Source organism: Tamandua tetradactyla, chromosome 9, assembly GCF_023851605.1.
Source record: "Tamandua tetradactyla isolate mTamTet1 chromosome 9, mTamTet1.pri, whole genome shotgun sequence".
In the NCBI taxonomy this organism is placed as follows: domain Eukaryota; kingdom Metazoa; phylum Chordata; class Mammalia; order Pilosa; family Myrmecophagidae; genus Tamandua; species Tamandua tetradactyla.
Window position 1 is genome coordinate 28,357,139 of NC_135335.1, and position 144,179 is coordinate 28,501,317.

A 144,179-nucleotide genomic window follows, 5' to 3' on the forward strand; every position below is an offset into this window, starting at 1 on the left:
TTCTTCAATTATTTGTTTAAGTATTTCCTCCCCTCCATTTTATTTATTATATTTTTCTGGAATTCCTATTAAACAAATGTTAGAGCTTCTGCTTCTATTCTCTATGTCTCTTAGCCTTTGTTTATTATATGCTTGGCCATTTTCATTGTAGTCTCAGATTCTAGGTTGCTGATTTTTTCCCTCAAGTATATCCATTCTGCTACTGCATGCGTCTGTTAAGTTTTTACTTTCCAAAACTTTAAATGATAATTTTAAACCTTTCCAGTTGCTTCTTGTATCTCTCTGAAACTATTATTTTTAAGTTTTCTCAAGTTTTCCTTTGTATCCTGTATTAAGTCTGCTCATTTGGATGTTTGCATTTCCATTTGCAGAATTTTGTGTCTCTCTTCCTCAGTTTTCTTTAAAAGCTCGGTGACTTCTGATGGAGTAGTCAAATTTATATATGAATGCTTGTTCTGTTTACCATAACTTATCTCCAGAGAGTTTGAAGGAGAGGTTAAATGTAAGGTTGGAGAGGATGTCTTGATTTCCTGATTTTGGAGCATAGCCATTTTCTCTTCCTTCTGGGTTTTGTCTGCCATCTGGTGTTTTCCCAGCTGTTTCTTATCAGAATCCCAAACACAGAAATTAAAGGCAATTTCTTTAAGTACATGTGAGGCCTCTTCTTTCTCATTCTTGGAGGTAGATTTAGCTCCTCTCCTTTGGAGGTATTTTTTTATTCCCATGTTAAGTCCTCTTCCATTTCCCACTCTGAGGTTCTTCCTCCTTTGGTTCCATATCCTCTACCTTTTTTAACATCCCTGGGTATTCCTTCAATTTCATACCTTGTATCTGCTACAGTTTGACCCCTAAAGGTTGAGTCTTGTTCTTCATGTAAACCTGAGGCCTCTTCCCCCTCCTTTTCTAGTTCTGAGGCCCCTCATTCCTCCTTCTCCTCTTCCTCCTCCAGTCCTAGGGCCTCTTCTCCCTCCTCTTCCAGTTCTGAAGTTACTCCTTCCTCCTCTTCCTCCAGTTCTGAGGCCTCTTCTTCCACCAATTCAGGGGTTTCTTTCTCCTTCCACTCTGAAGACTCTTCTTCCTGAGCTTCTAAGTTCTTCATCTGGTTTTGGCTCCGCAACCTTTACCTCTTTAATAAACAGAAAACTCAGACCATCACCAGTTGTGTCCCATCCGCATGCTTTGAATCTATTAGAGTTATACCTACTTTTTCTTGAATCCCATGTCTTCTTCTTCCCCCTTGGTTTATTTTTCCATTTAGTGAGAGTACATCCTTCAGTAATTTTTTCATGGAAGACTTGTGGGCAATAAATTTGCTGAGGCTTTGCAGGTCTGAAAAAGCCTTTATTTCGTCATCACATTTAAATGCTAACTTAGCTTGACATAGAAATTATGGTTCAAAATCGTTTTCTCTCAGAATGTTGAAGCTGTTGCTCCACTACTTCCTGAGATCTGGTGGTGCTGATGAAAAGTCTGCTGCAAATGTGAGTTCTGCTCCTTCATCTATCAAATTGTTTCTTCTATGGAAGCTTTTAGAATTTTCTCTTTGTTTTTGAAATTCTGAAGATTTTTCTCCTGTCTCATTTCTTTGACTAGTTCATCCTCCCCATTCTGCCTGTTCCACTCCTCTTTGACATCTGCTTTGGGTATTGCCATCTCTGTGTCTGTCATCTCCATTGCTTAGGTTCCTTCTCCTGTGATCCTGTGATTCACTCTGGATCACCAGTATACTCTTCAGGCTTACCTAATTTGCTACTGAGTTTATTGATTTCCTTTCTTTTAAAAGTCAAATTTCAATGTCCCCAACTATTTTAATATTTTTTCCTTCTATTCTCTCTACCAATGCTGCAATTTGTAAGGCTAAATCTCTTATTTGTTGCCACTTTTTCCTATTACTGGAAATTTTTTAATGTTTTCATTTCAGGCATTATACCGTTTACTCTTTGTGCTAGTTTGAAAGGATGCATGTCCTCTAGGAAAGCCATGCTTTAATTGAAATCCCATTTCACAGAAGCAGAATAATCCCTACTTAATACTGTACGTTTGAAACTGTAATCAGATCATCTCCCTGGAGATGTGATTTAATCATGAGTGGTTGTTAAGCTGGATAAGGTGATGACATGTCTCCACCCATTTGGGTGGTTCTTGATTAGTTTCTGGAGTCCTATAAAAGAGGAAACATTTTGGAGAATGGGATATTTGGAGAGAGCAGAGAATACTGCAGCACCATGAAGCAGAGTCCACAAGCCAGTAACCTTTGGAGATGAAGAAGAAAAATACCTTCCGGGGATCTTCATGAAACAGGAAGCCAGGAGAAGAAGCTAGCACATGATGCCGTTTTCACTATGTGCCCTTCCAGATGAGCGAGAAGCCCTGACTATGTTCGCCATGTGCCTTCTCACTTGAGAGAGGAACCCTGAACTTCATCAACCTTCTAGAACCAAGATATCTTTCCCTGGATAGATGTCTTTGATTGGACATTTCTATAGACTTGTTTTAATTGGGACATTTTCTCGGCCTTAGAACTGCAAACTAGCAACTCATTAAATTCCCCTTTTTAAAAGCCATTCTATTTCTGGTATATTGCATACCTGCAGCTAGCAAACTAGAACAATCCTAGAATTTGCTTTAAGACATTTTTAAGAGTCTCCCTTATTTCTTCAACCCTTAAGTCCAGATTTTCCATCAAAATCTTAAACTACTTCATAGTAACTGCTGACATGTACTTGTATTTTAAATCCAATATCTGGGCCATCTCTTGGTCAGTTTCTCTTAACTTCTATCTTTCAATTGGATAATATTTTCCTGTTTCTCTGAAAGTCTAGCAATTTTTTATTTTACATTGGACATTGTGGATGTCATGATGTTAAGGTTGAATTCTGTTATAGTGTCCTGAAGAGGAACTTTTGTTCTTGTAGGACTGCTAGGATCTAGCAATTCATAAAGTTTTAAAAATATGTCAACCATTTATGGCCCTTCTGGAAGGAAACAAGCTCTCTGAATGACCAGACGTCACCTCCTACAGAACTCCATCTCATGCCTCAGGAAGAAGAGATTCCAGCCTGGAGGCTCCAAGAGTGAGAGAGTGGAAGGAGGAACTAGTCTTAAAGGACGTCTTTTTATTCCAAACAGAAAAAAATTTCTCTTTCACCTTATAAAATTAAGTGCTAAAATAGTTAAATTCATTATATCATAAGTTGCTTAAAAACTACTCAGTGTTGTAATTAAATTTCCTTGTCAATTACTTTGTTTCACTTTAATGCTTCTCTAGAAAGGTTTGCCAGTAAACAAGAAGTCAAAAATTCAACTTAAACAAAAAGAGAGTTTTAAAAAAAAGCAAGGCAAGCACATAAATTATGTTCTACCTAATCTGTTGTTCCTAAATCTGTTTTGACTAAAGTATTCACATATTTATTAAAGGGAATGGGAAAAAAAACCTCTACAATAATTTTACTCACACACACAAAAAATCCTTACTATTTAGGCACCCACTAAACATATATGTTTAAGTCCTTAGGTATCTTTCCTGCTTTGTCTAAGTTTATCTGTTTTCCTTAAGTTGTGGCTATAAAAACATTCCACAAGCTGCTGGTTAAGAAATACATTACAGCTTCAGGTAACTCTAGCCTCCCATAAAATATTCTTCCACTGTCTTCAGTTAACTGGAGCAATTAAATAATAAGTGTTTATCACCCATGTCCCCAAATTGGCACCTACTTAAATCTAATACTGTCTATAATCATCCCCTCTCTATAGGTTTCTCTGTTGTTAGAGTACATGTAGACAGGACCCGCCCATCTGTGGCATCTGTTTGGATCAGCTCAGTCTGGATAGATGCTGTGCTAGTTTGCTAGCTGCTGGAAAGCAGCACACCAGAGATGGATTGGCTTTTTATAAAAGGGGATTCATTTTGTTGGTTCTTCAGAGGAAAGGTGGCTAACTTTCAACTGAGGTTCTTTTTTACTTGGGAAGACACAGGATGGTCTCTGCTGGCCTTCTCTCCAAGCCTCTGGGTTCCAACAACTTTCCCTGGGGTGATTTCTTTCTGCATCTCCAAAGGCCTGGACTGAGCTGCAAGTGCTGAGATGAGGTAAGCTGAGTTGCTTGGGCTGTGCTACATTGAGCTCTCTCATTTAAGCACCAGCCACCTAAGTCAAACATCATTCATTGCAACAGGCATGCCTCTAGCCGACTGCAGATGTAATCAGCAACAGATGAGGTTCACATGCTATCAACTCATGTCCACAGCAATAGAACTAGGCACCTTCACCTGACCAAGTTAACAGCTGACTAACTACCACAGATACTAAAGGTGGCTCCCTGGGCACCAGAACGCCTCTGACTGAACTGCACACCAGCACATAGGATGGTTGTCCACACTGAAGTGTGAGCAAAGCAGCAATCTATGACAAAATAAATGAGCAGGGGACAGGGCAGCTCTAAGCAAGCCAGAACATACCTGCCTCCCCCAGATGCTATTGTATTCTCATTTTTCAACATTGTAAGCTTGAAAACCTATAAACTCCCATTCCCATGCTCAAGGACAGATGCGGAGGAGGTGGTGGAAAAATTGTAAGAATGAGTAAGAGTGGTGGGACAGGTTGGATGGTAATGTAATAATGTTTTTGCATTTTCCAATATCACCCAATGCTCCCAACATCATCAGTAATTACATACGTTCCTACATATATTCTCTCAACTCTACAAAAACATTAAAAAAATCACCCTTCAAACTCCCTTGAGGATTAAAGGAATTTAACTCTTTTTTCTTTTTTTTTGTAGGGGGGGAAGGTAGGACTGAAACAGGATAAAAGGACAACTGCTAGTTTCTGCTTTCTTATCCAGCTCTGAAATAGTTAACAGACAACTGCAAGTCCCTTGTTTCTTATCTAACTCCAAAGGAACTAAAACAGACTGCAAACTTTAGCTGCAAACTTCTTGGGACAAAAATTTCCCCTAAAGCCCTGAAACCTCCCCAAACCATAAAAGCTTGTAAAATCATGGGCCCAGAGGAAACTCTTAATTAATAATAGAAAGCCTGGGGTTGTAAAGAGTGTTAAATATTTGCCAAAATACAAATTTTGGATATGTGATGCACTGGCCACAATAGTTATGTCTTTCTGAAACAATGCTAATCCTGAAAGCACCTGATTAATACAAAGTATGTAAGCTCCTGGTGGTCAAAGGTTACTATGGAAACACCACCAGTAAAAGTTTCCTATAAAGCAAGCTAAACCACTCCCACTCAGTGTATGTCCCTCCCTTGGGCATTTAATGTGTATGCTGTCTCTTTTTCTTTAATAAAGTTTACTATTTACTCTTCTGGCCCTCTTGTCTCTAAATTATTTCAGTGTTGAGACTGATGAACCTGGAATAGGGCTCAGCTGGCACCATTGCTAGCAGGGCATGTGTTATGGGATTATGGAATTACTTCTTATCCTGATCTGTTGAATCTGATTCAGGAGTTTCAAATGAGGGCCAAGGGATTTAAGACAGATAAGGTGGCCCTCATATTGATGAGAATTCACGTCTTCATGATGTTTCCAATTATCAGGTCTATTGACCTAAAGATGTGACCTGGATAATTGGAATTCTCTGCTGTTTCCCTACCCAGCCGCAGGGGAGAGCCTATTTCTAGGTGATGGTAACTTTGACTTGTAGACTCCCAGTGACCTTGCTGACTTCTTTAAAACTGCATAGCAGTCCAAGATGCTCCTTCCCAACTCCCTTGTATCTCTTCTTCCTTCTCCTGGGATCAGACCTATATCACAGTCTGATGGCTCTCCCAGGCTCCCTGACTCACAGTCGATTTTCCCTCAGAGGTTTCTTCTAACACTCTTGCATAGTTATCATCGTTTTCTTGGAGAACATAGGTAGATTATAATACATTATCTAAATTCTAAATTAAGATAGCTTGGATATCAGATTGCAAAATAATGGATATGTTCCCATTCCAGGTCCCCAACATTCATTGATTTATTCAAAAAATATTATGGAGGACCTTCTAGATACAAGACCCTGAAGTAAGGGTTGGAGAATTCCCATGGGTCTTTGACAGTCCCTGCCCTTACATTCCAGTGAGGAAGACGTATTAATCAAATGATCCCAGAAACAGTATTCCCTGCTTTGCCCTTTAAATGGCTTTCCAAGTATGAAGGTTACTGGATCTGCTTGGGGCCCCACTTGGCTGGTAGGATTTGATATATCTATGGGGCACATTGGCCATCTGCCCATCCATTCACCATTGCATCCATCCATCCATCCATCCATCCATCCATCCATCCATCCATCCATCCATCCACCATCCCATTCATCTATTCATCCATCCACCATCCCATCCATCTATCCATCCATCCACCCATTCTTCCATCTTTTCATCCATCTGATTCATTATTCAGCAACTTTTTACTGAGTGACTGCCATTCCTTTAGGTGCTGGAGATAGCAGTGAGAGAAAAAATGGTCCTCTGTTGTACCTCAGAGAACCATTCATTTAGCCAATAGGACTTCTGAGAAGCTTAAAGATATTGTTTATCAGCAGTCTCAGCACAATCCCATGGGCTTATCTTAAGGAGATTTGCAGGTGGCAATTGTCTAAAAGAGTGAAGCTTTATAAGATTCACAGAAGACCCACACATTTTTTAAAATAATTAAGTTGGCAAGACACTGCCAGCTTGGATTGAAAGGGTCAGAGACAGTAAAAAATGAAAAGAGATCTTTGGAGCTCCCAAATTCTAATGGCAGGAAGCAGGACATAAATGCAAACATGCAAACATGGAAAAGAAAGGATGATTCAAAGAGCAGAATCAAGAGCCCAACAGGTAAAATCAAAAGCATGGGGAAACACTCTTGGGGAGGAGTCAGACTCAGTCCTAATTCAACATTTGCACAGTTGGATTTCAAATTTGCTATGGACCAGTGACTCCTGTATGCCTCCTATTCTTGTCCCATTTGAACAGGAATGTCTATCACCTGTTCCACTACATTATCTTTGGTATAGAGATGGTGGGGAAGGAGAAAATAATTTGTCTCTTAAATTAAAAGGTCTTCAGGTTGAGCGGAATTATACTCAAGAAGTTGTACTTAAGGAACTACTCCCAAGGAGCCTCATCCACACCTGAACTTGATGTAAATGATAAGATTCTGTAGCAATTCTGTAGTAGGATGAGACTTCTGAAGGATGTTTGGAGAAGGTGAATATATTTTTTGTGTGGAAGGAATGTAAATAATTTCTGGCCAGTGGGTGGATTCTGGTAGTTTTAAAATTCAATGGTATTCCTTCCTTCAAGAGGTGGGAGCTTAATTCCACTCCCCTTGAATGTGGCCAGGGCTTAGTGACTTGTTACTAACAAATAGACTATGGTGGAAGTGACACTGTGCTACTTTTGCCTTTAAGTCATGAAAGATATTTGGCTTTCTCCTTACTCTGTGTTATATCATTCATTCTGAAGGGAGCCAGCTCCCATGTTGTGAAGACACTGAGAGACCTGAGTGGTGAGAAATGGAAGCCTCCTGCCAACAGCCAGTAAGGAACTGAGGTCATCTTTCAACAGCCATGTGGGTGAGACATCTTGGAAGTGGATCTTTCAGCCCTGGTTAAGCCTTGACTGCATCTTAACTGCAATTTCATGAGAACCAGAACCCTCCTGAAAGTCTACTTCTGGATACCTGATTGACTTGGGTTATAGAATAATAAATGTTGTTGGTTTTAAGCTGCTAAATTTTGAAGTTTCATTATGCAGAAACAGATAACCAATACAGAGGTTGTGGTTTACGTCCATGGTCTAACTGGGGCAATGGAATGGATAGATAACTCAGTTATGTCAAAGGTGAACGGTGGGAAAAGAGAAAGCTTTGAGGGGATGTAGCAGATAATCAACTAAATTCTATAAAGTATTTAGATATTTAATACAGGGGTATTATTTTTTGTTTGATTGCTGATACATTCCTATTGTTTAGAACAGTATTTGTTACATAGGTGTTCAAAAAGTTTGTTGAATTGATGAAATCACAAATGAATATTGTTTATATGTAATCCATTTTGAGTGTGGAACAATCCAAGGCACAAAGAGCCGAAGTTTTCAGAACTGGAGAGAAAATTATAGTGGATCTTTCCATAGACCAGATAGACAAACTGAGACCTGAGTTCCTAGAGTGGCAGGAGCCAGTTCTTTTGTGTTCTATAAAATGATGTCTCTGAGTGAGTCATAATGAATCCCACCTCAGGTTTTTAAATTTTTTTTATTGTGAAATATAATGTATATGCAAAAGAGCAATAAATGTCCAAGTACATTTCAACAAGCAGGTATAGAACAGATTTTGAAGTTTGATATGGGTTACAATTTCACAATTTTTTTTCTTCTAGCTGCTCCAAGACACTGGAGACCAACAGAAATATCAATATAGTGATTCAACAGTCATGATCATTTGTTAAATCCTATCTTCTTTTATATTCCTCCTCTTTAAACAATATATATACAAAAAAAAAACTAAATTTCAAAGCACGTCACAACAATTAGTTGTAGAACAGATTTCAGAGTTTGGTATGGGTTACAATTCCAAAGGTTTAGGTTTTTATTTCTAGGTGTTCTAAGGTAGCAAAGGCTAAAGGAAATATCAGTATAATGATTCAGCCCTCATTGATTTGTTAAACCCGACTTTCTCTGTATAACTCCACTCTCACCTTTAATCTTCCTCCCACTCTTTAGGGATATTTGGGTTATGCCAATTCCAACATTTTCATATTGGAAGGGGCTGTCAATAATATGGGATGGGGGATAGAACTAGTTATGTTCTGGAAAGGCTGGCACCTCTGCATTTTGGGACATATCAGGTCCAGGGACCCATCTGGATGTTGTAGGTTTTGGAGAGTTACCCTAGTGCATGGAATCTTTGTAGAATCTTATATAATGTCATACATATTTTTTAGGATTGGCAGGAATGGTTTTGATTGGGGTTTGGCAAGTTATGATAAGTGGAAATGTCTAACTGAAGCATGCATAAGAGTGACCTCCAGTGTAGCCTCTTGACTTTCTTTGAACTTTCTCAGATACTGAAACCTGATTTATTACACTTCTTTTCCCCCTTTTGGTCAGGATGGCTTGTTAATCTATGTGGTATCACTCCCTTCCAGATGAATTTGGTAGCTAGCTTTTCCAAGTCTTCAAAGTAGGTTGATGGAATTTTGATTGGTACTTCATTGAATCTGTGAATCAACCTTCCTATCCATGAACATGGGATGTCTTTCCACCTATTTAGATCTTCTTTGACTTAACAATGTTATGCTTTTTTCTGTGTACAAGTTTTCTACACCACTAGTTAAGTTCATTCCTAGATACTTGATTCTTTTAGTTGTTATTTTGAATGGGATTTTTTCCTTAATTGACTCCTCAGTTAGGTCATTGCTGGTATATAGAAACATTACTGATATCTGTACATTAATTTATAACATGCCACTTTGCTGAATTTGTTTATTAGCTCGAGTAACTTTCTTGTAGATTTCTCAGGAATTTCCAAGTGTGGTATCATGTCACCTGCAAATAATGAAAGTTTTACTTTTTCCTTTCTAATTTGGATGCCTTTTATTTCTTTTTCCTGCCTGATTTGTCTTGCTAAAACATCTAGTACAATGTTGAATAATAGTGGTGACAGAGGACATCCTTGTCTCATTCCCTATCTTAAGGGGAAAGCTTTCAGCCTCTCACAATTGAGTAAGATGCTGGCTATAGTTTTTCATAATATGCCTTTTATCACATTGAGGATACCTTTGATTCCTACCTTTTGAAGCATTTTTATCAGAAAAGGATGTTGAATTTTGTCGAATACTTTTTCAGCATGAATTGAGATGATTGTACATTTTTTCTTTTTGATTTGTTAATGTGCTCTGTATTACATTAATTGATTTTCTTGTGTGGAGCCATCCTTGCATTCCTGGTATAAATGCTACTTGGTTATTGTGTATAATTTTTTTAATGTGCTGTTGGATTCAGTTTGTTAATATTTCACTGAGAATTTTTGCATCTATGTGCTTTAGGGAGCTTGGTCTGTAGTTTTCTTTCTCTTTACCCAATTTTGCTATTAAAGTGATGTTAGCCTCATGAGTTAGGTAATGTTCCTTTCTCCCATTTTTTTTTTTTTTTTTGGAAAAGTTTGATCAGGATTGGTGTTTGCTCTTTTTGGAATGTTTGATGAAATTCCTCTGTGAAGGCATCTGGCCCTGGGCTTTTATTTGTAGGAATGTTTTTGATGACTGTTTGAATTTCTTTACTTCTGATTGGTTTGTTGAGATCTTTCCTCTATTTCTTCTTGAGTCAGTGTAGCTTGTTTGTATGTTTCCAGGAATTTGTCCACTTCATCTAAGTTGTCTCATTTCTTGGTGTTCATAGTATCCTCTTATGATTTATTTTTTATTTCTTCAGGATCTGTATTAATGACCCCTCTCTCAATTCTGATTTTGTTTATTTGCATCCTTTCTCTTTTTTCTTTGTCAGCCTTGCAAGTGGCCCATTGATTTTATTGATTTTTTTCAAAGAACCAATGTTTGTTTTTATTGACTGCTTCTATTGTTCTTTTTTTCTCCCATTCATTTAACTCTGCTTAAAGTTATTTCTCTCTGTTATTTGTTATATCTCTCCTTGTTATTTCTCTTCTTCTATTTTCTCTGGGGTTAGTTTGCTGTTCTTTCTCAAATTCTTCCAGGTGCACAGTAAAATCCTCAATTTTTGCTCTTTCTTCTTTTGTAATATAGGCACTTAGGGCGATAACTTTCCCTCTCAGCACAACATTTTCTGCATCCTATAAGTTCTTATATGTTGTATTCTCATTTTCATTCATCTCTAGATAGCTACTGATTTCTCTAGCAATTTCTTCTTTGACCCACTCATTGTTTAAGATTGTGTTATTTAATCTCCATATATTTGTAAAAGTTCTTTGTTCTTTGGTGGTAATTGATTTCCAGTTTCACTCCATTGTGATCAGAGAAAGTGCTTTGAATAATTTCAATGTTTTTTAAAAAATTTATTAAAAACCTTTAACGTATAAAGATCTTTATAAAGCTCTATCCTGGAGAATGGTCCATGAACACTAGAGAAGAATATATATCCTGGTGTTTTGGACTGTAATGACCTATATATATCTGTTAGGTCTAATTCATTTATCAGATTGTTTAAGTTCTTTATTATCTTGTTGATCTTCTGTCTGGTTGTTTTGTCTATGGAGAGTGGTGCATTGAAGTCTCCTACTATTACTGTTGAATCTTCTATTGCTCCCTTCAGTTTTGCCAATGTCTCTCTCATGTACTTTGGAGCTCCTTGATTGGAAGCAAAGACATATATGATTGTTATTTCTTCTCGGTTAATTGTCCTTTTTATTAATATATAGTGTTCTTCTTTGTCTCTTATAATGTCTTTACATTTGAAATCTATTTTGTCTGATATTAGTATATCTACTTCTGCTTTCTTTTGGTTACAACTTGCATGGAACATCTCTTTCCATCCTTTCACTTTCAATCTATTTATATCCTTGTGTCTAAGATGAGTCCCTTGTAAGCAGCATTTGGTGGATTATATTTCTTAATCCATTCTGCCAATCTACATCTTTTAATTGGTAGGTTTAGTCTGTTAAGATTCAAAGTTATTACTATAAAAGCATTTCTTGAATCCACTATCTTATCTTTTAGATTTTATTTGTCAGATCTATATGTTCTCTTCCCTCTTTCTCTTTTTATACTTTAGGTTACCCTTACTGGTACTCTTCAATTATGTGCCCTCTGCCAGACCTCCTTCTCCTGTCCTTTCATTTTCAACTGGCAGAACTACCTTTAGTATTTCTTGTAAAGCTGGTCTCTTTTTGACATATTGTCTCAGCCTTTTTTTGTCTGTGAAAATCTTAATTTCTCCCTCAGTTTTGAAGGACAGTTTGGGTTGGTACAGAATTCTTAGCTGGAATTCTTTGTCTTTCAGGATCTTCAATATATCATACCACTGCCTTCTTGCCTCCATAGTACCAGTTTAGTAATCTGAACTCAGTCTTATGTGGTTTCCCTTGTATATAGTAGATTGCTTTTCTTTTGCTGCTTGCAGGATTTCCTGCTTCTCTTCAGCATTTGACAAACTGATTAGTATGTGTCTTGAGGTAGGCCTATTTGGATTTATTTTATTTGGAGTTCATTGGGCTTCTTTGATTTGCATACTTATGTCTTTTATAAAGATTAGGAAATTTTCCCCCATGATATCCTCCACTAATCTTCCTAGCTCTTTACTCTTCTCTTCTCCTTCTGAGACACCAATGATTTTTGTATTTGTGTGCTTTGTTTTGTCCATCATTTCCCTGAGATTCAATTCAAATTTTTCCATCTTTTTTGTTATTTGATCTTTTGTGTATTTAAAATCAGTTGTCCTGTCCTCTAGCTTGCTTAATCTTTTGCCTGCCTCTTCAAATCTGCTGCTGTGTGTCTCTAGAATATTTTTTATTTGGTCTATAGTATCTTTAATCTCTGTGATATCTGCTATTTTTCTATCTATTCTTTCAAATTCCTCTTTATGCTCTTCTAGTGTCTTTTTTAATCTCCTTTATGTCATTAGCCATCCCCACTGATCTTATTTAGTAAAGTTACATGAACATCTTTATTTAGTTTTTCCAAAGTCTGTGTCTGTTTCAGCATTTTAATTTGGTCATTAGACTGGACTGTATCTATTGGCATCTTCATATGGCTAGTGATCTTCTGTTATCTTCATGGCATGTAAATATCTTGATAGAGTTACTTTGGATATTGATTTCCTTCAGTAGTCTAGAGTTTTGTATTTGCAGGATGGGTATGGAGCAGGATGTGGGGCACAGGGCAGAACACAACAGTCTGGTGACAGTTTGTGGTGCTGGTATATACATGGGTCAGGGACTTGACACTGGTGCTTCCTTGTCTCCATCTCCCTGTTCATGCACTCCTGACAGCTCCAGGCCTCTGTCTGCAAATGGATGTGCTAGGCTGTTTGCACTAGCTGGCCAGTCTCCAGTTCTCTATGTTTCAATTCTTCTGCTTTTTCAACCCATACCTCCCTATGTGGTGTAGAAGACTTTCCCATGTCACTTACACCCTAGAATCACTCTCCTAGCCTTTTTTCTGTCCCGTCTATAGCTGTTTTTTGGAACAAGGGTGAACTTGACCTATCCTATTCTGCCATCTTCCCAAAGGTCCACCAATCAATTTTTCCCATGTCAGGGTTTTTGCAAATTCAGTTCATTGTACCAGGAATGCCTTGCTCCTTGACTCTATCTAGCTGAGTCCTGCTTACACTTTAAGGATAAGTATAAGCAGGATTCCCAAAGAATGGGAATTACCTTCTTTGGGAAGCCTTCCCCAAACACTCATTTTTTGGGGAAATCCTTTATTCATAGTACAGATCAAACTGGTCATACTATAATGAAATTGTCTATAGGCTTGTCTACCTCTTCCCTTCAACTGCAAGGGCTCTTTGGGCAAGGATAGAGTATAGTTCCTCTATATATCTGAGATCAGCTCACAACTTAACACAGAGAAGCACCAGTGCATGTGTGTGGATAGATATACCCAAATGAGAGCCTCTCCCAAGCTATCTGTGGGCCCCTCACCGACTGTGTCCTCACAAGTAGAATAGCGAGTAAGGGGATGGAGGGTTACTGCTCCAATCTAGGGGCAGTTTGAGGGTGTCTCTGGATCAGGCCCACTTGGATGAGACATCAAATAGATAGACAGATGGATTCATTTTCTGTTGTGTAAGGGTGGTTTAGTTTGTTGTTTGGATACTGAGTAACCAGAGTGACTGTCATGTGTACATTGCAAAGAAACAAACATTAACCTAGGAAAGTCTACAGCTTTGGGAAATCAGAAACAGCAGGGCAAATGACCTGGACTTTCCTTTAAACTTTGGAGCCAGTGTCCTTTTTTGCTTAGCTCTTGAATCTTTTTATTCAGAATCAAATGTGACCATGCCACACTTCTACCTGCCTTGTGAATTACTAGTACTATCATCTGATGTTCCACCCCTGAGAAACTCTCCCCAGCAAGAACCTAGAATTCAGGGTAGTTTCCCTTGATATTTCCCCTAAAATGTGCAACATGTGATCTTTCATTTATAGGTAAAAATATGACTTCAACTTAATACAGCCCCATGTTTTGAGCCATAACCCATATGAGTACCCAAAAATACAAAACAATGTTTCTGAAGAGGTAAGGCTGAAGGTCACGAAGTTCATAGCCATTCTCTTACTAAGTCCTCTTGGGATTCACTCATAGTCTACTGACTTCTTCTTTAAATAAAAATTTGGAGTTTCATGTTCTTGCCTGTGGTGCCTAGGGACAGCACGTGGCTGGCAGATGGCACTCAGGAAAACATTGCAGAATGAATAACTGAGAATATAGATGCATATCAAACACAGCCACTTGTCTCTGATGTGGTTCTAGACCAGTGGGGTAGATAGACACACATATATATGCAAAAATACAAGACAAGAAGTGACCCAGACCACCGAAGAAGGGGGTATCTTAATTTTCCAGCTGTTATGACAATTACCACACAATGGATTGGGTTAAACAACTGGAAATTATTAGCTCATAGTTTTGAGGCTAGAAGAAGTCCCAAATCAAGATATTGGCAAAACTTGTTTGCTCTGGTGCTGACTGCTGGTGATCCTTGGGGCTCCTTGTCTTCTATCTCTGCTTGCCATCATATGACAATGTCCTCTTCTTTCTGGTTTCTGTGACTTCTGAATGTTTTAAATAAGACCTCCAGTGAAATGAATTAAGATCCACCCTGATTCATTTGGTCACACCTAAATAGGACCTTCAAAGATCCTACTCACAAATGAGTCCACACCCTGACTCACCTTAACTATTCAAAGGTATATTTCTAGTACCTTCACTTTATCTTTGCAAGAATGTGGAATAAGATTAAGAACATGTCTTTTCTGGGGGATGTGATTCAATCTACCACAGATTAAATCTACCACATTAGGGAAGAGGGTAGGGGTAGATCAGGACTCCTTGGGGAGATGAGGCCTGAAAAGTTTGGCATGAATCTAATTAGAACAAAAAAATGAGAAAGATAGAGATGGAGAGAATAGTAGGAATGATTGCATGGGTGCATGGAGTTGGGGAAAAAGTGAGTCACATCAGAATTTATGAGAAGGTATTATTTACTGTGCAGTTGTGTAAGAGGAGCTAAAAAGGTTGGTAATCACAAAGACCTTCAACACTGCAGCCAAGGAATCTGGATTTTGCACTGCAGTCCAGTGGTAAACAGATATTATGATTTCACAGACCAGGACAACCTAAAAAACATTTTGATAACTGACACTGGATTGCTAATGGTTTTATTCTGCAGAATAAGAACATTTAAAAAATTGACTTTCACCTACCATCACTGCAATTTTATAAAGACCATTTTTCACTAAAAAGTTTAAAAGAGTAGAAAACAAAAAAGCTAAATATAACATTACTTATGACCAGCCAATTCTACTCCTAGGGATCTACCCAAAAGAATTGAAAACAGACTTGACCAGGTGCTTGGACATCAATGTTCACAGCAGCACTAGTCACAACAGCCAAAAGGTGGAAACAGCCCAAGTGCCCAAACACTGATGAATGGATAAGCAAAATGCAGTATGCCCATTCAATAGAATATCATGCAGACATAAAAAGGAAAGAGATTCTGATACACACTACAACATGGAGGAAACTTGAAAACAGTACATTGAATGAAATAAGCCAGATGCTTACATATTATATAAGATATTATATGACACTTATATTTTATATAAGACTCCACTTACATAAAATATCTTGAATAAGCAGATATATGGAGATAGAGTAGGTTAGAGGTTATAAGCAACTGACAGGAGGGGAGACAGGGAGTTATCGTTCAATGGGTGCAGAGTTTCTGTTTGAAGTGATGAAAATATTTTGGTAAGGATAGCACTATGGCATAATTGTAACCATTGCAGTGAATTATGCACTTAAACATGATTAAAGGGTCACATTTTGTTTTACATCTATGTTACCACAACAAAAGTTTGTGGTTTTATTCTTATAAAAAAAAAAACATTTAAAGGAGCAATTTGGCCTTGTTGAAAACTTGATCAAAGCTCACTGCTGATGCTGGGACTGGCATTTGGAAACCAGTGCTTGAGGCTACAAGGAGCTGGTAGTGCTTGAGTTGGAGAAAGATCCCCTAGGAGTTTATGTGAGGTAGAGAGACTGAATAGTAGGAAACCATAAGAAGAGCACTGCAGTGGTCAAAGTGAGGGCAGAATAACGCAGTATCCCAGATCCAGTGACAGCAGCGCTGTTACCACCTCTAGGCTGAGAGCTTGCCTAATGGAGAGGGAGACGTTGAGAAAAGCAACCAGCCACAGGGGCTGCTGGGGAAATAGATATCTAAACTAATTCCCCTCCCCCCCTCTTAATCTCCTTTTCAGGATTCTTGAATGGTTAAGCCCAACTGGAAATCAGACATAGAGGCCCATATATGCAGTCCTTGTAGGTCAGACCCTCTGACAGAAAAGGAGCACCGACAAGGGTAGAGAATGGCTTCTCAAGCAAATACCACGTGATGGGTTGGCTTACACAATTTATTTGTTCATGATTTTAAGGCTGGGGAAATATTCAAATCAAGGCATTATCAAGACAATGCTTTCTCCTGAAGACTGGGGCATTATGTGGCTGGTTGCCAGTGATCCTTGACCTCTCCTGGCCTCTCCTGGTCACCCCTTTCTCTCCCAGGTTCTGGGATATTCAACTTCTGGCAGCTACCTCTGTGGCTTTCTCTCTCTCTGCCTGAGTTTCATTCTCTTATAAAGGACTCCGGTTACAGGATTGAAACCCATCCTGTTTGAAGTGGGACACACCTTAACTGAAGTCACCTCATCAGAATGGATTCACACCCACAGGAATAGATTAAACCTAAGAACATGTTTTTCTCTGGTACATATAGCTTCAAACCACCACAGTGGGTTAGAAAGACCTAGTTAGGACTCAGAACCCACCCCAAATTGTTCACGGAGGGAATTTAATGTGAAGCATTAGTTGCAATAGTGCTGGAGTTGCTGAAGAGGTAAATAAGAAAGTGTGAGGCAACCCAGAGCCTAGCAACAGCAGGAAGCTGATACTACCTAAACGGCTAGAGAGACAAAGGGAAGGGGAGGTCACCAATGACTTCCAGGTTTACAAATCCAGGGCATACTTTTTTCTTCCTCTTCTTGACCTCTCAATTGTAGTCAATATTTTGATCATTCCTGTGTAGGTCACTTGCCTCTTTGCTCTCAGATCTCTTCCTTGCTCTTCTCTACTCTGATCTTTGAAGTTAGAGCCACCAGCAGGAGAAAAAAATATATATATAACAGCTTCACCCAGGAACTGGTATCACAGCAGGGCTGCAAGAAGGAGCTTGGGTCACAGAGAGAAATGGGGAGAAATACCCTGGCTTCTACCTTCCCCTCATTGTCCTCCCACCTCCCACCAGTGTTTCCCATTGCCTGAACTAAACTGGAAGCCACTAGGCAAGGAAACCTGAAAAATGTAGTTTTCCAGGGTCAGCTACCAGCAATGGATCTGAGAGCAATCCAACAAATGACTGACTCAGGAATGGCTAACAATGTTGGTTGTTACTGAGAAGTCAAGATGAGGAAACAATATGTACACTTGACTACATAAAAGCCATTTGGAAACCTCAGCAAGAGCTGTTTCTGCAGATGATGACAACAGAGCCAGCTTGGAGGGGGTGAGAAGTGAGTGCATGGTGAATATCTGGGACAAGTACTGCTGAAATGTTTGGCTGTGATGGGGAGGATACTGAGAGAGGCCATGGTAAGAGGGAGACCTGGAGTCAAAAGAAAAAATTAACAAGAGTTTTGAGTATAAATGTCCAGAGGAAATGATTAAGATGAGAAGAAAAAGTGGAGTGTATAAGAAATAAGGGAAAATTAGAAGTGTTTTTGGCTCCTGAAAATATGGGATGGGAAGACATCCAAAAACAGATTCAGGGAATAGCCTTCAACATCAGAAAGGACAGCTACTATCTTGTCCAAAAGGATGGATGCAGATTCCATTTACCTGTGTTTTGTATTGCTGCAATCAACAAGATGGCATCCACGACTTTCATTCTCTCTCTAGAGAATGAGGAGAAAGGGGTGAAAGTCTCCCTGGCAATGTGGGACATGACTTCCAGGGACGAGCCTGGCCCTGGCACCATGGGATCGACAATGCCTTCCTGACCAAAAAGGGGAAAAGAAATATAATGAAATAAGATATCAGTGACTAAGATAGTTCAAATGGAATCAAGTGGCTATTCTGGAGGCTACTCTTACTCAAGCTTCAGCTAGATATTGCTACTTGCCATGCTTTGCCAAACCCCAACCAAACATCATTTCTGTTAACCCTAAAGAACACTTAGGGCTGTAATTGAAACTCTACAAAGTTCCATGCACTAAGTTTACTTTCCCAAAACATATACCCTTCAGAGGGTTTCTCAACCAGACATGTCCTGAAACACAGAAGAGCCAGCCTTTCCAAGAACATCAACTAATTCCACCCCCCATCCTCTATTGCTGATACCCCCTTTTCAACATGAAAAAGTCATAATGGGCATAACCCAAAGATCCTTCTAGATTGAGAGTAGGATCAAAAGAGAAAGAGGAGTTGATACAGAGAAGACAGGATTTAGCAGAAATGTATGACTGCTCTGTCACCATATTATTTCTTTTGGTCTCTGGTGTTTTAGACAACTAAAAGGTAAAATCTGAAGTTGTGGAATGGTAATCCACACTAAACTTTGAAATTCGTTCTCTAGCTACTTGTTAAAATGTACTCTGAAAATTGTTGCTTTTAAATTATGTTTTGCTTTTTGTATATATGCTATAATTCATAATAAAAATGTTAAAAAAAAAAAAAAAAAAGAGCCACAAGCTGATGCCTGAACCTTGGTGAACATCCAGGTGTAGTGCACAGAAAGGAGGTAGGAGTGGCTTCAGAATGAAGAAGTCACAGAAGCCAAGAGAAAAGAAATGTCCAGAGAGTAAACGTGTGCCTCTATGGAAAAGGCGTTAGAAGCTGCAAAGAAAACAAGGCCATTAGATGCAGCTGACCCCAGTGTTACGAAAGCACTTTCCCAGCATCTTGGTTCCTTTAGGAGAATATGTATTATTCAAAAATGGTATGGAGGTCAAAAAGCTTGGAAAATACTGAACTAGTCAAAGTTAAATAGTTTTTTTTACTGCAGTACTTTTCAGAGCTATTGCCAACTCAAATGGATTTGAGAATAGTGCACAGATTTCTATAAATCTCTTTAACCAACCGAATTTTTTTCAAAAGATTTCTCAGTATGGAGGTGTCTTGGATCACACATGGGAAATTGTACATCCCGCTATAAACCGATTTTCCTTAGGCTACTCTCTGCCCTCAAAGCTGAGAACAGAATCTAGGAATTTTATTGTTATTTTATAGGAAACATTTTCTAACCCTTGAAAGTGGTCAAAAAAATACTCCTAGAGTTTTCAAACCACAATCCCATCCGAACAAAAGGCAGAAACCACCTCTAAGATAGGAAAGTGTGAGCTAGCCAATGAGATAGAGACAGCAAGGGTTGGGGGAGGGAAAGGTGGGGCTCTGTTGAGGACAGAGGAGAATAACAAGGAGTCTTCCAAATCTAAAGGTCTGGGAATATCTGAAAACTCAAATGCAATCTGGCAGCATCATTTCCCAAGAAGTCTGACCCAAGAGGGTTAGAAAGACCCCGTGGATCCCAGAAGCAGACACTCAATCCTTAGAGATGGGCCACTGCATGCTATTTCCAGAGGGGTGCAGCTCCAGCCAGGGCCTGTCCAGGATGAGCCTGAGACATAGCAGTTAGGGTGGGAAAAGGGCTGGCTGGGATTATATCTTTCAAACAGAAAACATTCCACACTCAAAAGTAATTTCAAGAAAATTGAAAATGAAATTTTCTAAAATGAAAAAAATCACTCTTCAAGGGGCACTTTTTGTATTAGCAAAGAAAAAGTGGTTTTCTTAAAAAGCACCTTAAAAGAAATTATAGTAACAGTGGAAGCCAGATAACAAATGGTTGCATGGATTTGTCATAAATCTGTTCACTGAAATGCAGCATTCATTTAAATAGGAGTTATATCGTGTAAAAAAAATACTTTTTAATAAATTGAGGAATTGCAATTGCTTTATTATCTAAAAAATAATAATAATAAAGATGAGGAGATACCATCTGCTGAGGTGGAAAAGGACCAGGGTGGAGTTTTGAAGACGTCCAAGTCAAGTTTGGGAAAGTTTGGGAAGTTTGGGAAAAGGAGAAAGGTAGGAGGACTCACAGGCCATGTGGGATGCTCGTTTGAGACTGGTGATCGAGACTGTGAAATAGAATCAACGTGTCCTGTTTTGAAACTTCCTCCAGCAGCACCAGGCTGTTCAAAGGGCAGGAAAAGAGAAACAACTATTTGGATTCATCCAAGGCTGGTGAATTGCCCAGATAGCTTTGGCAAGAAGAAAAGGGCATTGGTCAACTGTGGAATCTCAGCTATATAAGGAAAATGCTGACAGGTGGAGAGAAATTGTAGAGGTCAGTGAACAAGAGGTTCCATTAAGGCCAACGATAGTCACGTCTGGAGTAGTTGAGCCAGAGGCGAAGGAGAGAAAATTCTAGGACAGACAGCAGGAATGTATTGTGTGAGCCAGTGATTTTGGAAGTAGAGCAGTCCCAGATAACCGCAACTCTAAGGAGTGGTCATCAGGACATTAAGGTAGCAAGGGTCACTTGAGGCTGGTGATAAGGAAAACACACGTTTATATTTTCTATCTTCTTAAACAGCTGTTGGCCTCCTCCTCGGCCAGCAAGCATCTTTTTAAATTGTAGCTTTATTTATTTATTTATTTTTATAAACATTTATGATTGATATATCTTCTTGGTGAATTGACCCTTTAATTAGTATATAGTGGCCTTCTTTGTCTCTTATGATGTCTTTACATTTAAAATCTATTTTGTCTGATATTAGTATAGCTACTCCTGCTTTCTTTTGGGACATCTTTTTCCATCCTTTCACGTTCAATCTATTTGTATTCTTGTGTCTAAGATGAGACTCTTGTAAGCAACATATAGCTGGATAATGTTTCTTAATCCATTCTGCCAATGTGTATTTTTTAATTGGTAAATTTAGTCCATTAACATTGAAAGTTATTACTGAAAAGGCATTTCTTGAATCCATCATCTTGTCTTTTTTATTTTGTTTGTCAGATTTGTATATTCTTTTCCCTCTTTCTCTTTCTGTCCTTTAAATTACCCTTAGTGGTACTCTTAAGTTCTGTGCCTTCCTCCAGACCTCCCTCTCCTGTTTTTTTTTTTTTTTTCTTCAGTTGGCAGAACTCCCTTTAGTATTCCTTGTAGGGCCAGTCTCTTGTTGACAAATTCTTTCAGGATTTCTTTGTGAAAACTCTAATCTCTTCCTCAGTTTTGAAGGACAATTTGGCTCAGTACAGAATTCTCAGCTGGAAGTCTTTCTCTTTCAGGATCTTGAATATATCATACCACTGCCTTCTCACATCCATGGTCCTAGTTGAGTAGTGTGAAATAGTTTCTTATCTGGTTTCCTTTGTACGTAGTAGATTGTTTTTTTCTTGCCACTTTAAGAATTTCTGCTTCTCTTCAGCATTTGGCAGGCTGATTAGTATGTGCCTTGGGGAAGGCCTATTTGAATTTATTCTGTTTGGAGTTCATTGGGCTTCTTTGATTTGTATATTTGTGTCCTTTATGAGGGTTGGGAAATTTTCCCCCATGATATCCTCCACTAATCTTCCTAGCTCTTTACTCTTCTCTTCTCTTCTGAGACACCAATGATTTTTGTATTTGTGTGCTTTGTTTTGTCCATCATTTCCCTGAGATTCAATTCAAATTTTTCCATCTTTTTTGTTATTTGATCTTTTGTGTATTTATATCCTCAACTACTCTTCCTAGCCTTTTACTTCTCTCTTCTTCTTCTGGAAGACCAGTGGTTCTTATATTTGCATGCTTTGTTTTGTCTATCATTTCCCTGAGATCCAGTTCAAACTTTTCCATCCTTTTTCACCATTTGCTGTTTTGAGTCTTTGAAGTCAGTTATCCTGTCCTCTATATCGCCTATTCTTTCTTCTGTCTCTTCAGATCTGGTTTTGTGTGCCTCTAGTATGTCTTTAATTTGGTCAACAGAGTTTTTAATCTCTGTGATACCTGCTATCTTTCTATTCATTCCTTCTAGTTCCTCTTTATGCTCTTCTACAGTCTTCTTGATCTCCTTTAGGCCATTTGCCTTCCCACTTATTTTATTAAGTAGAATTGTATGAACATCTTTGATTAGTTGTTTCAGTGTCTGTGTCTCCTCTGGTGTTTTAATTTGGTCTTTAAGCAGGGCTATAGCTGTCTGCATTGTGATATGCTTACTGATCTTCTGTTGTTTTTGTTGCATGTAAATATCTTGATTGATTTACTTTGGGAGTTGATTTCTTTCAGTAGTGTAAGGCCTTGTGTTTGCAGGGTGGATGTGTATCAGGGAGCAGGGCAAGAGGCAGGTCACAACAGTGCAGTGATTCATTTCAAGGTAGATATAGGCACAGGTTGGGGATGTTACACTGATGCTTGTGAACCTGGGTGCCCAGCAGCCAGGGAGGATGTAGCTGTGTGGGATTTTGCTTTATTTTTAAGAACACTTATTTAAAATTTAATGACCACCTGTGATCCAGCAACTCCACTCCTAAATATTTTACTCAAGAGAAATGAGAACCTATGCCTCCTGTTCCCTCACTCAAACACACAAACTGTGAAGTGTTCATAGCAGCCTTATACATAATGGCTGAGAGTCAGACACAACCCAAATTTCCATCAGTAGGAGAATGAATAAATAAATTGTGATATATTTTTACAATAGAATACAAGGAGTCAATAAAAAAGGAATGAATGCGTGCCTCAACATTATACCAGATGGAAGAAGCCAGACTCAAAAGAGTACATGCTATATGTGGTAGGCTGAATTATGTACCCCAAAAGCACATCTAAATATTAATCAGCATTCCTGTGGTGTGAACACATTATAAATAGGATCTCTTGAAGACATTGTTTTTAGTTAGACTGTGAACCCACTGAATGATGTTGTGTCTTAATCCAGGTTACTGGAGTCATTTATAAGGAGAAGAAATCAAACATGGTCAATGAGAAAGACACAGAGAAGCCAGAGGACAGAAGGGAAAGGACAAGATACCACCATGTGGCAGGAAAGCCCAGGAAGTCAAGGACTGCAGACCAGCCAGAGAGCTATTGACTCTGGGGAGGGCCCTGGGATGAAGCAAGTCTTCCAACCACTGTAACTGGGAGACAGAAAATTCCTGTTATCTAAGCCAACCCATGGTATGATATTTGACATAGCAGGCTGGAAATTAAGACCATTTGGGTCAAAGAAACAGAAGTCCAGTACAGGACATGGGCAGAGGGGTGTCTCTGACTGATAGCTGTAAGCCAGGCCTTACGGGTGAAGAAACCATCCATATTGGAGCAAGAAGCCAGAGGTGTCCAGGATAATAAATAGAATGGATAGGTTTTCAGTTACAAAGAATATTGCCATGCATTTGACAGATCTGATGGGCCATTTTGAAAAAAACAGATGAGTATATTGAAAACTATGCAAGATTTAAAATGAGGCAACCACTAACTCCAAGAAAAACAAAAGGTTGGACAAGAAAAAAAATCATATATATACTAATATATATATATATATATAGTATATTTCATAATATGTAGTAATCATAATATAATACTATTGTCTCTGAATTGCATGTATTAGTCATAATAATGTAAATGTAGAAGATTAATTTTACCAAAATTTTTCTATAACCATAAAGGAAAATGTGGTGGGAGAGGGAAAAAATAAAGAGGAGGTTATTGAAGAGAGCAAAACCCTCATTCCTGATCACAGATACTCAACAGATGACATATAAAATTGTCATTAAAGCAAGAGTAGTACTGTTCTAGTTTGCTAACTGCTAGAATGCAATTTACCAGGAATGGAATGACTTTTAAAAAGGGGAATTTAATAAATTGCTAATTTGCAGTTCTAAGGCCAAGAAAATGTCCCAATTAAAACAAGTCTATAGAAATGTCCAATCACAGGCATCCAGGGAAAGATCCCTTGGTTCAAGAAGGCCAGTGATGTTCAGAGTTTCTCTCTCTCATCTGAGAAGGCACATGGTGAGCACAGTCACAGTTTCTCTCTCTTCTGGAAGGGCACATGGAGAGCACAGCGTCATCTGATAGCTTTCTCTCCTGGCTTCCTGTTTCATGAAGCTCCCTGGAAGGCATTTTCCTTCTTCAACTCCAAAGCGCTGGCTGGTGGACTCTCTGCTTCGTGGTGCTGCACCATTCTCTGCTCTCTCTGAATCTCTCACTTTCTGCAACGTTTCCTCTTTTATAGGATTCCAATAAACTAATCAAGGCCCACCCAAATGGGTGGAGACACGTTCCATCTAAATCAGTTTAACAACCACTCTTGATTGAGTCACATCTCCAGGGAGATGATCTAATTACAGATTCAAGCATACAATACTGAATAGGGATTAGAAGAAACGGCTGCCTTTACAAAATGGGGTTAGGATTAAAACATGGCTTTTCTAGGGTACATACATCCATTCAAACCAGCACAAGTATAAACACATATTTAGAAATATTTGTTAACTCTTTTAGTAATTCAACTCATATTTGTTCAATGTCTACTACATACCAGGCAGTTTTCTAGGCATTGGGGGATATAGGGTGAACAAAATAACTCCCTGAAAGAAGTGAAGATGATTGATGAAGGGGCACCCCAGGAGATGGAAAGGAGGGGAAAATGCTGATCTTTTCCGTTATAATGCCTTTTAGTACTATTTGAATTTTTAACTGTGTCCATGTATTGTTTTTATAAAATAAACATGAAAAAATGTATCAGAAACTGTACACTGACTCATTCAACATACCCTTACTTTTCTCTTCTACAGGGACTGGAAAAGTAAAATATAGGATTTTTCACCTCTCTTGCCACTCAGGGTTGACATGGGACACAATCTGGCCTGTGAGCTGTGGGTAGAAGTCCTTGGGGAGAGCTTTTCCTCACCCTTCTCACTTTCTCCTGGCTGGAGCCAAGCAGGATGCCTGGGGATGCAGTAGCCATCTGACAGACAGGAGGGTGAAGGTCATGTCTCTGGGGTGGGAGAGCAAGGTTCTTCAATAATGGTGCTGAGCTCTGGATTGCCTGGTACAGGCCTTTTATTGGCTGAGATAAATAAGTCCTTTTGTTTAAGTTCCATTCAGAATGTGTTCAATTATTTGCAGTCAAATTCAGGTGAAAATGCTGGGAAAGCTAAGACATGGATCCTAGGTTGGAGCAATGTGAGGCTACCAGCTATGTGTAACTTGGGGTGGAGGAGAAAGGATCTCTTCTGTAGTTTGCAAGGGGCATCAGATTACAATCAGTCTTATGCTCTCCAGCCCTTGTGTCTTGGATATGTCCATTGCTGCATCAACCAAGGATGTAATTAATCTCTTCACCCAGCTCTTTCCCTGGAGAAATGCCAAGAAAGGAAGGGAGGAGGGAGTCATTCTTCTGCTTTGACTGGGTACTCTGAGCTCTGCTAGATGTGAAAGCTCTTTATTGAGTGTCTTAGATTCCCAGCTAATGTGACAAATACCACACCATGGGTTGGCTCAACAACAGGAATTTATTGGCACATGGTTTCAGAGGCTGGAAGGCTTGTTTCATCCTGGGTAGGTAGTGTTCTGGTTGGTCGGAAATCCTTGGGGTTCCTTGGCTTTCCCATCACATGGAGATGTCCTCTCTGTTTTCTTCTGGGTTCCTGCTGAATTCTAGCTTCCAGCTCTTCCCCATGGTTTTTATCTCACAAGGCCTCTAATAAGAAGATTCAGACTCATCCTGGTTCCTTTGGCCACTCCTTTACTAACAATGACGTCTGCAAAAGGCCCTATTTATAATGGGTTCATGCCCACAAGAATGGATTAAGATTAAGAACACATTTCTTTCTAGGGTACATAACACAACCTGCCACACTGAGGAGCCAGCAAAACTCAAAAGGCATTGTAAATTGCAATGAATAGAGGTGACCTAGGGTATCAACTGAAGACTGGATAGGGGAACAGTGGTGTATATAGTATATCCCTTTTCAGTCTATTAAGCAGCAGCAAGAAGTTATGAAGTCATGAGGCATGCACCTAGGTGAGTGAATATTGAGGACGATAAATTGAGTGAAACAAGCTAGAAATGAAAAGGCAAATATTATTACACCTCACTAATATGGACTAACTATAATATGCAAGCTCTGAGAACTGAATTTGAGAGCACAGGTTATCATGTGAAGACCTATTATAGTTTCCCAGACTGTAAGTTCCTGTAGCAGTCACATCTATTCTGAGTTGTGACTGTTATTTCTAAATTCTGAAGTGCTGAGCTCTTTGGGTATAAGCTGGTCATTCCATGGAACTTCAGCTATTTCTGTGACATTTGAGACTCAGAGCTGGAGCTCTGCATCTATGAAAGTCAACATTATCACATACAGCAACTGTTAAAAACCCTGAAAAAATTATCAGACTTCAATTAGATATGAATGAAGCTGATCTGGGTAAGAATAAGGTAAATCAGACTAAAAGGTAAAGGATGATATTGCCTGTATTTTTAAACTTCAATTTCAGTTTCAGACCAAAGAAAGAGAAGTTTATGTGATGCAAAATTTATATTTTTGGTAGCACACTAAATTGTATGTCCAGCTTACTCAAACACCACGATTACATGGAACCTTGAACAGGGAGTGAGATCTTGTTGGTTTGTACAGGTTGGTGTGATACCCTGATACATTCTAGAGTAATCTGGGCAGAAAATTAAGAAGTATTTGTAAAGTCCTCCTGAGGGACTGAAGGAAAAGGTAGAAATATTAAATTCCTCACCTAGGGAAGACCTGATATTCTGACAATCATTGGGTACTGCCAATTTGATGGGTTCGGATCTATCTTCAAGCTTGCCTTATGAAAATGATTCCCACAAAGGAGAAGCTAAGCCTAATTACAATTATGCCTAAGAGTTACCCCCAGAGAACCTCTTGTTGCTCAGATGTGGCCTCTCTCTCTAAGCCAACTCCACAGATGAGTTCACTGCCCTCCCCCCTAGGTGGGACATGACTCCCAGGGGTGTAAATCTCCCCAGAATCATGGTACAGGACTCCTGGGTTGAGTCTGACCCTGGGAGTGAGAAAGACATCTTGACCGGGGGGAAGAGAAATGAATAGAGTTGAAAGATCTTTCTGGAGGTAATTCTTATGCAGTATATCCCTTTTCAGTTTCGGGTGTATTGGACTAGCTAGAGGGAAACACCTGAAACTGCTGAACTGAATCCAAAGCTTTGATTCTTGAAGATGATTGAATAACTGTGGAATTTTAAGGTGTGAACATGTGAGTGTGAAAACCTTGTGACTGACACTCTCTTTATCTAATGTATGTGTTCTGGTTTGCTAGCTGCCGGAATGCAACACACCAGAGACAGAATGGCTTTTAATAAAAGGGGATTTATTTTGTTAGTTCTTCAGAGGAAAGGCAGCTAACTTTCCACTGAGGTTCTTTCTTACGTGGGAAGGCACAGGATGGTCTCTGCTGGCCTTCTCTCCAGGCCCCTGGGTTCCAACAACTTTCCCCGGGGTGACTTCTTTCTGCATCTCCAAAGGCCTGGGCTGAGCTGCAAGTGCTGAGATGAGGAATGCTGAGCTGCTTAGGCTGTGCTACATTGTGTTCTCTCATTTAAGCATCAGCCAATTAAGTCAAAAGTCCTTCACTGCAGCATGCACGCCTCCTAGCCGACTGCAGAGGTAGATCAGCAACAGATGAGGTTCAAGTACCATTGGCTCATGTCCGTAGCAACAAAACTAGGTACGCTCACCTGGCCAAGTTGACAACTGAATCTAACTACCACAAGTCCACCCCTTGTCAACTTGGCAACTACAAACATCACCTTAAACAGGTGCAAAAAATTCTCTTTTTGCTGTGGACCTGTGAATCTCAAAACAAATCTGGTGCCAATATGCAAAGGAGGATATTCACAGGATACAGATTTTTATTTCCATAGGGAGAAATTGGAAGAAACACAGATGTAAAACCTGCAGGGCAAGTGCCGTGGGATTTCAAAGTCTGAAAGTCATTTATCCTTTGGCTTTAGAAAGTGGCAGTCCCACCCCTTCCAAGGGCCTATGCAGTGGCCGGCCTCTTCCCAAATCAACCTCGGGGAACATCGAGGAGACCACCTCTGGGCTCCACTCTCTCCAGGCATTAGGGCCACCCCTGGGCTCTCTGCCATTTCTGGGTCACATGTTCAACCCCTCCATATGGTGGCAGCCAGGCTCTCCCAGTCCCCCAAGGAGCATGCTACACCTTTTCCAAGGCCTGAGGCTGCATAACTCTTCCACTGCAATGAGAGGAGAGACTCATCCTCACCCTTCAGGGTAAACTCACCCTCTCCATGTGTATGGGTGGGTCCACTCTCTTGGCCGAGGTTTCTTGGCTTCAGACCCAAACTCCCATGGTTCTCACTCTGCAAATTCCAATCTCTCCCTTTTGTGTCCTCCTTTGTCAAGATTGGTAGTAGTTCCATTTACACCAACAGTCTCTTCAAGCACTCCAGAACTTCTCCATCATTCTCTTCATGGTTCCTCCAAAATATTCCCCTTAGCCATCCAAAAAACTGTTCCAGCATATCTGGTATTTGCATATCGCAGCAGCACCCCACTCTCTGGTACCAAATGTATTAGTTAGGGTTCTCTAGAGAAACAGAATCAACAGGGAACACCCGCAAATAAAATTTATAAAAGTGTCTCACGTGACCGCAGGAACGCAGAGTCCAAATCCACAGGGCAGGCTGCGAAGCCGACGACTCCGATGGATGGTCTGGATGAACTCCGCAGAAAAGGCTCACCAGCTGAAGTGGGAATGGAACCTGTCTCCTCTGAGTCCTCCTTAAAAGGCTTCCGGTGATTAGATTTAGCATCACTAATTGTAGAAGACACTCCCCTTTGACTGATTACAAATGGAATCAGCTGTGGATGCAGCTGACGTGATCATGACCTAATCCTATGAAATGTCCTCATTGCAACAGATAGGCCAGCACTTGCCCAATCAGATAAACAGGTACCACAACTTGGCCAAGTTGACACATATCCCTAACCGTGACAGTATGGAAGACAAATAAGAAAAAAGATAAAAATAAATAAACAACAGGGAGGAATGGGGATATTGGATGTATTGGGGGTTCTTTTTTACCTTAATTTTTATTTTTATTCTTATTTTTATTGTTTTTAGAGTAATTATAATGTTAAAAAATTGATCGTGATGATGAATGCACAGCTTTATGATGATACTGTGAACCACTGAATAGTTTACTTTGGATGATTCCATCTTAATTTAAAAAATCATTGAAGTCTCAAATAGAAGATGTTCAGCCTCTCTATCAATTTTAAAAATAAAAATTAAAAAGAGATAAAAAGGTACTGCAGGTTCGACACAACATATTTGAGATTCTAGTTAGGTTAGATGCTTCTTGACATCATGCACAGAGAGGACAAGGCCTCCAAATGAAGGCCTTTGAGCTGAAGATGTGCTTGGAACACTGTTCCTACTCCTGGACTGTTCCCCTACTCCATTTCTTCTAGTCCAAATAAGTCCCACAATTTTGTCCCCTTCCAGGATGATTTTGGCTTGGGTGGCCCTTTTGAGACAGCACATATGCATAATGATGAATTATTGCTTTCACAAAATGCAAAGCTGGCCTTTGCACCGAGGATATAGTGGTTCTCCCATCACAAGAGACACTTCTCCCCCAACCAGTTTGAAGTGCTGAAAGCTGTGGGCCTCTCATAGGCTTACCTGGAGCCTGGCCTTGCAGGCACCTTGTAACCAGGCTAGATGCTCTGTCCAGGGCCCTGAAAGCAGCCCAGCAGTCTGGCAGAGCTGGAAGGCAACCACAGGCTGCAGAAGAGCAGAGCCAGGTGGGGTGGGGCAGCCACCCTGGGGACTCAGGCTGAGGAAAGGCAGGAGGAAGACCTGAACTTGCAGGCCATGGTTTCAGTTCCAGGCTGGGACCCAGATGGCGCATTGGTGGAGCAGTTAGTGCTGCATGTACAAAACCTACTGGAAAAAAAGCATTGGTGTCATGTCCCTGGCTCCCTGGTGGTTCCAGCAAGATGCCCCATCAAGACCAGGTCTGATTAGGTGCCCATGAGACCTTTTCTCTGTTCCTACAACTGGTCCAGCAAGTTTGATTACAGCACTTGGTTCACCTTGGGGCTCATTAAGGGCTGCCCCTGATTTCAATTATTCTCGGGTTCCCCATGGAATTGACTCTGTGGATTTGCAAAATGTCTACAATGATTAGAGCAAATCCCAGTGAGGCCACCTTTTAATGAAATGTTCATTATTCGTAGGACATGAGCTGTGCGATCTGTTCAGGGAACTCCCCCCACAATGCATGGAAGAAACTGTCAGGTAAGGATTTTCTTTCAGCTTCCAGGAATTATTGATATCTTGATGCTTTGGCAAATGGGCCACCAAGTTCAACCCATATTTAAATGAGCATATTGGATCACAGTGTATGGGTTCTGATGAAAAAGGTAGAGTCCCTGCATGTCAGAAGTTCAAAGTCAAGGAAGAGTGACCAAAGAGTGACAATAATTCATTCATTCATTCATTTGATAAATAAACATTGAGCACCTGGTATCTAGATACATACATAGTTTAAAAAATATTTTTATTGTGAAATATCCACACACAGTCCAACCATATTATACAACCAGTAGCTCACAGTATCATCGCATGGTTGTGTATTCTTCACCATGATCATTTTCAGAACATTTGTATCACTCCAGAAAAAGAAATAAAAAAAGAAAAAAGAACTCATGCAATCCATGCCCCTTATGCTTCCCTCTCATCGACTCACAGTATTTCAGCCTACCCAATTTTTACCCTTTACCTCTCCCTATTATTTATTAATTTTTTATCCTTTTTTTAAAACTCATATGTCCATATCCTAGATAAGAGGAGCATCAGACACAAGGTTTTCACAATCACACAGTCGCATGTAACAGCTATATAATTATACCATTATCTCCAAGAATCAAGGCTACTGGAACACGGCTCAACTGTGTCAGGCGCTTCCCTCCAGCCACTCCAAATGCACCATGAACTAAAAAGGGATGTCTATATAACGCATAAGAATAACCTCCAGGATAACCTCTCATATCTGTTTGAAATCTCTCAGCCACGGAAACTTTATTTTGTCTCATTTCTCTCTTCCCTCTTTTGGTCAAGGTTTTCTCAATCCCTTGATGCCAGGTCCTGGCTCATCCCCAGGAGTCAGGTCCCACATTACCAGGGAGATTTACACCCCTGGGAGTCAGGTCCCAAGTAGAAGGGGAGGACAGGAGACGCATATTTTAAAAAGACATCAGGCCTTCACTGGGTTTACACATGGTGGTTGGGAGATGAACATAAACATGTAAATTATAAGGCATGTAGATAGAGATAAGTGGGAGGGAGAAAAATGAAGGGAAGAGGAAAATGTGGCATTAGGAGAGGTTGTAGTAAACTGCATAAGTAAGGGAAGTTCCATGAGAGAGTGATAGAATGCAGAGTCCTAAGAAAGGGGAAGGCTGAGGACCCATGTGCTCCTGGAGGAAGGGTGCACTGGGCTGGGGCCCTGGGGCAGGAGTGGGCCTGGCAGGCTCCTGGAATAGCAAGGAGGATGGTACAGCTGGCACCGGGAGGTAGGCAGTGGCTGGAGATGAGAACCAGGGTGCAAACAATACAGCGCATACCACCCTAGCTCACTTATCTCATTTGTGTATTCATTCATTCATTCAATAACAGCTGTTAGCACCAATCTCTCCCACTCTGTGCTAGGCAGTGACAAGAGCTCATGGTTTGCTGGGATTGAGACACCATGCTCATTCTCATCTCAGGGCCTTTGCATTCACTGTTTCTTCCATCCTGTATTCTCTTCTCTTTGACCTCATTCAAGTCTCAGTGCAAATACCAACTCCGTGACTACTGATTTAAGTGCTTCTCCCTTTGTACTCTTTCCCATACCCTTTGATACAGTTCTTTCCCTGCATGCAGAATGATCTGAAATTGCCCTGTTTGTTAGTGGAATTGTACTCACTTATTCTCCCCACTTAAATTCCATGAGAACAGGAACCATCTCCTATACCACTAAGTGGCACACAGTATATGCTCAGTAAATATGCATTGAGTGATTGATGTCTTCGCTGTAAGGTGCATCCTTACGTATCTATGCCTATGGGAGTAAACGTATACTCAAAGCTGACTATGCCTGGCCTAATAGACCTCCCCAGTTCCCTCCTTCTCTCCTTCCCTTTAACCCCAGAATGAGAGAGTTCCTTCCCCCATCCAAGGCTCTGGAGGCCATTCTCTCTGATGCCTCAGAGACCTCCTTCCATCAATTATCTCCTTTCTCCACCTGTTCTAGTTTGCTAGCTGGCAGAATGCAATATACCAGAAACAGAATGGCTTTTAAAAGGCGGACTTTAATAAGTTTAAAGTTTACAATTCTAAGGCCCAGAAAATGTCCCAGTTAAAACAAGTCTATAGAAATGTACAATAAAAGGCACCTAGGGAAAGATACCTTGGTTCAAGAAGGCAGATGAAGTTCAGGGTTTCTCTCTCAAGTGAGAAGTCACATGGTAAACACAGTCAGAGTTTCTCTCTCATCTGGAAAGGCACATGGTGAATCCACCATCATCTGCTAGCTTCTTCTCCTGGCTTCTTGTTTCATGAAGCTCCCTGGGAAGCATTTTCCTTCTTCATCTACAAAGGTCACTGGCTAGTGGACTCTGCGTCTCATGGCTATGTTGTTCTGCTCTGCTCTCTCTGAATCTCTTTCATTCTTCAAAATGTTTCCTCTTTTATAGGATTCCAGAAACTTATCAAGACCCACCCAAATGGGGAAGACATGTCGTCACCTAATTCAGTTTAACAACCACTCTTGATTACATCACATCTCCAGGGAGATGACCTAATTACAGTTTCAAACATACAATGCTGAATAGGAATTAGAAGAAACATCTGTCTTTACAAAATGGGATTAGGATTAACACATGGCTTCTCTAGGGGACATGCATCCCTTCAAACCAGCACATTCCACCCTCTGGACCCTAAAAGAGACATGTTTTCCGTATATACAAAATACATTAATTTCATAACAATATCAGGAATCTTTAAACCATTTCAGTAGCATTGCAAATGAAATACTAAGTTAGAAACAGTACAAACTCCTATCAAAGTTAGTTACAGGCATGGTCTGTTCTAAGGCAAAGTTCTCCTCTGGCTCCAGACCTATGAAAACTCAAAACAAGTTGCTGCCGACATACAAAGGAGGAACATTCATAGGATACATATACCCATTTCCATAGGGAGGAAAGAACACAGGGGTCACAGGACCCAACCAGTTTTGAAAACCTGCAGGGCAAAGTCCATTAGATTTCAAAGTCTGAGGGTCATTTATCTTCGGGGCTTTTGAAAGTGGCAGTCTCACCCTTTCCAAGGGCCTACACAGAGGCCTGCCTCTCTCCAAATACAACCTTGGGGGACACTGGGGAGACCACCTTTTTCTTGGCTCCACCCTCTCCAAGCATTGGGGATGCACCCGGTCTCTCTGCCATCTCCGGGGTACATACTCAACCCCTCCATGTGGTGGTAGCCAGGCTCTCCCCAAACCCCAAGAAATGTGCTTCACCCTCTCCAAGGCCTGAGGTGGCATGACTCTTCCACTGCAATGAGGTGGAAGTCCCATCCTCTGACTTTGGGCCAAACTCACCCTCTCCACAGGCTTGGGTGGGTCCGCTCTCCTGGCCTGAGGCTTCATGACTTCAGACTTCAGCCTCCATGGTTTTGCCTCTGAAGTTATTTTTCCTCCAATGTGTCCCTTCTCTGAACCCCCAGTCCAAACTGAACATGGCTGTGTTTATACAGATCCCACAGCACTCTCGTTGGCTTTCTATGCAGTAGCCTTGGATCATGCCCATCAGACATAAGGAGTTTCCATAAATCCTTCCTGGATAACTCCATGTCCGAGTCTGGCTTTCTCTGAGATGGCTGACTAGCTCCACATCTGGTCAGATCCTCACATGGAGCACTATTCTCTGGAGTCTCCCTTCCTGAAAGCCCAGAATTTCCAGGACATCAATTTCTGGTTTCTTTGTACTCAAGAGTTCAGCTTTCAGCTTATCTCTTTCCTGTTGCATTTCACTATAAGCTGTGAGGAGAAACCAGGTTGCCCTTTTGACATTTAATTTGGAGATCTCTTCTGCTAAATATCCAAGTTCAGGACTTTTAAAATCTGCCTTCCAGACAAAGCCACTAGTCAATTTTGCCAGATTATCTGCCATTTTAAAACAAGGCTCATCTTCCTTCCAGCCTATAATAACGCATGCCTCATTTCTGTTTAAGCCTTTATCAGAAGTGTCTTTAGAGTCCACATTTCCACCAACAGTCTCTTCAAAGCATTCTAGGCCTTCTCTGTCAAGTTTCTCACAACTCTTCCAGAATCTTCCCCTTATCCATTTAAAAAGCCATTCTAACATATTTGGTATTTGCAAACTGCAGCAGTACCCCACTGCTCTGGTACCAAAATCTGTTTTAGTTTGCTAGCTGCTGGAATACAATATACCAGAAACAGAATGGTTTTTAAAAGGAAATTTAATAAGTTGCTAGTTCAGAGTTCTAAGGCTGAGAAAATGTCCCAATTAAGACAAGTCTATAGAAATGTCCAATCTAAGGCGTCCAGGGAAAGATACCTTGGTTCAAAAAGGCAGATGAAGTTCAGGGTTTCTCTCTCAAGTGGAGGGGCACAAGGTAAACACAGTCAGAATTTCTCTCTCACCTGAAGGGCACATGGTGAACACAAATCAGGGTTCCTCTCTCATCCGGAAGGGCACGGGGTGAGCACAGTGTCATCTGTTAGCTTCTTCTCCTGGCTTCCTGTTTCGTGAAGCTCCCCAGGAGGCATTTTCCTTCTTCATCTCCAAAGGTCACTGGCTAGTGGACTCTGCGTCTCATGGCTATGTCATTCTGCTTTACTCTCTCTGAATCTCTTTTATTCTCCAAAATGTTTCCTCTTTTATAGGAGTCCAGAAACTTATCAAGACCCATCCAAATGGGTGGAGACATCTCGTCACCTAATTCAGTTTAACAACCACTCTTGATTACATCACATCTCCAGGGAGATGATCTGATTACAGTTTCAAACATAAAATGCTGAATAGGTATTAGAAGAAACATCTGTCTTTACAAAATGGGATTAGGATTAAAACATGGCTTTTCTAGGAGACACACATCCTTTCAAACCAGCACACCACCTCACTCCCATTCGTGGATTATTGCCCACCACTATATAAGCATGCTAGGCCTCCTCCATTCTAAAAGACCCTCCCTTTACCCTTGTCTTGCCTACCTATCTCTCTTCTCCCCTTGCCATTCGAAACTCAATTTGGGATTTAGGGACAAAATTCATGGGCTCAGTAACTGTTAGAAGTTGCATGCAAGAATTTGTCTGTACTATGCACAATGGGAGTGTTTTCCTTAGAGAGTCAACATTCATAACTTTAATTAAAGTCCATCCCAAAGAGTAAAAATCTCAGATGTTTACTTAGTATTATTTGTGAATGCAATGGATTATTAAAAATATATTTTTAGAGGAAGAGAAGATGGTAAGAAATACTTTACAAGCCTTATGTCAGGCACTCACTGCCCCAAACACTGCCTGCCTTTCCTGGGAGTCAGGCACCCTCACCCAGATAACTTCCCAGATCTGAGCTGAATCTCAAAGTACAAAAGCCCGCTGTGCTACAGGAGCTGAAACAAAAGGCCTGATGGCTTCCTCACACATGTACGGCTTTAAGCTTTTCACTTTGGCAAATGCTTGAAAGCATTTCTTGACTATATAGTCCAATTAGACCAGCCATCCTACTTTACCATTTTATCTCAACCTCATCCCATGCAAAACAAAGTTTTAGCAGTTCAGAAGAACACTTTTAGTCATTTGGCAGAAGTCTATTTGTAGTTGCACTGGAAACTTCCCAGTATGAAACCTCTCTTAATGGGCTCATTACAAAACCTCTCACAGCCTTCCTGGAGGATTGTACGAGGAATTAGATGTATCCAATGTGTCTATGTTGCTTCTAGATATTTAATTTTACTTTTGTCATTGTGATTTTAAATGGGATCCTTATTCACTTTATTTTGTAGTATACATATTGTATCCATCCATTTGACTTTAGTCTGTTAGCATTATTATTCAATACTTGCTACCCCATTTTTAGGGAGGGCTATACTTACCTACCCTGTGGACATCATTTTTTGGCCAATGACTTGTGAGTTCACTGCTGGATCTTGAGAAGGTAAGTGACGCATGCCCCTTTAGGTAGGAGTTATGGATAGCTATTACTACTTTTAAAATCACCTCCAAAACATATTGGCCTAAAACATTTTATTATTTTGTAACGGCTCTGTGGATTGAATCTCTTCCCTGGGGTTTTCTTATGTGGCCGGAGTTAGATGCTAGCCTGAGCTGCAGCTCATCTGAAGACTCCATTGAGCGGGGCTTCCACGGTGGCTTACAGCTAGCAGTTGGGACTATCAGCTGAACCTTCAGTGGGGCTGCTGATTGAAGCACCCACAAATGGCGCCTCCATGTGGCTTGGACTTCTCACAGCATGAAAACTGGGTTCTATCAGGAAGCATTCCAAGAGTGAGTGTACCAAGAAATCCAGGTTGAAACTACAAAGCTTCTTATCGGTCTACCTGCAGAAAACCCAGAACGCCATGTCCACCACTTTCTACTGGTCCAGCAAGACACTAAGGCCAGTCAGACTCAAGGGCAAGAGAAGCAGATTCCACTTATTATGTCAGGAGCATCCGGTACATACAGGGAGGGAAGAAATTGATAGTGGCTGTTTTTGGAGACTATCTATCTCAGGTTTAAGAACCATCAGATGATTCTACCACATTCTTTCATCGTTGTCATGAGAATAACCTATCCTTGATAAGGGCTGCTAGAACTCCATCTACTGATTCATTCAGGCATACATGCATTTTAAACCAATAAGTATTTATTGGGTCCCTATTATGTGCATAAATGATGGAATCAAACTTCTGGCCTCACAACCCAAGGCTTTCTTCATCTATACCCATGTCTTTGGCTGTGCATTTTAGGACATGAAAGGGGTGATGGGGGCTTAAATATGCTTGTTAAACATGTGGGATTAGAACTACAGAGTGACGATTGTTTCTAACCTTTATGCAATACTTTTTACATGCTAAACACTGTGATATAAGAATTTTAAGCTCCTCACATGTCAACACTGAATGGCAGAACTTAGAGGCATGTCCATTAAATTTAGGAAATAACGGGGATATCAACCTTCTTTTCTATTGTAAAAATTGGGGGTAGTGTAATAAAATAAAAACAGAATTGGATGCATAATTGTTGAAAGGGAAGAGACAGACTATCTTTATTTTCAGATAACATATTTTGATCCACAGAAAACCCAGAAGACATGGACAGGAAACTTTTAAAATTAACAAGTAAAGTGCTAAGTTTATTACTTACAAGCTTTATGACTTTGGATTGTGTGCTGGCTTGAAAGGAAGTATACCCCCTAGAAAAGCCATGTTTTAATCAAAATCCCATTTCATTAAGGTAGAGTAACCCCTATTCAATACTGTGTGTTGAAACTGTAATCAGATCATCTCCCTGGATGATGTGATTTAGTCAAGAGTGGTTGTTAAGCTGGATTAGGAAACGACATGTCTCTACCCATTTGGGTGGGTCTTGATTGGTTTATTGGTGTCCTATAAAAGAGGAAACATTTTGGAGAATGGGAGATTCAGAGACAGCAGCACCACAAAACAGAGTCCAGAGCCAGTGACCTTTGGAGATGGAGAAGAAAAATGCTTCCAGGGGAGCTTCATGAAACCAGAAACCAGGAGAGAAAGCTAGCAGATGATGCTGTATTCAGGCACTGGGAATCGAACCCAGGTCCTTGGGCATGGCAGGCAAGCACTCTTACCTGCTGAGCCACCATGGCCCGCCCAAAATCAGTGGCTTTCTTGAACCAAGATATCTTTCCCTGGATGCCTTTGATTGGACATTTCTATAGACTTGTTTTAATTGGAACATTTTCTCAGCCTTAGAACTATAAACTAGCAACTTATTAAATTCCCCTTTTTAAAAGCCATTCTGTTTCTAGTATATTACATTCTGGCAGCTAGCAAACTAGAACAGATTTATAACTTCCTCTCTTTTCTCTCATCTGAATCTCTGCAGAGCATTTGAAAGGGGGTGGGGGGCTGATTCCCTGGCTTGCGGGCTTGTAGGTATGTTTTGAAGATCCCTTGATATGATGGATGTGAACGTAATTATAGCTATAGGGCAATTTGGAGATTGTGAGGATTGGTGCCCACCTGAGCAGTCAGCAGGCTTTAGGTACTATGACCACTATGAGTAAGTGGGTCTCTAAGGAGTGGCTGGAACCAGAAGAAGAAGAAGGAAGGGGGCAGCTCATATTGAAAATGGGTTCAGAGGAACAGCTTTCAGGGGGAGAAATTGATAGCTGACACCTTTTTTTTTGCATTCCCCATCTGCATTCCCACTTCTGACAGCACACGATTTTGCTTCTGGAAACTCCCAGTCTTGGGGGAACTGTCAATCAAAGCATTTACCAGGCAAGGGCCTGTGTACAGGCCAAGCCGATCAGAATCCTGATCCTGTGGGAATCTGAATCTTGAGCAGAATAATGAAAGGATGGAAAACAGCTGGCTGCCAATGCCTCATGGGCACTACTCCCCGAAAGGAGCATTCCCTACTTGTGTAGCAGGAACTGGCCTCACTCTGGGCCTTTCTAAGAATTGATTTTTCACTTTTTGTTTGATTCTGTGAGTCATCCAAATCCTTCCCCCAAACTCCTTTTTAAAATTTTTGCTCCAGTTAATCAGAGACTGTTTCTGTTGCCTGCCATCAAAGAACTGCCAAAGATGTCACAGAGGTGGGCCTCTGGGAGAAATGGAGAATGATACAGGCTCGGCACCCTGCTAACAGCTTGGCGACTATATCTCAGCGTCTTTACACAATAACCCGGACTGGTGAGGATTTGCAACCCATTTTATAGATGAGAAAACTGAGGCCCAGAGAAACTGAAGGCCCAATATCAAAGCTAGTGGTCAACAGAGTGGCAGTTCCAGGCCAGGGCTGAGCCTGGGCTCCACTGTGTATGTAGATGGATGCCTTTAGACCAAGCATCACGTGACCAGGAGCCACCAGCCACCAGCCACCAGGTCTGTGGGGCTTTATCCAGGCCACCTGCAGAAGACAAGGCTTTGCACCCCCACTGGACAGTCTCTGCTGGTTCAGGCCTCTGGTATAGGGACCCAGCTGCAGAGAGGCCTCGGAAGGTTTTCCTAAGGCCATGCCCAGTTCCTATTCCTGAAATAATTTTGTCATGTGGCATGTGAACATTTTGGCAACCGTTCTGTTTTCATGAATCTCTGCATCTTGATCCTATCCGTTCCCAAACTGTTTGTCAGATATTTTCACACTTAGAAGTTTGATTTTTTTTTTTTTAGCAATAATAAATATAACGTTCTAAACTATTCCTTCCGTAACAGAATAGAAGTTTGATTTTTAAGCCTCTCCCAGATGGTTCAAGCACACACACACTGTGGCCTTTTTGTTCATTATCATGGTCAGTGAAGCGGGAGGCCTTTCCAAGACAGGTCAGAGTGCTTGCTGGCTGTGTTGGAAAAACAGCTGTTGGATAAGGGATGGGAAAGGATGTCCTGCCCCAAGAGAAGGGACCCACCTTCAGGTGAGGTAGGGAGAGCTGAGCAACCACGACTGCTAGGGGGAGCCCTGGGCTCCAGGCTCAGCTCCACTGCTAACTGGACAAGTCCCCTGGGATTATTCTTCCTGGCTTAGATTTGAATCCGGGCTGCACTACTTAGCAGCTGGGAGACCTTGGCTGGGTTACTCTCTGAGTCCCCCCACTGCCTCTTCTGCCATATGCAGGTATTGATACTTACCTTTAAGGCAGTGTTTCTCAAGCTTGAATCATTCTCAGTTTTCGAGGCATATATGTATACCATCTGTACAAGTTTTGACTTATAACTCTTCTTTAAATAAAATTATTATCTTTGTTTAAATGCCTTCTTAAAAGTTTGTATATTGGGTGTGCAGCGGTGGCTCAGTGGCAGAATTCTCGCCTGCCATGCCAGAGACCTGGGTTCTGTTCCTGGTGCCTGCCCATGTAAAAAAAAAATGTTTGTATATCACCAAAAAAAAAAAAAACAGATTTATACATCATAATTAGAAGGTAACAACAACAACAAAAAAGCATGGCTCTATAATAACCAATATTTTTTGTACATCCCCTAAAATTATTTTGTGTGCCAGCAGTGATATGCAAACCACATTTTGGAAACGCTGCTCTGAGAAGTGTGGGATATTACCTGGAATATCTCCAACCTGGATTATCCAAGTATCAGGGGTCTCTTATTAATAATAATTTAAAAATTGTCTGAATCCCCATCTATGCATTATGACAAGACCTTTCCTTCCTTCTCCCATTTGTCTGCTACCAATACCTTGGTGAATTTCCAAAAGACTTGTGTTCCTCTAGACTATGTGAGTTACCTACTTTCTGACAGTGCCAGACTCCTCACTAGCCAGCTGTATACCAACAGTGCCAAATTTACATCCCAAAGCTCTCTTCTGAGCTATAGATTCATATACCAATTATATACTTGACAATCCCATTTTGATATCTTACAGATAGCTCAATCTTAGCGTGGTAGTTAAAAGCTGTTATGTACCCCGTGTTTTTTTTTCACTGCATAAAAATACAACTTTATTGAAAATAGGAACAGATGGATGTTCAAATAATTCTTTTTTTGGATATTGCTTTTTGTAAACTAGTGGATCCACGGCAAAACTTACTAATTGGTATATGCAAAGAAGCTTACCTTTCTTGTCAAGTTAAGATTTAGCTTCAAGACTATATTCATAAATATATTTATGTCTAGAGAGATGCATTTGTGATTGGATTATTGGTGCAAGGTAATGCATGGTATATGCACTGTTTGTGCTGCTAAGAGATAAGGCCAAGCTCTCGACTACAATCTTCAAACACAGGTAAAAGTTTGCATTTTAAGCAGAAGCTTAGGTTTTACTTACTCTTATTCCTACATTGGTGGGAGCTAATGTCAGTAACTTAAAGGTATGCAAATACTTCTGTTTTCTACTGTTTACCTAAACAAAAACACACACAATGTGGCATTTTTATTAGGCAAGACTTGCTTTTTAACAATTCAAGCAAGGATGCAACATAACCCTTTCTTGAACAAAATGACCCGGTGTAGTAAGGAAACCATTTTTGGATGAAGTGTTTAATAAGCACATTTTAATTAAATAAATCGTCCAATAGGAGTTGGTTCTATAGGTGATCAGCTGTCAAATTGTATCTTTGCAGCTCCCCAACATTGCCTTATTGGAAATATCAATATTTCCATATTGCAGTTTCCAAAAGAACCTAGAGGTCTCAAAATTCTGTGCCTCTTTTGGCTTGCTTCTCTCTAGATTCTACCCATGCTTTATTAATGGTTCACTTCATATCATCATCTACATCTTCATAGTTCTTCTTTAGAATGTTCATCAGTCCCTCATTAGGATCCACGTCAGTGTCCCATGAAGGCTTTTCTTTCTCTACATTCTTTTTCAACCCGACTCAGTAGTCCCACCATATGTTTTCTGCTTTCTTTCTACATAAGAGAAGAACTGTATCCGCTTTGACTTTTTGCAAACTGCCTTCCACAGAGACGGGTTTCAGGAGGTTGTTCACAATCATGGAATAATTCTTCCCATTTAGATTCTTTACCAGACGATCAAATGACCGCTCTGTGAAATGCACCTGCACGTTCTCAGTGAGGACCTGCTGAGCTCCAGTTAAGGTTAAGTAGATTTTCACAAACAGATCTGACTGTTCCCATCCATAATTACTGATTTTCTATTGTAATGGGAGCAACCACAGCCGCTGGCTTTATGTTCTCAAGACATAAAACATGCTTTCCCTTGTGATTTCTGCTGCATCTTACCCGTGATTTCCATCTCAACCTTGGGTTTTTCAGTTGTAGGTGCATCATGTATTCTTTTTCTAGTAGCCCTTTCCAGTAATACCTTCACCTCTTCCAGATCTTTCTGTAGTTCTTCCAAGGCTGAAGCTGTAGATGGGCTGCATCAGGCCAAAGGCCGGCGCTGCAGCCGCACAGGAAAGGGCACAGGAAACGCTGAACTGAGCACGCTAACCCCGAGAGCCAACGGCTCAGGGTCGAGTTGCAGTCTCACAGCCAGTGCACACACCCACCAGCCCTGAGATTGCGGCCGGTGTCTAGCACCTTTGTGAGTGAGCCACCACTTGCCTTCAGCCATGTTTGTTTAATCCATTCCTGTGGGTAGAATCTTTTGATTAGGTTATTTCCATTAAGATGGGTCCCACCTCACTCAAGATGGGTCATGATCTTCTTACTGGAGTTCTTTATAAGAGGATAAAACACACACAGAAACTAGGAGATTAAATTAAAAGAAACTCATAGAGAAAAGCGCAGGAGAAACTAAGAGAAGACCCACAAAAACCAGAGAGGAAGCCACTGAAGCCAGAAGCTGAAAACAACAAAACCTGGGAGAGAAGGACCAGCAGGCATCAGCCATGTGCCTTCCCACATGACAGAGGTGTCCCGGATGCCAGCAGCTTGTCTTCAGAGTCTAGGTATCATCCTTTTGATGCCTTAAATTGGACATTTTCATGGCCTGAGAACTGTAAACTCTAAGTTAATAAGTCCCCACTGTAAAATCCAACCCATTTCTAGTACATTGCATTCTGACAGCTTTACCAAACCAAAACACTTAGTATTTTCAAAATAGAATTCTTCATCTTGGCCCTGAATCTGTCCTCCCCAATCTTCCCTTCAAGGAGAGAGTATTTATTTCTCCAGTCCCTATGTTTACACAAAGCCAGAGATCATGTTTGTCTTGTTCACTGCTGTATTTCCAATATATAGCATATTGCCTGGTGCAGAGTCAGTACTTGTATCAGTCAGCTTAAGTGGTTATACTGTGATAACAAACAGCTCCAAATTCCTGGTGGTTTAAAACCACAAAATTTTATTTTTGACTCATATTTATGACTCTCTTAAGTTAGTTGGGTCTCTAGTCTATGTCATATTCATCCCAGAATCAAGGCTGAAGCAGCATCCCTTACTAGAAGATGCCAGTCTCATGGCAGAGGAGAAAGAGCCACATTGGAACTATGTAATGGCATTTAAGGCTTCCGCTACTACTCACATTTCAGTGGTTATGACTGTTGTCAAAAGAGCAAGGAAGGGTAGTCCTCCCATCAATGACTGTCCAATCTGCCACAGAGCTTGGTAACTATGAAGGGAATGCCAACATAATAAAGTCTCACAGGTAGTTTCCACCATAGACTGAGAAACTGAAGTTTCTACACAGGTTAGAAAACAGGCTTAATGTTGGGTTGCAGATGTGTATTTGGACACGGATCTCACCCATACTAGGATATTAACTTTTCCTACAGGCCTCCCCCATGGGCCTGGGACAGAGTGTAGGACTCTGGCTTCTCCCACAGGCAGGGGACACTGTCCTCATTCACATGTCCGGGATACTGACGGCTCACAAAAGCCCAGGACAAAGGCCTCACGCGCATGCCTGAGACACAGGCCTCACACGCAGGTTGACGGCACTCCACACAGGCCTAGGTGCTGGCTCCCACACTGCTGAGAAAGGCAGGCGCCCCACACAGCCTGCGGTCGGGCCCCACATATGAGCCTGGGAGAGATGTTCCTTGGAACCAGTGGTCAGACCACGGCCTGGACGCCAACCATAGGGACCTGGAAGGCGGGCCTGTGATCTGATGACACACCAGGCCCAGTATACCAACCTCAAAATAGGCCTGGGACGCACCTCACACTTAGGGCCAGACACACCTCACACTCAGGGATGCACCTCACACTCAGGGCTGGTTGCACCTCACACTCGGGCCACAACTCACACTCAGGGCCGGACACACCTCACACTAAGGGATGCACCTCACACTCAGGGATGCACCTCACACTCAGGGCTGGTTGCACCTCACACTCAGGGACGCACCTCACACTCAGGGCCGGACGCACCTCACATGCAGGGCCGCACCTCACAAGCAGGGCCGCACCTCACACTCAGGGACACACCTCACAATCAGGAACGGAGTCACCTCACACTCAGGGACACACCTCACAATCAGAGACAGAATCACCTCACACGCAGGGACACACCTCACAATCAGAGTCACACCTCACACGTAGGGACACACCTCACATGCAGGGATGCACCTCACACTCAGGGATGCACCTCACACTCAGGGCCGGATGCACCTCACATGCAGGGACGCACCTCACACTCAGGGCCGCACCTCACATGCAGGGCCGGACACACCTCACACGCAGGGACGCACCTCACACTCAGGGACGCACCTCACACACAGGGACGCTCCTCACACACAGGGCTGGATGCACCTCACACGGAGGGATGCACCTCACACGTAGGGCTGGACGCACCTCACACGGAGGGACGCACCTCACACTCAAGGACGCACCTCACACTCAGGGACACACCTCCCACTCAGGGACACACCTCACACTCAGGGCCGCACCTCACATGCAGGGCCGGACACACCTCACACGCAGGGACGCACCTCACACTCAGGGACAGATACACCTCACGCGCAGACACACACCTCCCACTCAGGGACGCACCTCCCACTCAGGGACGCACCTCACACACAGGGACGCACCTCACACTCAGGGACGCACCTCACAAGCAGGCTTCAGTACCAAGCTCCCCCCCAGAGCTGAAATGACATTCTCAGTCTCAAGTTCAGCCAAGGCACCTGAGGGTCAGCAGACGTCCTCCTTTCCATAGCAATCACTAACCTGAAGCAATGATCGCTCTAGACTCTGTTCCTCCTTATCTCCATCCAATCCCTTCTTGTGAGGTCCAGGGGACAGGTTCCTCTTGCCTCCTCTTCTTCCCCATGGGGAGACCCCAGGGCAGAGTCAGGGCTTCTCTGATGTTCTGTTCTGAGCTACATAACTTCCAATGCCTCTGGGAAAGCTGAAGTTCCCACTGCTCCTCACTGTTACCTCGGGCCTGCTCAGGGGTTTAGGATGGAAAGCAATCCTCCATGTCTCAGATTTAGCCTGGAAGCCTGCCCTTCCATGACAAAGATCACTTCCTCTCGAACCCACCCTCCTCCCATGCTACCTTCACTCAGGTTTGCTGGCTTCCAACGGCACTCCTTCACCATACCTAGGAGAGGCCCAGGCCCCTGCTGCTGTGCCATCTCTCTGCCTCCTGGGCTTCTGAGCATGCCTCTCTCCACACCTGCACACCTGAGTCTCCGTCTACCCCAGACCAACCACCCCCAGGGTCTCAGAGGGGCAGCGTACCTGTGTGCCTCACCTGCCCAGTGCACTCTGAAAACTCAACTTCCCTTGCGAGTTATTAGGCCTGAGGCTTCTGTGGTTTAGTTCTTCGGAACCACAGGGCTCAGCCTGGGTTCCATGTAAAGATCTGCATCGGGGAGCAGATTCGTCCCATTCCAGGTCCTTTCTAAGCTGGCGTCTCCTGCAGGCGGAGGCTGAGAGGATGGAAAAACAAGGGAGACAGAGCCCACAAACCATAGTCCTGGCAGCTGTGCAGGTAGTTAAGCCTGGATATACAGCCACCGGGGGCCTTGAGGCTCCATGGGATATCTGGCCTGGGTGACAAAAACAGGGCAGATTTCCTCTACAGATATACCTGTATGGGTACAAAATGGCACACGTACAACCAAGTTTCTTTCAAGAGGGTCCCGGTTAAAAAAATCTATGACTACACACTGGAATACTACACGGCTGGAAAAAAGGATGGAGCAGGGAAATATGTCCAGGGTTACATCTTTTTTGTGGTGTGTGTGCACAGTCCGGGAATTGAACCTGGTTCCCTCGCATGGAAGGTGAGCATTCTACCATTGAACCACCCATGCACCTTGTCCAGGGTGACATTTTTTAAAACGTGAAGTTTGGGACAATGTATATAGTTGAGATGGTTTGATGTTTTATGTAACTCAGAAAAGATCAGGTTCTTTTAATTCGCTCATGTGTGTGTAGACCTATTATGGGTGGGACCTTTTGATTAGGCTATTTTAATTGAGCTGTGCCTCGCCTCTTTCAAGATGTGTCTTAATCTTCTTACTAAAGCTTTTATAAAGGGATAGAACACTGATGAAAAAAAAAAAACCCAGAGAAGCTGAGAGAGGACAAACAGAAAACAGAGAGGAAGCCACTGAAGCCAGAAGCTGAAAGCGTGAAATCTAGGACAAAAGGACCAGTAGACACCAGCCATGTGCCTTCCCATGTGAAAGGGGGTTCCAAATGCCGGCAGCCTATCTTCAGAGTCCAGCCAGGTATCATCTGTTGTTGCCTTGAGTTGGACATTTTCACAGCCTAAGGATGTAAATTCTAAGTTCTTTAAAACTCTCATTGTAATAGCCAATCTACTTCTGGCATATTGCATTTCATCATATGCTCCTTTTTGCATGAGAAAATTGTGTACGAGAATATATATTCTATATACTCTCATTTTATATTTGCATATAGATATCATGGATATACAAATTGCTCATAAGTGCCCATAGGGAACAGCAGCAGAGCTGTTTTTGAAATAACTTTTTTTTTTCCCCGCATGGGCAGGTGCCGGGAATACCGGGACTCCGGTATGGCAGGTGAGAACTCTGCCTGCTGAGCCACCGTGGCCCACCCTAAGTAAACGTTTTAAAATAATCATTTTGATTTTTGAATCTTCAAAAAAGATTAAAAAATCATTGAATCTTTGCCTCTTCAATGATTGAAGAAGCATTGCCTCTTCAAAAAATATGTCTATTAATCAAAAAAGGAGAGAGCCGGGAGACCAAGTTTCCCATTCAGGAAGCAATGAACCCCCGCAGTGATGACCCCGCCCCCACCCCAGCTTTCCTCCGCCGCCTCCCGGGCCTCTGGTTTCCAGGCTGACGTCACACGGGTTGAGGTCACGATTTCTTGAGAGCAAGTCTTGGCGGCTCTGCCTTGGGTGATTTTTAATGGCAAGAGTGTCCTGCTTCCTGGCCCCTGGCCTGACTATGGCAGCACTTCCAGGAAACGAGAGGACAAGAGGTTCTGTCCTGCTGCAAACGGGAACACGGAGGCCCAGAAGTATGGGGTGGGCTCAGGAGAGAGAGCCTCAGCCCGCGCCCGCCGCCCAGGCCCCCTGCCAGTACCCAGCGTGGGCCGGTTCCTGTAGCGACACCGGACACAAAGAAGGCTAGAGCTAGGGAGGTGCCCAGAGCTGACCCCGGTCCCCAGGACTGCAGTTCTCAGCCCCAGGTCCCCTTTCTCTTTGCTTTGCTCTCCGTGCTCTCCCCATCTGCCTGATAGACAAACACAGCCCATTGTTTCAAGGGAGACCTCGCAGGACTACAGCTACAAAAGCGCCATCTCCAAGGAAGTGCAGCTCTCTGCACGAGAGCGCCAGAGTCTACAGGAGAAAGGGAGGAAAATGCCTTCGGGTCTTTGTTTCTTTTGTTTTTGGCAAGATCCCACCCCTTCTGCACACCCCCACCCACAGAATATAATTAGGAAGTGACCAGAGGATGGGTATTTTTTTAAATTACTGTCTCGCACCATGATGCCTTCCTCACTCTGCCCCCAGCCCGGGACATTTTTCGTTTTAATTTCTTGAAGTATGCATAACTTAAATATCCAGTTTTATGAATTTCACAGGCTGAACTCACCCATGTGTTTGTCACCCAGATCAAGAAACCAAATATGATAAACACCTGGAGCCCACTCAGAACTTCCCCCAAGGGAAATAAATGTCTTTGCTGACTTCGAGCACCACTGATTTATTTTGCCTGTGTTGAACTATACATAAGTGGACTCCTACAGTTCGTATTCTCTGACTTAGTCCATACAGTATCGTATGAGTTACCCCTGCCATACATTCTCACTGTGGTGTAGCATTCCACGGTATGAATATGTTACAATTTATTTGCTCGTTCTACTCTTGATGGGCAACTGTTTGGGGATATTAGGAAAAGCTATGAGCATTCTAGTACATTCTTTTTTTTTCTATTGTGAAATATAACCTACATACAAGAAAGCAATAAATTTCCAAGTACATTTTAACAAGTAGTTACAATGCAGATTTTAAAGTTTGGTATGGGTTACAGTTCTACAATTTTTCATTTTTTCTTCTACACTTTTTCCTTTTTTCTTCTAGCTGCTCTGAGACACTGAAGACCAACAGAAATAGCAATATAATGACTCAGCTGTCATACTCATTTGTTAAATCCTATCTTCTCTTTTATACTCCTCCTTCTCTTTAAATAGCATATATGCAAAAAAGCAATAAATTTCAAAGCACATGGTAACAATTAGATGTAAAACAAATTTCAGAGTTCAGTATGGGTTACAATTCTACAATTTTAGGTTTTCGTTTCTAACAGCTCTAAGTAGTGCATACTTTTTGATGAGCATACATACACATTTCTCTTGAGTACATAGCTAGGACTAGAATTGCTGTTTCCCAGCACCGTGGGGCAAAGCCATGGTGTGTCTTGGAAGCTGGAGGAAGCAGATGGACTATCTATACTAATGAACTCAATTAGGTCCAGAGGGGGAAGACATGAGAGGGCAGCCACAGGAAGGCAGAGGCAGGACACTGTGACATGTTACTGGCCTCCTCCCGTGAATGGGCAGCCATTGCCCTTGCTGACCATGGGTGTGGCTACAGATCCAAATAGGTTATCCAAAAAGGACAATACCAGACTCTGCAACTCCAAGCCCCCCAGGCCCACTTGTACTCTATGAGTTACAGTTCCTCCCTGAGGGAGAAGGAGTAAATAATTTGATTTGAGTATGAGGCATTGAATAGCCCTTGATTATTGCAGGCAGCACCAAAAAGCTGAAGGAGGTCAGGACTCACGTCTTCTTGCACTCCTGCTAGCAGAAGCTTGGCCCTCCAGGAGAGTTATCCACCATCTCCCTTCTCTCTCTTCCTTTTCCTCTCTACCAAGAGGACCGGAAAACCCTGCTGGAGTCAGGACTAGGCAGCAACTCAGCTATTCATAAAGAAAATTGGGATCCCGTTTTGCTGTGATTTCTTATATCAGCCTCCCTTGGGAGTCCCCTGGGGCAGACGATAATGGATATGTAGGCCTTGGCTATTTATGTTAACCTGTTATAACAATATCAAAATATCGTCAGACACTAAACACAAAAAAATTAAAAATTGAACTTTAATAAAATGAACAACTTCCAGTCATCAAAAGGCATTGTTAAGGCCTTTTATCCAATAAAGGACTTGTGACCTGAAAATATGAAGAACTACAGATCCACAAGAAAAACACACCTCAATTAAAGACTGGCAAAGTACTTGAACAGTACTTCAAGGAGGTAATAGTCAGCTGGTCAACCTCCTATGAAAAGGCACATAATAGCATTACTCACAAAAGAAATGTACTCAGCCAGAGTGGCTGAAATCATAATACTAAACAACGCTAAGAATGTGGAGCATCTGGAACTCTGACACACTGCTAACAGGAAGATAAACCTTACAACCACTGGGTAGTATCCAATAAAGGCAAACAACACATGCCATAAGAATCAGCAGTGTCACTCCAGGTATACACACAACGGAAATGAGTTATTGTGTCCTCCAGAAGTCACAGTCAAAGATACTGACAGCAACTTTAGTTGGAACAGTTCCCAACATGAAATAATCCAGATGTCTTTGAACAGTAGAAAGACTGAGTAAATGGTGGTATTTAAACAATAAAGTAGAATACTACACAGAAATAAAAAGGAACAAATCACTAATCATTGCAACTACATAGATGACTCTCACAGACAATATTGAGTTGAAAGCTGCAAGAGCACACATAACTATGGATTCTGTTATATAATGCATTAAACCAGAATCAATCTAGAATGGTAGAGGTCAGAACAGAGGTTTGTGGGAAATTGACTGGAAGCAAGCATTAAAACATCTTCTGGGGAGCTATGAATGCTCTTAATCTCCTGATCTGAGTGGCAGGTACACAATTATGTAAAAATTCATCAATCATGCACTTAAGATTTGTGTAGTTGACTGTAGTATGTTGTTCTTTAATAAAATGAAAAGAGAAAGAATGCCAGTCTTCACCCTTCACCATTCTCAAAACAGTTGGATTTCAGAGCTGTGGTAGAGCCTTCTAAAGCTGACCATAAGCCAGTTCCTGCCCCTTCTTGCAGTTAGTTGAAGGTATATGACCAGTTCTGGCCAATAGGTTGTGAGCAGAAATGATAGGTATCAATTCCAGGCTGAAGCTTTTCATGGCCAGAGCCCCCAGTCTCTCTTTACCTACTGCAGCAATCCCAAAGGAGTCCCAAGATCAAAGCAGCCTAGAAAGCTGAGTCACTGCATGGAGAGAGTTGCCTAGACCTTCAGCGGATTCCAGGTGAGTGAGAATAAACCTTGATTGTGTTAAGGTCATGTTATTTCAGGGTTGTAATCACAGCATAACAGCCTATCTTCATTTACAGGGGTTTTAGGAGCTTGACAGAGGAACAATAGTTCTTTGGGTCTCCTGAACTTGGGTTTGATCTTGACCACATATTCATGATAGTGATGACAAGACATCACATCTGACATCAGACTACCAAAAGTCCTATGTCAATATTCAGTGCAACCTATCTTGGTGGTTCCTTGGGTGATATTATAGCAGAGGTGAAGCACTTGTCTCCTCTCTTAGATCAAGCCTTCTCAGAACATTATTTCTTCTCAAGTTACCATTAGGTAGAAACATTTTGTGTAAGTGTTTGCCCACTGTCCTTGACAGATAATCTCCATTGGTAACAGCCAAAGTGCAAAGCTTTTTTTTTTTCCTGGGAATACTTCTTCTACTGCTTTGAACTTTGTTTTCTTGGCAATGGAATCTGCCCAGCAGATTGGATTTCCAGAAAAACAGAAGGTGGCAAAGTGGTTTAACAAGTTTGAACCTGGCCCCATATCAGAGACAGCATGGTAGGTGAAGAGTTGGGCCTAGGCACCTGGCTACCTGAGTTCAACCCCAGTCCTGTGGTTTGCTAACAGTGAGACATGAGTTAATTACTTAGCCTCCTTATACATCACTTTCCTCATTTGTAAAATGGTCCTGACATGGTAGCAACTCAGAAGATTATTAAGAATACTTAATAAGAGAACATTTGCAAAGTGCAATAAAAAGTATACTACTGAGAGGTCTCAAAGAGGGGCCCCCAGCCTCAAAATTAATTTTGAAGTTTACTTTTCTTCTCATTTTCTAGAGGAATGAGAATAGTGGCAGAGCTTCTGGAGTTGCAATTCCCTCTTAGGTAAGACAGATCCATCTCAGTGTTGGCAGCATTGGTTTCAAAATACAGACTTGATGGGTAGAAGTAATCAAGAGCTAGTTGGTGATAGGCAAAGTCTTGAATTGCTGGTAGGAATCTTCAGCAGTTAGGAAAATTAAGTGATTGATCCCTAGAGAATTTGAAACAAGACTTGTAGCATGTATCAGTGATGAAAGAGGTAACAACCAAGGCTTGCTGCGATAACAAGAAGATACAGGGAAAAAATGGTAAGGAAACAAAAAAATGCAAGACGTAAATAGCCGCAAAGACAAGATGCAGGCCCTAGGGTTTGAGATTACCTTGATAGAGCCTGGAATTAAGTTATAGGAACCAGAACTTTGTGGCAAGGTTGCTTTATTCTAACATTCCACCCCAATTTTCACCACTTATCCATGAGGCTTCTGCTTGTCTCCTGTTCCTAAGGATCTATTCTAAACGGTTCCTGCCAGGCATCCTTCAGATGCTTGCTTAGTGGATACCAAAAAGCAACCAACCTTTTGGGTATGTACCACCTTGGAGGTGTTGGTATATAGAGCTAAGCTTCTTCTTTTTTTTTTTTTTCTTAATTAAATTTTTTTTCAGGCAGGAATTTATTGAGGGTCTGAAGTCTGAACTCCAGCCCATTTGGGGAGGACAAGGGAAGATCTTTTACAGCAGAGGGACTAAGGGTTTTGGTGGATCCAGGGAACTGGCAGGTTCTCGTTGGCATTTTAAAAAGCGGTGGTCAAGTGAGAAGTTGGCCGCTCTTCACTGGGGGTTTAAACTCAGCTTGGCAGTACTGAGGTGGGAACTAGTTCTCTCTAGGGTGTTCCTTATGTGGTGAATGAATGGTGCAGTTTGATAAGAGGCCCCTCGGAGTCAACCCAGGCAGAGGGGGCTTTACCAACCCAAGGAATCACTGACATCCCTGACTTTTTGTTTTTATAACATATGGAGTAAGCGTCCTGTTACAGGAGCCTTGTGGCTTCATCCATGGGAAGGGAGACCTACATTACGGTTATTTGTTCTAACATGAAAGCTGAGTGAAGAAGAGATGCCCCCAACGCCTGCCTGCACCAGAGTTTCTCCATCCTCCCACCCAGGGATGAAATGATGCAACCACAAGGCGTAGTTTCCTTCTCTGTTCCCACAAGAATGCTGAATGGCTTAAGGGGCAAGGTGCTTTGACATCAACAATGTTAATTAATAAAGAAAGAAGCTAACAGCGACCACATAGACCATGGAAGGAATCAAGAGAGGTCCTGCACCCTGCTTTTGAGCAAGTGCCTAGCCTGCGTAGATCTTGCCATGCTCAAGGATGAGTAAACATGAGTAACAAAAAGGGGACTTATGAAAATATTAAGTATAGAACTAAGGGCAAGTAATAATTCTTGAATGTATAGTTCAAAGCAAAATATGAATCCTGTTATGTAATTCTAGCATTAGATTATTGTGAAAGATAAATAGATTTGATTATATGAAGGTACAAAACCTCTCTATATGAAATATGTATATATTTAAATGATGAATATTTATATATCTTTATATATAATTCATAAAGAAAACTAAAAGATAATTTCAAACTGAGAAAAATAAATACCAAATATGTCCATATCCTTAATTTATAAAGAATGTTTCAAATGAATAAAAGGGCAACCCAATGCCAAATAAACATGGAACACAAAAAGGCGATTTTCAAAAAAATGAAGGAAGAAAGGTGAAAAATAATCATATATGACAATGTTCAATCCTAGAAGTAATCAAAGAAATGCAAATTAATACAATACTTAGACTTTTTTTTTGAGTGTAAAATTAAGGATGATATATAGAGAACTGATATTCAGTTAGTATGTACCTAGAAGTTGTTAGGGTAGGAGCTTTCGAAGAACACATCATCCCATGCACTATACATTGTTCTAGCACCCAGAGGAAGATAGATAACTACCCATGTGCAAAGTTAATATAATCTGTTGTTAAAGTTTGAAAAGGACAGGGAGACAAGCAGTTCTACACATTTACCTGCCTTAGGAAGTTAGAGACCAAAATGCTGAAAACATCCTGAAGAGATGGATCTGGTTTTTCCTTTGCAAAAATGGAAATGCTCTTACATTTTTAGATTTAAAACTAATGCACACACACGCAAAAACTAACACACACTTGATGCAAAACATTCAAGCAACAAACAAGAGCTTAAAATATAAAGGGGAGGCTCCTGGTCATCATATGCAGTCCCCCAGATTTCCTTTCCATTCCCACCTTACCTCCAGTTCCAGGGCAATCATCATTTCAAATGCGGTCCTCATGTCAGTGTTTCTTCATCATGTTTTGATAAAAAGGACATCTCTAAGAATCTAATCGAAATTCACATCTCTTTGATTCCCATTTTGTATGCAAAAATCTAATGAGCACTTCTGAAAAGAAATTTGAAGTAACTTCTTTTAAAAATGAAATAAATAAAACTTTATCATTTCAGTGAGAAGACAGCTTCAATAATGAATTAAGTTTGTGGAGTGGTGTTTACCATGGCAACACGGATATAATCTCTACTATCAATTATGACTTTTGGCTTCAAGAGAAATACTCAGAAAAGTATGTCATAGCAAACAGAATTATTTTGCTTGATGAAGATTGATTTATGGCAAGGAATAAAATAATTCTCCAAGACTTTTTCTGAGATGAATTCCTATTGCAATTTCTCCCACTGTCCTCAAGCACACAAAAGAAGGGAAAGAGGCAGTTTGATGTCTCTTAGCAGCCATGAGATCTCGTGCATGTTACTTAGCTTCTTTCTTCTTCAGTCTACTCTAGTCTAAAATGAGACATTCATGACACCTACCCAACAAGGTTGTGGTGGGGATTTAAGGAGTTAATGCTGCACGGTACTTAGGACAGCTTCTGGCACAAAGTACATATCACACAAGTCTAGTTATCATGATCTTTGGCAAGCTCAACTTCAAATGGCCAGGTGTTTGGGTTTCCACATCAGAGCTCTGTATTATAGTGTTTCCTTCCAGGTGTCTGCAGATTCCAGCTTATAGAAAAATCAACAAGGATTATCGCTCTTAACTTCAGCCTTGGGAAGTATTTGGACTGCAAAAACTTCTGACACCAGCTGCAAATGCCTGCAGTTATTTCAATCAACAGCTATAATGCAAGTCAATTCTGACTCTAACCCATCAGGTTCAGGGCCATCTTCTCTAAAATTGCCCTTCCAACCTCAGCCACAAGTTTGGGGGTCCACAGCCATCAGGACTTCTGACCAAGTGACTACAAATTTAGGGGTTCCCACCTTGGATTTGATAATTCACTGGAACGATTCAAAGAGCTCGCTGAAAGTGCTATACTTACATCTGTGGTTTCTTATATCCAAAATGATATAGCTAAGAAGAAGCCAAGAGAAGATCCATGTAGGGTGAAGTCTGGGAGGGCCTCAGACCCAAGCTTTTGTGCCTTCCCTGTGGAATCACAACATGTTCCTTTCCCGCCACAGAGATGTATCTTATAAATTGTGGAAGCCCCTCATGGCTTCCAATGTTCAGAGTTTATATGGGGTCTTATTATGCAGATGTTATTGATGAAATCAATTCCACATGGCTGAGTTCAATCTACAGTCCTCCTCCCCAACCAGAGGTCAGGGGAGTTAGCAGTTAAGACCTGATTTGAAGCCCCAGTGCCCCCAATCACCAGGTTGATCTTTCTAGTGGGACCATATGAACTATGAGGTGTGGTCCTGGACCCACCACGAAGAACAGAAGATAATGTTTATCAGAGGAAAGATTCAGAGGTTGCATCTCCAGGAACTGGAGACAAAGACCAGCCAAGTTTTTTTATTATACTACAGGAAGCTACTGGGCAGAATGTCTGTCCCTGAACTCTATTTCTCTTGAGTATCTTGGCCATAAGACCTTGTTATTTCTCAGCAACAACCTCAAGGGTCTTGAAACTCACCTAGTTAGCATAGCCATAAATTTTTCACATAAGCAGGACCATAAATGAACCCTGGAATACCATGGAATAGGCTTCCTTTCTCTCCCCTTCATCTCCCACCTCTGCTTAAAGAAACAGTAGGCCACACTTGTCCTCTGAGGAGTGGTCCACTCTGTGCAATAGAGAAGTACTGCCTGGCACATAGGTGGCACTCAGTAAGTTTATTAAGTGAGTATTCTGCTTTTTAAAAAAAATTTTTTCATAAAATCCTTTGCAAAGGCCCTTGCTTTGCCTGGAAGAATAAAACAACATAATGCAGTTGAATGTTTATCTAATCTCAAGGAGGTTGACCCTACATCAATACAAAGGCAAAATAATATATAAAATATATCAATATTATATGTAATAGAAAAATACTGGTAGATTTGACCACTTAAATCCACAACATATGTATGTCATGAAATGCCAAATCCACATGTACATGACATAAAATACCATAATCTAAATTAAAAACAAACTCCCAAATATAGATACCCTGTGTCTTTAGTTTTCAAGGGCTAGCATAACAAATTACTAAAAACGTGCTGGCTTAGAACAACAAAATGTTTACTGTCGCACAGTTCTGGAGGCTAAGTCTGAAATTAAGGAACCGGCAGGGCCATGTTGCTTCTGAAACTTGTAGGGAGGATCATTCCTTGCCTCTTCTCACCTCAAACTTTGTGCCCCTTGGCTTGCAGATGCAGCCCTTCAATATCTGCCTCGGTCATCACATGACTGTCTTCTCTCAGTGTCCAAACTTCCTTTCCTTATAAAGTCATGTTGGATTCAGCTCTACCCGAATCCAATTTAGCCTCTTCTTAGCTAATCACATCTTTAAAGTCTGTTTCCAAATCAGATAACATTCACAGGACCAGGTGTTATGACTTCAACATATCTTTTGGGGGCATAAAATTTGACCCAGAATAGCATGTTAGCAGCAAGATTGTCAGAAAAAGATATATGCACAATATTCTTTATTGTACATATACAAGTACCTATAGGCACAGTTTGTAGACAAAAGACAAAAACACTAATACTGAAATGATCAAGGGATATGGATAGACAATTCACGAATGATAAAACAGGCAACAGACACTGGCAGTAAAAAAAAAAATACTGAACCACTGTGTGATAGAACTGTCAAAGAACTTTTAATATTCTTATGTGCAGTGACCATTCAGGAAACAGACACAGTTAAAGACCAATGATTCTAATTTGTGATGGCTGATTGAAAGCTACAAAAGCTGTGAAATACCCATTATCTACTGACCTAGCAACTAGAATTTTAGGAATGTATCCTAGAAGCACAGCAGTGGATGTTGTCAAGATGCATCTGTTGCATCATTTTTATCATTGAAACACTACACTGTTGCATCATTTTTATCATTGAAATACTATAAGGACAGAAAAATATGTCTATCTTGTTCATTGCATCTTCAGACCCTCACAAAAGGCCTGGTGACTAACAGGGACTTAATAAATTTACCTTGTCCAATCTCTGGGGATTGTGAACACAAATTTTACTATGTTCTCATGATGAATTATTCCAGGCATTATAATAGAGGTGGCAAAAGAGTATGTAAGGTCAGGAAAACATAAGGCTCAGTACACCCATCTGATTTTACCCTCTGCAGTTCTGTAACATGGCATGGGCAATTCTTTCCTACAGCTCCAGCTCCTCGGATACTGTGGCACCAAAGGGGACTTCAGGTCCTAATACTTTGTTACCTAGGAAGAAATGATGAACAAAAGAAAAAAAATGATTCCCACAGTATTAGAAGGATAACTACAAAATTAAGCCAATGAATATAGGGGAAAGGAATGAATGAAGATAAATTAACTTAAAAGAAATTAATTAGAAAGCAACACGTAAGCATACTCAAGAAAAAGAATCAAGAATTGCCTTTTGCAAAGATCATTAAAATACACAAGTTTCTGGCAAATCTGATAAGAAAGAGAGAAAAAGAAAGCAAGCAGCAGTATATAAATATTCAAATTAGGAATCAGAAAAAGGATATAGAAGAGATTTAACAATTTAACAAGAAGTTTATACCATTATGAGAATAATGTGTATAGCTGTAGGCAAAACATTTTTTACAGTCTAAATGAAATTGATGCTTTACAGAGGAAATAAAAATGACCAAGAAATTATACAAAACACACATATATCAACAAATAAGGACAGCATAGAAAACCTCTTTAATTTAAAAGTATCTGTCACAAACGGACAGCAAAGAGCATGTTTAACGATGAAACCCTAGAGGCATCATTTTAAAGGTCAGACAGAACATAAACATGCTCAGTGAAATAAAGGTCCAGAAACTCTTAACTGAAGTCCTTGAAATCAATTAAATTTCACAATGAGAATTTTTGAAAATTTTTTTCAAAAGGAATATGGTGTAGAGACTTCCAGGGAAGACAGTGGAGTAGGGAGCTCCAAAACTCATCCTTCCTCTCGCAGCCTGATCAGAAAATGTCTGAGACAATGGTTCTGGGCCTTCAGATGCCGGGAGCACTGTACATCATCCAGGGAAAAGTGGGGCAAAGAGACTGAGAAACCGCATAAAAAAACTGTGAGTAGCCCACTCCGCAGTGGCTGCCACTCCACAGCAGATGCCAGTGCCCATCTCCAATTCTAGAAGCAGACCGCCTTGGTACTGCTCCTGGCTGGCTGCCACTGGGGTAGAGAAAAGTGGAAGCCCTCCAAAAATGGGGAGTGCATGACCAAGTATTGATCATGGGTTTTATGGGCAAATTGGAATCACTGGATTCCAGCTTTTAGCCACAGTTTTAGTCAACCCCAGACAGAGAACAACGGCCATTGCTTCAGCCCTGCCCCCACCAAGGGTGAAGGTCATAGAAGTTGATATTGGGCCCCCTCAAGGCTGTGGGGGACAGTTTGCTGAAGGGTGCCATCTTCTGGGCAGGTCAGGAAAGTGCAGCTCTGGGGGAGCCATTAAAAAGGCTTGATGGCCTCTTCCCTGGCCATCTTCCCAGAGCTCTTTGGGACTGGCCTGCACCCTCTTCATGGGTCTCTGACCCTGTTTTGGCTGGGAAATACTGACATGGGAACGTCATCTCCAGGGTCACCCTCCTCTCAAACTTTGCCCTCCAGGCAAAAGAAATTACAAGCAATGAAAAGAGAGTAAAAAAATAATGGAGGAAATTTAAAAACAAACAAAATATATCAAGATCCCTGGAAAAGGAACAGAGAAAAGGAGGCTTTCTTTTAGGGATGAAACAACTGCAAAAATTGTACAATCATAAAAATTGCACTGTATACCCAGGGCAAGAATCAAATGAAGAAGAACAGAAAAATCTGATCAGTTAAACAAGCAATTCTAAACGTCAACAAGAAGTTAAACTAAGTGTCAAAGAAGTGCCTTAACACAAAGTCAAACAACAATAAAATCTTACGTAAGAAAGAGAAACTGACCTCAGGGTAAGCTTATCAAGATAATCAAATGCCCAAACATCAGAAAAAAATGGCAACCCATACAAAAAAAATAAGAAGATATGGCTCAATCATGGGAGCAAGTGAAAAATTCAGTGGGACACAATTTGGAACAACTTATCAAACAAATCTCCTAAATCAATGCAAGGAGATCAAAGGGAAGATGGCTAAAGAGATAAAGGATATTAGGAAGACATTATGTAAGGATAAAGAAGAATTGTAAACTATAAATAAAAAATAACAGAAATTACATGAAATGAAAGGCACAATAGAAGAGATCTGAAATATAGCAGAGGCATACAACAGCAGATCTGAACAGGCAGAAAAACGAATCAGTGAATTAGAAAATAGGACAAGGAACAGATTGGCAGCACAAAGCAAACAAATATATGTATCATGGGTGTCCCAGAAGGAGAAGAGAAAGGGAAAAGGGCAGAAAAAATATTTGAGGAAATAATGACTGAAAATGTCCGTACCTTGTGAAAAGTACATATCCAAGAAGTACAACATACTACAAACAGAATGAACTTTAACAGACCTACAGCAAGGCACATATTGATCAGAATGTCACATGCCAAAGATAAAGAGAGAATCCTGAAAGCAACAAGAAAAAAGTGATTCATCACATACAAGGGATCCCCAATAAAATTAAGCGCTGATTTCTCTTTAAAACTGTGGAGGTGAGAAGATAGTGATTTATCTATCTAAATAGTGATTTATTTAAGGTACTGAAAGAGAAAAGCTAACAACCAAGAATTCTTTACCTGACAAAACTGTCCTTCAAAAACAGAAAGAGCTTAAAATAGTCACAGATAAACAAAAACTGACATAGTTTGTTAACAAGAGATCAGACTTACAAGAAATACTAAAGGATCTCTGCAGGCTGAAAGGAGGAGGGCATAGAAATGAAGTAAGGGCAACGAAATGGGCAAAAAGAGAGACAGAAGTGAGATAGGACATATCAAAACCAAAGGATAAAAAGGTATAAATAAATATTGCTTTTATGGTAATAACATTGAGTGTTAATGGATTAAACTCCTTAATCAAAAGACACAGATTGGCAAAATGGATAAAAATATATGAGCCATTGTGCTGGTTTGAAGATATTATATACCCCAGAAAAACGATGTTTGAATCCTGGTTTGATCTTGTGGAGGCAGCTATTTCTTTTAATCCTAGTTCAATATTGCATGGCAGAAACCTTTGATTAGATTATCTCCACAGAGATGTGGCACTATCCATTCTAGGCGGGTCTTGAATCCTTTAAAATGGGAATATTTTGGAGAGCCTACAGAAATGACAGAGCCAAAATAAACTTCAGAGCGGAACTGACACAGATGCCAACACTTGGAGAACAGAGACACGGATGTTTGGAGATGCTTGGAGCCCAGAGGATTTCGCCATGAGATGTTAAGAAGCCAGAGCCTAGAGAGAGCTCAGGGAAGCCAACAGAGGAAAGCCAGCTCCAGAGAAGCAAAGCAAGAAACCCCCACAGCAACAGAGGCTGAAGGCCGTGGAGCCCAGGAGCAAGGGACCAGCAGTGCCAGCTGATAGAGCTGTTCCAGACCCATCGCCCTTACTTGAATTAAGGTATCTTTACCTGGATGCCTTAGTTTGGACATTTTTATAGGCTTAAAACTGTAAACTTGTAACTTATTAAATCTCCCTTTTAAAAAGCCATTCCAGTTCTGTTCTAGTATATTGCATTCCGGCAGCTTGCAAACTAATACAGCTATCTATATGCTATCTTTAAGACTCACCTTAGACATAAGGACACAAATAGGCGGAAGTTAAAAGTTGGAAAAAGATATTCCATACAACCCATAACCAAAAAAGCTCAATAGCTATAGTAATATCGGACAAAATCTACTTTAAATGCAAACTGTTACAAGACAAAGAAGGACACTATGTGTTCATGAAAGAGGAAATGCACAAAGAAGTAATAACAATCAAAATGTTTATGCATCTAATCAGGGTGCCCCAAAATACATGAGGAAAACACTGGCAAAACAGAAGAGAGAAATACATGTCCCTACAATAATAGCTGGAATCTTCAATACACCACTCTCTTCAATAAATAGACTATCTAGACAGGATCAGTAAAGAAATGGACAACTTGAATAATATGATAAATAAATTAGACATAAGAGATATATACAGAGCATTGCATCCCAAAACAGTAGGATATATGTTCTTCTCAAGTGCATATCAATCATTCTCCAGGATAGACCACATGTTGTGTCACAAAACAAATCTCAATACATTTTAAGACTGAAATTATACAGAGCACTTTCTCTGACCATAATGGAGTGATCTGACAACCATTAATAAGCAAAGACTGGAAAAGTCACGAATATATAGAAGTTAAACAACACACTATTTTTATTATTATTGATAAAACTTAACATACAAACATTCTTAGCATACAAATATTCCATACATGGTGTACAATTAATGGCTCACAGAGTCATCACATAGTTGAGTATTCATTATCATGTTCATTTTTTAAAATATTTGCATTACTCCAGAAAAAGAAATTTAAAAGAAAAAAATTCATGCATATCATACCACTTACCCTTCCCTCTCATTGACCACTAGTATTTCCATCTACCCAATTTATTTTAGCCTTTGTCCTTCCTATTATTTGTTTCTTCTTTATCCATATTTTTTCTCATCTGTTCATACCCTAGATAAAAGAAGCATCAGACACAAGTAAACAACACACTCTTAATCAGTGAATCAAAGAAGAAATTACAAGAGAAACCAGTAAATATCTTGAGATGAATGAAAATGAGAACACAATATAACAAAACTTATGGGATGTAGTGAAGGCAGTGCTGAGAGGTAAATTTACAGACCTAAACATCTACAAAAAAAAAAGAAGAAAGAGCTAAAATCAAAAACCTAACTGCACATCTAGAGGAATTAGAAAAAGAACAGCAAGCAGAAGGAAAGAAATAACAAAGATTAGAGCAAAAAATAAATGAAATTGAGGAAAACAAAACAAAACAGTAGAGAGACACAACCAAACCAAAAGATGGTTCTTTGAGAGGATCAGTAAAATTGACAAACCCTTAGCTAGAATGATGAAGAAAAAAAGAGAAGAAATAAGAAATGAGAAGGAAACCTCACTATGGACACAGAAATAAAAAAAGTATCTTAAGAGAAAACTATGAATAAATGTATGGCAACAAATTAGAAAACTTTGATGAAATGGACAAAGTCTTAGAAACACACAAACATCCTACACTGATGCTAGAAGAAATAGATCTCAGCAGACCAACTACAAGTCAAGAGATTGCATCAGTAATCAAAACCATCCCAACAAAGAAAAGCCCAGGACCAGATGACTTCACAGGTGAAAACTATCAATCACCCCAAGAAAGGTTAATACCAACCCTGAGCAAGCTCTTCCAAAAAATTGAAGAGGAGAGACTGCTACCTAATAATTCTATGAAGCCAAGATCACCCCAATACCAAATTCGAATAAAGATACCACAAGAAACGAAAATTGCAGGCCAATTTTTATAATGAGTCTAATAGATGCAAAAACCCTTAACAAAACAGTTGCAAGTTGGATCCACCAGAACCTTAAAAGAATTATACACCATGATCAAGTAGGTCTTATCCCAGATATGCAAGTGTGCGTCAACCTATGAAAAGCAATCAATGTAACACTCAACATTAACAAATCCAAGTGTAAAAAACAAATGATTATCTTGATTGATGCAGAAAAGGCATTTGACAAAATCCAGCATCCTTTCTTTTTTTTAATATCCATACACTTACAGTCCAACCATCTTATACAATCAATGGTTCACAATATCATCACATAGTTGTGTATTCATCACCATGATCAATTTTAGAACATTTTGCATCATGCCAGAAAAGAAATAAAAAGAAAAAACTTATAATCCCATGCCCCTTTCCCCTCCCTCTCATTGACTACTAGTATTGCAATCTACCCAATTCTTTTTACCCTTTATCCACCCCATTATTTATTCTTCCCCTTTATTAGAGAAGCTTGGGATTTACAAACACCCCCATTTTTAATTTATTTTTTGTCATAATTTTATTTTTTTATTGTGAAAAATAACATATACAAAAAGCAATAAATTTCAAAGCATGCCTCAACAATTAGTTATAGAATAGCTAGGTCACAGTTTCACAATTTTAGGTTTTTCCTTCTAGCTACTCCAAGACACTGGAGACTAAAAGAAATATCAATACGATGATTCAGCAGCCATACTCATTTGTTAAATCCTATCTTTTCTACTATGACTTCACCTTCTCTTTTGTTCTTTCTCCCACTCTTTAGGGGCATTTGGGCTGCGCTCATTCGAAGTTTTTCATGTTGGAAAGGGCTGTCAATAACGTGGGATAGGAGGATGGAACTAGTTGGGATTTATGGAATGTTGTATATTTTCCATGACTTTTTAATAACAACCTCTATAGTTTAAAACATAATTAAAAAAAAAACATACTACATCCCCAAATTAAGCATAGGTAAATTATTTAGATCCCAATACAAACTTAACATATGTAAAAAAATAATAATACTTTCAAGACAATTGAAGTCATTTGAAATCCAACTCTGTATTTGATATTGAATAATGGGTTTATATATGGGAGTTAAAGATATTTTGGTTATCTTAGTAAAAGAGTCCTTAAACTTTAGAGATAAAAAGGAAATGGTCTCTCATGAACTAGAACAAATGTATGACTCTATTACAAGGAGTGGTATATGGGGAAAATATACCTATTGCAAACTATGGACTATGGTTAACAGTAATATTTTAATACTCTTTCATCAACAGTAATACATAAACTCCACCAATACTATGGGTCAATAATGGGGAGGACAGGGGGATTGGAGGATTTGGGTTTTCTTTTTTCTTTCAATTTTTTTCAATGGTGTAATGAAAATGTTCAAAAATTAATCATAGGGTTGTATGCACAACTGTGTGATGATATTATGACCCAGTGATTGTATTCTTCAAATGGTTTGTATGATTTGTGAATATATCTCAATAAAACTGCATTTCAAAAACAACAACAACAGAAAAGGAAAATAGTATATACACTACATATAGAGTAACAACTCCAGTGAGGACAGGGGCAGAAATCCATTATCAAATACTCTAATACTCAGCAGCCAAATGCATGACATTCACCCCAAATGGTCTAAGTAAATCATAGAAACAGATCACTTTGGTTCAGGTTGCCCAATGGGTTGGCCATAAATTTAGGAAAGAATTTTTAGATTTCAGAGCTTTGGGATTAAGGAATTGCAGTTAAGGTATTAAAGACCTATACTAGCAATTAAGGTTGCTCACAAAATTCTAGGCAATGCAATGAGACAAAGAAATAAGGTAAACTTTCTTAGAAAGAAAGAGACAAATTGTCATTACACACAGTGATATAATTGTCCATTTTGAAGCAATATGAGAGTTTAGTAATGTAGGTGGATTTTAGAGTTTTATAGACATATATTTAAAAATCCAGTGTTTTTACATATACATGCATGCACCATATGTGCATGTATATATTTGTGTGTATATAAGTAACCTGAAGAATGAATAACAACCACTCTTTTCACCCAGATGGAGACTGAGGAGAGTAACAGTCTTGGCTAATAATTTAATCCCATCTTTTCTAGACTGTTCATTTCTAAGCTTCCAATTGTGTTGCTAAGGAGCAGCCTTCAAAGGGGGTCTGTGACCGCCTTTCTTAGTCTGCTCAGACTGAAAGGCAAGCAGGAAAAGAACAAAGAACTAAGTACCACTCTGCATAATAGTGTGATTTACTGATTCCACAGAAAGGGGGTTGCTCTTTGCTAATAGGCAGCTAGGAGACATTTTCTTTCAGCCCGTGGCAAGGATTAATGTTTGTCCTTAAGAAATACATATTTGTTCCTAATTCAGCAGGTACTTGTATACCATGCCCAGGTTAATTTCTAGATGGATTAAATATTTAAACATGAAAATATCAATGAAGTTATTTCATAAAATAATACGGCAAAAATTCTAAAAACTTGAAGTAGAAGATCTTTCCTTTCTCAGAAGTCAGAAATGAAAAGCATGATTGATTGAGCTATGCAAAATTACGAGAATTTTTATGCCAAAAAACACCATTAATGTTAAAATATTAAGAGAAGAAATACAAATTAAAACAAAACCCCAAACTCACGTGTATCTGTACAAAATATCTATACAAGAAGCAGCATTTTGTAATAATCAAAACTCAGAAATAATCTAAATGCCAATTAACAGAAATAGGTTAAATTGAATGTCATAAACCTTTGGTAAATATTTGTGTTTGGTGACCTTCCTCAATTTTCTTGGGTCTTTGGTTGTTCTATCTACAACACTTTGAAATGACTCCATTGAATCAAAATACTCCAAATTGTTATTTTATTATAAAATAAAAAGTTGTTACATTAGCCAGAATGTATGAATACACATATTGGTATCTATCTATACATATTCATATTACGCATCTGTGTGTACATATATGTATATCTGTGGGTGTGTTGGCATAAATTCTCCTCTTCAGATTAGTAATTAACTAAAAATGTACATTGAAAATCAAGGTCTGGAGTTCATTCATTCAACAAATGTTAATAGAGTACCAATGACCTGTCATGCATTGTTCTACAAGCTGAGGAAGAGTAGATAAAGACCTTACCCTCCTGGAGTTCATATTCTAGTGGAAAGAAAAGCACAATAAATCAATGAACAGATATCGGTAATATTAGGTTTTGATAGGGGTTATGGAGAAGTCTAGGTAAAATAAGGAGCTAGCATGTGATGAGAGTGCAGTCCTTTTTAGTTAGGAGTGTCAGAGAAGCCTGAGGAGGTGGCATTTGAGTAAACCAGGAAGACATAAGAGAGCAAATCATATGATTATCTAATGGAAAAGCATTCCAGGCAGAGAGAACAGGAAAGTGTCAAGTACTTGAGTGGGAGTGTGCTTGAAGTCTTAAGCAACAAAGATGCCAAAAATAGAAAGAAAAAATACATCTGCAGTGCACAGCAAAAACCATCCTTTGGAGAAGTTTCTGGGAATATAGTAACCTGAGTACAGGTCTCTTTCTTTCACTCTTGGTATTTATTTATTTATCTTTTCTCAATCACAAGGGGCTGCTGTGGATTTTGGGCTTCTGGGTCCTCATAGGGCTTTGGGTATCAGTGAGCATTTTAGGGTGAGGACATCTGTGGGGTGGTCTCCCCAAAATCTGGGTAAACACCTGGAAATCAGTACCAGGGTACCTGAGGTGGCCGTCCCTACAACGGAAGGTCCTAGGCTGAATGTGGGAGAAGTTCCCATCAGCCTCACAGGATTAGGGAAATCTCACAGGTTTGATCTCACGGATCAAGAAGACGCTCAGTGTGGGCTGAATCTCTCCGAACTTGCGCCTAGGGAAACAAAGAGAGATGGAAGAACAGAAGGGCTCCTTCAGGCAAACCTACTGGGATGCCAGGGCCTGCCTGCTGTGGTGTCACCAGGGCATAGAGGAAGAAACCTCCTGTTGCTGCTGTGCAGGGAACACCCACAACCAGACCTGAGCCTTGCAGAGCCAACAACAACAAATAACAACTCCTCGAAGGGATCCTGACATCCAGTGGGAGACACAAATCCACAAGGAATAGAACTCCTACCCAAAGAAATTGAGTTGCTAAGGGACTTAGAGGACAACTTGAGTGAAATTGAAGGGGAAGGGGCTGGAAGTATATTAAAAGAGATATTGGAGCAAGACAAAAGAGACTTTCTAGAGCTAAAAATAAATGTGATTTTCTGCCCCAAAATGTGATAGATGAGTGGAAGGAGAAAAGAGGCACTGTTGAAATGTTAATTAGAATTACTGTTCTGGAAGGTTACATGAAATAAACATCACAAAGAAGACAGCAAAAATATAGGAAGATTGCAGCCACAAAGAACAAAGATAAGAGTTTTGGAGCAGTGCACATCCAGGGTGGGACAACGAGAATTTACCAAACCAACTAAAAGACTGTGCTTTTTCAGTATCACAGGCTATTGGCAATTCTCCTTAAAAAAAAATAATTTGTTGGTCAAGGCTTTAAGCACTTGCTGCAGTTACTAATTAAAAAAAAATACAAAAACCTTACCTTCCAATAAAGTTTAGATTTACAGAAAAGTTGAGAAGAAAGAGTTCCCATATACCCCTCACCAGTTACCCCTCTTATTAACATTTTTTATTAGTATGGTACACTTGTTACAACTAATGAATCAATACTGATACATGATTAACTACAGTTCAGTTTATTCCAAATTCCTTAATTTTCACCTAACATTCTTTTTCTGTTCTAAGACCCCGTTCCATATTTCATTGAATATTACATCTCCTTAGGCTCCTCTGGGAGAAAAATTTCTCACTTTCCTTTGTTTCTCATGACCCCGACAATTTTGAGAAGCACTGGTCAAGTATTTTGTAGGTTGCCCCTCTATTGCAATTTTTCTTTTAATCTGGGGGTCTGAATTTACAGACAAACAAGATTCTAGCATTTATTGGATTATCTATATCCCATCACTGTATAAATTTGTATCACATAACATTATCATGTAATACATTGCATTATTACACATTTTAGGGTCTGTTTCAAACTATTTACATAAGCCCATTGATCTGCATTGCATTTTTTTTATTTTTAACTTTTTTTATTGTATAGTATAACATATAAAAAAGCAAAGAAATAAAAAAGCAACAGTTTTGAAAGCACTCTTCAACAAGTAGTTACAGGACAGATTCCAGAGTTTGTCATAGGATCCTCTCAGATTTTTCTTTCTATGTGCTCCAGAATATAAGAGGCTTAGAGCGCTTAAATATTATTTATCATCACAATTGATTTTTCCTTCTTTTTTTGTGAAAAATAACATATATACAAAAAAAGCTATACATTTCAAAGCACAGCACCACAATTAGTTGTAGAACATATTTCAGACTCTGATATGAGTTACAATTTCACAATTTTAGGTTTTTACTTCTAGCTGCTCTAAAATAGTGGAGACTAAAAGAGATACCAATTTCATGATCAGCACTCATACTCATTTGTTAAATCCTATCTACTCTGTATAACTCCACCATCACCTTTGATCTTTCCACACCTCTCTTAGGGGTGTTTGGGCTATGGCCATTACAAATTTTTGATATTGGAAGGGTCTGTCACTAATATAGGGCAGGGAGATAGAACTATCTGGAGAGGCTGGGCTAGGTTTCCTCTATTGGAATTTGATGTTTCTCTCATAATTATATCATCATTGTGGGGTCTGGGGAGGAAGACCACAGAGATTAAATGCCATTCTCATCACACCCTATTAAGGGTACATTCTATCAACATGACTTATTATAAGTCATGGCTGACATAATGCTTGTCAGGTTTTTCCTTTATAAAGTTATACCTTTTCCCTTTTCTGTACTGGACTCTTGGAAGTATGTCACTATGCACAGCTGATACTTAAGGAGTACGTGTTTCAGCTCCCCTCCTTGAGGATAGAGTATCTACATAAATTAAGTGGAATTCTTCTGCAAGGGAGATTTGTCTTTCCTCCCCTATTTACTTACTTATTCAATCATTTATTTATAGCTGTATGGACTCAGGGGTATTTATTTTACACTTTGGACTATAATCCAATACTACTTTACTTTGTGGCTCACATTGTCTCAGCTTTGTCCACTGGGCGTATTTTACACTGTCCACTTTGTCTCTCTGACATATCCCCATCAATGGACGAAGTTGTTTTTTTGAGCACTTTTTCTTTTTTCTGGCAATACAAGATGCTCTAGGATCATCTTGTAAATATATTTCCTGCTCCAGTTCTAGAATAGAACAATTCTCTGACAAGTCCTGCTTCCTTTTATTGAGAAATAGTATTAGAAACAAAGTCTGGTGTGCTAGAGTGTTCATTGATACTGGGATTTCATTGCTTGTAGGCCCTCTCAGCTCACAGAGCAAGACAATATATGTGTGTATATTAACCTGTGTATGTTCACATATCTGAATATTTCTATATGTGACTACCAGTATCTGTACTAAGCTAAATGTGAGTTCATGCTGATGACGCCAACTCCAATCTGTTAGCATATGAACCATTCTAGCCTCTTCCTTTTGTTTAACTGTAAATTCCTACTCCAACAATGAGAAATCTAGCTCCTGCCATCCATGAGCCATTTGCTTAATTGTTCAATTCCAGCATATACATGAACAGCAGTGTCAAAATTGTTAACCTATACCCCCATGGCAGTAACTTTGTCAACTAGAATATGGTGCTTACGTACAGTTTCTTTTGCCTATCATCTTATGGGCTCTATTCATTTCACACGACTCCTTGCAAGGAAGTTGTTTCATAGTTTTGGTACTGATAATTTTCCTTGTCACAGTCTGCATTTCTTCCTGGGATCCCCTGCGTTTCTAAGGGATTTTTAAAATTTGCATAAATTAAGGTTCATTCTTTGTGCTATAAAGTTTTATGGGTTTTGACAAATGCATAATGTCATGTATCCACCATTACTGTACCATTGAATACAGTAATGATTTCATTTAGCCATATTCATTTAAGATCCATTCATTGGGTGGCTTGTTAGCCTTTCTTTTTATTGCTGAATAATAAGGGGATGTAAGGATTGTAAGGATGTATCATAGATTGTTTATCCATTCATCTACTGATGGACATCTTAGTTGATTTCAGATTTGGATGATTATAAATAAAGTTGCTGTAAATATTTACATGCTGGTTTTGTGTGGACATAGTTTTCAACTCATTTGGGTAAATATCCAGGAATGTGATTGTTGGATCATACAGTAGGACTATGCTTAGCAGTTTTCCAAAATGGTTGTGCCATTTTGTAATCTCACAACAAGTGAGACTTCCTGTTGCACTCCATCCTTGACTGACACTTAACAGTGTTTGGTGTTGTCAGTGTTTGGGATTTCAGCTATTTAACAGATATGTAACAGTATCTCATTCTTGTTTTAATTTGCAGTTTCCTAATGATGAATGGTTTTGAGCATTTTTACATCTGTTTATCTGCCATCTGTATGTCTCTTTTGGTAAGGTGTTTGTTCAGCTCTTTGCCTCCTTTGTAATTGAAAAGTTCGTTTACTTATGGTGGAGTCTTAAGGAGAATTGAATGTTTTAAATACAAGTCAATTATCAGGTATGTACTTTGCAAATATTTTCTCCCAGTCTATGATTTGTCCTTTCTTTTTTTTACATGGGCAGGCACTGGGAATCAAACCTGGGTCTATGACCTGGCAGGTGAGAACTCTACCTGTTGAGCCACCTTGTCCCCCCCCTTTCAGTTTTAAGAGTCTTTTGCAGAACAGAAGTTCTAAATTTGAATAACGTTCATTTTCTCAATTTTTTTGTTAATGTATTGTACTTTGTGTGTTGTATATGAAAACTCATAACCAAACCCAAATTCATAGATTTTTTCCTTTGTTTTCTCCTAGAAGTTGTACAGTTTCACATTTTACATTAGTTCTATGTTCCATGTTGAGTTAATTTTTGAGGAAGATGTAAGGTCTGTGTCAAGATTTTTTTTGTTTTTTGCCGGTGGAGGTTCAAGTTTTCCAGTGACATTTATTGAAAATATTTCCTTTCTCCACTAAATTGCCTTTATTCCTCTGACAAAGATTAGTTGACTATTTTGGGGGGTCTATTTATGAGTTTTAATTTCATTCCATTGATTTGTGTGTCATTTTTTTTTTCCGACAATACCATGCTGTTTTGATTGCTGTTGCTTTTTTATAAGTATTGATGTTAGGTAGTTTCAGGGCTGCAACTTTGTCTTCTTCAATTTTGTGTTGGCTATTCCAGGTCTTTCACTTTTCATATAAATTTTAGAATTGTTTTGTCAATATCTACAGAAGAGCTTGCTGAGATTTGATTGGGAGTGCATGAATGTGCACTTCAAAGTGTGAAGAACTGACATCTTAACAATATTGAGCCTTCCAATACAAGAATATGCAATATCTCCCTCCATCACATCTTCTTTCTTCTTTTGTACTTTTCTTCATATAGAATCTATGTATATTTTGTTAGATTTATACCTAAGTATTTAATTTTTTAATGGTATTGTGTTTTTAATTAAAATTCTAAATGTTATATTATACTGTTATATAGGAAAGAAATTGAATTTTGTAAATATAACTTGTGTCCTGCAACCTTGCTGTACTCATTTATTAGTTGTGAGAGTTTTTAGTCAATTATTTCCTTCTTATTTCCTCCTTCTGTACACCTTTCATTTCCTTTTCTTTTCTAGTTTTATTGCACTAGCTAGGACACACAGTGCAATGTTGTATAGGAGTGGCTGAAAAGTGATGTCCCCACCTTAGTCCCTTTCTTGAGGAAAAGTGTCGCATTTCTCGCATATGATATTTTAAAATGTTAAGTATGTATGATATTAGCTGTAGGTTTTCGGGACATGCTCTTTATTAAGCTGAAAAATATATCTTCTATTCCTAGTTTGCTGACAACTTTTATCACTAATGAGTATTGGATTTGGTCAAATGTATTTTCAGCATCAATTGATATGACCATATGATTGTTATTCTTTAGCCTATTGATTTGGTGATTATATTAATTGATTGTCAAATATTGAACCAGCCTTGCTATCTAGAATAAATCCCAATTGGTCATAGTATATAATTCTTTTTATACATTGTTGATTCAATTTGCTGATATTTTGTTGAAGATTTTCACCTCTACGCTAATGAGATACATTGGTCTATAGTTTTCTTTTCTTATAATACTTAACCTGGCTTTATTATTAAAGTAATACTAGCCTCATAAAATGAGTTAAGAAATGTTATTTCTGCTATATTTCTTGGGAGAGATTATAGAGAATTGGAATCATTTCTTCCCTGAAAGTTTGGTAGAATTCATCAGTGAATCCAGAGCAGGTTATTAATTGCCAATTGAATTTCATTAATAGATATTAGGCAATTAAAATTATGTATTTCTCATCATATGAGTTTTGGTTATTTGTTACTTTCAAGAAATCAGTCCATTTCATGTAAGTTATCAAATTTCTAGGCAAAGAGCTGTTCATAATGTTCCTATTTGGGATACTACAGGATCTGTAGTCACGACTCCTCTGTCATTTCTATTAGTAATATGTGTTTTCTGTCTTTTCTCCTTGATTAGTCTTGCTAGAGGTTTATGAATCTTTTTTTACATTTTCAAAGAACAAGCTTTTGTTTTCATTTCTTTTTTGTGGTTTTCCTGTTTTCAAATTCATGGCTTTCTACTGTATTTTGTATTGTTTCTTTTCTTCTACTAGCTTTAGACTTCAATTACTTTCTTTTTCTAGTTCCCCAAGGTGGAAATTTAGATTTTTAATTTTAGACCTTTCTTCTTTCCCAACATACACACATTAATGCTGTAAATTTTAATATAAGCACTGCTTTCACTACATACCACAATTTTTTTGGCTTCTAATTCCATTTTAACTTTTTTTTTCTTTTTAGCCCTTTCTTAAAAATAGAGCCCATCAACCTGGCTCAGTGCATGTCCCCCAAAATTCCCAAGGTATTTCATAGTTTGGACCTCCTGGCGTGGCTGGCTCAGAACTGTCCATGCCAGGATGCCTGCACCTCTGGCAGTCAGTCACAGCTTGTCCCTGTGTGCTTTGTTTTACATATCTGTGTTGCCAAAGTAGCAGACCCAGTAAGCCTTCTTGTTGCAGCTTCTCCTTTCAGCAACTGTTTCAGAGGTTGGTGATACAATCTTCTTCCATGCTCTGTACCACCACTTTGAGGTTGGAGTCTGTGTACTCTTTGGAGAAGGAGTCGGCCGCATAGCAGTTGATGCTCAGGTGGGCGGTGGCTCGCTCCTGGATAAGGTTCAGCCAGAGCTTCAAGCTCTGACTGCAGGGTGAACTAGCAGCCATGAGCTGGCTAAAAGCTGACATGAGGACCAGGGTGTGAACAGCCCTCAGTTGGACAAATACTCCCAGCCCACCATCACCCTGAGTCTCCCAGTGGTCCTGCCTCTACTGGCAGGTATAGTGCATGTGGCTATTAATGCAGACATCAGCATTGCTAGAAGGAAAGAACATCTTGAGAGGTCTTCAGGGGAGATGTCAGTCTCTGAGCCACAATGGAAGTCCACATGCCTATGGCTGTGGTGGGCTGTTTGGCTCTCATCACCAAATTGGCCATACTGCTTCTTTTTCTTGGGGTTGTGAAGTACTTCATATTCTGTGCCAATGGCTTTGAAAGCCTCAATGGCACCAGGTACATAGTTCTGTTTGGGTAGAATTTGGGGGCCAGTTTGCAGTAGACCTTCTGGTCCCCACCCAAGGCTCAGAGGCTCACCTGCAGGATTTCACGGTAGTCTGTTTAGTTCTCGTCTTGACTGATTCTTATCTACAGTCTACTCTTGAGTGCTCTTTCCACTCTAACTTCTCCTTTAGCTGAAGGGAACTGGCCCCCCTTGCCTTTCTATGCGTCCTGTGGGTCTTGTCTGTGAGCAGGGTCTAGTCTCTAAAAGACTGTGGTTTCTGGTTGACGGACTCAGTCAAAGCATCGGGTACAGCCTCTGCACCTTCTCCAGGAGGCAGAGCACCCAGTCAGGCTGTTACTCTGAATGGCTAAAGTATTGTCAATTTTGTTGATCCTCTCAAAGAACCAGTTTTTGGTTTTGTTGCTATGCTATTGTTTTTCTATTCTCCGTTTCCCTTATCTCCGCTCTAATCTTTATTACTTCCTCCCTTCCGCTTGTTTGAATTTTGTTGGCTTTTTTTAATCTAGTTTTTTAAGGTAGAAAGCTACATTATTGATTTGAGATCTTTCTCCTTTTTTAATATAGATCATTACAGCTATAAATTTCCTTCTGAGTAGTGCTTTTGCTGCATCCCATACATTTTTGTATATTATGTTTTTGTTTCATTTATCCATAAAGTATTTTCTGATTTTCCTTGTTATTCTTTGATCCACAAATTGCTTAGGAGTGTGATGTATAATTGTCACATATTTATGAATTTAGATTTCAATCTGCTATTGATTTCTAATTTCATTCTACCTAGTCAAAGAATATACATTGTGGGATTTCAGTCATTTTAAATTTATTGAGACTTATTTTGTGGCTTACCATATAATTGCATTCTGGTTAATATGCCATGTGTACTTGAGAACAATGTGTATTCTGAAGTTGTTGGGTGGAGTTCTGTACATGTCTGTTAGATTCAGTTCGTTTATAGTGCTGTTCAAATCTTCTGCTTCTTTGTTAATGTTTGGTCTAGTTGTTTTATCCATTATTAAAAGTGTATAACTGAGTCCCCAACTATTACGGTTGAACTGTATATATATCCTTTAATTTCTGGCAGTTTTTGCTTCATATATTCTGGGGTTCTGTTATTAGGTGCATATATGTTTATAACTGCTTTATCTTCCTGATGGATTGAATCTTTAATCATTATTTAACATCCTTTGTCTCTTCCAACAATTTTTGCCTTAAATGTTATTTTTACTGATATTAATATAGTCCTTCCAACTCACTTTTGGTTATTATTTTCATGTACTATCACTTTCAACCTTTTCAGTTTTAACCCATTTTTGTTTTGTTATATAAAATGAATAGTTATATTATGTTTTGTGTTTTATTTAAATCCATTCTTCTAATCTATGATTTTTCATAGAGAGTTTAAGCCATTTAAATTTAATGTAATTACTGAAGAAAGGCCTTTTGTCATTTTATTATTTTTTTCTATATATCTCATACCTTTCCTCCTCAATCTCTCATTAATGCCTTCTATTGTTTTAATAGGTATTTTCTAGCATATCACCTTGATACCCTTCTGGTTTATTTTACTGCACACTTTTTACTTTCCTAATGGTTGCCTTGGGGATTACTATTAGCATATTAGTTTATAATAATCTAGTCTGAATTAATAACAACTTAATTTCAATATTATACAAGAACTTTGCTCCCATATAGATATGATCTCTCTTATGTTGTTATTGTTACAAATTATTTTATATTTTGTGTGTCCAAGATAGAGTCATAATTATTGTTTTATGCAGTTTTTTTTTAAAAAATCATTTAGTAAAAAAAGGGGAGTTACAAACCCAAAGTACAATAATATAGACTTTAATATTTAACTATGTAGTTATATTTACTGATGTACTTTATTTCTTTATGTGAATTCATGTTTCTGTCTTGTGTTCTTTCTTTTCAAGCTGAAGGACTCACTTTAGCATTTCTTGTAAGGCAGGTCTAATAGTGATCAATTCTGTGTTTGTTTGTTTTTTTCTTAGAATGTCTTAATTTCTCCTTCATTTTTGAAGGGTAATCTTTCCAGATATTCAATTTTTGGTTGACAGTCTTTTTTTTTTCCTTTCAATTCTTTGAATATGTCAACTCACTCCTTTCTGGCCTTTTTTTTTTTTTTTTTTTTTTTTTTTAAAGGAAAGACAGAGAGAAGGAAGGAAGGATAGAAGAAAGGGAAACATTTTTAAACATTTTCTTGTATTCTGTTTCTCCGTTTTTGTTACATGGGCTGGGGCCGGGAATCGAACCGAGGTCCTCCGGCATAGCAGGCAAGCACTTTGCCCGCTGAGCCACCGCGGCCCGCCCCCTTTCTGGCCTTTTAATGAGAAATCAGTGATCCTTTTGCATATTGCTTGTCCATGACTCATTGCTTCTCTGTTGCTATTTTCAAGATTGTCTTTGTCTTTTGACAGTTTGATTATAATGTACTTTGATGTGATCTCTTTCCGAATATTCTGCTTGGAGTTCATTGAGTTTCTTGGATGTGTAGATTTATGTCTTTATCAAATTTGGGAAGTTTTAGGCCATTATTTCTTCACATAGTCCTCTTCATTTCTCTCTGCTCCTTCTGGGACTGTCATTATGTATATTTTGGTATACTTGATTGTGTCCCAAGGTCTCTGGGGCTTGTTCACTTTTCTTCATTCTTCATTCTTTCTGCCCCTCAAACTGGGTATTCTCAATTGACCTATCTTCATGTTTGCAGATTCTTTCTCTTGTTCAAATCTTTTGTTGAATCACTTTAGTGAATACTTCACTTCAGTTATTGTATTTTTCAACTCCAGATTTTATTTTTCCTTTTTATACTTTCCATCTCTTTATTGATATTCTCTATTTGGTTTGATATTATTTTCATGATTTCCTTTAATTATTTGTTCATGCTTTACTTTAACTTTTTTAGCATATTTAAAATAGTTTATTTAAAATCTTTGTCCAGTAAGTCCAAAGTCTGGGCTTTGTTAGGACCAATTTCTATTTATTTCCCTATGTATCAAGTATACTTTCTTGTTTCTTTTTGTTGAAAACAGCACATTTTGAATAGTATAATGTATCACTTTTGGAAATCAGATTCTCTTCCCTCCCTATGGTTTGATTTTTGCTGTTTGCTGTAGTTATTGTTTGTTTTATGACTCTTCTGAATTAATTTTGTAAATTCTGTATCCTTTTCATGTGTTGCCACTAGAGTTTCTATTCTATTAGCTAGGTGGTCAGCTAGTAACTCAAAAGAGACTTCCTTAAATGTCTGGAATCATAAAGAAACAATCTCCCAGTTTTTGCAGATATGTTGCAACTTTAGTCTACATTTCTGCTTATACAGAGGTTGAAGGTCAGCCAAAAGTGAGCACAGAGGGGCTTTTCAGGTCTTTTCTAAGCATGTATCCAGCCCTTGGAATACACATAACCTTCTAGATTCCCAGTAACGTGGGAGCTTTTTTCAAAGCATTTATTCCCCAAAGCATCTCATCCCACAACCTTTCCTCCTTTGGTTAGTGTGGTGTTTTCCCAAAGTTGTCCTTCCTGTAGGAAGCAGTGGCTATTACATCTGCCTTTAAATATTTTCAAAAAACACCCCTGAGTAGTTGTCTCAACCCTGAAATAGGTCCACATAAAATGAAATAAAAGCAAGTTCCTTGAGCTGATCTTTCAGGGAGTTAACCAAACAGGCCAAAATAAACAACCACAATTCTTTGAGAATAAGATCTGTTCTGCTCCCTGCAGCACTTGTACCAAGAATGCAAGCTGTTGCTTCAGGGCCACCACTGAACTGTTAATTAGGGGATGATGCCAGGGTAAGTTAAAATGCCACAAAATGCTCTTATTAAGATTCCGCTTTTTCCTTGATTAAGCATTCCTATGATTACTGTGAGGTTTTGATCTGTTTCCAGAATTCAAAAAAAGTTTACTCTGACAGTTTTGGCCAATTTATACATTGCATTTTGTGGAGGCATGAAACTTTGGAGTTCGCTACTCTAAATTTTCACTCCTCCACCCCTTTCCTTTTACTCATATGTGTCTTCATATTTAAAGCGGATTTCCTCATATTTAACAAGGATTATGGGTAGTTCTGGAAATCTTCATATTTTTGTATGTAGTATTTAGTATTTGATATAGTTAGTCTATTCATTAAGTAACTATTGATATAGTTGGATTAATGCTACCATGTTTGTAAACATTTTCTATTCTTGCACCTGTTTTTGTGCAAGAATCTTTATCTGTTTTCTCTGGTTTTAACTGAGCATTTTATGTAATTAAATATTCTCTCTTCTCTTAGCAAATTACACTTGTTTTAACATTTTTTCATAATTTGCCTTAGAATTTGCAATATACATCACAATTAATCTAAGTTAACTTCAAATGATTTTATACTACTTCACAGTGCAGGTATTCCCAATACCTCCCTCTGTCTTTAAAAAATTGCTGTATTTATTTCAGTTACCCATAGGCTATAATAGCATAATACATTAATTATTCTATTATATTGAACAATTATTATCTTGCGCATCAGTTAAGAATAAGAGAAATGAAAAATTTTATTGTACCTTCATTTAATTCTTCTCTGATGCTTTTTCTTTTTTATGTAGGTCTGAGTTTTTAACCTTTACCATTTTCCTTCTCCCTGAAGAAATTCTTTTAAGATATCTTTCAGGGCAAGTTCGCTGGTAGTAAAGTGCCTCAGATTTTGTTTGTCTAAGAAAGTCCCTATTTCTCTTTGGTTTTTGAAAAATAATTTCATTTGATATAAAATTCTAAGATGGTAGGCTTTTTCTTTTTACCTTTTAGGCACTTTAAGTATTTCATTCCACTTTATTCTTGCTTGCACGGTTTCTGATGAGAAGTCTGGTTTAATTTTATCTGTTTTCTTCTATAGGTAAGATATTTATGTTCTCTTGCTTCATATAATATTTTCTATTTGCCTTTGGTTTTCTAAAGTTTGAATATGCTATGCTTAAAAGTACTTTTTAAAATATTTATCCTGATTGGTATTCTCTGAGCTCCCGGGATGTGTGGCTAGATGTCTGTCATTAATTTTGGAAAGTTTTCAGTCACTATTACTTGAACAATTTCCTCTGCTCTCTTCTCTCTTCTTCTCCTTTTGGTAATCCAGTTACACATATGTTTCACTTTCTGAAATTGTCTCACTGCTCTTGGATATTGTTCTACCTTTTCCATTTTTTTTTTTTTTTGCCTTTAGTTTGTGAATTTTCCTTTAACATATCTTCAAGTTCACTAATTCTTTGAAAGAAAGGGAACAAAAATCACTTCTGACTTTTCATCTGCAACACTAGAACCTAAAAGACAAGCTGCTAAGAGAAAAAGAAACATGCAGAAGAATTCAGAGTACGTATTGAAACCAGAACCTCAGAAAAGTCTCCTGCCCCACAAAATAATAGCCGTAACAGAGACTTCAAGGTGCTGAGTGGTGAACAGAAGAGAAAACAATAATAGGCAATTCACTTGAGTACATACATCTGAATATGATTATATACTAATTAACGTGGGTAAACTGGCAAGAATGTACATGCAAGTGATAGATATTCTTAAAACCATAGACATGTTGAAAGGAAAATTATAATAAAAATCTTGCACTCATAAACCTTTTCAGCAAAACCTTTAAGTATAGGAAGGGAAAGCAGGGTTTTAAAAGCATAATAGTTTCATAAGCAATGTGGGAGATGGGGACAGAGAAAGAAAGTGTTTAAAAGCCTCAATTGGGAGCTCTGGATGGGAAGCAGGGGTGGTAGTGTTATTTGATGGTGAAAACAATATGCTTTGATTAGAAAAGGATGGTTTTGTGCTTTTTTTTTGGGGGGGGGGGTGCATGGTCCGGTAATCAAACCCGGGTCTCCTTCATAAAAAGTGAACATCCTACCACTGAACCACTCATGCACCTGGTTTTACGTTTTTAAATATTGCAATGTATCTGATTATGAAGACAGGGATAGAAAAACTAACCGCCAACAGGATTTAACAGGAACAACATTAGAAAAATGAGTAAAGGATATGAATAGAAAATTTACAGATGGGTAAATCCAAATGTCCACCACTCATATAAAAAGTTGATTAAATGTATTAGTAGACAGGAAATACAAATTAAAACAAGAATGAGATTTCATTTTGCATCCATAGAACAAGGCAAATTTTTAAAAAGCCAAAATATCTATTACTGGAGGAAATGCAGGGAAAAGAACTCTCTCAGACATTGTTGGCAGAAACATGGAGGGTTAGAGTCTTTTTGGAAAATAAGTCAGCAACATCTATTACCGTCAGAGATTTTGTACGTATATATGGATATAGATATAGATAGATATAACCTTTATTGCAACACTGTTAGTAGTGGCAAAAAAAATTGGGAAACATCCTGAACATTCATCCTTGAAAGAATGGTTGAATTAAAGATAGTATGGTCTCACTGTGGACTATGTTACAGTCATTTAAAAAAGACTGAATTAGAGATATAACAGTTGCCTTGGAAAGGTTTCTAGAGGTTTCTTAGCAAATGTTAAAAAATATATGTAATGTGATTCCATTTTTGAAATTTGAGCAATAAGTAGAATGCATATGTGCGCATATATGCATATGAATATGTCTATATCTAAGACTTTATTATTATTAGAATTGTAATTAGAATAGAACATTGGCAAAAAATATGAAGATGTACAAGGAAATTTGTAAACATCGGCCCCCAGAAGGTGAAGTGGGATGAGACGGGAAGAGGCAAAGAAAGTCCAGCCAAAACTTAAAATAATAGAGAAAGTGAAAATAATTTAATATTTATATATAATATGCTTTTAATCACACATGTGTGAAAAATTATAAATGTGACCCTGTATACTTTTTCAAATGCAAATGAAATCAAATTTCAAGGCCGGGGGCCTAGAGGACAGGTCATCAGAGCAGGAGGGAGGGTCTCACCATAGCCCAGGTCTTCCTTCTTTTTGTTCTCCTAAAAGTAACTAAGTGAAAGAACAATCAGCGTTTTAAAGAATCTGAGGATCACTCCTTTAACAGCATTTTTGCCTTAGCGCAGAACAGTTTGTTGCATAGAAACAATTACAAACCTAGATTGTTGATTTTTAAATTCAAACCCTCCTATTATAAAGTGAATAAAAAGGATGAAGTATGTACTGACTTGAAAAGATAGACATGATTTGTTGATAAGTGAAAAAAATCCAATTGCATAACAGTGTGTACAAACATCAAACATACAGAGAAGCTGAAAGTAGAGTATATTAAGCACATATACATCTGTATAGCACCCACTTGGATTCAACATTGTTAAAATTGTGCCTTATCTGTTCTCTAAATAGCTATCTATATTCTACCACATAAATTGTGGACATCATGATGCTTCACCCCGAAGTATATCAGCCTGTATCTCTTGAGGATAAAGATAATGCTGTCACTAATCATAATACTATCATCACAGCGAATAAAATTAACAATAATTCCATATCATCTAATATGCCATTCTTACTTAAATTCTCCCAATTTTCTCAAGAATGTCATTTAATGCTTTCTCTTAAAGTAATGTGCATGTCTTGCATTTGGTTGTTATGCCATTTAGTGTTTATTAGTCTAGTACTCTCTTCCTACTATTTTTAAAAATAGCATTGACTTCTTAAAGGAAAATATGGATAGAAATAAACTAAATATGGATATAGAGCTAAAGAACATTGGGAAGACAATCTACGAACAAAAAGAATAATTAGAAAGTAAAAGGAATATAACAGAACTTATAGGGATGAAAAGCACAATAATGGAGATTAAAAATATGCTGGAGGCATATGAAAACATATTTGACAGGCAGAGGAAAGAATCAGTGAACCAGAAGACAGGACAATCATAATCATACAGTTGGAGGAAGAGATAGAGAAAAGAATGTCAAAAACTGAGCAGAAACTAAAAAAATAACAAAAAATAAACCTGAGCAGAGCCTAAGGGAACTGTGAGACAACATGGAGTGCACCAACATATGCATTATGGATACCCCAGAAGGAGAAAGAAAAGGAAAAAAGAATATTTTATGAAATAATGCCTGAAAATTTCCCAACTCTTATGAAAGACATAAATATACTTGTCCAAGGAGTGCAGCTTACTCCAAACAGAATAAACACTAATAGATCTACCACAAGACATATACTAATTAGGATGTCAAATGTCAATGATTAAGGGCGGGCCACGGTGGCTCAGCAGGTAAGAGTGTTTGCCTGCCATGCCCAAGGACCCGGGTTCGATTCTTGGTGCCTGCCCATGTTAAAAAAAAAAATGTCAATGATAAAGAGAGAATTTTCAGATCAGCAAGAGAAAACCAATTCATCACATACAAGGTGTTTTAGTTTGCTTGGTTGCCAAAATGCAATACTAGAACTGGGCTGACCTTTACAATGGAGATCAATTAACTTCAAGTGTACAGTTCTATGGCCATGAAAATGGCTAAAGCAAGGCATTAACAGATGGTGCTTTCTCCCTGAGGACAAGCTACCAGTGATTTTGGACTCCACTGTCACATGGCAAGGCACATGGCAGTGCCTGCTGGTCTCTCCTTTCTGAGTTTCATTGCTTCCAGCTTCAGTGGACTCCTCTCTGGTTCTAAGTCTTTCTCTCTCTCTTATGTGTCTTTCTCTCTGTTTTTCATCCTCGTATAAAGGACTAAAATAGGAAGATTAAGACCCACTTGGGGCATACCTCAACTGAAATAACCTAATGAAAAGGAAACACCAAAATAGATTTATACCCACAGGAATGGATTAACTTTAAAAGCATGACCTTCTGGGGCCCATAAAGTGTCTAACCCATAATATAAGAGAACCTCAATAAGACTAACTGCCAATTTTTATCAGAAAACATGGAGGTCAGAGGGCAGTGATACAATATATTTAAGAAACTGAAAGAGTAAAACTGCCAGCCAAAAATTATTTATCTGGCAAACTGTCCTTCAGAAATGATATCCACAGATAAACAAAAACAGAGCATTCATCACCAAAAGATCTGCCCTATAAGAAATGCTCAGGGGAATTTTCAGGTTGGAAGGAAAGGACAGAAGGCACTAGCTTGGAGCAGTATGAAGTGAAGATCTCTGAAAAGGTAGTTACATGAGTAAATGCAAAACCCAATAGTACTCTACACTCAGCCAGGGCTATTCCTCCTCTGTGAGCACTCTCTCTGGGGGTTCCTCTCTGTATTTCTCTCTCTGATCTATCTTTTTTTTCTGTCTTTTATGCTCTTATAAAGGACTCTAGTAAAGGATTAAAACCTACCTTTAATTGGGTGGGTCACACCTCAATTGATACATCTAATCAAAAGTTCCCACCTACAATAGGTCTACACCCAGAAGAATGGATTAAAAGAACATGGCCTTTTCTGGGGGTACATAACAGCTTCAAACCAGCACAGACAATATCGTTTTCAATTTGTAGGTTATAAACTTAAATTGTTTAATACAAACCCCAGGGTAACCACAAAGAAGGCATATAAAATATATAAAGAAATGGAAGTGATAAAGGGGATCAATTAATTATATCACAAAAGATCACTACACAAAAAAGGGGGCTCTAATAAAGGAAAAGAGCAACAAAAGATGTATGTATAAAAAACAAAGAACAAAATGGCTGAAGTCCTGCCTGATCAGCAATAACATAGTATAAATGGATTAAACTTCCCAATCAAAAGACACAGCTTGGTAGAATGGATTAAAAACCATGCTCCAACCATATGTTGCTACAAGAGAATCACCTTAGTACCATAACACAAATAGGTTGAAAGTGAAAGGATGGGAAAAGCTATTCCATGCAAACAGTTACCAAAAGAGAGCTGATGCAGCTATGCTAACAATGGTCAAAATAGATCTGAAGTCAAAAACTGTTATAAGAGACAAAAAAGAACACTATATATTAATAAAAGGATCAATGAACCTAGAAGAAGTAATCATCAACATTTACTTTCCCAAATACAGTGCCCCAAAATACATGAGACAAACATCGACAAAACTATAACAGTAGGCAACTTCATCAATGAGTAAGACACCTAGAAAGAAGACCCATAAGGAAGCAGATAAACTGAACAATATGATAAATGAACCAGAGCTAACAGACACATATGGAACCCTGCACTCCCAAACAACACAATACACATTCTTCTCAAGTGTTTATGGATCTAGCATAGACCAGAAGTTAGGTCCCAAAACAAATCTCAATAAATTTTAAAAGATAGAAATGATAGAAGGCATTTTCTCTGACCACAATAGAATGAAGCCAGAATTCAATTACAGAAAGAGAACTAGAAAATCCACAAATATGTGTAAGTTAAACAGCACACTCTTAAAGAACCAATGGGTCAAAGAACAAATCAAATGGTAAATCAGGAAATATCATGAGATGGATGGAAATAAGAACAAAATTTATCAAAACTTATGGAACATAGTGGAGGAAGTGCTCAAAAGGGAATTTATAGCCCTAAATGCTTACATTAAAAAAGAAAGAGTTCAAATCAGAGACCTAACTACACACCTGTAGGAACTAGAAAAAGAGCAGCAAATTAAACCTGAAGTGAGGAGAAGGGAGGAAATAAAAAAGATTAGAGCAGAAATAAATGAAATAGAAAATATAAAAGGATAGAAAGAATTAATGGAACAAAAAGTTGGTTCTCTGATAAGATGAATAAAATTAACAAACCTTTAGTTAGAATGATAAAAAAGAAAAGAGTATACAAATAAAAACAGAAATAAAAGTCAAAAGGTTTCCATCATCCTCATAGAAATAAAAAAAATCATAAGAGAATACTATGATCAACTTTATGCAAAAAAATTAGACAACCTAGCGAAATGGACAAATTACTAGACACACACAACCTACACTGGCTCTAGAAGAAACAGAAGATCTCAATAGACCAATAACAAGTAAAGAGATTGAATCAGTCATCAAAAACCTCCCAACAAAGAAAACCCCAGACCAGATAGCTACACTGGTGAATTTTAACAAACATTGAAGAAAAACTAATACTAACACTTCAAACTCCAAAAAAATTGAAGAGGAAAGAACCCTTCCCAACTATCAGGCTTATTCTATGAGGCCAATGTCACCATGATACCAAATCCAGATAAAGATATCATAAGAAAAGAAAATTATAGACCAATATCCCTTATGAACATAGGTGCAAAAATACTCAACAAATACTAGCAAATCGAATGCAATAGCACAGGAAAAAGATTAAACACCATGACCAAATGGAATTTATCCCAGGAATGCTAGGATGTTTAAACACAAGAAAATTAATTAATGTAAAATTAATAAAATACATCACAATACATAATAATTAATAGAATGAAGGGGGAAAAATGTGGTCATCTCAATTGACACAGAAAAGACATTTGAAAGAAACCCAGTACCATTTTTTAATGAAAACACTCATAAAACTAGGAATAGAAGGGAATTTCCTCCACAATAAAGGGCATATATGAAAAACCCACAGCTAATATCAAACTGAATGGTGAAAGACTATAAACTTTCCTTCTAAGATTAGTTCCAAGACAAGGTTGTCTGCCCTAACAACTGTTATTCAACACTGTACTGGAAGTTCTAGCCAGAGCAATTAGGCAAGAAAAATAAATACAAGGCATCCAAATATAAAAGGAGGAAATAAAACTCTCCTTATTTGCAGATGACATGATCCTATACACAGAGAGTCCTGAAAAATCCACAACAGAGCTTCTAGAGCTAATAAATGAATTCAGAAAATTGGCAGGACACAAGGTCAATACACAAAAATCAGTAGTGTTTCTGTATACTAGTAATGAACAATCCAGAGTGGAAATCAAGAAAAAATTCCATTTATAACATCAACTAAAAGAATCAAATATCTAGGAATAAATTTAAACAAAGATGTACATGGAGGACTACAAAACATTGTTGAAAGAATTTATAGAGAACCTAAATAAAAGGGCATTCTGTGTTCATGGATTAGAAGACGAAACATCGATAAGATGTCAATTCTACTCAAAGCCATATTCAGAATCAACACAATTTCAAAAAGTTTCAATAGACTTCTTCACAGAAATTAAAAATTGAAAAAAAAACCAATCATCAAGTTCATATGGAAGGGTAAGAGGCCCTGAATTGCCAAAACCATCTTGAAAAAGAACAAAGTTGGTAAATGCAGTCTTCCTGGGTTTAAACTTTATACAAAGCTACAAGGTCAAAAAAGCATGGTATTCACACAAGGACAAACATATAGACCAAAAGAATTGAACTGAGAGTTCAGAAATAAAACCTCACACCTTTGGCCAACTAATTTTTTATAAAGGTACTAAGTCCCCACTCAGTGGGGAAAAAAAAATATCTCTTAAACAAATGGTGCTGGGAGAACTGGATAGTTATATCCAAGGCATGGAAGGTGGATCCCATCTCACTCATTATATAAAAATTAACTCAAAATGGATCACAGATCTAAATATAAGAACTAAAACCATCTAAACAAAAGCATACGGAAGCATCTTCAGGCCCTTGTGTTAGGTGGTGGGTTCTTAGACCTTACACCAAAAGCATGAACAAAAGAAAAATAGATAAATGGGACTACACCAAAATTTAAAAATTTTGTGTATCAAAGGACTTTATCAAAAAAGTAAAAAAGACAACCTACAGAATAGGAGAAAATATTTGGAAATCATATATCTGACAAAGATTTAATATCCAGAATTTATAAAGAACTTTTGCACCTCAATAACAACAAAAAGAAACAATCCAATTTCAAAATGAACAAAGGACTTGAATAAACATGTCCCAAAGAAGATGTGCAAATGGCCAATAAGCACATGAAAAGATAATCATCACAGAAATGCAAATCAAAGCTTCAAGGTACAATTTCACACCCACCAGAATGGCTATTATTTAAAAAAAAAAAGGAATAGTGCTGTAAAGAATGTGGAGAAATAGAATCACTTGTACATTGAGGGAATGTAAAATGGTAGAGGCATTGTGGAACACAATGTGGAAATTCCTCAAAAAGCTAAGTATAGAATTACCATATCACCTGGAAATACCAAAAAAATTGGAAGAAAGAACTTAGACATTTGCTCACAAATGTTCATAGCAGCATTATTCATAAGTGCCAAAAGGTGGAAGCAATGCAAGTGGTTAAATGAAACGTGATATATACACACAAATGGAATATTATTCATCCAAGAAAAGGAATGAAGTTCTGATGCATGTGACAACATGGATGAACCTTGAAGACTTCATGCTAAGTGAAACAAGCTAGGCTCAAAGGAACAAATACTCTATGATCTCACTTACATGAAATGAGCAAAATGAGCATATTTGTAAGTTCGAAGCTAGAATACAGGTTACCAAGGGCCGAGTGAGGGAGAGAAATTTGGACCTCATATTTATTTGTTATGGCATTTCTGTTTGGGGTGATGGAAAAGTTTTGGCAATGGATGATTGGGTAGAAACACAACTTTGTGTATGCAATTAAACTAGCAAATTGCATATTCAAAAAGGAAAGAAAAGGGAAATTTTAGGTTGTACACAAGTTAACACACACACACACACAAACACATAGAACTATACAATGTGCTAAAGTTTATAGCATAATTATAGTACTACTGTTTCATGAAATGTAAAAGCACAACACAACTGCAAAATGTACATAACAAGAAAAACTGTATGTAAAAGGGGGATATGTGGGAATTTGTACTTCCTGAATAATCTTTCTGTAAACCTACAATTCTTCTGATAAAAAAATTATTTAAAATATATGGTTATAAGTATGGCACTTGCCTGAGCTCTGTGAGTTGTGCTGGTGAATTGTCAAATCTGAGAAGGTGCTGGGAACCCCGAAATTTTTAGCTTGTCAGAATTGAGAGTGGCCTTTGAAACCCCTGAATTTGGTGTTTGAAGAGAGGGCTCTCTTGTGTGACATTAACTTGTGAACTTGCCCTGATTTTGAGTAGATAGAGTCAGAATTGCATTGCAGTTGGGGTCAGAAGTTACTGCAATTAGAAAAGATGTAGGGTACTCATGAAACAATGCACTATGCAGCCACTAAAAAAATGTCTTCTGTGGAGTTGAAGGCATATTCTGAGCTACACAGAATACTTTTTATAATTTTGTGATAGGAAAGGTTTTTGTAAGCACAACAGGAGACTGAGAACTCATAAATTTGCTGTTTGACAGATTTCTCTGTATTAAAGAGTTAAATGTCACAGTACATTTAAAGACTAAATGTCATTAAAGTGAAAGACTGCATAAGCAAAATTAAAATACAACAGAACACTGGAGTATGCTGAGGAAAAGTGAGGTCTTACAGAGTTTATATAGCCTGAAATTACACTCCAGAGCTCTGAAATTGTTCCAAGTTTACATATTTCAGCCCTTTGTCCTCCATGCCCTTGTCTTGTTTTTTCCCCCCCATTGGCATATAGTACTTTTTTTTTTAACTGTAATTTTACTGAGATATATTCACACACAATACAGTCCATCAAAATTATACAATAAATAGTTAACAGTATCATCAGCACATTGGATCACTTTTAGAACATTTGCAATACTCCAGAAAAAGAAATAAGGTGAAAAAACAAAACCCCAAACATGGTGTATAGGCTCTTGGTAATTTTTCCATTACCCAGTCATGAGGAGAGATGTAAGTGCTACTTTTTTGTCTACCCAGCACTCTTGTTTCTTTCATCTCCTAGCTAAAAGAGCTCCACTTGTGTTGAAATACTAGATGGCAGCAGACCAGGAAATCGTCTTCTTCGCCTGCCCTTGGGAGAAAGCTGGGTGTGGACATCTCATTAACACTTAATGGTGATTGCTTTAGGAATGGGTGCACCACCCACTTACAGACCCCCGGGAAAACCTGCTAAGGGTTTCTGGGAAGCATCACACGATAAAGCCCCTTCCTTCTTTCTCCAGTCCTTGACATTAGAGCGATGCTATGCCCACCCTAGGGCCTTTGCTCTCGATTTCTTATCAAGTGAGATAATATATTTGAAAGGTTTAGGAGGCAAAAGGGTGAGAAAGAAGGACTGTAGACCGGAAATTTAAAGCGGGCGGGTTTATTTCTGCACTCCCAGGCTGAGCTCATCAAATCCAAGATGGAGGGAGGGGAGTCAGTGCGTGGGTGACGGCGTGGGCAGTTTTTAAGCAAGGGGGTCAGGTGACCTCCGGAAGAGGCGGAAGTCAGGTGTCCCGAAGGGGCGGTTCCAGAAGCCATGCTGGGAGGGGGGATACAGCCTCCACTGCTCCAGTTGCAGTGCCCTTCCCCATTCCCCGGACCTAACGTTATGTCCTTTCTATTCATAAGTTTTTCAGTTGGTTATTCTCTTACCTGCAGCTGAAAGCACCTAATAAATTCAAACTAAGGTGTAGAGATAAAATCAAGTTCCTTCAAGCTTGTGGCTCACATGAAAACATTTACATACATGTAAATATTTATTCTAGGAATTGGCTCATGGGACCATGGGGATTGGCAGGTTTGAATTCTGTAGTGCAAGCTGAAAGGTGAAGGTTTAGAAATTCTTATTAATGACTGCTGAAATCCTCAGTTCTCACTTTGAGCACGCCAACTGACTGGGCTGAGGAGATTCTTGTCACTGCTGAGGGCAATCTCCTTTGTTGATTGTAGATGCAATCAGTCATAGATGCAGTCAACTGACCAATGATGTAAAGCCATCTAAAAAAATGCTCTTGCATTAACAATCAGGTCAGTGAATGTATGACCAAATAATTGGACACCATAACTTGGTTAAGTTGACACATGAAATTAACTATCCCAGGGAGGCATGGAATGGATTCTCCCCCTTAAGAAGAGGCATGGCATGCAGATCAAGGTGGTTAGGGGGTACCACCTTACCAAGTGCTTCCAGGAAGTGGTCGTCATTATTAATCCCCATTTTGCTGACAGGCTGTCAAAGCACAGGGAAGGTACAGAACTTGCTTAAGGGCCCAAAGCAATCAAGCAGGGATTAGAACCTGGGCATTTGGTTACAGAGCCCAAAGTGCTTGATGCTACTCCTACTACCTTGTGGGTTGGCTCCCGCAGTATCTCATAGGTCTGTGTCAGCCTGATCCTGGGGTAAACATGGGCACATCCTCGTCTGGATACCAACACGGGGTATGAAAGAAGATGCACAGCCTTAACCTGCAAGTGAATCCCAGACCCCCACAGGAGAACCAGCTGCCCTGCATTCCTCATTACTGCCTCTGTTGGCCAGGGAGGGCCAGAGGCTCCAGAAACCACTGAGGTTAATTCCCAAGACCGAATTAGAGGGTGTGTTCGAATCCATCAGCAGTTATCCTGCACCAAGAGAGTAGCAGCCCTATGCCAAGGCCTCCCCTCCAGAGAACCAAGGCCAATCACAGGCCTCCTGTGCCACCAAGCCCAGGGGAGGCTCTGGCTCAGTCTCACCCTGTCTTAGGCCGTGCTCCAGCCACAGCCTGCCTCACCCCATCCTCCCCATTTGCTGCTTCTTTGAGCATGTGCCTGCCTCTCAGGTCTTCTCTGGCCGTCCTTAGCCAGGGTGATAACAAAAAAAAAAAAAAAAGAGGAAGCATAGTACAGCTGAAACCTAGGTTCCTATCCTCCAGAACCATGAGACAATGAATTTCTGTGGTTTAGGTCATATAGACTGTGGTACTTTATTATAGTAGTTATGGAAGACTAAGGCAGATGGTCTTACAAGAATCCTTTGAGAAAGGCATCATTTTGTCCACTTTAGATGCAGAGATCAAGAGGTTGTGTAGTGTAAAGGTTCTTACACAGTACTCAGTGGCAAACACAGGACTGACCCCCTGCTGAACTGATGGCTCCCAGGCCAAAAAGAGATGCCTCCTCTCCCAATAGTGGCATGTACAAGTCAGAGTTCTTCAGAGATACATAACCAACAGGGTTTGTGTATGTAAAAGGGTTTATATTAAGGAATTGTCTCATGCAATTTTGAAGGATGGTAAGTCAAAATTCATAAAACAGTACAGACTGATCAGTTGGCAATTTCAGTACAAATGATACTGAAATATTGAGTCCAAGATCCGTAGCAGAGGCTGGCAGGCTGGAAATGTCAGTAGGAACTGACGTTGAAGTTTTGAGTATGAAATCTGTCAGGGAGACCAGTAGTCTGGAAACTCAGAAAGGAATAGATGTTGTAGCCTTGAGGCAGCATTAGTGTTTCCTTTTGGAAATCTAGGTTCTTTGGTCTTAAGACCTTCATCTGATTGAATGAGGCCTATCTACATTACCCAAGGTAATATCCTTCACTCAAAGTCAACTGATGGTAGATGCTAATCCCATTTATGAAATACCTCCACAGCAAAATCTAGGCCAACATGTGACCAAAAACTGGACACCATAAAGTAGCCAAGTTGGCACATAGAATTCACCATCACAGGACCCTGTCATGAAAGTTGTATATGAATACCCACTTTGCCTAACAGATTCAAAATGCTACAGCTGTTTATAAATTATACATTGAAAGTTTCCTTTCATTATTACCCTCTCTGCAGAGGAAACCACTGATAATAATACTGCATGTATTACTTAAAATGATGTTCTATATTTTGTATTGCATGATATATACTATGTGTATTTACAAAAGTGCACATGTATCATGCGATTTTTTTTTTAGAGAAGTTGTAAGTTTGAAGAACAATCACACATAAAATACAGGGTTCACGAATGCCAATGTATTATTAAGACCTTGCATTGGTGTGATACATTTGTTACAAATGATGAAAGCACATTTTTGTAGATGTACTATTAACTACAGAACATGGTTAATTTAGTGTTCACTGTCTGTGTGGTACAGTTCCATGGTTTAAAAAATTTTTATGCTGGTCACATATCTATGACCTAAAAGATATGCACATTATTCTGCAATTTACTTTATTTATTTCCCTGAATCTAAGGTAAAACTCTTTCCACAGCAGTACCTCGATGTTGTTGATTGAACCATATATCCCCAAAAAGACATTTTCTTATTCCTAACCTTGTTCCCATAGGTGTGAATGTATTCATAAACAAGACCTATTGTGAACAGGATTTTCTAAAATGCTATTTAGGTGCGGCCAAACTGAATGAGGGTGGGTATTAATCCACACGACTGGAGGACTCATTAAGAGAGGAAATTCAGATGGAGCCAGAAGAGTTAAAAGCCTGAAGTCATCAGAAACCAGAAGAGCAGATACAAGGAGAGAGAGATGATCATGTGACAAGGCACAGAAGCAAGCCAAGGAACCCCAAAGATGGCAGCAAGCTGGCTCCTAGTACAGAAGAAAGCATGACCTTGCTGCTGCCTTGTTGGTGGACTTCTACCCTCCAAAACCATAAGGCAATCAATTCTGTTGGTAAGCCAACCCATTGTGTGGTTTTTGGTCACAGCAGCCTTGCAAACTAAGGCAGGTATTTACCTCATTCTATGTAATGGTTGCATAGCATTTGTTTTAATTATCTTCTGCTGTTGAACAGCCCACCCAAAATCTTAGAGTCTGAAAACAACAACGAATTATTATTTCTCATGATTCTGTGGCTTGCCATTCTGGGTAGATCTTTGGCCAGTCTTACTGGTACACTTGAGGTTATCATCATATGACAGCTTAGCTAAGGCTAGAGGCTCCAAGGTGCTCAGCTAAGGCTAGAGGCTCCAAGGTGCTCAGCTAAGGCTAGAGGCTCCAAGGTGCTCAGCTAAGGCTAGAGGCTCCAAGGTGCTCAGCTAAGGCTAGAGGCTCCAATGTTGGGAAGCTGGTGTAATTGTCCCCTGAGGCACCTCAACTCTTCTCCTAGCAGACTCTCATTCTCAAAGGCTGGTTGGGTCTTTGTCATAGCAGGATGGGCCGCATCAGAGGCAAAAGCAGAAGCTGTAAGGGCCCTCGAGGCTGAACCCCAGAAGGGATAAAATGTCACTCCCACTATATTTGATTTCTCAAAGGTCAGACTATATTCAAGGGGGTGGAGAAACAGATCCCAGCTCTCGATGGGCAGAGCAGCAGGGTTTCATTGCAATAGGGCGTGTAACCCATAGGCACCATCATTATCATAAGGCTCAGCCATAACACCATCTCACAGCTGGACCATAAGCTAGCTCACGCCTTTTCTTTGCACAGAAACTTAGCTTATTTTCCAGTTTTGCTCTTACAAAGAATTTTTGGATAGAACTGGCCAGCATAGAGCCGAACCTTTGGCAACCATGTTGGTGTTAGGTTTCTCTGTCACCTTGTCCAGAGGGATCAACCTCGCCCAGGTCAGGCTAGAGTCTCTGTCTCTCTTGCCAAGAATTGTCACTGAGAGATAATATGCTGGGCTAGTCACTTGACTAGGATGTGAAACTCAGGGGCAAGGAATGGTCATGTGTTGCCTCCTTTATGCCAAAGCAACAAAGCCAGTCTGCAGAGAGAGAGAAATGAAGATTAACAAAATCAGTCAGACAAAATTAGATGCTTGTGTTCTTGATGGTTCCCAAGTCCTCACTTCTATCACTTGGGAAGCCTGGTTGCACTTTCCTACTTTCCTAGGAAACTATATTCTTTAAATATATTTCTTTTTTGTTTACAATGATTTGAAACAGATTTCTATTCCTTGCAACCTAAAGAACCTTAACCAGTAAAGCCACAGGTATTTTATCATCTATGATGTTAAAATGTTTTTGTTGACAGTTAACTATAAAATGTAGGAGGAAGTGAGATTTCTCTGGTTACATTAACCTTTTATGTATTTTTGACTATCAAATCATGCAATAATAGTACCTATTAAAAATATCTAGTAAAAAAAAGAATGCTTGAATGATCATTTTGAACAATATGGTAACATCCTATGGATAGATAAATTTATATATGTGGCTTTGCTCAGATATAGAGTGCACACATTTTAAATTTTGATTCATACTATCAACTTTCCTTTAAAGTTACACACTCATCCTTGATGTAAGAATGTCTAGTTTCTTATTTTTCTATTTTCTGGTCATTCATAGGCTGTGGTAGGTAGAATTATGTACCCCAGAAAAGCAGGGTCTTATTTTTAATCCATTCCTGTAGGTGTGAACCCATTGTAAACAGGACCTTTGAAGATGTTATTTTTACTTACACTGTGGCCAACTGAATCAAGATGGGTCTTAATTCTATGACTGGAGGTCTTATAGAGAAGATCACAGAGAGACACTTGGAAAGAAGCTGGAAGTCAACGAAATCCAGAGCAGAAAGGAGAAGCTGCCACCATCTGCACTGCCATTATGACAGAAAAGCCAAGAGCCAAGGATCCCAGCACCATCGGCAGCCAGCCCCCGAATGCCATTGTTTTCTGCGAGAAAACATCACCTTGCTGACCCCATGCTTCAGAACGTCTCCTAGCCTCAAAATCATGAGCTAAAGCATTCCTGCTGGTTAAGCCATCCCACTGTATGATATTTGTTTTAGCAGCCAGGAAACTAAGACACAGGCTTTAAAATTTTGCAATCTGGGGGGTGATAAATGACAAAATATTGTAATTTCCATTTTTATTTTCTTGAGTCCTGGTAAATCAAGGATAATTTCATGCATTAACTTTTCTTTTATAACAACTAAAACTATCAAGATATTTACATCTTGAAATTTAAAAGTATCAGAAATAAATGGAGACCCAGAGCAGCCCTGTCTTCCCAGCTATCGACCCCTCAGCCCCAGCTTTGACACAGGTGAAAATGTCACTATCAGTGCATCTTTCCTTTGGGGCTTGGAAGCTTTTCTATTTGTTCTTAATCTCAGAATCTGAGACAATGCCAGAGCTGGAGGAGCATAAAGACCTCTTAACCCAAGATCTCCACTGTATAGATAACTGAGGCCCCAAGAGGGACCCTAGCTGACTGGGGTCTCATGTTGGGACATAGTTGAGACCAGTATTCAGATCATTAACTCTTGTAAACAGGAGAGACCACAAGAGTTGGAAAAAAAGAAGGGAGGGGTGTGCACTCTTCTTTTGCTCAATACACAGGAGTCATGGTCTGAGATTGGGCTGAGGTCAGATAAGTACGTTTCCTCGTCTTACATAACATACACAAAACACCTGCAAGGGCTCTGAAAACCCTTGTAACAAGAACCACAGTAGATCTATCTATAATTGGCATATCCCAGCATTCTTCCCCTGAGGGGTGAAGAGTTTTTCTCTGTGACAGGGAGATGCTCACATTCTCAGAACTTCAAGGACTGAGGTTGCAGGTAGTAGAGCTCTGATCTCCTGGTTCCTTGTTTAAGGAACTTCCTAGGTCCCACAGGCACAACCTCAAGATCTGCAGCAGGACCTCCCAGCTCTAACCGAAAGGGGGCAGTGTAGCTCAGCAGATGACCCAGGACTTGGAATCCATCGTGCTCTTCATTCTGCTGGAAACCTCGGGCAGGACGGTGGCGTTGTACCCAGGGTTCAGGCTTCTAAGATCAGGGCAGAGTCAAAATTCAAGACTCCTCAAAAGTCCCATGGAAAACACCTTGATCAGTTATCACACTTGAGAAGAAGAGTAATCAGCACAGACGGGGTTTCCTCTCCTGCTTGATCGGATGGCTGTTTATTCAGCTCAGTGAGGATTAAGGACCTCCTTGTATGAGCAATCCCTATATTTACACACTAGAGTCATCCTGCCACATAACAGGAGAGATCCCGTGAGCAGAGATGCACTGTTGGAGCAGAAGGTGCCTGGATTCCAGCCCCAGTTCCCACCCACATTGTGGGGATCAAATGCAGTAACACAACCAAAGCAGTTTAGTAAAAGCTTTCCATCATCATCAGGCTCCTCTCTGTCATTCTCCACTGTGCACTACAGGGCATGCATTGACAGTCTGAGTAAAGTCTGTGTTTCTGCCTCCCTTTCCCTCTCCATCCCAGACAGTCTTTTCAAGAGTGCATAATTGATTTTGACCAAGTGAAATCTGTGGATGATGCAAATCCCCTGTGTGTGCCGTCCCCTCTCCGTGGCCTTTTTATCCCAGTTGCACAATGGAGAGGGGGATTGCATCACTGCAGGGAGCCAGGCCAGCTCACCATTCTGCACATCTGAGGACTTGCTCCTGCTGCCTCTTGAGTAACTGTCCTCTGACAGCAGGGGGAGGGGTGGATCTGTGGGAGACCCTCCTGCCAAGAGCAAGGCTCCAGGATGATCTGGCTCTCCTTTGGACCTCCAGCAGGAGGAGGTCTCCTCCTCTCAACTCTTCCCTCACTCCAGCCAAGTCTGGGCAGCCAGTCCTTAGAAGGGCCGGCCTACTAATCTCAGGGAGAAGGGCTCCCAGGCTACAGGCTCAGGGAGAAGGGCTTATGAAAATTTAACCCTCTCCTGGTCCTCTAGGAAGAGGGCAAGGCTCTCTGGCTCTCCCAGCTGAAAGCTCCCAAATTACTGACCTGCTGCTCACTTCTGTGGAGCCATCCTCAAGGTCTACCCAGGGGTTTTGGGAGGGCTAGTAGCCCACTTGAGTAACACCAGCCTTTCCACTTCTGATCAAGTCCCTGACTGGGCTTAAATCTCTCCAGTCCCGATTTGGAATTAAAGCCTAAAAGCAAAATAAGCCAACTGTAATAAGCTAAAAGAGTCTCAAATCAAAAAGTTAGAGGTCTTCTTTAAAAACTAAACACTTAACTCTATGTCCCAAGGATGAATTTTAGGTCATAAAGGTACACAAGTAATTTTAAATGTAATTTATTGCTCAATTCATCTCTCTTTCCATTTCCCATTTTAGTTTACCCCAAATCCCAGTCACTGCAGGGACTCCCCACCCTCTCCCTGGATCTGTGTCTGTTGAGTTACTTAATGCTAAGGCATCATATTGTGTCCTCACCATCATCTGATCACATCGTCATTGCATCATGCCTATCTATGGTGCTTGTTGGTCAAGCAAGTTCACTTTTTCTTGAGACAAAGTATCACCTAATGAGTTCAACCCTCTCTGAACAATCTCTGCACCCTCTCTTGTGCATAAGAAACATTTGGCTGTTAATATAGTATGCAGAATAAAGTCCACCCTCTCAAACACATCTATAGCCTAACCCTCAGAACCTGTTACACTCCATGGCAAAGATCAATTAAGGTTGCAGATGGAATTAATCTGCTGACCTTAAAATAGGAAGATTATTGTAAATTATCTGGACAGACCAAGGGTCCTTAAATATGAAAGTGGAGGTAGGAGAATGAATGTCAGGGTAATGCAATATGAGACTTAAAAGGCCACTGGTGCTTTGAAGATGAAAGGGGTCATGATCCAAGGAATGCCAGTATCCTCTAGAAGCTGGAAAAGAAAAGAAAGTGGAGTCTACCCTAGAGGCCCCCAGGAAGTAACACAGGCCCACTGACATCTTGATTTAAGCCCAGACCAACCTGTCTCAGACTTATGACCTCCAAAACTGTAAAAGATGACATCTGTGCTGTTTAATATGACAAGCTGGTGGCTATTTTCTACAGCACTCATGGGAAACTGATATACACTCCAAAGTTTTGCAGACAAATAAACTGAGACTTAGAGATGTATGGGAGTTATCCAAAGCCACGGAGTTAATAAATGGCAGAATTTTCTTCATCCCAAGATGCAGCTCTTCTTGAGGGTGTGGCAGGAGGCGACCCACATACAAAGAGTCAGCCAAAAGTATGGGGCATGGGATTTAGCCTTCTCTGCACTCCACCCAGAGGGATGCCCTGCAATCACTCACAGTTTTACCATGTGCCAACCCAAATGGAAAAGGCAGCTTCCCTTCTGATGTGCCACCAATCTCTCTGTGTCAAGCAATCCAGGCAAACAAACTATCTTTAAAGATATAAGCTTAAATGGAAATTTTATAGGGGGAAGGAAGTGGATTTATATTGGATACTTCCTATTCAATTTTCATTCTCCTTTAAATATTTCCAAAGTCCTAAATCCCTTGAGGCCATTGTATGTTTTCTCCCTCCTTTTGGGCAGTGCCAGCCTACTTTATCTTCCAGCTTCCTCCTCTTCCCTCACATCCCCGCCAAATTCATTTCCACTCCTTTTTTCTATTTTCAAAATGGCACACTCAAATCCATCACGGCAGCCACAAGGACAGGATTACCAAGTTAAGCAGAATTATCCTCTTTAGAAGGGCCTTCTCAACCACCTTTCCAGACCTGGGCAAATCCTGAGGGTACTTTAACCCCAAGAGGATTGTCTCTCTGTACAAATACAAATTCCAAGAGGAATTCTGGTGGATACCATTTTTCCATCTCTGCACATCTAGAGTGAATTGGCCAAATCCCATCCATGCCCATTCTTGTTTATTTGCTTTAAGGTCTAGGAGAATCAGAATCCAGGACTCTAGGTTCACTCCATCTTTCTCTGTGTCTTTGGAAAGAAGAGAGAAGATCATAGTACCAGGACCACCTTCTGAGATGAGGATAGAGAAAGTAGCCACTGGGGGCTGGAGATGCTCAGACAGTCTCCACTTCCTAGGGAGCTCCTCCTTTGAAGGGGCCCTGTCACCCCAAGGTGTGAAGAGAGTGTGGTTTCAGCAGGATCCAGACAGTAAGTGTTGAGAGAAAAAGACAGGTATCCATGAAAAGCAAGATTTTAGGAGGGGGTCTTCTCTAACAGCATTTATCCAGAGGCCTGGAATTGATAAGCCTGGAAGCCCTGAAATGCTCATGACAGAGAGGGTCTGCTCATCTAGAAGCTCCTCAAGTGCTAGGCAGAAGGAAAGTGGAAAGTGGAGGGAGCCAGAGGGAGCCTGATGATTCTCCCTGGGTCAGGGGCTCTGGAGTGTAGCCTAGCCTCTGGGCTGTCTCCAAAGGAAGCAAAATGAAATGAGGCCAGCCCAGCAAGTTTTGGCTCTTGCTCAGGGCATCTGGTTCCAGCTAACTCCAGCTCCTTCAGTAAACCCACCATTTGACCTTGGCAAGCCTCTTGCATCTTTTGGTACTGGGTTCCTTCCTCTCTAAAAGGAAGATAATAATACTTCATATTCATTAGATGAGATAGCAGTTTGAAATGAACTTTGTAAGCTGGAGCATGCTCTGCAGACATGGGTTTGCAGAGCAGAAAGTAGAAGGAGAGGTGGAGGGCAGCTGAGACACAAGCAGGAAGTATATATATGTACAGATTCCACAGAACACCAGGAAACACTGACCTTGTAGATAGTTGCTATCTTCTGTCAGTCTTATAGAGAGGGTGGCCTTAATTGGCCTTTGTTCAGCCTTTTTAGAACCTGTGTTTTGGTATACTGAACTTGCCCAGTGCATACCAGATGAGAGGGCATGGTGGGCTGCTATAGAGTGCAAATGTAACAGGTGTGCAGCCATTGGAACAATAATAGTTTGTTCTCACTATTAAAAGAAAAAAGAGCGGAAAACAGAGAAATGGAAGTGCAGATACTGGTGTTAAGACACATGGTTCTCCTAAACCAAACACAATGGAAGCAGGATGGATGTAGCACCAGACACTGAAGAATGAGTGCTTTGGTGTCACCCACTGGTGTCCTGGACCTAAGTCAGGTGATGGGATGTCAGAATATTGAAAGAAAAGGACAACATTAAATGCAAGTGGGGGAAAAGGGAAGTGTTTGTTTAAAAATAAAAAAGAATAGAGAAAAATGCAGGTCATAAAGGCATATGTCATCAAAGGCTGTATATAAACATAGGGAAGTATATTAAGGATTCTGTCATGGTTTTAGGTCTCTAGGAATGGAATCTTTCCCTGCCCCACCCACACATTCACACATAACAGGGAAGTCCAGTGGGCAATTTGCCCTCATTTGACATTCAACCGCACTTCAGGACGGCATTATGAATAGAAGTAGGAAATTGCTCCACTGGGTCTCAGCCGGATCTGTATCTGAGACATTTCAAGCTACATTTATAACAAAGAATCCAAGCTTTATGCACCTCTTGATTTCCATTGGCCTTTCTCCCCAACCACTTCCATACTCTGCCTCTCTCAAACGTAAAATGCACATATACATCCAGAGTTCTGGATTAGGGGGATTTAATCTACTCGGGCCATTGACAGTCCCTCTTGCCACATTAACGGGGCTGGCCTGCGATAGGTGAATGTTCCAGGCAGTGCAGGGGTAGGGTGGCTCTCTGGAAGGTTACCTGCTGAAAACCCTGGGCAACAGGAGGTAAACTTAACAGCCTAGTCGGGTTGGGCAAGCAACAGCCCTGAAGAAGAATTCAAGCCAGAAGCAAGGAGGGTGGGTGTGATGGTTAGGTTCTTGTGTCAACTTGGTCAAATGATAGTGCCCAGTTGTCTGGTCAAGCAAGCACTGGCTTGTTACTTCAAGGACATTTCATCAGTCTGTAGCTGTTTATATCTACAATCAACTTAGGAAGTGTCTTCCACAATGAGAGAATCCAATCAGTTGAAGACTTTTAAGACTTTTTTCCCTTCTCTTTTAAGGGAAAAGAGAGTGGTGGTTCCTGAGAAACAGTATTTAAAATAGTTTTTTTACTATTGGTTTTCTACTCTGGTTAGATTCAAAGGAACTAATGACACTATTATCAATAATTAAGATGGTAATGACAGTTCATGGCATGAGTTGGCAATACAGAAATACACACACAAAAATACCACTTGATTCTCCTAAGTATATTTTTAGATGAAGCAAAGCTCTAGGTGACAGTGTTTTTTCATTTGTTTGTTTTTTATTTTTTGGCATGGGCAGACACTGGGAATCAAACCCGGGTCTCCAGCATGGCAGTCAAGAATTCTGCGACTAAGCCACCATCACATCACCCTAGGTGACAGTGTTTTTGACACCTTAACAGTCTTGTAGAGTTAAGAGGTACAATGATGTTGGCTGGTTGTTCTTTGCCAACATCATTATGCCTTTATGAGAGAGATACAATTATGAGAGAAAGGATGAGTTGAAGGCCTCAAATTTGCAATTAAAACACTGTATGAAAGATGCGAAAATTTCTATGTGTGCCCTGCAAGAAAATCTTGTTTCCTGTGGTCACAGACTTGAGTCTGAAAACAAGACCCAGAGTCTCATTGTGTGAGTAGCAGATTTACAACATAAATATAAATTAAAATCTCAACCTTGCAGGATGTCTGCTGTTAAAGTAAGTGCTTTGATTGGAAAAGAATAGGATCCTGAAATTTGGGATAAGGACATATGGGTTGATAATGATGGCACTGGAGACATGGAAACTCTGGATTCTTTGCTAGATAAACCTGTAATGGTCTGCCCTGAGGAAACAACTGCCCCATCTGCCTGCACTGAGGAGACAGGCACACCAATCTCCAGCCTGCCCTGAGGAGATAGCTTCCCAACCTCCACTGAACCCTGAAGAGTCTGCCATCCAACCTCTCCCTAACAAGATTAACCCTTCAGTGCCTGCTAAACCTGTAACCACCAACTCAGGGGGGAAAGCCCTCACTCCTCTAACTGGAGAGATTAATTCTCTTTCACCAGATGAAACTGCAATAGAATGCCCTGAGGTAATTGGCTTGAAAGAAACTTCTAATCACTTTCATGACCCACACACACCACCTTTTTTTACTTGAAGACTTACAACTAACTAAAGTCCCAACGGGCCCTGAAAGTTGAGGTACAAAGTGAGACCCATGAGGAGGTATGTTATACTCCAAAAGAACTGTATGAGTTTTCCAGCTTATATAGAAAGAAATCAGGAGAATATTTGTGGGAATGGATATTAAGAGGGTAGAAGGAATATAAAGTTGGATTAGACTGAATTTATGGATATGGGCCCATTAAACAGAGATTCTGTAGTCAATGTTGTAGCTCAAGGGGTTAGAAAGGGTGTTAACAATTTGGGTGGCTGGTTGAAACACAGTTCAAAAGGTGGCTGACATTACCTGAGGTTCAAATGCCAAACTGCCCTGGTATAATATAGATGAGGGGATCAAAAGGCTTAGAGAGATTGGAATGTTAGAGTGGATTTATTGTGGAAAACCTGTACATACACCCCAGAAATGTCCAGAGGACAGATCTTTTACCAGAACTTTGTGGAAAGTCTGAGAGACTAGCTCCATCAACCCTGAAGTTACTCTGTAGTTGCCCTTCTCTGTAGGTCAGATATTACAGTGGGAACTGCTGTCACTGAGCTGGGATTCTTAAACACAATGGGGATGACCAGATCCTAAGTTGGCAGAAGCCATAAGGCAAGTTAACTGCCATAGAATAGGTAGGCATGGCTAGCAGAATGGACAGCAGACTGAAGCAGCAGTAAAAATAATCTGACACACAGAGACTTATGGCATTGTCTAGTAGATCATGGGATACCTGAAAGTAAAAAGATGGGCAGTCTACTAAATTCGTGTTTGAGTTGTTTAAGCAAAAGAGTTCTAGGTCAAGTGAACAAAAGTCTAACTTGAATTGCAAAAACAGAGAGTCATAGCCCATTAATTCCAAGATTTGAGACAGTTTACAGATCGAGAACCCCTTGAATAAGGGTCAGGCCAGGGACCCTTGGGGAAGGACCCTGTTACACTGCCAAAAGTTTACACTGTTAACTTCCTCCCAGCCTTCCCCCAAGGAGACCTACAGCCTTTTACCAGGGTAACTGTGCTTTGAGGAAAAGGAAGTGATCAGATATTTTATAGACACTGGTTCAAAATGACACTAAATCCAGGAGACCCAAAATGTCACTCTGGTCTACCAGTTAGAGTAGAGGCTTATGGAGGTCAGGTGATCATTGGAATTTTAGCTCAAGTCCATCTCCCCAGACCAATTCTCTGGTTATTTCCCCAATTCCAGAATGCATAATTGGAATTGACATACTCAGCAACTGGCAAAATCCCCACATTGGTTCCCTGACTTGTGGAGTGAGGGCTATTATGGTAGGAAAGGCCAAGTGGAAGCCACTAGAACTGCCCCTACCTAGCAAAATAGTAAATCAGAAGCAATACCAGATTCCTGGAGGGACCACAGAGATTAGTGCCACCCTTAAGGAATTGAAGGATGTTGATTTCCACCACAACTCCATTCAACCGTCCTACTTGGCCTGTGAAAAAAAAACAGATGGTCCTTGGAGGATGACAGCAGATTATCACAAACTTAATCAGGTGGTGACTCCAACTCAGCTGCTGTTCCAGATGTGGTATCATTGCTTGAGCAAATCAACACATCCTCTTATACCTGGTATGCAGCTATTGATCTGGCAAATGCTTTTCTCTCAATAGCTGTTAGTAAGGGCTACCAGAAACAGTTTGCTTTCAGCTGGCAAGTCCAGCAGTATCCCTTCACTGTCTTAACACAGGGGTATATGACTTTCCAGCCCTATGTCATAAACTTGTCCACAGGTACCTTGAACATTTCGCCCTCACATAAGATATCACACTGGTCCTTTACATTGATGATATCATGTTGACCAGACCTAATGAGCAAAAAATAGCAACTATTCTAGACTGATTGGTAAGGCATTTGTATATCAGAGGATGGAAGATAAATTCAAAACAATACAGGGGTCTTCTACCTCAGTGAAATTTCAAGGTGTCCAGTGGCGTGGGGCATATCTTAGAATAGATATCCCTTCTAAGGTGAAGGATAAACTGCTGTGTCTGGCCCCTCCTATGACCAAAAAAGAGGCAAAATGCCTAGTTGGCCTCTTCGGAGTTTGGAGACAACATATTCCTCATTTGGGTGTGCTACTCTGGCCCATTTTTCAAGTGACCAGAAAAGTTGTTAGTTTTTAGTGGGAACTAGAATAAGAGGAGGTCTTATTCTAGTGACAGGTCCAAGCTGCTGTGCAAGCTATTCTGCCACTTGGGCCATATGATCTAGCAGATACAATGGTGCTGGCAGTATCAGTGACAAATAGAGATGCTGTCTAAAGACACTGGCAGGTCCCTGTAGGTGAATCGCAATGCAGGCCTTTGGGATTTTGAAGTAAACCTTACCATCCTCTGCAGATAACTACTCTCCTTTTGAGAAACAGCTTTTGGCCTGCTCTAGGACCTTAGTAGAGACTGAAAGCCATGGGCCACCGAATTACCATATGGTCTGAGTTGCCTATCATGAGCTGGGTGTTGTCTGACCCACCAAGCCATAAAATTGGGCATGTGCAGCTGCACTCCAACATAAAATGGAAATGATATATATGAGATAGGGCTTGAAAGAGTCCTGAAGGAACAAGTAAGTCACATGAGGAAGTGGCCAAATGCCCATGGCCCCCACTCTTGCCACATACCTTCTCTTTCCCAGACCAGAGCTATGACCTCTTGGGGAGTTCCTTACAATCAGCTGACTGAGGAAAAGAAAACTCAGACCTAGTTCACAGATGGTTCTGCACAATATGCAGATATTACTTGAAAGTGGACAGCTGCAGCTCTGTAGCCCCTTTCTGGGATGTCCCTGAAGGACATTGGTGAGGAGGAATCCTCTTGGTGGGCAGAACTTTGAGCAGTGCAGCTGGTTGTTCATTTTGTTTGGAAGAAGAACTGCCTAGAGGTGTATTTATATACTGACTCATGGGCTGTTGCTAATGGTTTGACTGGATGGTCAGGGACTTGGAAGGAGCATGATTGAGAAATTGGTGATAAAGAGGTCTGGGGAAGAAGTATGTGGATAGATTTTTTCTAAGTGCAAAAAAAACACAAAGATATTTGTGTCCCAAGTGAATTCTCACCAAACAGTGACTTCAGCAGATGAAGTGGTTAAGTGGATAAGATAAACTGTTCTGTGGATACAAGTCATCCTGTTTACCAAGTCTCTCCTGTCATTGCCCAATGGGCTCATGAACAAAGTGGCCATGGTAGTAGGGATGGAGATTATGCATGGGCTCAGCAACATGGACTTCTGTCTATGGCCACTGTAGAATACCCAGTCTGCCAGCAGCGAGACCCACACTCAGCCCCTGATATGGCACCATTCCCTGAGGTGATCAGCCTGATACCTGGTGGTAGGTTGTAAACACTGGACCACTTTCATCATGGAAGGGGCAGCAATTTGTTCTAAATGAAATAGATACACACTGTGGGTATGGGTTTCCCTTTCCTGAATGTCATGTTTCCACCAAACTACCATCTGTAATCTTACAGAATGCCTTATCCACCATCATGGTATTCCACACAGCACTGCTTCTGATCAAGGAACCCACTTCACACCAAATGAAGTGCAGGAATGGACACATACTCACACAATTTTCTGGTCTTACCATGTTTCCCATCAATCAGGGGCAGCTGGGTTGATAGAATGGTGGAATGGCTTTTTGAAGACCCAAAAACGGTGCCAACTAAGTGGCAATACCTTTCAGAGTTGCAGTAATGTTCTCTGAATCAACATCCACTCTGTGGTGCTGTTTCTCCCATTGCCAGAATTCAAGAGTCCAGGAATCAAGAGGTGGAAATGGGAGTGGCACCACTCACTGTTACCCCTAGTGTTTTAGTTTGTTAAAGCTGCCAGAACGCAATATGCAATATACTAGAAATGAAACAGCTTTTAAAAAGGGAATGTATTAAGTTGCAAATTTACAGTTCTAAGGCAGTGAAAATGTCCAAATTAAGGAATCAACATGAGGTTACCTTCACTCAAGAAAGGCTGATGCCATCCAGAACACCTCTCAGCTGGGAAGGCACATGGGTAGTGTCTGCTGGAGTCTTTGGCTTCTGGACACCTCTGTCAGCTGGGAAGGCACATGGCAACATCTGCTAGCTTTCTCTCTTGACTTCTCTCATAACTATTCCCTGGGGATGTTTTCCTTTTGCAACTCCAAAGGTCTCTGGCTGTGTAGGCTCTGAAGCATTTTCCAAAATGGTTCCCTCTTAAAGGGCTCCAGTATGCAACTCCACCTTAAATGAGTGGAGACACATCTCCACGGAAACCACCTAATCAAAAGATCCCACCCAGCAATACTGAATCAGGGTTAAAGAAAATGCTTTTCTTGGGTACACAACAGTTTCAAGCGAGCACACCTAGTGATCCGCTAGAAAAATTTTTGCTTTTTGTCCCTGTAACCTCGAGCTCTGCTGGTCTACAGGTCTTCGTTCCAAAAGGAGGAGGGTCCCACCAGGAGACACAGCAGTGATTCCATTGGACTGGGAAGTTAAGACTGCCACCTGACCACTCTGGACTTCTCATACCTCTGAATCAATAGGCAAGGAAGGAGATTATTATACAGGCTCGGGTGACTGATCCTGACTATCAGGGGAAATAGGACTGCAACTACACAATGGAGGTAAAGAAGAGTTTTCCTGGAATAAAGGAGATCCCCTAGGGCATCTCTTAATATTTCTATGCTCTGTGATTAAAATCAATGAAAAGTGCAACAACCCAATCTAGGCAGGACTACCAGTGGCCCAGAAACTTCAGGAATGAAGGTTTGGGTCACCCCACCAGGCAAAGAACCACGACCAGCTGAAGTGCTTGCCGAGGTTAAAGGGAATATGGAATGGTTAGTGGACAAAGGTAGTGATAAGTATGAGCTAAAACCACATGACTAGTTACGGAAACAAGGACCTTGAGGGTATGAATATTTCTTCCTTGTTTTGTTATGAATATGTTTGTATTTGTATATAAAGTAAATATCTTGTTTTCTTCTTATCTTATGACATAAGTTGTATTGTTCATGTTATAGTATTTACATTATAGAATATGAAGTTCAAGAGCAAATTTTACTCAAGGACTTGCACCCTATTCTGGAGAGATTTAGTGCATTTCTGATTGTATACAGAACAGTTGAGTATTGTTAGGCAAAACATATGCCTGTTATTGTGTTCTATTTAGAGTATGGTTTAAGGTGACGTGTATAGCTGCCAAGTTGACAAGGGGTGGACTGTGATGGATGGGTTCATGTGTCAGCTTGGCCAGGTGATGATGCCCAGTTGTCTGCTCAGGCAAACACTGGCCTAATCACTACTGCAAGGACATTTTGTGGTTGGATAATAAACCAGAAGACTCCTTTATTAAACCACCATTCAATTGACTGCATCTGTGGTTGATTACATCTATGATCAATTAAGAGAGTATCTCCCAAAATGAAAGAATTCCAATAAGTTAGATTTAATCCAATCAGTTGAAGACTTTTAAGGGAGAAGAGAGAACTTTCATTCCTTCTTCAGCCAGCCAGCATCTTCTGGAGAGTTCATCAATGAACTTCACTGAAGTTGCCAGCTAGCGGTCTGCTCTATAGAATTTGGACTCAAGTATCCCCATGGTTGCATGAGACCCTTTTATAAAATCTCTTATTTACACATATCCCCCATTGCTTCTGTTTCTCTAGAGAACCCTGACTAACACAGTGTGCACTGTGGCAAATTGTAACTCAGGCCTGAGAGAATGGGGAGGCTGAGCTCAGCAATAGGAGATTGTAGCTTGGTAGGGAGGAAGGTCTAACTTAATCAGATTTTCCCAGTGAAGACAGAAATCTGGATTTTTATCTGAAATCAGCCAATTTCTAAACATTGGCAATGAATTCAAACATTTTAAATACACCACAAGGCAAACAAAATGTATCTGTGAGCTAGAAGTTTGTAGGTGTGGGGTGGGGAGGGGATGGGGCTGTCTTGATTCATTTCTGTTCCTGCAGTACCCAGCATGTCATAGGCACTCAGCAAAATGGACGGATGGATCGATGGACAAAGGTTTGGAGGATGCCCTGGTCCCCTGGGAGAACAGGGCATCCGGAGAGAGTATGTTTCTGGAGGTGCTAAGCTGACATCAGTGTGAGCTTTGGCTGGCAGCCAGCCTGCTGCTCGGGGTGGGAAGGGTCGACCCTGCTTGGGGCCAGCCTTTGTGGCCCTTCCTGGCACCCCAGCTCTCCAGCCAACTGCTTCCCTTGCTTAAGCCCTCTCATTATGGTTTCACACAAACACAAAAGCACAGAGACAAAGATATGAATTATAATGCAGGCTCCTGAGAAAGCGGAGTCCTGGAGGGGCCTAAGCAAGCTAGGGGAGGGACTGGAAAGGAAGAGAGGAATTTGGTGGTCCTTCCATCGATTATATATGTGTGTAAAAAAAAAAAAAAAACAACTTTAAATGAGATGAAATCCAAAGTGAATGGACCCCTTCCAGGACAGACACGCTGATTCAGCTGTGCTCACTCTTCCCAGCCCCGCCACAAAATACGTGTAACGAGTAATTGGAAAGCTCCTGACGTAATCTATATTGGAAGTCTGGTACCAGGCAACAAAAAACAGGATTGCAAACAATTTAGAAGGCACACACAACCTTGGGGGGTTAGAGAATTGTACCTGAGCTGGACAGGTCCTGTACCAGAGCTCCTGGGGTGCGCTTGGTGCGGCACACCTCACCCTCCTTCTTCCTCCATCCAACCGAGGCAGCCAGGGGGCTGGATTTCTGTACACAGGGCTTCAGAGCTCTCTGCAGGGCCACTAAGGAAATTGGGGCTGTTCAGCCAGGGCCCTCCCTCCAAGGCCACTGGCTGTGTGTGCTGGGCGAGGTGGTGTCTTACATGTGCACGCTGTATTGGGTGAGCCTCTGCGTGCACCCCACACCATGCTTCTGTGTGCCCCTTTGATGTGTGGGCCCAACCTGCCGTGTTGTGCATGTGTTTGTGCTTTATGTGTATGTGTGTGCACATGTATGCATCCTGTATGTGGGTGCAGGCCTCTGTGTGTGCAAGCGTCCCTAACATGTGTGTCTGTTGTGAAGACCAAAGGCGTGGCTCAGTGTACACCGTTTTGTGTGTGTGTGTGTGTGTGTGCCCAGCATACAACTTTTCTGTGCATCTGTAGGAAGTCTGCGTGCGCCTCCTGGTGGGTAGATACACCCTGCAGTGGGAACCTGTGCTCACACCCCTTGGGCTGAGGTGTGAGTGTGGGCCTGGGTATGCCTCCCGGACCTGTGCAGCTCGCTGCCTGACTTCTCCACCCTCCCCAGGTCTATCATCTTAATCTCCAAAACTGACTCGAGGGCTGTGGATCTCTCCCTGGGTGTCGGCGAGCGGGCTGGCCCGGCCATAGCCCAACTCCCAGATCGCACCCCGGTCACACAACTGAAGGAGCCGCGGCGGCCGCGGGGACCATGGGAACCGGAGCCGGGAGCGCGCGGTCACACCCTGCGCGGAGAGGTCGGCAGGGCCTGCATTCCGGCCGCGCACACAGGCTGGAATTTGTACATTCCATTCATAACATCCCCGCCAGCGAGGGGGAGGGAGAAACAAAGACGGAAAGTTAGCCATTAAAAGGGAAGGAGAAAGAAGCGCTTCTTGCAGCTCCGGGGTTGTGTGTTTTTCCCAGTCGCCCTGACCCTGGCGCGGGCCCAAGGGGCAGAAATGTGAGGAGCACGTGAGCTGTTTACCAAGCAGTCTCTGCCCAGGACGCAGCGACCCAGGCCTGCGCCAGCCCCATCCCCTCCGCGGTTCCCCACCAGCGACCCCCTCCCACCCCCCATCCCCCACCTCCCCAGCCCCGCTGGACGGCCTTTTTTACCCATACAGAGCGCTGGGGGTGCACGCCCCTTCTCACAGGCAGCCTTTGTGGTGTGGCTGGGAAAAGACCCCGCGGTGTGCGAGGCGGTGTGCCAGGCCCAGAGAGGAGCAAAACGAAGGGCAGAGGCAGTGAGAGCAGCCTTTGCGCCCCAGAAGTGGTGAAGACCGCCCCCACCTCCACTTCCCATTTCCTGCAGGAGCCCATAGAGTCGCTCTCCACTTACCTTCCTAGAAGACACTCCCATGTGCAAGTGGTCACCAAGCTCTACAGATGTTTCCTCCGCAAGATCTCTCTCACTGGCCTGTTACCTTCCGCCCATCCCCCTGTCATTTTGATGACCACCCCACCCAGGCCAGGAGCTGATGGTCTCACTTCTGCCCAGCCAGTGTCTCCTGCCCTCAAAAAAGTGTCACCTTGGTGCTGATGCTCTCAGCTTCCTCCTTCTGGGTCACCTCGGACAGGCTCCTGCTCCCTTCCCAGGCTCACCTCTCACTTCCCTTTCCTCACTGCCGGCGGCCAGGCCACAGCTCCTTCCAATCCCCTATGAGGCAAGTATTTATATATACATAGTAGTAAATATTATATTTAAGTATAATATGTATCATTCACTCCCATTTTGTAGATGGGAAAGCTGAGGTTCAGAGCAGTGAAGCAGCTGATGCCATTCATTCTCGGTGCCTGGTACCTCCTTCTCCTTTTACAAGGACCTCACCCATTTGCAGTGTACTTTTGCTTTGAGGACATGGGCTTCTTCTCTGGCTCCTTTCCTCTTCCAAAGCTCCCACCCTTCCCTCAGTGCGGCGTGTGTGCTGTCTCTTGGGGGCTGGACTGCCCGAAGGACAGGGCCTGTGGCCTGCCTTGTGCTAGGGACAATCAGCAGTGTGGACCCAGGGCTGTGGGCCTAGCTGATGTGACGGTCTAACATATGGAGAAATAAATTGTCACTACTTAAGTTGGTGGCAGTGAAAGCAGGTGAGGAAGAACAGAAAGTGACTTGGTCCCTGGAGGGGAGGGAAGCAGGTGGGATGGGGCAGCCAGGGCTGGTTGAGAGGGGCTGTCCAGCACAACTGGAATAAGTGGTGCAGACATGCTGCCGGGACAATTGTAGCTGTGTCCTCAAGCTGAGCAGAGATGATGTGGAATAGGGTATGCAATTCCAGTCCTGCTGGCCCTGGTCAGGAGTGGGGCCAGACAGAGTAAGAGCTCTGCTGGGTGTCTCTGAGGGCAGCTGTGAGGAGCTGGGATGGCTGGGAAATCAAGGGAGGAGCTGGCAGGGCAACCTCCATAGAAGAAAGTTCCCCCAGGTGAGGGAAGAACTTGATAGCTAGATTGCAGAAGGCGTCCTTCCAAAGCCAGAGGAAATGTAGACATCCTTATCTGTCCATTTGAGCCTGGTAGTTTATATCTGTCCAATCATGAGTTAACATTCGCCTCCCTAATTAGCCTGCATAGCCCAGAGTGAATACTTAGAGGTTTGCTGAATGATGGAAGAAGGTACTGGAAAAAAGGCTGGGCCCAAACAGTTCCTGCTTAGTCAACAGAGATTCAGGCCAAAACACCAGGTAAGGCCCTCCCTGGGCTAACGAGGTCTAGGAAACTAATTACAAGTCACCACGGCAGATCACTTTGTCTGATCGGCTTTCCTGTTCCTTCGTTCACGAACTGTACAATCTTGAGCAAGTTGCTCAGTCTCTCCTAGCCTCACTGGGCCATGGTGGTCTTGCTGCCTCTCTTTTAGTACATGCGAGAAGGACCAGGAAGCACCTAGAACCCTACCCCGCACATGGGAGTCACTCCTTATCTCATCTTCATTCTCCTCCTCGCCTTCCTATCATGATTCGTTCATCTGAACTGATCCTTCCAAGGCAAGACTTTTAGTTGTCCTTAATCTGAGTTCGCGAGGGCTCTGGCTCGCAGCAGTTTGGTGAGTAGTTCTCAAAGTGTGGCCCAGAGATCCCTGGACCCCAAGACCCTTGTAGGGTGATCTTCAAGGTCAAAACCATTTTCCTAATAATTCTAAGATGTGATTTCCCTTTGTCTTCCTCATTTTCCCATGAATGCACAGTGGCATCTTTCAGACACGATGGGTGATGTTGTCATCAGCCAACAGTCAACAGAATGTGTTCTGGTGGATTCTTGTGTTTTAAAAATCTCAGTTTTAATTTTGAGTATGTTAAATATCGATAGATATTACTCGCATTTTCTTAAAAAGCCCTTTGAAGTCCTGAATGATTTTTACCAGTGTGAAAGGATCCTGAGGCCAAAGAGTTGGAAAGCCACTCGTTTAAACTGGGTTCACATCCTGACTCTGTCCCTGGAACGTCTGTGAGGTCTGGAGCAAATTACTTTGAACATGTGAAGCCTCAGTTCCTCTTCCTACGAAGAAGAAAGTGGCTCCTTCCTCGTTGTGCTGATGTGGATGATGTGTATAGATGATGCAACCAAAACACGCAGCAATGCGTTTGGGCAGTAAATACTCACTATAGTGTGGAGAGAGCCGGTCCTCCTGGTGTGAAGACTGCCAACTCCCCTGGCTCGCGTTCTAAGCGCCGGGAAGCCCTGTGAGCTCTGGAGGGACTCTTAGCAGCTATTCAAAGTCCAGCAAACAAGAACAAGTAGAGTCTCTGCCCTGGCATCTTCCCCAGGCGGGCACCCAGCCAGCTGCCTGAGCACACATTTTCCTACATGCCCAAGGTGTGAGAAAAGTAACACATTTGTTGTTGATCTTGTTGGAAAAGGCCTGGTTTTATAAAGCAGTGTGTTTTCAACTTATTGCGAAGTACATTCTGTAATTCCTGACCAAAATACCTACTGACGTAAAAGAAGCTCTTTCACAGAAAAATATTTTGCTTGGAGATTGATTCTTAAGTGATTGTGGAGAGCCAAGTGTGTCTTCCCCAAGCTGGAGTGTGAGGTTTGTGTTAGGGAAGGTCAGCCATTCCCCTAGATTGCAGGCTGCTTCTTGAAGCACCCCTTCAAGGGGCAGAGATTCAGCCTGTATTGCCTGGGTTACTGCCTCCAAAGGGTGCAGGATGAAAACATCCAAAGAAAGCCACAGGGGAAAAAAGCTATTGGAACTGAAAAGAGAATTCAGTTAGGTAGCCAGTTACAAAATAAATACACAAAACCTAGTGGCTTGCCAAAATCCCAAAAATAGCTGTAACAAAATATATTAGAAAAAAGATCCCATTCACAATTCAATGAAAAATTATAAATACCTAGGAATAAACTAAATAAGAAAATACACAGGGCCTAAGGGAAGAAAATGCAAAACCTCACCCTAAAAATATGAATTATTCAGCAAGCAGAGGGATTTAACATCCTTGGATATGAAGACAACATTGTAAAAATGTCAATCTCTGGCAAGAAATATTTGAAAAGGCAACTACATGGGTAAGAAGATGGGATTTGTCTTCTCAGATACTCAAACTAAAATCTTTTTGACATTGAATTCCTGATGCAAGCGTGAAATGGAACAGAGTGGAACATCGGCATGGCAACTTGATGCTACGTAAACATTTAATATGTGAAAAGATGGCATTTCCAATCAATGGGGAAAGCATAGACTTTTCTTCGGTAAGTAACTCGGGCAAATAGCCAACCCCTTGAAATGAAAAAGCTAGAGTCCTATTTCTTGTTCTAGATGGATTAAAGGTTTAAATGTAAAATGAAACCATGAAAACATTGCAAGCGTATTTCAGTGAATATTTATATAAATTTGGGAGTAGGGGAAAGGTTAATAAACATGAAGCCAAAGATTGAAACAATAAGGTAAGAGGTGGATGAATTTGACCAATAGGAGAAAAACTGAAACCTTCACTGTCAATTAAATACAAACAGCTATTCTCATTAAAAATGAACTGTGTAGTAGCTTCCGTTGCAGCCTTCGCAACTTCTCACTAACACTGGAGAGAATGAAGATCGCCACATGCACACAGACAGTGAATATTCACCTAACAGCGGTGGAAAAAAATAGACAAATCCCTGTCCTGATGGAGCTGACACGGAGAGACAAACAACTAACAAGTAAACGCACAAACCAAAAGATCGCCCAATGAAAGCTAGCACTGAACTGCAGTTTAACTACAAAGTTGAAGAAGCTGCTAAGAATGAGGCTGGTGACAGTGGACTGGGAGAAAGCTATCAAAGCAACACAAGTCTTCTGAAATCTGTGTCTGGTCCCGCAGTAGATAATGTTCAGAGGCATGATCTTCCCCCTGAGTTTTATTTCCGTAGTTTCCAGTAGTTTTTTTTTTTTTAATATTTTTATTGAGAAATCGTCACACACATACATTCCACACATGGCGTGCAATCGATGGCTCACAATATGATCACATAGTTGTGCATTTGTCACCATGATAATTTTTTTTAGAACACTTGCATCACTCCAGAAAAAGAAATAAAAAGTAAAAAGAAAACACGCATGCATACCATACACCTCTCATTGACTACTAGTACTTCCATCTACTCAATGTATAGTCTCCAGTAGTTTTTAGTAACCTCCTTGCTATTTTCTTTGCCTGTACCCATGTAGAGTCGTTTAAATTTTAATGGTTTCATATTTATTTTAAGGTCTGTTAGAAAAATATTGGATTTCCATTTACAGTTGAAAGATGCCATTTTCTTTTAAATGAATATATTTAAATAGGGAGTTGGTTGAAGAACAAGACTAAGTACAAAATAATGGAGGTGGTACAAGTATATGGCAAAAATTATGACCATCGACGGGAAATAACAGAAATTTGATAATACTCCTATCAGCACAGGGCAGCTATGGGAAGGCTTTGCTCAGAGCTGGGTTTCAGAAGTGTGGCGAGATTAGGGGAGGCATGTGAAAAAGTAGATCCAGGTCAAACAACGAGGTTTCAGCTGGGGCAGGACAGAAAAAGTGTGAGTCTGGAGGGACTGAAGGCAATCAAGGGAGTGAAAGTGGAAGGCGAGAATGAGGAACTCTCAGCTACGGCAATACCTTCCTGTGCATGTGGTAGGGATTTCCCTCAGTACAACCCCTTACCTCAGCTGGGCTTGAGCATGCCCAGGGACAATGGTTAGGGGCACAAGCTCTGGTGCCCGATTTCCTGGGTTCAAATCCCAGCCTAGACTCCCAGGGCAAAATGCTGAATCTTTCTGTGCCTTGGTTTTCTTGGGTATGCACCTGGGTTAATGATGGTGTCCACCTCCTGGGGCCGTTGTCCCTGACTTGATTTCCCCTTGTGTAAAATGGAGTCACAACTAACCCTTACTTGTGGGATTATGTGAGCATTCGTGACTTAGTAATACCTGACACATAGTCAGCGCTCAGTGGATGTTAACTTTCTTTCTCACCATGGGGCACTCATCCTGACTTTCCTTTGGCTGCAGCCTACCCTCCTATATGAGTACATGAAGGTCATAAAAGCCTTGTGTTGGTTATTCTCCACTGGCCCATCACCATCCTCCCTTATCTTGTCTTCGCCCTTCTCTGACCTGCTCAGGATCCCTGGAGGCTCACCTCTGTGAATTCCCATGCCTGCTGGTTACTGCTAGATTCAGCCAACAGGAAGCACTGGCATTGGAGCACAAGAGGTGAGAGAAGTTTGGGTGCTTATTACTCTACACCCCCATCCCATACCCCCTCCTCTGCAGACACATTTTCGTAGTGGCTTCCTTCCTCTCCCGTTGTCCCTCCAGGCCCAAGGGTCACAATAGCTCATGCCATGTTTGTTGGAAGCTTCACCACCTCTTGTTCATTCTTTTTATGCTCTGTTAGTGGTCTCTTCCTTAAATGCTCTTCTGTTGCCCTTTTGAGTCATCCCATTTCCTTCTGGATCTTTGACTGGCTCAAATCCCAGGAGAGTTTTGTCTCTGTCCTCACAAAGGATCCCCAGGACCTCCTGCCTACTAGCTCTACTGTGATCTTGCCTCCAACTTACTCTGGCTTGCCAAGCCCTATTCAGCTGCAGAAGCTCAACTCAGACCCCAGACCTACAATTCAGCCCTCAGAACATGCCGGCTTAGCTGGACCTGCCTCTCCCTTAGACACACTCTGTCTGTGTCTTCTTCACAGACTCATGGCGCTTTCTGCCCTGGGGGACCAGAGGAACCCACTGCTTCTCTTCTCCCCACCCTGACAAGGGGACAAACACCAAACTCAATTAACTGTCAGGAATGTTGTCCATAATTAAACCAGAATCTACTTGCCTGTGAGGGGAAACCAGATCAGAAAGAGTCTTAAAGGCCATGTTATCCCTGGAAGCAATGGGAAGCCCCAAAAAATTTTAAGCAGGAATGGGGCAAGAGAGGAATCTGTTATAGAGACAGATTTTTTAAAAGGCCCATAATTTTGTCACCCGACTTTTCATTCCTAGAATACTCTGCTTTTTTCTTTCTTTTCTCTCTCCCTTTTTCCCTCCCTCCCTTCTTTTCCTCCATCCTTCCTTCCTGGAGGATGGGGGCAGGGCATTTTCTGTTTTTAAATAAATATAGTTCAATCCTAATATCGATAGCAAACATCAGCAACTCATGACACAATATCCCCACCAAGACATTGCAAAGGCAATGCTTGTGAAACACAGCAAAGTTTTAAAAGTGTTGGACATTAAAAATATTGCTCAATAGCCCGTTGGAAACCTCCCCTGAGCCCACTGTGTGAGAGCTGTGGCTGTGTGCTCTGATGGCCAGCGATTGTGTGCCTGTAACTGCCTTATGCCCACACTTCATCTTCAGAACAGTTTTCCAGCCCTTCACCCAGGACTGCAATTCCCAAAAAGTTTAAAAAGCCACAACAGAAGAAAAGCCATCTAGAAAGCAACCAATGATTCATCCAGAGGAACCCAGGACACACAGGAGCATTCTGTGTTGTAGTTTATCTTCTGGTAGGGAAAACCTACAGATTGCTGCAAATTGCAAGAATAGACTTTAGAAGGACAACCAAAGCACAGAATCTCAGAGGACCTCACCCACCCTCAGCACAGCAGAGGCTCCCTAAATTAAATTCTGTGGGCCGTCAGGAAGTTGGCAAGAGATGATTTCAAGTAACCCTCTGTCTGAAGCCAGGGATGGAGAGCAACTAGAAAAACTACTCGCTTTGTTCATTAAAGAGCACCCAGGCTACTTGGCTCTCTCTTCCTTCAAGTATGAGCAATGGAGGCATAAACGGGCCCTCTGAGAAATTTCTAGATCAAAAGGCAGAAGGCAGAATGCTCAACGATGGAAGAAATTGGGGAAGATGTTGAGGGACTACGCTCATACAAGATGATATATATTTTTTAAATATACCTCTACAGAAAACAAGTAAAAATTTCTGAAAACATTGGTGAAAGCAATCTCAATAAAATTTTTTTAAAAACTTGGCAATTCATGGAAGTCAATATTTGTTTGTTTTGTACTTGCTACACCTTTATCTGTTTCAGCTTTTTTTTTTTTTTTAAAGAGAAGTTGTGGGTTTACAGAACAACCATGCATAAAATACAGGGTTCCCAAACATCTCTGCATCACCAACACCTTGCATAGGTGTGAAACATTTAGTGTAAGTGATGAAAATACATTTTATAGTTGAACTTAGGGTTCAGCTCCAAGGAATTCATGACTCTAGGTATTAAAGATAATAAGACAAGAGGCTAAGAGAAATTAGGAGATGCTGATCCCAGGCAGGCAGAAATAAGAAGTGACATGGGTGGATTTGCGAACAGTTTCAAACATAAAAAAATTACAAGAATATGATTAGTGCATAGGACACCCATTTACCTTTCTACTTAGATTCATTGATTGTTAACACTCTGCCTCACTTGCTTTTCGTTTGCTCTCTCTTCCTATACATACATACAAACGCATACACACACACACACACCCATAGTATTTTCTTCTGAACCATTGAGGGGTACATTGCAAAGATCACAGCACTTTTCCCTCTGTTATACCTGTGTGTAATTCCTAAGAATAAGGTATTTTCTTGCAAAACCACCATGCAGTTTCTATCAACTTGACACTGACACATTTCTTCATTTAATCCACTGTCTATATGACAATTTTGTCAATTAACCCAGTAGTGTCTTTTATGGTGTTTTTTTCCTTCGCTATAGGGTCACGCTCAAGACCAGGTGTTGCAATTAGTGTTATGTCCATTATTCTGGAGCATTTCCAGAACCTCTCCTTGGCTTTTTATGATGTTAGTATTTGTGAAGGATGCATTACCTTTTCCTTAAAAAAAAATAAAGCATTTTTCATTTTGAATTTGGTTAGATTCAAATTAGCCATTCCGGGCTGAACTGCTTATAAACTGCGTCCTTCTGGGGAGGGGGTTCTTTGACCTGTAGGCACACAATGACCGTCTCCTCCTTTCGGGCACTGTTAATTCTGATCACCAGTCAAGATGTCGGTACGGTTTGCTTTTTTTTTTTCTGTTTAAAATATTTAATGCAATTTTATTGAGGTATATTCACACATCATATAATCCACACAAAGGATGTAATCAGTGGCTCCCAGTATCAACACATACTTGTGCTTTCATCACCACAATCAATTTTAGAACATTTTCATTACTCCAAAAAAAGATATAAAAATAAAAAAGGAAACCCCAAACATTCCATACCATTATCCTTCCTTATTAATTTTTAACAATTTTATTCACACACCCTACAATCCACACTAAGTGTACAATAAATGTCTCTTGGTATAATCACATAGTTATAATTTCTGCACTACAGTTAATGTGAGAACATTCTCATTTCTTCTGAAGAAAAAAATCGCATACCACTTATATCCGCCTATTATTAACATTTAGCTTTTGTGTAGTGCCTTTGTTACCATTAATGAAAGAATGTTACAATGTTACTGTTAACCATAGACCTTAGTTTAATTTTATTGTTTCCCATCCACCACTCATTATTAGCACCTTGTAGTAGTGACATACATTTGTCCTAGTTTTCTTATATTTCTACAATTAGTCACTGTCATTGTCCACTCTAGGTTTTGCTAGGTTATACAGTCCAAGTATTTATCATCTAGCTTCCCTTTTGTTGATATACATGATCCTAACTTTCCTTTTCAACCATATCCTTACTCAGCTTTGTTGATTATACTTAACAGTAATGTGCCATGGAATGGTTTTTAAGAGTATTTATTAAACTCTCTTTTTCTGGATTATAAAATTAATACAGTTCTATAAAATGGGATAGATTGGATTCATTTGCAAATCTCCCTCCCACCTCACCCACCCCCAAATCATTAAAAGAATAAAGAAATGCCAAACCCACAAGGACAAAGGGAGAAGTGATGACAGCAGACAAGAGATAGTTTTTCAGTTTGTCAATGAAGCTGGAATGCAATTGGATTGGCTTTTTATAAAGGGAATTTATTAAGTTACAAGTTACAATTCTAAGACCATGAAAATGCCCAAGTCAAGGCATCAACAAGAGGATACCTTCACTCAAGAAGGGCTGATCACATCCAGGGTTTCTCTGTCACATGGAAAGGCACATGGCGATGTCTGTTGTCCTTCTCTCCTGGCCTCTGGGTTCAAATGACTACCTCAGCTTCTGCATCTCCAGACATCTGTGTCTTGGTTTCATCTCTGTTCTCTGTGTTGGCTCTGAGCTCTCTCTCTCTCTCTCCATGAACTCTTCTAAGAACTCCAGTAAACTAATTAAGACCCACCTTGATTGGGAGGGGCCACACCTCCATGGAAATAATCTAATCAAAAGATCCCACCTATAACAAGTCTGCACCCATAAGATCAGATTAGAGATCATGGCTTTTCTGGGGTACATAACAGCTTCAAACCAGCATAGATAGCAACAACATTTTAGAAGATAAGCAGATGCACCTGAAATCCAGAGGGCTTCTAACTCAAAATACTTTGTGCTTTAGAAGGAGACTGTGGTTCCTATGCCCTACATTGTATGACACTCTCTGCAGGGTTTGAAGTGACACCTCCATGATATACACATTTGCATTTCTATGGTTACAAACTACAAATCTTCATACCCAGAAGATGAAATGAAGACTATAAAATGGTTTCAGTCAGTTCAGGTCAAGTTGTGCCACTAAATTAGCTCAGGTCAGCTCAGGTATTATTGTCACTTCGTTAGGAGCCAAATTTCAGTTCTTGGAGCACTGTGGATATTGGAGATGTGGAGGAGGGATTGTGGCTGGTGCATGATGATGTAGTGAACCAGATGCTGGAATGACCAGTCCAGGGAGAAAGCAAAAACTTTATGAGCTGGTTCGCACCATAGTACCCTAGAGCACTCAGCAGTTGAAGGAACCGCATAGCTCCAAGACAGAACTAGAAGCAAGATGATTTGTTAAAAGTGTTTAGGAGGCGGGCCTGTCTCCCCTCTTTCTCTACCCCCACACTGACACCATCTGTAACACGATGCTCTTATTCTTACTTGAAAATTGGGGGGAAGGCATTGCTAAAGAAGAAGCATTAATATGTAATTTAAAGAATGAGTAACAATTAGGTGAAAAATGAGAGCAAAAGCAAACTGTGCTAAGCTCAGTGACAAGAAGGGAATGGAAGGCCAGGGTCACCCAAACGTGGAGGCCAGGGATTGGGCAGTGGCTAATGTGAAGAGCAGGATTCTAATCTAAGTGCAATAGGAAGCTGCTGGAAGGGTGTAAGCCACAGAGCAACCTGATTTGATTTGCATTTTAAGCAGATCACCCTTGGTTGCAGTGTGGAAAGTGGAATTAGGGCACCAGGGGACAAACTGGAGAGCACTATTTGAGGAACTGCAAAAACTGTTTTCCAGAGGAGCTGCACTATTATACATTCCCACTAACAGTCCAGGAGGGTTCCAATTTTTCCACATCTTCAGCAACACTCGTTTTCTGACTTTTTGATCATCCTGTTGGGAGTGAAATACTATCTCACCGTGGTTTTCATTTGCATTTCCCTGAATGCAATGATGAGACATAACTTTTCATATGTTTACTGGCATTTGAATATCTTTTTTCAAGAAATGCTTATTCAGATCCTTTGCCCATTTAAAAAAATATTTTTACTGAGGAATCTTCACGCACGTACACCCCATACATGGTGTATAAGCAATGGCTCACAGTACCATCACATAGTTGTGCATTCATCACCATGATCATTTTTAGAACATTTACATTACTCCAGAAAAAGAAATAAAAGGAAAAGCTCATAAATCCCATATCCTTACTGCTCCCTTTCATTGGCCATGAGTATTTCAATCTACCTATTTTTTTACTCTTTATCCCCCTTCTATTATTTATTTATTTTTTCATCCTTATTTTTTTACTCCTCTGTCCATACCCTGCGTAAAAAGAGCATCAGACACAACGTTTTCATAATCTCACGGTCACATTATAAAAGCTATATAGTTATACAATCATCTCCAAAAATCAAGGCCACTGGACCACAGCTCAACAGTCTCAGGTACTTCCCTCCAGCCACTCTAATACAACATAAACTAAAAAAGGATGTCTAAATAATGCATAAGAATAACCTTCAGGATAACCTCTCAACTCTGTTTGAATGCTCTCATTTCTCTCTTCCCCCTTTCAGTCAAGAAGGGTTTCTCAATCCCATGATACTGGGTCCCAGTTCATCCCTGGAGTTGTGTCCCACATTGCCATGGACATTTACACCCCTGGAAGTAATGTCCCAAGTGTGTGTGTGTGTGGGGGGGTCAGTGAGTTCACCTGCTGAGTTGGCTTAGAGAGAGAGAGAGCACACCTGAGTAACAAAAGAGGTTCTCTGGGGGTGACTTTTAGGCATAATTATAAATAGGTTTAGCTTCTCCTTGGCAGGAATAAGTTTCATAGAGGCAAACTCCAACAGGCTCAGGCTGTTGAATTGGTTGTTTCCACTGCTTGCGAGAATATCAGGAATTTCCCAAATGGAGAAGTTGAATATTTTCTCCTTTTTCCCCTGTTCCCCAAGGGGACTTTACAAACACTTTTTTATTCTTTGCCCAAATTACTCTGGGATATATTGGGGCATCACACTAACCTACACAAACCGACAAGATCAAACACCCTATTCAAGATTCCATATACTTATGATGTTCAACTAAATTGACCATACAAGTTAAATTAGATAACGCACTATCCAAAATATAAATTTTGCACCAAATAAACATCTCTCCTTTTGGTCTCACACAGAAGTTGAAGTTTTAAAATAAGAATTATATCGTCCTTTACTCTGTACTCTGATTTACCTTAGTCCTATCCAGATTAGCTTCATTCATGTCCCTAGTTAGTCTGATCACTTTTTCAACTTTTTTGAACAGTTCCTGTATGGGGTACTGCTGACTTCCATAGCGTCAGAGCTCTAACTCTGAGTCTCAGATGTCGTATATATATCTGAAGTTTCTGGGAATGACCAGGTTATATACAAACAGCTCAGTAGCTCAGAATTTAGAAATAACAGTTATAATTCCTGAATATATGTGACTGCTGTAAGAACTTAAAATCTAGGACCCTTTACAATAGGCCCCAACCTGATAACCCATTTTCTTGACTTCAATTCTCCAAGTTTGTACATATAGTTAGTCTGTAGGGGTGAGGCATGATATTATTTGTCTTTTTATTTGTTTCTGACATTTCATTCAACATACAGTCCTTAAGGTCCATTCACCTAGTTGCATGCCTCGCAACTTCATTCTTTCTTGCAGCCACTCAGTAGTCCTTGGTATGTGTACACCACAGCACCCCCTTCCATTCCTCAGTCGTTGTACCCTTAGGCCACCTCCACCCACTGTGAATCCCTTTGCCCATTTTTAAATTGGGTTATTTTGTCTTTTACTATTGAGTAGTGAGAGCTTTTATATACTTAAGCACAGCCTTTACCATGATTTGCAAATATTTTCTCCCATTTGGTAAGTTGATTTTCACTGTCTTCATAGTGTCCTTTGAAACCTAAGTTTTTAATCTCGATGAAGTCAAATGTATCTATTTTCTCTTTTGTTGCTTGAGCTTTGGGTGTTAAACACCAAAGAATCTTTTGCTAAATGCAAGGCCGTGAAGATTTCCCCCTATCTTTTCCTCTCAGAGTTTTATAGGTTAGACACTTACATGTAGGTCTTTGATCCATTATGAGTTAACTTTAGTATATATTGTGAGGAAAGAGTCCAACTTCATTCTTTTGCACGTGGATATCGAGTTATTCCAGCACCAGCTGTTGAACAGACTATTGTTTTCCTATTGAACGATGTGTTGGTTTGAATCTGGTGTGTACACCAGAAAAGCTTCTGCTCTTTTAACCCATCCCTGTGAATACAGACCTACTGTGGGTGGGACCATTTTTTGCTTAGATTGTTTCCATGGAGATGTGACCCAGCCCATTCAAGGTGGTCTTAATCATCCTGCTGGGGTCCTTTCTGAGAGGATAAAATACGGAGACATTTTGGAGAGAGCTCAGAGAAGGAAAACACTCCAGGAGAAGTGAGAAGGACCCATAGGGGCTGATGGTGTTGTTTTTGAAACCAGAATCCAACAAGGAAGAGCCAACAAGCGTCGCAGTGTGCCTTCGCATGTGACAGAGGAACTCTGGATGCCCACAGCCTTTCCTCAGAGAAGGTTTCTCCCTCTTGATGCTTTAATTCATACATTTTCATGGCTTTGGAACTGTAGACCTGGAGCCTAATAAATCCCCTTTGTAAAAGCCAATCCATGTCTTGTATATTGCATTCCAGAAGCTTTAGCAAACCAAAACAAATGACTTTGGAACCCTTATCAAAAATCACTTGAGCTTAGATGCATGGGTTTATTACTGGACTCCCTTCCATTGATCTATATGTCTATTTTTATGCCATATCACATTGTCTTGATCAGCGTAGGTTTGAAGTAAGTTTTGAAATTGAGAAGTATGGGTCCTCCAACTTTGTTTGACTTTTTTCAAGATTATTTTGGCTATTTGGGTCCCTTACATTTTCAAATGAATTTTAGGCTCACCTTGTCAATTTCTGCAAAGAAGCCAATTGATATTATGATACAGATTGCTTTGAATTGAATTGGGGAGTATTGCCATTTTAACATTAAGTCTTCCAAACCACGAATATGGTATGGCTCTCCATTTATTTAGATATTTGCTTTTTTTCAACAAAGCTTTGTAGTTTTCTGAATGTAAGTTTTACACTTCTTTTGTTAAATTTATGCTTAAGTATATATATTTTTTATATTGTTAGTAAATGGAATTGTTTTCTTCATTTCATTTTTGGATTGTTCTTTGCAAATATATAGACATGCAATTGATTTCTGTGTATTGAGCTTGTATCCTGAAACCTTGCTGAACTTGTTTAGTAGTTATCATAGATTTGGTGGGTTCCTTAGGATTTTCTATGTACAAAATCATTTCATTTTCAAATAGAAATAGTTTTAATTTTCCTTTCCAATCTGAATACTCTTTCTGTCTTTTCTGTGCCTTGTCTTGGCTAAAATTCACATTTATTTTTAAGTTAATTTCTAAGTTTTTGTTACTATTAAGGATGGGATTCTTTCCCTTTATACCTTCTCATTACTCCTATTGTACAGGAAAGCTGTTGAGTTTACTGAACTCTTCGTAGTTGTCATAGTTTTCATTTAACTTTGTTAATTTTTCCTGGTTGTACTTCATAATTGCTGAAATGATCTTTACCTTATTGTTAACACTTAGAGCTCAAATCAGTTTCTACACTCATTTCTTTGGCTAGGATTTCTGATAAAATATGAAATAGTTGTAGGTGAGATAAAAATCTGTTTTAGTCCCTATAAGAATGTGATTATAAATTATAATCAATAGCCAAGCTTTACTGAGCACTTTCTATATGCCAGGAACTATCCTTATACTATCTTCTTTAATCCTCAGAGCATTACTACAAAGTCTGTTTGATTTTGAGCCACAGTTTCCAGATGGAGAAATCATGGTACAAAGTTTAAGTTAAGCAACTCGCCTAAGTCTGTACTGCTGAATGATGGAAACGGGACTTGAATCCAGAACTGTGTGTATGGCTCTGTCTCACCTCTCTACGGACCTTAAACCAGAGTCCACAGATATCTAAAAAATACATGAATTTGCCTCAAGCAGCCTACAATTTCCTTGAAAATATGTGCAACATAGAAATGTCTGCCCCTATATCTTTATTGTGGAGCATAATGTTCATATTGTCCATCAGTTTTTCAAAGGCATATGACCCATATGCCCTTTATGACCCATAACGTTTGAAACCCCACTTCAGTATTTCCCTGAAAGTATAAGGACTTTTGTTGGGCTCTGATAGAATTCTGTTTGCTTCATTAAGGATGCTTTCCTCTATTTTTAGTTAGCAAAACCTGTTCATATTAAACATGGTATTAAATTGTATGAAATACTTATTGGGCATCTTTGAAGTTTAATAATCCCTCCTTTTGCCAATAATCAAATGATTATTGGAGAATAGCACACATATTTGGAATAAAAAAAGAGCAGTGGTGGGTTATTTATCTTATCAGACATAAAACATATTATCCTGGAGCATGATTAAAACAATGTGGAGATGCTGCAGGGAGCAGGTAAAGGCAATCCATTGCTTTGATGTATTTTGTCATGATGATCCATGCTTACATTCCAGAATAGCACCCCCTACCCCCACTTTTTTGACATCCTGTATTCTTGATATATTTTGCTATATTTGCTTTGCTAATATTTTATCTGAAACTTTTACAAATAAGTGAGATTTCCTCTTTGTGCTATCTTTTCTACCTCTTGGATCAATTTCAGCACATGACATTTCTTTAGGAAACTATTCATTGCTTTAAGATTTTCAAGTATATTAATTGAGCATTCTGTACTGCATTTCCCCACATTTGAAGAATTTCTTTCTGGCCTACTTTGCATGATTCCTATGGCATGTTTTCAATAATATTAATTCCCATTCCTACAACCATGGCAGTGACCTCTGTCTCCCTGAGAGAGTCATGGGGTTGGCTGGACCGGGGCAGGGAACGGTCAGAGCCCTGGTTTTTAATCCCGGAGCCTGAGCTCCAGGAGAGGCAGAGCCATGCTGGCTGTAGGATCCACATTCAGACCCCTCCCTCTCAGGGCCAAATTTTCTCCTGCAGTGTGAGGGAGAGAGTCTAAATGAACACCCAGAGCTCACTCACTTCATTATCTTGAGACTGGCTCTTAACTCCAAGGCCTGGGGGGGAAACAGAGGCCCTTTGAGTGCAGGCTGGCAGCCGGGCATGGCTGAGTCCCAGGGCTACTCTTGTGTAGAGGAGGGAATGCTTTGAAGAGGCCCTGCCCTTCCGGGGGCCACTGCTCAGCCCCCACCATCCATCAGGGATCCCTGTCCACTGGGACAGGTCTTTAGTGGGTTCTTGCCAGCAAGTTGTTGTATGTGCTTTTTTCTCTATCTCCTCACCCCTTCCCTCAAATCTGTTCCGTTTCCTCCCTAACCTCCTTATAGGAGCTCCCAGGAGCTGCAGAAATAAGGACATTCATTGATCCAGAGCCAAATTCCAGCCTCTCCAGAGCCTGTATTTTCTTCTTCAGACTCCATCTCTAGGCATGTCTAGGAGGGATGACCGTGAAAATATGCTCAAAAGGATGCCACAAGTCCCTGGCCACTGATGGCATGGGTTCCATAGTCCTAGCGATTGCATCATTGAGTCAATTTATTAATTCCACAAGAGGAGCGTGAGACTTTGAAGTTGAAATGCTTTTCTGTAGGTCAGTCAGAGAGGTTGAGGCAAACTCAGGGAGAAAACCAAGGCTTTCTATCACGGTCTCTCCAAGTGAGGCCATGGGGACCAGCACAACTAGGTAAAGTGAGTTGAGGTGACACATGGACTAAATCATGCCCACCCCCAAAGATATCTTCAAGTCCTAAATGCCAGTCACATAAATGTGATGCTATTTGGAAATAGAATCTTTGAAAATGTTGTTAGTTAAAAGGAAGCCAAATGGTTTAAGGTGGTCTTAATCCATGACTGGTGAACTTATAAGAAGAGAAAACTGTACACACATAGGGAGGAGAGGGAAGATGGCCATGTTATGCCACAGGACAAAGAATGCCATAGATTGCTGGGAAGCTATTGCCAGAAACCTGTAGATGTCACAGAGAACATGGCCCTGTGACACCTAAAGATTTCTGATTGCAGGTCAGAGGAAAAACACATAGACATTTTTGATACAGTAGAATAAACTGAGAGAGGTTGCATCAATGGAACTCTGCCAATGGGCACCAGGGAGCCTGTCTTCCCCAACAGGCCCACAGAGGCCTTTTTAGGTTCTCTCTCTCCCTCCCTACCATTTTTAAAAAAATTCATTGGTAGCATGTATAACATAAAATTTGCCCTTTTAACCACTTTCATTTTTTGTATGCTGTATGGCGGAGGTCACATTTCTTTATTTTTCCATGTGAGTAACCCCTTACTGCAGCACCATTTCTTGAATTTTTTTGTTTGGTTTTTTGTTTGCTTTGCTTGTTCATTTGTTTTGAGAAGTACGTGGACTGGGAATCAAACCCAGGTCTCCCACATGGCAGATGAGAATTCTACCACCAAACTACCCCTGCACACCCCGCCTCCCAACCTTTTAACCACTTTTTAACATTTATTTTATTTATTTATTTATTTTTGCATGGGCAGGCACCCGGAACCTAACCTGGGTCTCTGGCATGGCAGGCAAGAACTCTGCCTGCTGAGCCACTGTTGCCCTTTTAACCACTTTTAAATGTAAAATTCAGTGGCTTTAATTATATTCACGGTGTTGTGCTACCATCAGCACCATCCATTCCCAAAGTTTACCATCACTTCAGACAGACACTCTGTACCTCTTAAGCAAGGACTCCTTATTCTCCTTCCCCTGGTCCTGGTATCCTCTCTACCTTCTGCCTCTATGAATTTGCTTGTTCTTGATATTCCATATAAGTGAAGTCACATGCCACTTGTCCTTTTGTGTCTCATCTATTGCATTCTGCATAATGTCCTCAAGATTCATCCATGTTGTCACATGTACCAGAGCCTCACTCCTTTTTATGGACTGGTAATATTTCATTGTGTGGCCAGACCACATTTCCTTTCCCTTCTTTTAAAATTATTTCTAACCTATGCATACTGTTTGGTTGGCCCATTTTTCTACTAGGGTACTGTGTTTTTTTTTTAACCTGACTTACGAGAATTATTTTTACAATTTTTTATGCCATTTTATAAAGTTAAATCTATCCATTTAACATTTTTTTTCCTAGCACTGTGGCCAAGTTTGGGAAGTTCTTCTCTATTCTAAGGTTATAGAAACATTCAACTAAATTTTATTCTAGTACTCTCATAAATCATGATAATTTCAGCTTTGGAAAAGGAAGTACCAAGTTCCCTTCAAAGCAGCCATTCTAACCTATCTCCTAGTCTCACCTGCCATGTTAGGGACCAGGAAGAGGTTCCTGAAAATGGTGGAATGGGGAAGGATGTCTGTTTCATGTACTGCTTGACAATTAACAAATTATTTATATATATTATTGTTCTAGTTTGCTAGCTGCTGGAATGCAACACACCAGAGACAAATTAGCTTTCAATTAAAGGGGATTTATTTAGTTGATGTATAGTTCTTCAGAGGAAAGGCAGCTAACTTTCAACTGAGGTTCTTTCTTACATGGGAAAGCACAGGGTGAGCTCTGCTGGGCTTCTCTCCAGGCCTCTGGGTCCAACAAGTTTCCCCGGGGTGATTCCTTTCTGCATCTCCAAAGGCCTGGGCTGACCTGCAAGTACTGAGATAAAGTATGCTGAGCTGCTTGGGCTGTGCTACATTGAGCTCTCTCATTTAAACACCAGCCAATTAATTCAAACATCATTCATTACAGCAGGCACGCCTCCTAGCCAACTGCAGATGTAATCAGGGACAGATGAGCTTCACATGCCATTGGTTCATGTCCGCAGCAATAGAACTAGGCACTTTCGCCTGGCCAAGTTGACACCTGAAACTAACTACCACAATTATTAAAAATAATTTTGATATTTTAATGTTGCTATTCAATAAAGCTGCTTCCAAGTTGTATAAAATTGGCCTTGTCAAAATATATTGTTTCAGATATTTCTCACATTTCATCCATTCACAATTTTTTTAAGCAAGAACAAAACTTTATTTTTATCTCCATCCAGTTTCACATTCGTAGAGGCTGCTGAAGTTGGGGAGAATGACAGATGTCATGCCTGGGACATTCTTTCTCCTTTGCCAAAAAACCTCCCAGCAACAACTATGATGGAAAAGAAGTTAATTCAAAGTCTCAGAAGTAAATGGAAGAAAATATACCTATGGCCACTAGGGAAATTTTCCCACAGGAAAGAAGCGATACCTTTGCTCTACTACCACAACCCCCCCCCCACCCCGCAATGGTTCTCCTATGGGAAATACAGCAGATTTTAGAAGACAGCTGAAACCTGCTCTCAAGAAAATAAAAGAGGTTGTGGGGTTTATGAACCAAGGGCAGATCAGGATTTTTTAAAGTGAGGGCAAATATATGAAGCCTGCAAAAGACCATTAAAATAATCCCTGCTGTAAAAAGTAGAGCCAACACCGCAGAGAAGAGATCAGCTAAATGGAAGAAAAATTTGAGAAACTTCCAGAACAAAATAAATACATAAGTTTAAAAAAAGGGAGAGGAGACCACCACACAGAATGAATTCACCAAGAGTAGAATAGAAGAAAATTTGTCAAAATTGAAATGGAGAGAGAGTATAATTAAAATTAGAAGCTTCTTGTCAAGACACAAATACAGAATCCTGCATGTTCCTAAATATTGTAAATTATGTGTCCCCAAAAGATATGTACAAGTCCTAACCCCCAGCCTGCTGAATGCAATCCTGTTTGGAAATAGGGTCTTTGGAGATGTGATTAGTTAAGATGAGGCCAAACTAAATGAGGGTAGTTCCTCATCCAATATGACATGTGTCCTGAAAATGAGAGGAAATCTGGCCACAGATGGACAGAGAGACAGGTAGACAGGCAAGACAGCCCTCTGACTGAGGAAGACATCAGTTCTGCCATGAAGCAAGAAAAGTCACTGAATACCAACAAGCCACCGCCGGAACCCTAAGATGTCAGAGAAATCATAGCCCTGCAGACACCTTGACTTTTGGACTTCCGTCCTCCAAAACTGAGACAATACATTAATGTGGTATCAAACCATCCAGTTTGTGGTTCTTTGTTACAGCAACCCTGGTAAATGAAGACACTAAACTGTGGCAGTAAACTAATAATACCTCTAGGAGAGAAGGAAGTCTGTGCCTGCGGATTCTGCAAGCTGGCTGTCTTTCTCCTGATTTAAGATGCTGCACCAAGCCATGTGTCTACCGCAGCATGGACGCCTGCCTCGCAGTTGTTCCCCTGGGGGCAACCTCTGTGCCCAGGACCTTACCCACACACTTGTCCAGGGCCTGCTGATCTGAGGTCACAGCCCATGAGCTGCTCATTTCCAGGAACGTTAGAAATGAGCAGAGACCTAGAGAAAAGGTTTCCAATGCCCACAGCAGCAGGCCCTGAAATTGCCCGAGTCTTGGCTGCTTCCAAGGCTTTATTCCTTCTTCCTCCAATTACTTCGGATCTGGGAGGAGCCAGGTAACACATTCCCCCTCCTTAGTTTTCTGTGGCCGGCCACCAGTGAAGCTGCACTGATTCACACCGTTTGTACTCCAAGTGCCCACAAAAGCATGACCACAGGGAAGCATCTGTCCAGGTCAGGCCTCCTGCCTGTGGCCACTGTCCCCTTTGGTCTGCTTCTCCTTCCTCAGACTTCCCAGGAGACCACACAGATAATCCATTGCACTCGGGTGCAAAGTTGGTTAATGGCTCACCTCTGCCTGGCTTCCAGGAGTGCTGGGCTAGGGGTCTCTGTTCCAATACCAAGCCATTCATTAACAGGTGGGAAGAGTTTCCCAGCTGCTGAGGGATTAGGGGACCCCCAGGTGATGCCACTTAAGATACATCAGGTTCCCCCCGTCCCCCGCAACAGACTTAGTCTCAGGTCAGCACATACCTTCTAAAGCCTTCCCACTGCAGAGAACCTCTCAGAAAGTCTCTTGACCAGTTCTTGTCCTGCTCTCACAGGAGAGCCAGAATTAAATGAAGAGCACAGATATTAATGAATTTACTATACAGATATTTATTGAATGCCTACTGTGCACCAGGTCCTGTTATAGACTCTGGGAGACAACAGGAAACAAGCGTACGGGGACCCTGTTGTCAGAGAATGAGGTGAATCAGTGCACACATCAGTGAAGATCAGTTCTGGTGGGAATGCAAACCTCAGAGGAAGTACGATAAGAGAATGGGAGAAGAGAGGGAGTAAAGAGCCTGTTCCTTAGCCAGTTCCAAGACAAGCAGGGGAGGCCTCTCTGAGGTCAGTCAGAAATTGTGTTCTGAGAACAAAGCAGGAGAGATGGCTGATTCAGAAGAGTAGGCCTGAGCTTGGCATGCCTGAGGAGCAAATGAAGGGTGCTGGGGGTGGGCCCAGCACAGGGGGGAGGGCAGATGTGGATGACGAGGTTGGGAGGAGGGGGGATTTCCATGCCCCAGAAGGTGTTGTGCCCCAGCCAAGGACTCATCTTATACAGGCTTTAATAGTTGGACTCTCTGCTAGATGGAGAACAGTCTGGGGCCAGCGGTGAGGTGGGATCAGGGACAAAAATGGATGGAGGGAGAGGAAAAAAAGTGAAGGATCGGGGATAGACTTTTGGAGGCAGAGTCAACAAAGGAGAGTGAAGTAAAGAAAAATCAAAGATGACTTCTTGGTTTGGAACCCTTTTTTGAGGGGGAGGAAGAATGGAGTGGGGATGCCCCTTGAGGGTGAGGGGTATTTGGAGCTCTGTTTTGGGACCTAGGGGGAGATGGGAGCAGTCCAGGAATGTTTTATGGGTCCTTTGGAAGGAGCTCCCCCAACACTTGGTAACCACAAGGGCTGGATATCCTGGGGGCAGTTCTGACTTCAAATGTGCCCTTTGGTTGTCTGACTTTAAATGCCAATCTTTGGTTCAGAACTGCGGTCACCCACAGTGCTTGAGCATATTCTCCGATTCTCCTCTGGAAGACGATGTGAAAAGTAGGGAACCTGCCACATGGATTGCTCTGAGGTCCAGAAGGTGCTGGGCAGAGAGCCAAGCAGAGGCCACCAAGCACACCTGGTGAGTCATGCCCAGAGGTCCCATTGCCTGTTTCTAGTAGTTAACTCACTTTTATAAAGGGCTTTATTTTGAGATAATTTTAGGTGCACTAGAGAGGTGCAAAAAATAGTACAAAGAGTGCCTGTGCACCATTCACCCTCACCCTGTCTCCCTTCTCTTAAATAATCCTAGAACAATTACAAAAGTGGAGAAATGAGCACTAACATACACAGTTAACTGACCTGCAGACTTTGCCACCAGGGTCCACTCTCTGATCCTGGAACTACTCCAGGACCCCACACTGCATTTGGTGGCCACGTCTCCAGTCTGGGAGAGCAGCTCTGGCTTTCCTTGACTTTCGTGATGGTTTGAAGGATACTGGTCAGTTATCTGGTAGACTGTCCTTCAGTTTGGGCTTGTCGTCCAGTTGTAATGATTACACTGAGTATGTGTTTTCAGCAGGTCTGTGACAATTCCACGAAGCGGTGGTCCTTCACGATGTGTCTTATCAGGGAGTGAATGTGATGCTGCTGTGTCTTATTACTGGTGATGTTAAATGGACCCCTTGGTTAAGGGGGTGTCTGCCAGCATTCTCCCTTATAAACTTACTCTTCTCCCCTTTGTAATTGCTAAATATTTAGGGGAGATACTTTGAGTCCACGCAGATATCCTGTTACTGCTGAAACTTTCACCCTTTACTACTAACACCCCTCGGTACATCTTTGCAGCAATTTGCTGTCGTTTTCTAGGGGCAATTTTCTACTTTTCTTGCTCCTTCTACATTTATGAATTGGAATTCTTCTGTGAGGATAAAGTGAACTCACTTTTGAACAGCAATAGTTAAGCCACACACCAGTCAAGAGAGCATTGGATAGAAGGAAGAGTATCGGATAGAAGAAATCACGTTGAGTCATTTTTTTTGGACAAAATAAACATTTTTCTTTTTATTTCATTCAAAATTTAAAGCTTTAAAATATGGACAATATTATTCTTTACCTTGTATAATTATTTACTTTAGTTTTAACCAGATAAGTTTTACCTTTTTTTTTTTTTTTTTTTTGGCTAGGGAGCCTGTCCTTTACTCTTTTTTTTTTTTTTAATTTTTAAGTTTCTTTTAAATATAACCACATACAAACACGAACATTCTTACCATGTGATCATTCCATTCTTGGTATATAATCAATAACACACAGTATCATCACATAGTTGTATATTCATCACCATGATCATTTCTTAGAACATTTACATCAATTCAGAAAAAGAAATAGAAAGAAAAAATCTCATACATACCATACCCCTTACCTCTCCCTCTCATTGACTGCTAGTATTTCCATCTACCCAATATATTTTAGCCTTTGTTTCCCCTTTTTTTCCTATACCCCTTACCACTCCCTTTCATTGATCACTAGCATTTCAATCTACTAAATTTATTTTTACATTTGTTCCCCCTATTGTTTATTTATTTTTAATCCATATGTTTTAATCTGTCCATACCGTAGAACCCTGAGTCATGTTTTAACTGAGCACTTTATTCACTTCTGAACTTTTGTTGCCTCCCACCCTCTCCAGCCTTGTAGTCTGAACGAAAACCTTGCATGTGCTTCCATGGAGGGCTCTACGTCTCAGCCACCCTCTCCAGACAGCAAGACCTGTTCTTATTTCTCCAAACACCTCGGTTCCCTGGGTCCTCCTACCACTGGGATGAAACTCCATCCTCAAGAAGGCACCTTTCTCTGAGAGTCAATTATTTTGCCAATGGCTCTCCTCCTCCACATATATATTCTGATTATAGATTTTTAAAGAATTAAACAACGAAAGATTATAACAGTAGCCTAGGTTTTTATATAGCTCATTTAATCCTTAGAACAACTTTATGGGCAGATTCTGTTATTATCCCCCTTTTACAGATGAAGAAACTGCAGCTTCTATAACCCAAGGTCACACATCTAGTAAGTGCATTGCTGGGAACTAAATCCAGGCCTTCACATTTGAAAACCTGTGTCCATAATTTGATCACTGAGTGCTGCTGTCAAGATTAAATCATAGGGTATATAAAGACACAACTTTTACAATGGGACTGTGTCATTGTGAAAATCTTGTGTCTGATGCTCGTTGTATCCAGGGTATGGACAGATGAGTAAAAAACTCTGGATAAAAAAATTTAAAAATAATAGGGGGAATGAGGGGTAAAATAAATTGGGTAGATGGAAATACTAGTGATCAATGAGAGGGAGGGGTAAAGGGTAAGGGGGTTGGGATATATGGGGTTTTTCTTTTTATTTCTTTTTCTGGAGTGATCTAAAAAATGATCATGGTGAAGAATACACAACTATGTAATGATATTGTGAGCCATTGATTATATACTGTGTATGTACCTGTATGTGTGTGAAGAGTTGTGAATTAAATTAAAAAAAAAAAAACAGATTAAACTGTAGTATTGGTTTGGTCAAATGTTACCCATATTTCTATCTGTAGTACTTGTGGCCAAATCAATACCTACTTCCTTATCCCATGCTCATGACCTACCTAGAAAGGTTGTCAAATTCCCATTCCTATCAACAATAAATGAAACGGCCCATTTCACCACAGCTTCACCAGCACTAAGTGTTATTATTTTTAATGTTTGTAAGACCGATGGAGCTTAAAATATTTAAGTGTGGTTGTACTTCGTATTAAATTTATGTAAATGTGCACTTAATCTGCATTAAATATAAAAGCTTTATGTTTCTTAGGAATTTAATTTCTTCTTCTGTCTTTTCCTGAGAGACTTTGGAGCGTAAGGGTTAACAGCAAGCAGACTTAGGGCTGGGTAGGTTGGCTACATTCTCTAAACATCAGGTTCCTTATCTCTACAGTGCAGATAATACTGAACATGCATCAAATGCTGGTTCTTGGGAAAATCCAAATTAATCCATTAAGGATGCCGGCACATTCAAATAGTAAAAGTTGGCTATTGTTATTGCCTGTTATTTGGGGGGTGGTGGGTGGTTCACCTTTTTTCTTATTGATTGTAATAATGCTTCATACACTCAAGGTATTAACTTTGTGATACAAATGTTTAGTTTTCATGGTTGATCATGTGTTTAGTAACTCTCTTTGTGATGATTAATCCTAAATTTAATTTCTAAATTTGTATTGGTTAAATGAAGCCAAGGTTTTTTTTATGGTCTCTGGCTTTAATGATACATTTATAAAGGCCTTCCCTGTCTTATTATTATTAAAATAGTTGCCTAATCTTTTTCTCTAGTACAGTATTTTAATGACTATATATTTTTACACTTTAATCAATTTAGAATTTATTTTGCTATAAGTTATAAAGGAAAGATCCAACCTTCATTTTCTTCCAAATAATAAGCTTATCGATTTAACATCACTTTTTAAATCAGTTCTCCACTAATTTAAAATATTACTATCTATCACATGATAAATTTCAGATAAGTTTGAATCTCTTTATTGGTTCACAAGCAGTGTATTATTACACTAAAAATGCAGGGTGCACAGTGGCAGTGTGCCTTTATGTTGTAATTTCTGGGTGGGCAAGTTCCACCTCATTATCACTAAGTGATAACGTTTATTGGTTAAGATGGTAGACACAGGCTCGAGAGTGCCTGAGTTCAAATCCTGGCTCTACATATTAGCATTTTAACCTTTGACAAACCACATAACCTCTCTGTGCCTCAGTTTCCTCACCTGTAAAATAATAAAATAATAGTACCTACTTCAGAGAGTTGTTCTATTTACCCAACACAGAGCAAGCACTATGTAAATATTAGCTGTTCCTTTTTTGCATTTCCACATCTTTATTTCTCCAGAATGAATGTGTGGACGTTTGGGAGCGTTGCGGGGGGCGGTGGGGTTGGTGAGGATAGTTCACAGATGTGAGAGATTGTATTATCCCAGGAGAGTAACCACTGGATAATTGTATCATCCTTCCCGCAGCTGCTACTTTGTATGAAGTTCCGAGGACAGTGCTGGGAGTGCTAGATGCACACTGCTACTGCCTTCAGGTCTTGGGCAGGTCCATCAAACATTCCAAACCAATTTCCTTTTACACAAAACGAGGCAATAATCCCTGCTCTGGTATATGTGAAGTTTTACTGACTTAACCTCCCTGTGTCTTGATTTCCTCATTTGCAACACGGAGATACAACTAGTGCCTATCTATTTGGATTGCTGGGTGGATAAATTAGTTAATATAGGGAAAATGCTTATAACAGTGTTTGGCAAGTAGTAAGCACTCAATACATTTTAGCTGTTGCTGCTTCTCTTTCTCCTCCTCTTCCTCCTTCTCTCCTTTTCCTCTTCCTCTTTGTCTTCCTCCTTCTTTTTTTATTTCTTCACTTTTTCTCAGAGGAATAGAGTTTTCCCCAGGACCAAATGAGCCTCCAAAACAGCCTTAACAAGAGAAGCAAGTACATACTATGGGGAGATGTGACTGCACTTCCCCCCCCTCCCCCCGTCTCCTGAGCCATGCACAGCAGAGGAGACCCTTGGATGTGATGCACACTATTCTGTCTGGGGGTCTCTGTGGCTGGGGCCTTTGGAAAAGAGACTAGAGACCTTCAAACCTGGGTTGTTTGTGAGGAAGCAGGTCAGTGTGAAATAGCAAAAAGCACTGGGGTGCAATACAAGTCTTGCTCCTTTCTGGCTGAGGCAAGTCTCCAATGTCCTTGGGACTTCCATCTCCTCATCTGTAAGGTGGGAGTGATGTCTGGCCTGTGCTCCCCCCAAAGGGTTGCCGTGAGGGTGGAGTGAGATAGCAGGTAGAGTGATTTATGGAAGATGGAGCTCTATCACCGTGAGTCCCGGCCGTGATAGCCTTTGGGGTTCCAGGAAGCACAGAGCCCGGGGAAGCTGACCTTGGTACCTGGGCCGTCCTCTGCTCCATCAGGCCCCAGAAGACAGAATCTGCGTCTGTCGCAACATCTGATTGGTCTAAAGATACTGTTGGGGCACATGCCGTGCATCAGCTCTACTTGACCCTGCCTCAGAGAAGACAGGAAAAGAGGGAGGGGCCCGCTGGACAGAGGTGGGGGTATAACGCAAGGTCTAGATGACCAGGCCCAAGCTAAACCACTCGGGCGCTGCTCCTGGGACATCAGGGGCTGATCTCAAGCCTTGCCAATGGTTATGAACGCCAGTGAGGGTAACCAGGGGTCCCATATGAGCCAATCCATGGGTAAGAACACAAACAACCCATTGATAACTGTCATCCAGGATACGAAAGATAACACCCATGGTGACTGTATCCGTCCGGGTTCCCAGAGAAACAGGGCCACACTCTTGGTTTGCCAGGTGGTTGTGGCACATATCACCCAATGAGTTGGTGTGAACAAGAAGATACTGGACACAGATTTAGAACTCAGAAGTCCCAAATCAAAGGCTCAGCAGACCATGCCTTCTCTTGGAATCTGTAGCATTCTGGTGATGGCTTGTCACCATCTGTGGGCTTCCTTCACTTGCATCTCTGCCTCCATCACATGGAGATATTCTTGACCTCCTCCTGTGGCTTTCTCAGAATGGGCTCTCCTTATCAGACTTCCAGTAATACAGATATGAGACCCACCCTGCTTCAGTTGCCACACATAAGATGTATCTTTTCTTTACTTTTAGAGATATTGTGCGTTTATGGAGCAATCATACATAAAATACAGGGTTCCCATATACCACTCTTATTATTAATGCCCTACATTGGCATGGCATATTTGTCACAATTCATGAAAGTACATTTTTATAATTGTATTATCAGCTACAAATGAGTCCATACCCTGACTTAACATAGTCAACTTATCATTTACAAATGGGTCCACACCAACAGGGATGAAATTCAAGAAATTGTATTTTGCAAGGGTACACAATTCAGTCTACCTCTATCTAGCTATCTACACAATACACATATAAATGCGTATATATAAATATATGCATACTTAAATATGTACATATAAAGAGATTTATGTAAGGAATTGGCTCATATGACTCCAGGGGCTGGCAAGTCACAGATCTGTAAGGCAGGCCAATAGATTAGAAATTTTGTTAAGAGTGACATAGTCTTGAGTCCAAAATCAATAAGGGAGACCAGTGGTCTGAAAACTCAACCAAGAGTAGATGGTGTAGTCTTGAGGCAGAATTTCCTCTTCTTGGAAATCTCAGTTCTTTGCTCTTAAGGCCTTTGTTTTAGTTTCCTAGGCTGCTCCAGAAAATACTATGAAAAGGGTTGCCTTAAACAATGGGAATTTATTTGCTCATGGTTAGAATCCAGGAAAATGTCCAAATCAAGGCATTATCAGGCAATATTTTTTCCCCAAAGGCCAGCTGCTGGAGATCCTTGCTTTCTCTGTCACATGGCAAGGCACATTGTGGTGTCTGTTGGTCTCTCCCTCCTCTTCAGGTTTTGATATTTTCAGCTTCTTCCATGGCTTTCTCTCTGTGTGTCCATAATTATTCCATTTATGAAGGACACCAGTAAATGTCCATCCTGAATGAGGTGACCCACCACCTAACTGAAGTAGCCTCATCAAAAGATCCTACTTATAATTTGGGCAGGGAATAAAAACATATATGCAAAGTCCTCTTGGGACACTGGAGAGAAAGGAGGAAATATTAAACTTCCCTAACTGGGACATTCCTGATATTCTCACAAGCAGTGGGGACAACCAATTCAATAGGCTGAACCCTTGATCTTGGGGTTCGCCCCTATGAAACTTATTTTTGCAAAGGAGAAGCTAAATCTTATGATTATGCCTAAGAGTCACCCCCAGAGAACCTCTTTCGTTGCTCAGATATGGTCTCTCTATCTAAGCCAGTTCAGCAGGTGAACTCACTGCCCTTCCACCTTCATCGGACATGACGCCCAGAGTGTAAATCTCCCTGACAACATCCCCAGGACTCCCAGAGATGAGACAGGACCTTGCATTATGGGATTGAGAAAACCTTCTTGACCAAAAGGGGGAAGAGAGAAATGAGACAAAATAAAGTTTCAGTGGCTGAGAAATTTCAAACAGAGCTGAGAGGTTAACCTGAAGGTTATTCTTATGCATTATATAGATATCCATTTTTAGTTTATGGTATAATTGGAGTGATGAGAAAGAAGTACATGAAACTGTTGAACTGCACCCCAGTAATCTTGATTCTTAAAGATGATTGTATAACTATATAGCTTTTACAATGTGATCACATGATTGTGAAAACTTTGTGTCTGATGCCCCCATTATGCAGGGTAAGGACAGATGAGAAAAAAAATTAGGGCAAAAATAAATAAATAAGGAGATAAGGAGATAAAGAGTAAAAAAATGGGTAGATTGCATTCTAGTGGTCAATGAGAGGAAGGGGTAAAGGGTACAGTATGTATGAGTATTTTTTTTTTTTGCTTTTTATTTCTTTTTTCTGGAGTGATGCAAATGTTCTAAAAATGAGCATGATGATGAACACAACTATGTGATGATATTGTTAGCCATGGATTGTATACTTAGTATGGACTGTATGGTGCATGAAGATACCTCAATAAAAATGTATTTTTTTAAGTAGGGATCCCGCTTACAATGGTTTGCACCCACAGGAATGGATTAGATCTAAAAACCTATCTTTCTGGTATACACACAGCTTCAAACCACCATGCTCCACCATCTGGACTCCAAAAGACATATTCTTTCCACATGCAAAATACATTCATTCCATCACAATAATGCTTAGAAACAATGCTTAGTACAAAGTTTCCTCACAATTGGTTATAGGTGTGATCTGTCCTGGGGCACAATTCCCCTGGTCTGTGAACCTGTGAAACCTAGAGGACACATTATCTGCTTCCAATAGGATCATAATTTCCATTACTGTAGGGAAAAATTGAAAGGAAAACAGCAGTCAATGGTCCCAAATAATTCTGAAGCCCTGCAGGACATACTACATTAGATTTTAAGGTCTGAGAGTCATCTGTGGAATGCTATTTTGTCTTCTGGGCTATTGAAGCAGCAGCCCCACCCTTTCAAAGGGCTTGCACAGCAGCTGTGCTCTCCCCACTGGAGTGAAGGCTCTATGCTTTCCAAGCATTGGGCTGATAGACTCTCTGCAATCCCTGGGGCACAGGCTCAACACTTTGAGAAATATGGGGTGATAGCCAGACTCTCCACAATCCTTCCACCCTTTGAGAACAATGGGGTGTTATCACTCTTTCTGAACAATGGGGAAGAAAAAAGTTCTGCCCTCTCCAAGCACCAGGGCAGACTCACCTTTTCCATACGCATGGGTGGACCTGCTCTTTTGACCTGAGAAGATGTCTTCAGTACAGACCTCAGCTTCCATGGTTCTGCTCTTGAAGTGATTTTTCCTTCAAACTGTCCTTTTTAGTCTAGGCTGGCAGAGGTTCCATTCATACAGATATTGCAGAAAAACTTGTCAGTTTTGCATGTACTACACAGGGGTCCAAACCTTCAGGCAGTAGGTCTTTCCACAGACCCTCCAGGATAACTGCACCTACAATTCTGACTTGCACTGACTGACATGGTGATGGGTCCATGCTCAGTAAATCCTCATATGGAACACTATTTGGGGGGAACTTGCTTTTCAGAAACTCAAAATTTTCCAAACCATCAATTTCTAGTTCCTTTGTGCCCAAGAGTTCAATTCTCAGCTTACCCTTTTCCTTTCACATTTTACTAAAAGCTGCAAGAAGAAACCAGGCTGCACTTTCCACACAGAGCTTGCCTTCAATCTGACATCAGAACTCAATTTTGCTAAGTTCTCTGCCACTTTAAAATAAGGACCACCTTTTCTCTAGTTCCCAATGACATAGTTGTCATTTTCTTCTAAGGTCTCTTCAGATATACCTTCTGCATCCATATTTCCTCCAACAGTCTCTTCAAAGCAATCTAGGCCTTTCCTAATAAGCTCCTCACAGTTCTTTTAGCCTCTACCCATTACCCAATTCCAAAGCCATTTCCACCTTTTTTGATATTTGTAATAGCAGAAGCACCCCACTTTCTGGGTACCAAAGTCTGTTTTAGTTTCCCAGGCTGCTCAAATCAAACATCATGAAATGGTTTGGCTTAAACAGTGGGGATTTATACATTCTTGGTTCTAGTCCAGGACAATGTCCAAATCGAGCTATCATCAAGGCAATGCTTCTTTCCCAAAGACTGGTTGCTGGAGTTCCTTGTTTCTCTGCCACATGGCAAGGCACACAGTGGAATTTGTTGGTTTGTTCCTTCTCTTCTGAGTCTTGTGTCTTCAGCTTCTTGTTTCCATGGCTTTCTCTCTCTCTCATTCTTTCTCTCTGTCTGAATTTACCCATTTATAAAGGATGCCAGCAATGGGATTGAAATCCATCCTGAAAGATGTAGGTCACACCTTAGCTGAAGTAACGTCATCAAAACGTCCTACTTATAATGGGGTCACATTCACAGGGATGGATTGGATCCAAGCATGTCAATCCAACATAGCTTTCAACTTATTGGATAAGGCCCATTACATTATTGACAGTAACCTCATCAATTTACAGTCAACTGATTATATATGCTAATCCCATCTGCAGAATACCTCCACTGCAACAACTAGGCTAGTGTCTGCCCAACAACTGGACACCATTGTGTAGGCAAGCTGAGTCATAAAATTAACCATCTCTGTGACCCAGAATCAACGACGCCTCCCCAGTCATTGACATTCAGGTCAAAATACCAGATTGCCTTCGGATATGAGGAATGGAAAGCCCAGCCCTGAGAAACCAATGATCTTGCATACTAAAAACAGTCCAGGATGGGTTCATCCAGAAGTTCAATACCTTCATCAGGGACCCAGGTCTTTCCTTCTTGTCTTTCCATTTTTAGCATGTTGTCATCTTTTCCTACTCAGCTTCTTTCACAACCCAAGATGGCTGCCACAGTTCCACACTTCACTGTCCATCCCATTTCAAAGACAAAGAATACTCTCTCAGACACACTTTTATGTCTCATTGGCCAGAATCACCATACATGCCAGTTCCTAAAACCAATCTCAGGCAAGGGGGATAGAATTACGATGATTGGATTTGACCAATCAAGAGTCATCCCTTGGGGTTAGGAAGGCTCTCAGCCTTCCCTGAGATTCAAAACACTGAAGGCTGTACAAAATCAGATTTCTATTAGCAAGGAAGATTAATCAGTCATGGTAACTGCATGATTGTATTGCCTCAAAACCTCAATTCCACAGCCCTGAAAAAGCCCATAAAATTCAAGATTTCTGCAAATTCTCTGGGTCATACTTTCATGACCTGACATTACCCCATGCCAATCCCAAACTCAGACCTTTGCCAGTTTCCATAAATACAGAAACTCCAAGATAACTCTTTCCTCCCATCTCTCTCTCCCTGTCTCTCTTTTCCATCTTCCCTTTGAGCAATAACCATATGTCTCTTTCTATGCTAAGTAGGCTTGCCCTTTCTCTGCAGCATGTCTGGTTTCTACACTTACCTGAAACAAGTTCAATAAATCATTGCCCCAACAAATGTGCTCTAAAAGACATCCTCATACTAACTTCAAATGGAGTAGGACATGTTTACAGAAGGCCCAAGGCCAGAGCCAGTGAGTCCATTCTGGTGTGTCCATTGACTTAGGAGTGAATCTTCAATTCCTAAGTATTTAATATTTTGATTTACCATAATACCACTGATTTTTTTGAATATCTGACTGTTGCTAGTATAGAAAAATTGATTTTTGTGTATTGATCTTATATGCTACCATCTTGCTAAACTCACATATTAATTCCAGTCACTTTTCTGTAGTCCCCATTGGATTTTCCACACAGACAATCATGTTGTCTCCAATTAAAGACAATTTTACTTCTACATCTCCAATCTGGATGCATTTTGTTTCTTTTTCTTGCCTTAATGCACGAGCTAGAACCTCCAGTATGATGTTGAATAGAAGTACTGAAAACAGACGTCCCAACTTCTAACTGATCTTAGAGAGAAAGCAGTCAGCGTTTCACCATTAAATCTATTAGTTGTAAGTTTTTCCGTGGATGCATTTCAAAAGGTTGAAGAGTTTCTCTCCCCATGTCTGAATTTCTTTGTGCTTGTAAAGTACTCCAGTTATCTGGATTAAAGACTAAACTGATTCAGTTGGCCACAATTCAACTAAAAATAACATCTGTAAAAGGTCCTATTTACAAATGGGTTCACACCCACAGGAATACAGACTAAGATTTGAACATTTTTTTGGGGGGTACATGACTGAACACACAAGGTTTAGTAACATTATTGATCTTTTCAAAGAAACAGCTCTTGTGTTCATCAATTTTCTCTACTGATTTTCTATTTCACTGATTTCCAATATGATCTTTATTATTTCCTTTCTTTTACTTTCCTTGGATTTAATTCACTCTTCTTATTTCTAGTTTTTCAAGGTGAAAACTGAGGTCATTTGTTAAAGACCTTTCTAATATGGGTTTTTGGTGCTCCAAATTTCCCTTATATACTATTTTACTAATACCCCACAACTTTCAATGTGTTATGTTTTCATATTTATTCAGTTCAAATGATTTGATAATTTCCTTCATAATTTATTTCTTGTCCCATGGGCTATTTTAAAGTGTTTTATTTAGATCTCAAATATTTGGGGATTTTCCAGATATTTGTTTGGGATCAATTTCAAATTAATTTCATTGTGTCAGAGACCATATTTTATATGACTTAAATCCTTTTGCATTTATTGGAATTTGTTTTTTGACCCAGTGTATGGTCTACCTTGGTAAATTTTCCATGTGTACTACAGAAGCATGTATAGCTGTTGTTTTGGGAGTGAGTGTTAAGTAACGTGACTATTATGGATCTATCCATTTCTCCTTGAAGGTCTATCAGTTTCTGCTTTATATATATATTTTGAGGCTCGGTTATTAGGTGCACAAGTCTTTAAGATTGTTATTTTCTCTTGATGAATTGACCACGCTATCATTATGAAATGAACTTCTTGATTTCTGGCAATATTCTTTGTTCCGAAATCTGCCTTGTCTGATATTAATGTAGCCACTCCACTCTATACCTTTGATTTGCATTAGCATGGTATGTCTTTACCCACTCTTTTCATCTTTAATTATTCATTATTTGACTTTTGAAATTAATTTCTTACAGCAGTAGCAGTATATAATTGAGTCTTGTTTTCTCATACAACCTTAAATTTTAGGTCTTTAATTGGGATAAGACCATTTGCATTGAATATATTGTAGATATAATTAGGTTTGAAACTACCATCTTGCTATTTTTTTTCTATTCATCTCATATGTTTTTGTTCCCCTTTTTTTCTTTTTCTACTTATTTTTGTTTCAGTATTTTTTATTATTCACCTTTATCTCTTGCTGACTATTAACTATTTTTTTATTTTAGTGATTACTTTAGAATTTGCAGGACATATTACTTATCACAGTTTACCTCATATACAAGCGATATTATGCCACTTCTATTTATACTAAAAGACTTTACAATACTACTTCCATTCCTCCCTGACTATCCTGTGCACTCTTCCTTTAATACATTTTACTTATACTTATGTTACAAATCCCACAACACATTGTTATTATTTTACATTTAAATTCACATTTAAATAGATTTAAATAATAAGAAAAAAAACTTACATATCTACCTATGTAGTTACCATTTCTAGTGCTCTTCATTCCTTTGCATAAATCCATATGTTCATTTGGTATAATTTTAGTAATTGACTGTTTTGTTTTGTTTGCATGGGCAGGTACCAGGAAGCAAACCTGGATCTCTGGCATGGCAGGTGAGAACTCTGCCGGCTGAGCCACCATGGCCCACTCCACCGAATGTTTTTAAACATTTTTGTTTTGCCTTTGCTTTTCAAAAATGTTTTCACTGGGTATAGAATTCTAGGTTGACAATTTTTTCAGTATTTCAGTATTTATTTCAAATATCTATTCAGTATTTCAAGTGCTATTTTACTGTCTTCTCACTTGCATTGCTTCCAACAAGAAATACACTGTTAACTTTATTTTTGTTACTTCATAAGGAATGTGGGTTTTTTCTGTGGAGCCTTTTAATATTTTTTCCTTATTACTGACTTTGAACGATTGGATCATGTTGTATCTTGAGTAGTTCTCTCTATGTTTATAGTGCTTAGGAAGTATCAATATTCTTGTATCTGTTGATTTTGAGTTTGCATCAAATTTTGAAAATTTTCAGCCATTATTTTTCAAATATTTTTCCTTTACAACCTGCCCACTTTGGGAATCTAAATCTCTCATTTATTAGGCTGCTTGAATTTTTCACACAGGTCACTAATGAGCTATTCATCTATCTCATTCTTGTATATCTTTATGCTTTATTTTGAATGTTATTTATTATTTTAGTGTGTCTTCCACTTCACTAATCTTTTCTTCTGCAGTGTCTAATATTTAATCCTATCATTTGTGCTTTTTGTCTCAGACAAGAGTTTTCATCTCTAAAAGTCTGTTTTGACCTCTGTTTCAGTTTTTAAACAAATAGAATATAATTATAATCATTGCTTTAATGCCTTGGTCTGCTAATTCTAACATCTGTGTTA

The 144,179-nt window shown here is 40.4% G+C and overlaps 2 pseudogenes; both read right to left on the reverse strand.

The window, feature by feature from the left end:
• Positions 1–41,673: 41,673 nt before the first annotated feature.
• LOC143646020 (calcyclin-binding protein pseudogene) lies at positions 41,674–42,221 on the reverse strand (annotated as a pseudogene).
• A 30,374-nt stretch (positions 42,222–72,595) lies between these two features.
• On the reverse strand, positions 72,596–108,841 carry LOC143645648 (dnaJ homolog subfamily B member 12-like; annotated as a pseudogene).
• Positions 108,842–144,179: the final 35,338 nt, after the last annotated feature.